At 36.6% G+C, this 122,148-nt stretch overlaps 21 protein-coding genes and 2 pseudogenes across 31 annotated transcripts; 14 read left to right on the top strand and 9 right to left on the bottom strand.

Moving 5' to 3' along the window:
- The first annotated feature begins 13 nt into the window (after positions 1 to 13).
- On the top strand, positions 14 to 1,359 carry LOC114734837 (protein JINGUBANG-like; annotated as a pseudogene).
- Positions 1,360 to 2,152: 793 nt separating this feature from the next.
- On the bottom strand, positions 2,153 to 5,362 carry LOC114734853 (ribosomal RNA small subunit methyltransferase G). Its single transcript, XM_028922504.1, has 7 exons — positions 5,091 to 5,362; positions 4,813 to 5,005; positions 4,606 to 4,715; positions 3,992 to 4,070; positions 3,829 to 3,896; positions 2,848 to 2,914; positions 2,153 to 2,639 (listed from the first exon to the last, which is right to left on the bottom strand). The coding sequence occupies exons 1-7, from the start codon at positions 5,298 to 5,300 to the stop codon at positions 2,593 to 2,595; spliced, it is 774 nt and encodes a 257-aa protein (XP_028778337.1). The 5' UTR covers positions 5,301 to 5,362; the 3' UTR covers positions 2,153 to 2,592.
- Positions 5,363 to 9,226: 3,864 nt separating this feature from the next.
- Positions 9,227 to 11,289, top strand: LOC114734852 (U-box domain-containing protein 38-like; annotated as a pseudogene).
- Positions 11,290 to 17,862: 6,573 nt separating this feature from the next.
- On the top strand, positions 17,863 to 21,990 carry LOC114734851 (calmodulin-binding protein 60 A). Of its 3 annotated transcripts, XM_028922501.1 has the most exons (8): positions 18,252 to 18,331; positions 18,904 to 18,990; positions 19,250 to 19,328; positions 19,619 to 19,671; positions 19,798 to 20,285; positions 20,443 to 20,603; positions 20,862 to 21,068; positions 21,165 to 21,990. In XM_028922501.1, the coding sequence occupies exons 3-8, from the start codon at positions 19,266 to 19,268 to the stop codon at positions 21,789 to 21,791; spliced, it is 1,599 nt and encodes a 532-aa protein (XP_028778334.1). In that variant the 5' UTR covers positions 18,252 to 18,331; positions 18,904 to 18,990; positions 19,250 to 19,265; the 3' UTR covers positions 21,792 to 21,990. The 3 variants fall into 3 exon arrangements, with proteins under 3 accessions (XP_028778333.1, XP_028778334.1, XP_028778336.1); XM_028922500.1 differs by lacking the exon at positions 18,904 to 18,990 and having other exon boundaries at positions 17,863 to 18,331; XM_028922503.1 differs by lacking the exons at positions 18,252 to 18,331; positions 18,904 to 18,990 and adding an exon at positions 18,354 to 18,492.
- Positions 21,991 to 24,168: 2,178 nt separating this feature from the next.
- LOC114734854 (succinate dehydrogenase subunit 7B, mitochondrial) lies at positions 24,169 to 26,839 on the top strand. The gene is made up of 4 exons (XM_028922505.1): positions 24,169 to 24,303; positions 24,435 to 24,503; positions 25,085 to 25,187; positions 26,428 to 26,839. Exons 1-4 carry the CDS (start codon positions 24,247 to 24,249, stop codon positions 26,502 to 26,504), a joined length of 306 nt encoding a protein of 101 aa, XP_028778338.1. The 5' UTR covers positions 24,169 to 24,246; the 3' UTR covers positions 26,505 to 26,839.
- Positions 26,840 to 28,676: 1,837 nt separating this feature from the next.
- LOC114734862 (LIM domain-containing protein WLIM1-like) lies at positions 28,677 to 31,807 on the top strand. Its single transcript, XM_028922513.1, has 5 exons — positions 28,677 to 28,935; positions 29,365 to 29,461; positions 29,867 to 29,906; positions 30,004 to 30,093; positions 31,210 to 31,807. Exons 1-4 carry the CDS (start codon positions 28,798 to 28,800, stop codon positions 30,086 to 30,088), a joined length of 360 nt encoding a protein of 119 aa, XP_028778346.1. The 5' UTR covers positions 28,677 to 28,797; the 3' UTR covers positions 30,089 to 30,093; positions 31,210 to 31,807.
- A 1,407-nt stretch (positions 31,808 to 33,214) lies between these two features.
- On the bottom strand, positions 33,215 to 34,700 carry LOC114734840 (uncharacterized). Its single transcript, XM_028922492.1, has 3 exons — positions 34,306 to 34,700; positions 34,061 to 34,206; positions 33,215 to 33,640 (listed from the first exon to the last, which is right to left on the bottom strand). The coding sequence occupies exons 1-3, from the start codon at positions 34,598 to 34,600 to the stop codon at positions 33,518 to 33,520; spliced, it is 564 nt and encodes a 187-aa protein (XP_028778325.1). The 5' UTR covers positions 34,601 to 34,700; the 3' UTR covers positions 33,215 to 33,517.
- A 5,970-nt stretch (positions 34,701 to 40,670) lies between these two features.
- LOC114734856 (nucleobase-ascorbate transporter 6) lies at positions 40,671 to 46,722 on the bottom strand. Of its 2 annotated transcripts, none has more exons than XM_028922507.1 (15): positions 46,470 to 46,722; positions 45,991 to 46,151; positions 45,119 to 45,216; positions 44,812 to 44,988; positions 44,365 to 44,465; positions 43,993 to 44,068; positions 43,847 to 43,906; positions 43,531 to 43,715; positions 43,261 to 43,357; positions 42,125 to 42,211; positions 41,804 to 41,862; positions 41,621 to 41,712; positions 41,410 to 41,487; positions 41,159 to 41,319; positions 40,671 to 41,062 (listed from the first exon to the last, which is right to left on the bottom strand). In XM_028922507.1, the coding sequence occupies exons 2-15, from the start codon at positions 46,103 to 46,105 to the stop codon at positions 40,844 to 40,846; spliced, it is 1,605 nt and encodes a 534-aa protein (XP_028778340.1). In that variant the 5' UTR covers positions 46,106 to 46,151; positions 46,470 to 46,722; the 3' UTR covers positions 40,671 to 40,843. The 2 variants fall into 2 exon arrangements, with proteins under 2 accessions (XP_028778340.1, XP_028778341.1); XM_028922508.1 differs by lacking the exon at positions 46,470 to 46,722 and adding an exon at positions 46,293 to 46,324.
- A 5,493-nt stretch (positions 46,723 to 52,215) lies between these two features.
- Positions 52,216 to 55,375, bottom strand: LOC114734868 (rac-like GTP-binding protein ARAC8). Of its 4 annotated transcripts, XM_028922519.1 has the most exons (10): positions 55,245 to 55,371; positions 55,047 to 55,156; positions 54,629 to 54,716; positions 54,370 to 54,479; positions 54,230 to 54,293; positions 53,409 to 53,473; positions 53,254 to 53,319; positions 53,063 to 53,122; positions 52,741 to 52,838; positions 52,216 to 52,537 (listed from the first exon to the last, which is right to left on the bottom strand). In XM_028922519.1, exons 2-10 carry the CDS (start codon positions 55,149 to 55,151, stop codon positions 52,501 to 52,503), a joined length of 693 nt encoding a protein of 230 aa, XP_028778352.1. In that variant the 5' UTR covers positions 55,152 to 55,156; positions 55,245 to 55,371; the 3' UTR covers positions 52,216 to 52,500. The 4 variants fall into 4 exon arrangements, with proteins under 4 accessions (XP_028778352.1, XP_028778353.1, XP_028778351.1 ...); XM_028922520.1 differs by having other exon boundaries at positions 54,230 to 54,275; positions 55,047 to 55,375; XM_028922518.1 differs by having other exon boundaries at positions 55,047 to 55,372.
- A 717-nt stretch (positions 55,376 to 56,092) lies between these two features.
- On the bottom strand, positions 56,093 to 58,212 carry LOC114734845 (WAT1-related protein At3g28050). Its single transcript, XM_028922494.1, has 7 exons — positions 57,915 to 58,212; positions 57,765 to 57,827; positions 57,505 to 57,621; positions 57,104 to 57,341; positions 56,862 to 57,020; positions 56,492 to 56,643; positions 56,093 to 56,399 (listed from the first exon to the last, which is right to left on the bottom strand). The coding sequence occupies exons 1-7, from the start codon at positions 58,103 to 58,105 to the stop codon at positions 56,231 to 56,233; spliced, it is 1,089 nt and encodes a 362-aa protein (XP_028778327.1). The 5' UTR covers positions 58,106 to 58,212; the 3' UTR covers positions 56,093 to 56,230.
- Positions 58,213 to 60,744: 2,532 nt separating this feature from the next.
- Positions 60,745 to 65,202, top strand: LOC114734838 (ubiquitin-conjugating enzyme E2 4). Of its 5 annotated transcripts, none has more exons than XM_028922490.1 (7): positions 60,745 to 60,903; positions 62,419 to 62,491; positions 63,279 to 63,358; positions 63,677 to 63,791; positions 63,972 to 64,024; positions 64,186 to 64,314; positions 64,667 to 64,819. In XM_028922490.1, exons 2-7 carry the CDS (start codon positions 62,448 to 62,450, stop codon positions 64,678 to 64,680), a joined length of 435 nt encoding a protein of 144 aa, XP_028778323.1. In that variant the 5' UTR covers positions 60,745 to 60,903; positions 62,419 to 62,447; the 3' UTR covers positions 64,681 to 64,819. The 5 variants fall into 5 exon arrangements, with proteins under 5 accessions (XP_028778323.1, XP_028778319.1, XP_028778322.1 ...); XM_028922486.1 differs by lacking the exon at positions 64,667 to 64,819 and adding an exon at positions 64,826 to 65,202 and having other exon boundaries at positions 60,750 to 60,903; XM_028922489.1 differs by lacking the exon at positions 64,667 to 64,819 and adding an exon at positions 64,826 to 65,202 and having other exon boundaries at positions 60,750 to 60,903; positions 62,416 to 62,491.
- A 1,330-nt stretch (positions 65,203 to 66,532) lies between these two features.
- Positions 66,533 to 68,544, top strand: LOC114734836 (probable inactive receptor kinase At2g26730). Its single transcript, XM_028922484.1, has 3 exons — positions 66,533 to 67,135; positions 67,300 to 67,783; positions 67,934 to 68,544. Exons 1-3 carry the CDS (start codon positions 66,533 to 66,535, stop codon positions 68,542 to 68,544), a joined length of 1,698 nt encoding a protein of 565 aa, XP_028778317.1.
- Positions 68,545 to 68,791: 247 nt separating this feature from the next.
- LOC114734866 (probable alpha,alpha-trehalose-phosphate synthase [UDP-forming] 9) lies at positions 68,792 to 71,731 on the bottom strand. The gene is made up of 3 exons (XM_028922517.1): positions 69,730 to 71,731; positions 69,357 to 69,639; positions 68,792 to 69,273 (listed from the first exon to the last, which is right to left on the bottom strand). Exons 1-3 carry the CDS (start codon positions 71,697 to 71,699, stop codon positions 68,932 to 68,934), a joined length of 2,595 nt encoding a protein of 864 aa, XP_028778350.1. The 5' UTR covers positions 71,700 to 71,731; the 3' UTR covers positions 68,792 to 68,931.
- A 2,373-nt stretch (positions 71,732 to 74,104) lies between these two features.
- On the top strand, positions 74,105 to 77,674 carry LOC114734835 (probable cyclic nucleotide-gated ion channel 16). Its single transcript, XM_028922483.1, is given in 8 exon segments — positions 74,105 to 74,140; positions 74,690 to 75,169; positions 75,247 to 75,459; positions 75,564 to 75,877; positions 76,009 to 76,120; positions 76,248 to 76,484; positions 76,720 to 77,361; positions 77,364 to 77,674. Coding segments are annotated over 8 exon segments (2,133 nt in total). The 3' UTR covers positions 77,463 to 77,674.
- Positions 77,675 to 81,045: 3,371 nt separating this feature from the next.
- LOC114734855 (aldehyde dehydrogenase family 2 member B4, mitochondrial) lies at positions 81,046 to 84,994 on the top strand. Its single transcript, XM_028922506.1, has 10 exons — positions 81,046 to 81,200; positions 81,748 to 81,882; positions 82,135 to 82,277; positions 82,362 to 82,515; positions 82,614 to 82,843; positions 82,956 to 83,045; positions 83,719 to 83,892; positions 83,986 to 84,261; positions 84,350 to 84,411; positions 84,497 to 84,994. Exons 1-10 carry the CDS (start codon positions 81,134 to 81,136, stop codon positions 84,768 to 84,770), a joined length of 1,605 nt encoding a protein of 534 aa, XP_028778339.1. The 5' UTR covers positions 81,046 to 81,133; the 3' UTR covers positions 84,771 to 84,994.
- Positions 84,995 to 85,440: 446 nt separating this feature from the next.
- LOC114734834 (U-box domain-containing protein 19-like) lies at positions 85,441 to 88,450 on the top strand. Its single transcript, XM_028922482.1, has 2 exons — positions 85,441 to 85,448; positions 86,089 to 88,450. The coding sequence occupies exons 1-2, from the start codon at positions 85,441 to 85,443 to the stop codon at positions 88,211 to 88,213; spliced, it is 2,133 nt and encodes a 710-aa protein (XP_028778315.1). The 3' UTR covers positions 88,214 to 88,450.
- Positions 88,451 to 90,435: 1,985 nt separating this feature from the next.
- Positions 90,436 to 91,881, top strand: LOC114734863 (protein DSS1 HOMOLOG ON CHROMOSOME V-like). Its single transcript, XM_028922514.1, has 3 exons — positions 90,436 to 90,514; positions 90,639 to 90,743; positions 91,477 to 91,881. The coding sequence occupies exons 2-3, from the start codon at positions 90,653 to 90,655 to the stop codon at positions 91,611 to 91,613; spliced, it is 228 nt and encodes a 75-aa protein (XP_028778347.1). The 5' UTR covers positions 90,436 to 90,514; positions 90,639 to 90,652; the 3' UTR covers positions 91,614 to 91,881.
- A 1,514-nt stretch (positions 91,882 to 93,395) lies between these two features.
- Positions 93,396 to 93,848, bottom strand: LOC114734832 (RING-H2 finger protein ATL56-like). Its single transcript, XM_028922481.1, has one exon. It carries the CDS (start codon positions 93,846 to 93,848, stop codon positions 93,396 to 93,398), a length of 453 nt encoding a protein of 150 aa, XP_028778314.1.
- Positions 93,849 to 97,106: 3,258 nt separating this feature from the next.
- On the top strand, positions 97,107 to 98,349 carry LOC114734831 (bidirectional sugar transporter SWEET5-like). Its single transcript, XM_028922480.1, has 6 exons — positions 97,107 to 97,149; positions 97,246 to 97,282; positions 97,379 to 97,595; positions 97,746 to 97,907; positions 97,998 to 98,117; positions 98,233 to 98,349. Exons 1-6 carry the CDS (start codon positions 97,107 to 97,109, stop codon positions 98,347 to 98,349), a joined length of 696 nt encoding a protein of 231 aa, XP_028778313.1.
- Positions 98,350 to 98,513: 164 nt separating this feature from the next.
- Positions 98,514 to 102,350, bottom strand: LOC114734839 (serine/threonine-protein kinase STY13-like). The gene is made up of 6 exons (XM_028922491.1): positions 101,795 to 102,350; positions 100,843 to 100,964; positions 99,947 to 100,143; positions 99,656 to 99,830; positions 99,168 to 99,302; positions 98,514 to 99,069 (listed from the first exon to the last, which is right to left on the bottom strand). The coding sequence occupies exons 1-6, from the start codon at positions 102,099 to 102,101 to the stop codon at positions 98,863 to 98,865; spliced, it is 1,143 nt and encodes a 380-aa protein (XP_028778324.1). The 5' UTR covers positions 102,102 to 102,350; the 3' UTR covers positions 98,514 to 98,862.
- Positions 102,351 to 104,801: 2,451 nt separating this feature from the next.
- LOC114734846 (polygalacturonase 1 beta-like protein 3) lies at positions 104,802 to 107,580 on the bottom strand. The gene is made up of 2 exons (XM_028922495.1): positions 107,373 to 107,580; positions 104,802 to 107,237 (listed from the first exon to the last, which is right to left on the bottom strand). Exons 1-2 carry the CDS (start codon positions 107,418 to 107,420, stop codon positions 105,399 to 105,401), a joined length of 1,887 nt encoding a protein of 628 aa, XP_028778328.1. The 5' UTR covers positions 107,421 to 107,580; the 3' UTR covers positions 104,802 to 105,398.
- Positions 107,581 to 110,427: 2,847 nt separating this feature from the next.
- On the top strand, positions 110,428 to 114,948 carry LOC114734864 (E3 ubiquitin-protein ligase SIS3). The gene is made up of 10 exons (XM_028922515.1): positions 110,428 to 110,701; positions 110,802 to 110,840; positions 111,007 to 111,073; positions 111,170 to 111,243; positions 112,097 to 112,235; positions 112,316 to 112,408; positions 112,620 to 112,685; positions 113,419 to 113,538; positions 113,761 to 113,874; positions 114,171 to 114,948. Exons 1-10 carry the CDS (start codon positions 110,673 to 110,675, stop codon positions 114,570 to 114,572), a joined length of 1,143 nt encoding a protein of 380 aa, XP_028778348.1. The 5' UTR covers positions 110,428 to 110,672; the 3' UTR covers positions 114,573 to 114,948.
- Positions 114,949 to 116,225: 1,277 nt separating this feature from the next.
- Positions 116,226 to 121,833, top strand: LOC114734847 (protein EXECUTER 2, chloroplastic). Its single transcript, XM_028922496.1, has 11 exons — positions 116,226 to 116,714; positions 117,048 to 117,164; positions 117,282 to 117,347; positions 118,190 to 118,296; positions 118,367 to 118,448; positions 118,893 to 119,579; positions 120,095 to 120,221; positions 120,318 to 120,487; positions 120,585 to 120,659; positions 120,972 to 121,064; positions 121,376 to 121,833. Exons 1-11 carry the CDS (start codon positions 116,373 to 116,375, stop codon positions 121,475 to 121,477), a joined length of 1,968 nt encoding a protein of 655 aa, XP_028778329.1. The 5' UTR covers positions 116,226 to 116,372; the 3' UTR covers positions 121,478 to 121,833.
- The last annotated feature ends 315 nt before the right edge of the window (positions 121,834 to 122,148 follow it).

The following is a 122,148-nucleotide window of genomic DNA, read 5'->3' as shown; positions in this document are numbered from 1 at the left end:
TAACATGTGAATCATGGAACATCACCGATCTGATGGTGCTTCTTCTTCTTCTTCCTCTTGCTCACACCATCTTCAACCAGGGCCACAGTCTGTGTCTTCACAACGTAGCATGGCTTCAGTGCCTTCCCTTAACTCACAATCTCGTCACCAGCAAGAAACCCATCCTTCCACCACTTCCACCAGTGCCTCACAACTCTCAAAGGCCACACTTCTTCTTACACATCCTGTCTTGCCCTCTCGGGAAGTTCCTCTACGCAGGTTCATCTGACAGAGAAATCAGATCGTGGAATCGCAGTGTTTTTGCTTTCTGAGTTAGACCCTGAAATTCCATCACCAACTAGCACTTTCCGGAAAGGGTGCAGTGAAATCCATCGTGGCTCAATCTGATAAGCTTTTCAGTGCTCACCAAGATCATAAAATCAGAGTATGGAAGATCAGCAACCAAGAAACTGACCAACAGGAATACACGCATGTAGCCACCCTTCCAACTTTAGGTGATCGTGCTTCCAAAATTTTGATCCCTAAGAACCATGTCCAGATCAGAAGGCACAAGAAATGTACGTGGGTTCATCATGTGGACACAGTCTCTGCTCTGGCCTTGTCCAAAGACGAAACCTTGCTGTACTCGGTTCATGGGACAGGACAGTCAAAATATGGAGAACCAGAGATTTCAGCTGTTTAGAATCAGTAACCAACGCACACGACGATGCCATAAATGCGGTCGCAGTTTCCGACGATGGGTACGTATACACGGGATCAGCAGACAGGAAAATTAAAGTGTGGAAGAAAGGAGAAGGAGAAAGAAGCACTCTTTGGTAGATACATTAGAGAGACACGATTCTGGGATCAATGCGTTGGCTCTGAGCAGTGACGGGAGCGTGTTGTATTCTGGTGCGAGTGACAGGTCGATATTGGTTTGGGAGAAAGATGAAGAAGATGGGAAAATGGAGTTGGTGGGGGCATTAAGAGGCCATACTAAGTCTATATTGTGCTTGGCTGTGGTTTGGGATTTGGTTTGTAGTGGTTCAGCGGATAGAACGATTCGGATATGGAGAGGGATTGAGAAACAGTACTCGTGTTTAGCAGTTTTGGAAGGGCATAGAGGAGCAATCAAGTGTATAACTGCGGCCATTGATCGTTGTGATTCCTCTGAAGCTTCTTTTCTAGTGTACAGTGGCAGTTTGGATTGCGACGTTAAGATGTGGCAGATTGTTGTCCCTGTTTCTTAGATTCCTAGGATTATTGCAGAGGGAGAGGCGTTAGGTTCATGATCCTTCAGAAAAATTACCGATTTGTCATGGGAATGATTTTTTTTTCTCTTCTTAATGCACCATAGTATTTTAAGAGTTGTCATCTTTGGCCATGCTGATCTAACACTGCTTAAACTTTTGCTTGATTAAGGACTTCTAATTAACACTATTTTTTGTGCTTAAGATCCTAACATTTAAATTGGTTTAGTTATCTTACCATACTAAGAAATAATTTAAACATTAAATACATTTTTTACCAATTGACTCCAATAACACCGACAAGTTATTGTTATATTCTGTAAAATCGAGTCTTTTCCTGATTATATGATTTATTTTACGAATTAATTAATTCATTCATTTCGCCTTTTCTTCCCAAAAAAAAAAAGAAATAATTAATTAAATGAATGGGGTTAGGCCGAGGCTCGATAAAAAGTAATTAAATTTCACCATATAATTATCCGTGGGACCTAAGAATGATCCTTATCCGTTTAATTACGCAAGAACGGGTGAAGTGTTCGGTAACAATCATATGTCAAAATGCCACGATTTCTAACCTAAGCAGTTTGATAATGACCCATTTAATTTAATATAGGATCATGCGACGATGCAATAAAATTTCAACATATAACATCACGAACTCGCCTCGTTTCCTAGGAGTCCCGGGAATATGCTGCGAACTTGTAAGTTGCAACTAACATTATTGCTACTTTGATTCCAATTATAAAATCTCATTTATAATCTACAAATAAGACCTTATATAATATAAACAAATTTATCCAGAATTACAAACAGGTCCTTTAATTTTTTTTTTGAACATTTTTTTCAGGAATTAAATCTTTGATTTGAGTATAACTTCTCAACAAGCTTAGAGAGTTCAAACGCATAAATCATTTGCCCCCATATTCTTTTAATTCCAACCATAATTCAAATCTAAAATCATTACATACAAAGCTAACACCACCATCCTTCAAAAAATGATTGAGGCGAGTTGCTGATGGCTCGTATCCTAGTCATTATCATTATCATTAATCCAATAGAAAACCATAATAGGTTTTTCTTCTTTTTCTTTTTGCCCCTGTTTTGACAAGGGAATAGACATGGGTAAATTTACATCATACAAATAAATACAAATTTGCTTCACCGGAGCAGAAAATCTCGCAATCAGGTTGAACTTGTTACAGACAAGAGGCCACTCTCAGGTTCACGATGTTTCAGGAAAAGTAAAATGAATGAAGGGAATAACAACATAATACCAACAGAATGTCAACTGAAGTTAGTTACAGTGGTTCTTTCGCTGGTGTACCAGGATCACGGGGATATTTCTTTGGGGTGGGACGATCTTTTAACAAACAACAGCAGTTCGCTGACCATGTGGGCTCTGCGATTCCACTGAACAGGACATGACACTTACGTTATTGATGATCAGAGCTGAGATTTTCCTATGCACTTTTAAAGGTTGCAGAAGGGAAAATTATGTCTATTAAACCTATACTTGTTGACGGAAGCCTTTGATATAAATGCCAGTTTCGTCTAAAAGCTTAACTAGGAAACCACAAAGTTTATATTAGGAGATAAGTTTAACGGATTAAAGAGGTACCTGAGTATACTTGCAATAGAGATGCACCCATCTTTTGGATTGCGCCTTCAGCTTTCCTAAGTTCCTCCTATTTAAATTTGCCATATATTAATAGATGGTTGACGATTTCAGATGTACCGGATATGTACGAAAAGCATTTTACGTATATATTTTGAATTTGCATGCCCTTTGTTTCCCTTAAATGCTAACATCTACATGCTAGAACAAATTTGCCAAGTGACTACAAACATCACCCTCATTCTCTCTCACTCTCTTATTGTAAGAAAGAATCACAAATAATCAAGATATTACCCCATGAAATTCCTCGTAGGCATTGCCTAATTTGGACTCATGCCTTCAAATTAACGTATAACAGAGAATGGATGGAATGGCCAAAGTGGGTGGGACCAATATTCGGAAAATCTTTTTAACAATGAAATGGAAAGAGATGGTCTCCAAATTCGGTGGTCAATGTAGCAATGACATAGGTAAATGGTATAATTACATATAATAGCTAAAAACTAAAATCGCATTCTAATTATAAAGTTGATTTGGACAAAATATTTGTCATTTCTGTCCTATTAACAACTCCCTTCCATCATTAAAATCCCATACGAGACCAAGACATGACTTTCCTTTCTATTCTATTCCCTCATGAATTCCCATCTCGTGTAAAAATCCTTATTCAATGCTTATAACGTTCCTAATGCCCCCTTCTAGCTAATTCACTTGTAGCACAGCCCATAGGTTGGAGTCAGAGTAAGCTAATGACCAAGGATATATATTCAAGTCCAATTCCCAAATTCTCAACACCAGCGAAAATCAAATAAAATTTGCAATTGCAATAATTTAGCCACATGCCCTAGCAAAGAACAAGTATGGAGAAATAAAGTCTCTGCTTGTTCTCATATCATTCCAGCAATCACTAAATCAAATTTTAAACATATAATCTGCAGAAGATAATGACCAACAACGCAAAGAAGTGTTATGGAAATCACAAACCTCGGGATGATAACCTTTGGCGGCTAGAAACAATCCACCAACACGGACCAAGGGAAGACAATACTCGGCTGAAAATCCAATAACAAGAATCAAGAATCATAGCAGTGAATATTACCAAGTCTTGAAGCATCCAAAATCCACATAATAAAGTCCTAAATATTACCCAATATTCTCATCTCCGCAACAGCCCTTGCTACTGCTATGTCAAATTGCTCTCTCAAGCAAAGATTCTGACCTAAATTCTGTTCTGTGCACAGTCCAAGGCATATATTCAAGCAGGAGAAAATACACAGTTATTGGCAAAATAACAAGAATAAGATGATTTTTCACAGCGCTCGGTTTAAGAAGAAATTGTTCTAGGTTATTGTCTTAAAATTTTTAAGCACGCACTGTGATGAAAGTGTAAGAGTTTAACGATTTTATCTGCGATGGGCAAGCGAGTATACGCAACGTGGATACTCTGGCATTGTTTACATAAGCAATGTTCGGATGAGAAAAAACTAAATCCAAATAGCAACCACAAGATGCTCCTCAGCATCATTCCTTTAAGAGAAAAGGAAAATCACCCAGCAAAACCAACAGCGATTTAAAATTAACAATTAACATATACATATATTTAAAAGAATACTTCCTTAAATAGGCGTAAGAACATAACATAGCGCGTTTGAATTTTTCCTTAGTAAAGAATGCGAATCCTCGGGTGAAATTTTTATATTCCGTGATTGAAATGTAGAAAGAGAAACAAAATTTGTACATGCACGTGCCATTGAATTTTACCTCTGCTCTTCCTCTTACAATTTGAACGTTTGACAAGCCAGTAACACCGACAGCATGCTCCAAGAAAACGCATCGCTTGTTCATAGACTCCAGAAGCGTTACGTCCCATTCTATGGAATGCATCATTTCAGTTAGAAGGGGAACAGAAATAACAAGGGGACCCGATTAACATAAACACACATTAATAAAGTTTAATGAACAATTCACCCGGGCAAGCTATGGCCAAAATTATTCCAGGAAGGCCAGCGCCAGTTCCAACGTCGACCAATTTGAGCTTATCATATGAATTACCGTAGCGAGATCGATAGCAATCCCTCAAAGGCGGTAAAATCGCAAGGGAATCCTCAACATGACGTTCCATTACTTCATGGACCTCCTTAACTGCAGTAAGATTCATCCGCTGCCATTAAATAAATAAAAAAATCGTCAGCTTGGAGGCGTCAAACTGCGTATTAGCGTGAAAAGGAGTTTAAGGGAGAGAAAACCTTGTTCCATTGAAGAAGAGCGTCAACGTACTGATGAATTTGGTCTTTCTGACGGGAGGTTAGGGCAGTAAATTGAGGAAGAGAATTGAAAACTATGCTACATACGGATTTGGCGCCGCTTCTATGGTTCGGATTGCAAGTGCTGAGGTGTTTGGAAAAAGTCCGGCCACAGACCTCCAAGTTAACTAAGGTGCTGCGACTTAGCAGCATCTCTGCTGCGCGCGCTTTTCCTTTCTTACCTTTGTCACTTGCACTGGCCTGTCCTGGGTACACCGTCCGGCGCCAAATATTTTCAGTTTGCGTTTGATAGGAGGGATCGTAGTTAGTGCCCTTGGCCCAAAACCTAGCTGTTAGGCCCAATCGATATAAAGTCGGGAATCCCTAACCATTGACCCAAAAACAGTGGTTTAAGAAAATTTAAAAAAAAAAAATTGTATATAAATATGAGGAAGAATCCCATTTAAATTCAGTTAACATACTAAAATTTAAAATCAGGCCTTCACTTTGTACTACTTCCTAATCAGGGATTTATGAATATTCTTAAAAATCCAAAATGCCTCTCTATAATTAAAATATGAGATGTTACTTTTATATTTTTCTCCCTTACAAATTATTTTTCTAAAATATGAAAATAATAAATTATAACACCATCCTCAATTTACATTAATTATTACTCCGTCGTCCTAAAAAATCTGTAAAAGTTTTGTTGTCTTAATAAGAGTAATTATTAATATAAATTGAAAACTATGTTGTAATTTTCTATAATTTACAAAAGATTTACTATTTTCACATTTCAGGAAAATGTGGCAAAAAAAATAAACAAAAAAATTAGTATAGGCTTAGTTTTGAATTTTAGTATTTCAATTAGATTTAAATAGGATTCTCCTTAAATATAAAGAAATAAAATTGAAATTATTTTTTATTCTATATTAATTAAAAATATTTGAATAATTAAAAAATAAAAATACAATATATGTATTTAAACTGATTAATTTTCTCTAGCATATTAATTCTATTTTTGTTTTGTATTAAATGATTTTAACCTTTAATTTTTTTCTCTTGAAAAATGAGTATATGTACACTCTCATGAATTTGTTTTGAAAGCAATAATTGAAGATTTGGATTTACTATAAAGAGTTGAATTTTAAATCTCAAATTGAAAAATCATACCTATATGTGTGCAAATTTGTTTAAGTTTTGGTTTTTTTTCCCCTTTGTTAGCTATTTTTATTGGGCCAATTTAGAGGTATAATTTACAAAAATGAGCTTTTTTTTTTCAACTTTCTTGTTCCATTAACTTTAATAAATTTAAAAAAAAATGCAAGTGTTTAGTTATTACTTGCGTTATATAATAAATTACTTTAATTTTAGACATTAGGCCCAAAAATCCAAATATTTATATAATAATTATTTGCGAGGATAGTTGTGACTATATGATTCAATATTTTTTATTGTAAATAGAAATGCATATGGCCAGACATTATCGAATCTCACTACTGTTTTAATATTCCAACTTCATATTAGAGTCCTAAAAGACCTGTAAAACCCTAATCACCTAACAACCACCAAAAGCCCTAATACCTCCATTGTGACTTGGTATCAGAGTGTATTGTGATTTTGATTTTTTTTTTTGGGTATTTGAAGCGATTGGTGCAAAAATTTGTGATATAGCATTTACAAATATGAGCAATCTTCTTTTTTAGTTGCAAGGCTTTAGCTCTAACTTATATTAACTTATCTTCATTTATTTTCTTGAGATAGCTAGGTTTAGAATTAATATGTTGGTATCTCATTAGCTAGTCATTCTTGGATAGCCGAATTTAGAGTTAATATATTGGTCTTTCGTTATTTTGTCATTCTTAGATTGTGGAAGTCTTATAAACTCTGATGTGACTGGGTTGCAAACACCAAATGTCTTTCGGTTGTAAAAAAAGTGAATTTTTAATAGCAATATCATGCAAGTAAAATAAATTGTTACAAGAATTCGCTACATTAAACTTGTCATCTTTCGGCTTACAGGCAATATTAGTCCCTTTCTACCTTTCATTTTGATCTCAAGTATTGTGTCAGTCTCTATTTTAGAATCGTGAGGAGGAAGCTTGAACTTAATTTCAAGCTTAATGTGATTGTCACAATTAGGTCCAGAAGAATTCCTACATAAACAAATATAGGAGAATTCCTACATGAACAAATATAAGTACAATTGTTATCACTTGGCAAATTCTGTGCTTCATGACTCCTAAACTCATAAAAAACAAGCAGATGAAGAGTTCTTGAAACACGTCTAGACTTACCAGTATACTCCAAAATAGTGGTAGGTGCATTTGAAATAAGAGTGCCAAATCTTGCATATTAAAACCAACTTAATTGGAAATTTGAGTAAAATGTTGGTAGCAGTGTCATAAGGAAGGTTGACCAATGTGGTTCCGAGTGGACCAAATTTTGGTTCATCCACTTCTTTTTCAGGTTTTCTAATGTCTTTTCATGATTTAGAGCCTATCGAATCCCTTGACAAAAAAAGAAAAAAAAAGAAACAAGAACCTACTGAATCCCCTTCCTTTTTCACAACCATCTTGTAAGGTAAAGAGAAAAAATATAATTGATAGACTCAAGTCCAAGGAAAACCAAAAACCAAATTCACATCGTAGGTTTTTTGGCATGATATAAGAAAAATGACTTGATAGTAAAATGGGATGAGTTTGAAAAAGAAAAAAGAATTTATGTTGACATCATCATCCAATGTCTAAATTTAAGCGGAAAAAAAAAGTACATGATCACTCAAATTGTATGCACGAACCATCTATATATTTCGTATAAACTTGTCAATTGTATAAGGATAGAGAGTCTAAATACCATATCAGTAACAAATAATTATCAGCCATGATTGCATTGCAACATCTAATTGACATAAATTATAAAAGGAGAATTACAAAAAAATATCTTTAAATTTTAAAATTTCAAATTACTCTTATTTACTAAATTTTAATAACAATTGATAACATTTAAAAAAAGTAAACGACAACATATTTTTTAGCCATTTTTTATTTAAAATTTTAAAATTTCATAAGTACTTGAGATTCTTCCTATTATAAATCTACCCATCATCTTCTAATGCTGTCATTAATGTCGCTTGAGCAACCTTCGAAAGCACACATTCACATAAGAATGTTGTACGCAATGTTGAATAATACTTTTTTTCATGACATTTAACTTTATGTTTCAATGCCACATATAAACTAAAATAATCATCCTCGTCCTAAAATTTTTAAATATACTGTATATTGATACACATGAATATATTGATTTGTCAAAAGTGTAGACTTATGCACCGCACAAATAGATAGCTAGACGATTGTTTAATTTTCTTTTTAGGTTTATAGAGGATTGTTTAATTTGAAAATAAAAATTTATGAAGAAAAACAAAGTACATGCTAGAATTTTTTCTCATCAAATTAAGTTAAAAAAAGATCATGGTAATGATTACTACTTTGATCCTATTTATAACATATGGGAAAAAAATAGTTTTTTATTCTATGTATAAGGTACTGAGAAAAACCTTTTACATGAATGTATAATTTTACCTATAATTTATTATTGTATTAACTTTGTTTACATAAGATATGCTATACATTAAATAGGGATAAAGTTAAAAAGTTGTTGAATTTTAAATATGTTTTAATAAAATTTAAAGTTTTTTTAATCTATAAAATATGTTTTTTTTGGCCAATAATATAAAATATGTTTAAAATAACTTATGTAAACAAGGCTCACAGCACGCTGACATTAACGCCGCTCCAACAACCTCCGAAGCTCCCCAAGCACACATTCTCCATGGTGTCCTGCGCCTATAAAAGTGCTGCCTTTTCTTTTTCTTTTTTTTTTGGGGTTGTTGCCTGAACGTAAGTGCCGCCTTTACTAATTATTATTTTACTTTCATGAACTCCGTAAAAAAACCAAATAACTCGATCATATAATTTGCAATTACAGATTGTATAAAAAATAATAATTTGCAATTACAGATAAAATATGTTTATTAACAAGTATTTAATCCTATTGTTAAATGTTTATTTATTTATAACTAAGGTATATGTTTAAATCATAAAAATATTAAAAATCAATCAATTAATTCGTAAAAACATAACTTCTCTGATTCTTAATTATTCAATTAAAAAAAAACCACAAACGCAGAGACTACGGTAAAAAATTCTCAACAAAAGATAAGTCAAAGGCGAAAAGTAGACCAAAAGAAAAAGGCCGCGAAGTCATCTCGAACGCTTGGCGACATCTTGTGTGGGAGTTCAAAAACCCGGGCCAACTCTAATCACGTTTTCTGCATTTTATCTTTCTGAGCGTAGACTCCGTGTAGCAAATCTCAAAAACCTCTATAAAGACTTCTGTTCGATGTGCGCAATTTTTTTTCCCCATACAATTTAGTTCGAAAGTTACCGGAGATTTGTTAATTCATTCTAAGACAGAAGACGAGATAATCCGCAGCTCCTGCGAAGCAATTATTATCATATTGTTATGGGCGGCAATGGCAGGCCCAGGTGGAAAATCTCTTTCCATCGCAATTCCTCAAGCTCCAAGCGCGAACCCAAAGAGCCCCCCAGCGAGTTTCTGTGCCCAATTTCTGGGTCTCTGATAGCCGACCCGGTCGTAGTCGCTTCCGGTCAGACCTTCGAATCGGTTTCTGTTCAAGTGTGCAGAGACTTAGGTTTCTCTCCCAAGCTAGAAGACGGGTCCACGCCTGATTTCTCCACTGTGATTCCAAATTTGGCTCTCAAATCCACGATATCCAATTGGTGCGTTAAATCCGGGGTGGAGAACCCTCGCCCGCCAGAATATAGCTCCGTGGAGAGGCTCATCCGTACAGCAATGGCGTCCCCCGCCAAAGTCAAGAGTCAGATTTAAGGGTTTCGGATAAGGAACTGCTCGAGGCCATGCCAGTTAATCCACCGGTCATTTTCTCTCACGCCACCACGGAGTTGGGTCCCCGGGTCAACCCATTCAAAACGAGTTCATCAGAGTCGGCACTAGCCGCGGGATGTCCTGAGACTCCTCTGCCTCTCGCGACTCGTCCCACCTGTTACTCGTCTTCGTCTTCTGGTGTCGAAATTAACGAGAATGAACACCAAAACCAGAACCCTATTGGTCCAATTTCCGAGGAAGAGGAGAAATTAGTGCTGAAGATGAGGAGTGACGAAGCTTCTGAACAGGAAGAAGCGGTTGTTTCGCTAAGAAGCATCACCAAGACGAGAGAGGACACCAGAATTTCTCTTTGCACGCCTGCACTACTCTCATCGCTTCGATCACTGATCCCATCGGAGCATCCCGTCGTGCAAGTAAACGCCGTCGCTTCGCTTGTTAATTTCTCCCTCGATAAATCTAACAAAGTGAAAATCGTGAGGTCTGGATTTGTCCCTTGCCTTATTGAAGTCTTGAAAAGTGGATTCCCGGAGGCGCAGGAACACGCAGCTGGCGCACTATTCAGCTTGGCTTTAGACGACGAGAACAAAATGGCGATTGGAGTTCTGGGCGCGTTGGAGCCACTCATGAGCGCGTTGAGGTCGGAATCGGAACGGACTAGGCACGACTCGGCGCTCGCGTTGTACCACCTGACCTTGGTCCAGAGCAACAGGGTGAAGCTGGTGAAGATCGGGGTGGTGCCGACGCTGCTATCAATGGTGAAATCGGAGGACTTGGCGAGCCGTGTTTTGCTGATTCTGTGTAATATTGCGGCGGGCATGGAGGGGCGAACGGCGATGCTGGACGCGAATGCGGTGGAGTGCTTGGTGGGTGTGCTGAGGGAGAAGAAGGGGGCGGAGGCGGAAGCGACGAGGGAACACTGTGTGGCGGCGCTGTATGGAATGAGCCACGGGAGCTTGAGGTTCAAAGCGTTGGCTAAGGAAGCAAGGGCTGCGGAGGTGTTGATGGAGGTTGAAGAGAGAGGAACAGAGAGGGCGCGTGAGAAGGCCAAGAGGATGTTGCAGATGATGAGAAGTGGAGGAGAGGAGGACGAAAATGGCGGGGGTTCTGACGGAGCATTGGACTCGGGTGGGTTGGGTCGAACCCGGTTCCGAGTTGGTGGTGGGAGGAACGTGAACGCGGCCAACACCACCACGTTTTAGGATAAAGGATCCCCCCTCTCCCTCTCGTTATGGTCAGTTGACGGTTTAATTTTTGGTGGGATATATGGGATCACTGGGATTACGTTCTAGGATGTAAATAATTTACATAGCGAGGCATTTCGTGTTCATTGTTCAGTGTTCTTAGTCTTGTTTTTTTAAAAACAAATTATTTTCGTTGTAGTTGTAATAATATTCTTTTCAGAGTGATTGTGATACAGGTGCATAAAATAGTAAAATTGTTATTTTAGTACTCATCACTTGTTTGTGTCGGTAGAGGAGAAATATCAATGATCAGATGACAATGAACCGTGTTTTCACTGTCTAAAACTGGAATCATTATCAGTCATCACCTTCCAACGTGCTGCTACTCGAAGCCGCCAGTGAACGTTTACGTTGCTGATCAAGAGTTCCACGGAAATAGAATACAATTCTTTTTCACCCTCGCTCTCTCTCTATTTTCCTTTTTATCATATTTTATCATTTCCATTCCTGATCAGCATTCTACACTAATCTCATCTGATGATGACGAGGACGGGAATGCAGACAGACGCTGATTTGGAAAGCACGGGAGAGCTGCTTTTTCAAAGAAATGGATTCCTTTATAATAGGCTTTTGCTTGTAACGTGATTCACGACTCTGACATGATTTTTTTTTTTTCAAGACACTTGGATTTGGGGAGATTCCATACTATAATACCCGAGGAATTAAGTGATGTTAGCGAATCATAAAGTGTCTGTTTGGATTAGTGATTGAAAAAGTAGCTTATTGAAAAAGTAGCTTATGGATAAGTGAAGTTGGGTAAAAGCTAAATTGAATAAGCTGAATTGTGTTTGAATTGGAGTTTAAAAAAGCTAGTTTGCAAAAGTAAGATTGATAAAAAATTGTTTGGATTATGGTTGAGTAAAAGTAAATCTGGTTGTAAAATGACCAAAATGAGTATGAGTTTTAATAAATAACGAAACATGATAAAAAAAATTTGTATAATATAATGAATTAAATTAATTTAATACGAAGAAGTGAAATTTAACAGGTGATTTAAAATTTAAAATTTTGAAAATCAAAAAAAAATTTAAAAATAAAGCTCCTTGGGCGGCAAAGTAATGAGCATTTACATTAATATGAGAGGGGTCATGGGTGATGAAAGCTTGATAAAAAAAAAAAAAAGAAGTAAATAGGGAATAATGATAGAAGTGGGAGAACGACAAAGGAGGAGGAATAAAAAAAAAAAAAAAAGGACCCTCTCTGACAGCAACGAAATTGTGGGAGAGCTGAGGTGAAAAAACGAAGAAAGTTGAAATGAGACAATATGCGCAGAAGTGAGAGAAAAGAAGCTCTGGTAGAAAATAAGCTCTTCAATAAGCTATAAAATTCAGCTTGAGAGACAACGTACGTTTGCCGGCTTAAATTTCATAAGCTCTTTTTTTTTTTTAAGCCCAACCAAACAGTATGATTTTTCCAATCGGGCTTACACTACAAATAAGCTACTTTTAAGCCCCTCAAAAGCCCTACCAAACGGACCCAAAATCTGTGTGGGGCGTAGATTCTGATACGGTGGGCTACCTTGATTATCGGGCCTATAGCACAAGGAACTCCGAACTCTGGCCCGGCCCAAAAGCCCAACCCAATCACTCTTGTGCACATGGGCTTCACTTGATCACTGTTTTACGATTAATTAATAATCTAAAATTAGAGTTCTCATCTGCACATATTTGATGCTCAATAATACCTCAAATAATATTTTTTTTAAGGAGGATATCTGTGTTTACAAAAGAAAAAAGAGTAGAATTGTGTGGCTTCTTTAGCAGCGGGCACAGAGTGAGGTCGCTGTTGGATGAGCTTAGTGATTGTAAGATACTATTTGTAAGTTGCAGATTCTGGGTGCAGCCGATTCTGTCGCATTTTCTACGAACAGGTCAATACATATCTGCAGATTTACGAGACAAGTTGCGTGGAGTACTAGCTAATGGCATTAAATAATCTTAGGAATATATATCGAGCATCACAGCACCTTCCCAAGTTGCAGAGTTTCTGCTTTGCATCTGTATATAACTATTTTGATGCTTCCATCACACCCCACTCTTAGCTCTCTCCTCCTAATTTCAAAGGTGTCTTCCTCCTATCTTGCTGTTTCCGTCATTCATCTCACACTGTGTCCTGTGTGTTTGGATCTGCAAGGGACGAAAACACTGTGAACCTCACTTAAAATTGGACCACGCCCCACGCGCACAGAAACACACACACTTTGTATCTTCATTTGTCGTGACTAGTACGCGATGCATTTATTAATTCTCCCTTGCTTCAAACCCTTCCCAGACACAAAGGCGAACATTCAAGGGTTGTAAAGTGATTTTGTAAGCTGAAATTAAACAAAAGGACTAACGTAATGTCACCATCAGCACACTCAGTAACTGCTTCTTTCTTTGACTGGAGTAATTTAGCAGCTTTACTCGTGAAACATGCATTAGATCACGATAACTAACAAAAACACTACTATTTTAAGCACATCTTCAGACACACACACATGAAGAATTTCAAGTATTTGTTTGAACCGATTTATTTAAGCGTTTACATTTAAATTGAGATAAAAAAAATTTTTACATATTTTTTTATATTTCATAAATTATAATTAAAAACTAAATAATTTGAAGGGTTAATTAATCTGCAAGTCCTTATAGTTTCAATCAATTTTGAATCAGGTCCCTGTAATTTTTTTTCTTTTTATCAAGTCCTTATACTTTTACCAGTTTTTAATTAGGTCCTTGTATTTATTTTTCTTTTTATCAAGTCCTTATAATTTTACTGAATTTTTAATCAAGTCTATATAGTTTTAATTTTCATTTATTAATTAAATAGATTAATACTGAAATATAAAATATTGATAATGAAATTAAATTAACAAGTATATAATAAAAAATAAGTAATATAATTAATTAATTTAGGAAATTTTTTTAGAACAATTAATATTTTCTTGCTGGCAAAACTTAAAATTATTATAATAATTTATTATTTTTAGAATATTATAGTTTATAAACTAATATTAAATAATATATATTATTTTATGTTAATAGAATAGTATTATTATAATTTATAAAATAAAGAATAAAAAGTTCAAGGATTTAATTAAAAATAAGGTGAATTTATAAGGACTTCATAAAAAGAAAAATAAATATAAAGACCTAATTAAAAATATGTAAAAGTATAATGATCTGATAAAAAAAAAACTATAAAGACCTAATTCAAAATTAGTTAAAACTATAAGGATTTACAGATTAATTATCCCTAATTTGAACTGTGTTTGAAAGATGATTAGCTATAAAAAGAGGAGAATCTTATGCGTGGAGTTCACTTCTCTGAAATGGCAATAAATGCAATTAAAATGAGATGGAGGGCATGTTATTGTTAAGCAGACAAAAAATTGAAATCACACCAACCTTCACTGAAAAGTAAGCTGACATGTGACTTCTTTAACTCCAAAATCCACACCTTCCTTGCCCCGTGGCCTCTCTCTCTTTCCGCGAACTTCCATTTTTTATCTTTTTGACATAAAAAGCCAACAGGCATCAATTTTTAACATTCAAATTATAGTACTCTCTTTATTTTTATTTATAAATTTTCAATTTTAAAAAATATGATTTATTTTATTTTTTTAATATTGTCTTTTATTATTTTTCTCTTATCATATTTTCTCACACATTTTTTATTTATTATGAGGGCATATTTAGAAACAAAAATATATTTCTAACATATTTATTATTTTTAACTAATTTTAACTAATTGTTTGTTATTCATAAATTAATTATTTGAAACTTATAATAAGGATCAAACGGAGTATTACTATATTCTTGATATAAGAGCTAGTTTAATATTATTTTGATTCTAAATATAATATCCCGATTTATTTTGTCTCTCATGTTTATTTATTTTTTAAGGTAGTCTTTGTAGTAGTTGTATATGTTAAAATTTTTATCAAATAGTAGTTATAAGTAATACATATGATCAGTAAGGATATTTTAAAATTACAAATAATTAATTTAACTAATCTTTTAAGGGCTAACACAACTTTAGTTTTTTAAGTTTTTTCTTTTTTTGGTTTTAACCCTTCAAGTTTCATACTGTACGTTTGGTCTCTTGAAAGAAAAATAGTCCAAGTTTTTATTAAATTAAATGGACTAATATTTCAAATGAAAAAACCTCGAGCAACTAAAATTTATAATTTAAAATTTAAAAAACTAAAATTAAAATAAGAGTAAATTTGAAGAAGGATCGTATGCCCGGAGATAATACATTCACGCAAACTACGTGAACATAAATTTCTGATCAATTATCAGCCGTATCAATCCCTCCTCATGTTCATCTTGAACTTTTAATACGATTATTTTATTTAAGATAAGTGATGGACCCATGGTTCCTAATTAACCCACAGCCAAGGATTACTATCAGTCACCAGTCAAGGGGTCACTAATTAACTGATAAGAACGGGAAAAGCTGAGACAGTTCAATGCCTATATTGCCCCTAAGAACTGTCCGAATGCACGCTATAATTGAGGACATTTTGGGGTTTCTGTGAGGAGGGGGGTCCACTTTCATGATTTCATTTGACGTACCCCATATATATGAAATTTTTGAATTGTGGATAGAGTTCGCCATCGGTGAAAGAGAGGTGAGAGAGGAAGATTCCTGGAAATAGGCGAAAAGCGAAGTCGTTTCTTCAGCTCTGCAGCTAAACGACAATTTGTACTACTATTTGTACCATTTCCTCTATTTCTTTCTCCCTAACGAAAACGACACTCGTCTTGTTACTTGTAAACCAAAATATGACCATGGATCACGTAATTATAATCGCATCGTGACGCTGGTTTTTACCTATCATTGCGAGCTCTATTCCATGATTAGCACCATCGTTCTTCTGGAAGCCATAAATCACGAGCAATAATCTATAATTATAATTAATCTCCACAGTCCACAGATCAGCTCCCTTTCATCCTTTGAATTTCCACTGTTTCTTTCTCCCCATTGCCACAAAACGACATTTGCGATCTTATCGGTTGTTGATCAAATCTGATTTGTGAACATTTTTTTTTTTAAAAAGGGGGGGTCATCGCGTTATTACAATCGCATCGTGACGTTGATTTAGATATAATATTGCGATTATTATTCCATGTTTGAGTTTAATATAGAAATTACGTGGACCATATCATTTGATTGATTTATTTCCACGTCGCCACTTTCTCTCGGACGTGGCTGCTCGGTGATCACTGATCACTGATCAGTTTTACATGTGTCCCTTCCATGTTTGGTATTTTGTTATAAATACTTTTCTGATACTAAATATGCAAATAAAATAGGTTTTATATTCGGAATTGAAAATTTATATATTTAGTGTTTTGATAAGAACAAGCTGGCTACCTTAAGAGCATGGTTGTTTTTTGAATGAGGTCTTATTCGGATATTAATATGTTTAAATATGCAATTATATTGAATTGATTGCAATAGCCAGTGTCCAATACCTCGGGCCAAGGTGTACAAAACAAAATGCCATAAACGTGCGGATCTGAGGTAAATAGTGTCATGTTCAAACTTGTCAATTATCATAAACTACTTCTATTACCAACGGGATTGGGTTTAATAGAAATAGCTAGTTCCTCATAATGTGACGAACTAAAATTTGAATCTTTATTAAGAGAAGATGTATTTATATTTAATATTTGATAGTGTTTCGAATGAAAAAAATAAAAAAAAACTGCTTCTGTTTCCTTTTGGATACTGTAAACCTAACATTTTAATGGCTTGTCGTGAAAATAATCTGACTTGAAGCGGAAGCAACCTAATTACACCCCCCCCATTTCGTTTGTATACGACAAACTTAGCTCTTGGCTGGGCAATTTTCCCAAGTCCACCTGTGCAAAAAGTGATTAACAGTTTTTAAAAAAATATTAGCTCGGATTCCAATTACAAGACATTGTTTGTAGACCCTCATTTGTAATTTACAAATAAAGTCTTATAATTAGGACTGAAAGTAGCATATTATTAAATTGAGTTGATATATGGTAACAATAATATTAATAATGAGACTAAAGTATATATTTGGTTTTTTAACTTTGTATAAAGTTTTAACCTGGTCATTTAACTTTAAAAAGCACACATTTCGTCTTTTAATCCTAAAATTATTAGACTTCAATGATAATTTTTTGTAACAATAATAGATATTTTTAAAATTAAACTTAACATGTTAGTATTTGAGAATATTTTATTAACATTTAAGATCTTAATGTTATCATTTTTTTAAAAAAATTTATAATTAAAGCACTAAAAAGCATATTTTTTAAAGTTAAGGGATTAAATTAAAATGTTATATAAAATTATAGTATTAAATATATATTTTAGTCCAATAATGATAACTGAGTCCCCGAGAGCTAAAATTTGGAGGCTGAGGGGAAAACAAAACCGATGACAACGTATTGAAACGTGAAACGGCTGAGGGAGGTCCCACGTTGACGGCGTGGTTTCCTGAGGCTGAGGAAATGCCCGTCCAATAGCCGCTCGGGTTTCGGGCTTAACTCGGACCCAACACCCGGCCATCTCCCGCATTAGCTCCGCTCTGTACTGGACCCGCCTCCCACACATTCTGTTGGGACTTCATTCTGCAACAACAGGGACATGGGAGGGCTCCAAATATTTGAGCTTTGCTTCAGGCCAAAACACCAAAAGGAGGAGTGAACTTTTGGTGAGGCCTGCAGAAGCATCCCAGAAGCAAACAAGCTCTGGATTATGGTTCCAGAGGTGACACAAAAGCACTAGTGCACAAGAAGACTTTTTGGAGTTTACTCATTTATTGTCATTTATTGGCTCCCCTGTTGATGTTATCAATCACTCACAAGGAGACTATATATATATTGGTATTGCTGTCTGGTTTCATTTAACATTGTTCCTCAGCCGCATGTTGCTTCTTTCCCCTGCGACCTTACACCACCCTTCTTCTTCTTCTTCCTCCTCCTCCTCCCTGCGCTGCTCTAATTCCTTCATGTCGAACAAGAGGCGTCCCGATGATGGCAAGCCAAAATCCGAGAGTGGCAGTCCCGAGGATAAGCGAAGAAAGGTTCCTGCTTTTACCAAGTATGCTGCTGCTTCTTCTTGTTCTTCGTTTCTCTCCTATCTTTGCTCCTGTGGTTGCGTTTCTGGAAAATTGCTAGCTTATGCGAGAAATTTTGCTGGAAAGCATTACTTTCCCACTGGAATTTGGCAGACTGCCGTCTGTTCGGTGGATTGTTCCCTAAGTATACACCCGAACTGACATATTATAATTGGATAAATATTTAATTGAATATGTGTTACATATACCTCTTATTTTATTTTTAAAGTGCTCATTTGCAACTCAAGTTTTTTTATGTGTTAATCTACTGTTTGCATACACAAACCCATGCATTTATATTTTAGCGTTCCAAAATGTATTGTATTTTGTACCGGGTCATGAGAATACTTGATAGGCTTGCTCAACATCAATTCTAAACTTTTTCTCCTCACAAGTGTTTCATTTACTGCCCATTTAATAGTTGGTCGCGATTACTTGATTTCTGCTGAATATTGTGCAAAATGGACCTGGGTATCATTTGTCTGTGCAGATATTAGGATCACAATATATTTCTACCACAGAAGATCAATCTAACTGTTGTTAATGCTTATGACAGACACTAAAAATGTGGATTTTCCGCATATGGAGAAATTTGTCCACATTTGATTCTAAAGAGGGAGCCCAAGACACTCTCAAGCTAAAAGTATACTTAAGAAATTTGACATAATTTTTTGATTCAGAGACTCAAAGCATTGAATGTGGAAATTCTTCTCACTTACACGCTCCTCTCAAGATTCCATCTTTTCTAATATAAATTCTCTTACTTACACTTTCAAATGAGATTTAAATTGATCCTTTGTTTTGAGCAGGAATCACTTAACATTTAGAAACAATTGACGCCATCATGTCATATATTTCACTAACAAAGCTTGTGAATTTTTTTGTTGATGCTTTATTTTCAGTGTGGTTCGTGAGGTGATGAAGTTACATTCAGTTCGGCATCTGCTGGAACCAATTTTAGAGCCCTTGATTCGCCGAGTGGTATAAAAATTATTTGTATTAATCATAATGGGTTAATTGCATGCTTTTTTTTTATTATTGTTTTGGTATGAAATACTTTTGCTCTGTACATGTTGCTTAATAGACATGCAGTAATGTTTAACCAACAGTAGATACTACTTCTATGATGCATTTTACTCACGTCCCAGAATACCTGTAAAAACAATGGAACTACATCAAATTCTTCCGCAGTGCATTCGCATGTTTCAAGCTAGATATTGAAAACATTTTTGTTCACATGAGATACCAATGACAGGTGTGACATATTACAGGTTAAGGAGGAAGTTGAAATGGCCTTGAGGAGACATTTAGCCAACCTGAAACGGTAAGAACTAATAAATCTGCAGATAGTCAGGGGAAAAAAAAAAGAAAGGGAAGAATAGCCAAATGATTCAGAAGGACTCCGTTGACTGCAGCCCTTCTACTCATATTTCCTCTACTTTTCCTTCAGGACATGTGGGAAGGAAATGCATGCTTTCGAATCAAGAAACTTGCAGCTGCAATTTGAAAACAACATATGCCTTCCTGTCTTTACTGGAGCTCGAATTGAAGGAGAGGATGGATCCAACTTAAAGGTGTGTTTGGTTGATTCTGAGAAGGGCGAAGTTGTTAGTTCAGGACCTGAATCCTCAGCTAAGGTGGAAATTGTAGTCCTTGAAGGTGATTTTGAAGATGAAAGTGACTTGTGGTTGTCAGAAGATTTCAAAAGCAACATTGTAAGAGAAAGAGAAGGAAAAAAGGCCCTTCTTATGGGAGATGTAGTTTTGCATCTTAAAGACGGGATTGGCATAGTGGGGGAAATTTCGTTCACAGATAATTCAAGTTGGACTAGGAGCCGTAGGTTTAGGCTTGGGGTAAGAGCCGTTGACAACTTTGATGGAGTCAGAATAAGAGAAGCAAAGACTGAGTCATTTATTGTCAGAGATCATCGAGGAGAATGTGAGTACTCTTTATGTATAATTTTTCTTCTCATGACTACATGTGATATTTATTGCAACTAAATATCATATAACAAGCCCTATTTAAGTTCTTTGATTTATTTTTCAAAGAGAGATAAAGTTGGTCCTCATTTTTCTTTCTAATTTTTGGGACGCAGTGTACAAGAAACACCACCCTCCAAATTTGTTTGATGAAGTTTGGAGATTGGAAAAGATTGGAAAGGACGGAGCTTTTCACAGGCGTTTGTGCAGAGAAAAGATCAATACAGTGAAGGATTTTCTCACACTCCTCAATCTAGATCCGACAAAGCTACGCAGTGTAATAATCATTTTACCAATTCCTAAATCTACACATCTTTGCGATCGGTATCCATTAAGCCTCTGGGTACAAAGTTTTCCACTGTCTTTTACATGAAAACTTTTGATTTCTTGATGTATTTTATCAATTAAAGGTGTCTAGACATATCCAATCCTCGTTCATATCATACAAATTTATATCCCTCACACATCTAACAATTCTCAAGCAAGCACTCCTGTCTTGGCAAATAATTAGTAGTCTTGGCTTGGGCGTGTGCAGATACTAGGCACTGGTATGTCTGCAAAAATGTGGGAAGTAACAGTGGAGCATGCTAAAAAATGTGTTCTTGATAGCAGGAGATACTTGTACTTCCCTTCTGATTCTCAGAATAAAACTGGTATTGTCTTCAATGCTGTGGGACAACTGACAGGGATTCTCTCTGAAGGGCAGTATGTCACTATAGATAAGCTGTCTGAAGCAGAAAAGGTACTTTTCTCTCATAATCTCCCGCTTCATTTCATGTTTTAACTCTCATTTCCCAGTCGCTGATAATTCTCATTAGTCCCAATTGTCCGCTGTTAGGTTGAATTTCAGTTGTCTGTAATTTCTGCGTATAAGCAAGGGGATAGCGTAGCTGCTTTTGAGGATGAAGCTTCTCTTATAGATAACTCTTCGCACTTGACAAATGCAATTTACTCCCCAAGCTCACTTAAGACCGAGGGATCCAGCGCCAATAAGGCTTTGGCTCCTCAAAAAAGTGGTGGATTTGATTACACACAAGCAAGTACCTCGTCTCCAGATATCATGTCATCTTTATATTCTGTTGGTGGGACCAGTAGTTTTGATGACTATGGCTTAGCCAGTTTTGAAAGCCTGGGGCTTAGATATGATCAAGCTCATGGTTTTCCAGTCCAAGTCACTACCTCTTTAATGACTGAAACAGACCCTATGGCACACCCTTTCGGAGATGATATGCAATTCTTTGATCCTACTGATCTTCAGTCTCATTGTAATATTCTGGATTCACAGGCAGATTTGCAGAGTGCTGTTGATGGCTTTATGCTTGCTCGTTCCACAGCCTTGGCCATGGGTAAAGCTCAAAGGCGATGGAGAAAACTGTTCAACGTCCTGAAATGGTTCATGGTGAGTAGCATCAATTCAAAAAGAAATCGAGTTGGACATAATGAAAGACACATTAAAGAGTTGTGAGAATCCAAACATGTTGTGGCTTATATAACATCTTTAGATGTATATAAAAGCAAGTTTGATGAGATGGGATATGTTGCTAGCCAGATGTCAGAGGAGCGATCTTTTCCTTGTGGTTGTATCAAGTTAACTTGTAAATAACTTTAGTAGTACTCTTCAATAAGGAATGGGGTTTTCTTGGATGCTGGCACTTAACGACAAACTTGAACAGATCTGTTCTTTGGAATCGTACTTTGTTTCCTTGGTTTCAATGAGACAAGAAACCAAGCTCGTAGGAAAGGAGGTTTCTTGGACGTTGGTACCCAATGGTGGATTGCTAAAACATATAGGATCATCTTTGGCTGTGCATGAAAAAAGAAGAGAGAGATTACACGGAGAGTTATATAATACTTCTTGGTTTTTAATATAAGACCCATTTAACTACTTTGATTAGATTAAAACAGTTAGGTAAGTTAGTTAATTATAAGAAAAGTGATACATTTTTTCTAAAACATTATAATCATCTTTCTTAATATCCCATCTCCCTCTTTTACTAGATTATGGTTGAGGGAGTATCCATAGGGGTAATTTAGAGAAAATTGATAAATATGAGAAATATGTCTTATATTTAGGACTAAAACCAACTCAAGAATTGAGTCGTATATTAAGAACCGGAAGAGTATCTCAACATAACCGAATAAACAAATTAAATTTTATTTGACAAATAATCAAGATAGTGTCGAGAAATTTATGACTAGAACAAAATTGGATTGAAAATTCTTCAAACACGTGTGTAAAGTATATTATGAGTTTATTTGAAATAATTTATAAGTATTTTTTTAATAACGATTTACGAAATATATTCGATAAGGCTGCACATGGGCCAGGCCGGGTAGGACTGGCCCCTCGCCTGATGCCTAGCCTGAGAAATGAATAGGTTGGAAAATACAGCTCGTTATCCGGTTTTGCCCATGAAAAACCCTAGTAAGTTTGGGTCCAACAAATGCGGGCTGGACAGAGCAAGTTTTTGTGCCCTATAAGTTAATATACTATATTAATTAACTAATTATTTATGTCCTTCTAAATAATCTGATGTAACTTTATATTAAAATGACAACTTGGCCTTAATTTAGTTATTACTAATTAATATACTACGAAGCTACATTTTATAATAGCTAAGAGGAGTGGACTATGACAAAAAAATGTTGTTAGTATATTTTATTAAACTTAATTGCTTTTTCTAGTTTCTAAAATTTCTTAACCAAATATTAATATCTTTTTGTCCTATAACTCCCAAATACTCATAAGAGGATGGAATAAGTTATATTTAAAAAATCTTTGTTTTGGTTTAATAAATTTTTAAAGCATCTTGATCAGTTTTTAATTTTAACCAAACAAAGAGACGAAAATTTTAGAAAAACAAGAAGCAAAACAAATTTAAAAAATAACTCGATCATCCTTCCATAGGTTATCAAAGTTACACTCAAAATAAACGACATATAATTACTTATCTACCAATATACAAATAGTTAATGGTCATAATATTTGCATTAAAAAAGAGAATGGTCATATAGATCATAGTAAATGATAAGACGTCTAACTCTCAAAATCATTCAAAAATAAATAAGTATAATGTATATTGAATATTAATACAACAATAGGCTTGATTCAGAAGAGAAATATGAGATGAATAAAATATATATAAATAAAATTATGTATACTTTTATGGGTATGGCAGTATATTGTGCTCGATGCCCAACCTTGCCCGACAATCTACTAGGCCTGAACATGCCTAATATTTCTTTCGAGCCATTTTTTTTAAGGGAGGGTTGGCATTTTTTTGATGGCTTGGGCTTGCGTAACGGTAACTGGATTCTATGAACACCTCTAATATTACATGTCAACATGTTGATTAGTTTTTCAATCCACAATAAATAAATAAAATATCTGAAAGGATGACTTAATGTGGAATAAGTACTTTATGTTCATCAATTAAACACATTTTTTTTCAATTATGTATAGTCTAAAAAGTGTGTATAACTTGTGCTGGTAAAAAAAAAAGTGTGTATAACATGTAAATGATACTATCTCTGGTCCTTAATATAAGATCTTGTTTGAATTTTGTGTTAGTCCTAAATATAAGACCCCAATATATTTTGTCTCTCATATTTACTTAATTTTTTCTAAGATAATCCTTCTAATAATTATAGTTTTAGACAACATACTTGATTAGTAAGGATATTTTAGGAAAGACAACACTTATTTATTACAAATAACTAACTTAATTTTTTTTTAATTTTTTTAAACTAGTCAATTGGGTCTTATAATTAGAATTAGAGATAGTATATTATTTGGGCTTTAGCTCAGCTTGGTTTTTATTCATTTGGTCTTCTCAGGCAGGCCCTTTTTCTTAAGCTCAGCTCCTCCTTCTCGGACTCCCGAAGTCTGAAACTGAATCAAATCAACGCAAATTGCAACTATGGCGTTCTTCTTGAACAAAACAGGGATTGCTTCCCATTTCCGATCTCATTCCCAGGTCTTATTATGCATTTCTGTGTCAATAGATAGCGATCTTATTGTGGAATTAGTTTTTAAAATAAAATTTGAGCTTGTCCCATTGCTATCTCATTTGATTTTTCTTCTATGCCGAATCTCTTGAGTGAGCAGAAGACGGAAGATTCGCTTTCCCTCTCGCGCCGTGGATTCCACGTTGAACCCGGGCTTCGTGAAAAAGCCGTAAGGCGTAGAACTTTCGCTCTTTTTCTATTTTGCACGTATATAAATAACCTAGAATCATTCATGTTCTTTTGCGGTATTGTATTATTGGGTATTTGATTCTCCCGAGTCATTTTCGTTTTGAGATGATCCCTGCAAGAAATAAAAAAAGAAAAATTATCTTTAGAAATTTCAATTAATGCATTTTTTTTAATTGAATAATGTGAGGCTGTAGTAGGCAAATTGCTGCAATGAGCTTTTCATTCTGGGTCGAAACATTTGCAGAGTTCCTTAAAACGCTGTCTGCCGAGTTCCTTTCTGTATTGCAATCCAGTAGTTTTACTATGAACTTCTTCATTCGCTAGAATGTGATATATGAATTATCTTGCATTTCCTTTTTTTGGAACTTCTGTTAGGTCAAGTACCCCCTCGAGCCTTTAACAAAGACGCATTATTGCCTAAGGAAATTAGTTGACCTTGAATAATACTGAACGTATTTCCATAAATGTTAGTTTTCTTCTACCACTTGGAAGGGTAATTTTTGTGAACCTTTTTTTGGCTTTATCTGGACATCCATTTATTCAAAATTCATCTTCTTGCAGCTTTTGGCTGAGGATCCATCTCTGAAGCCATTCAAATCCTATAAAAAGAGCGTTTCACGGATTAAAAGAATTGGTGATGTTCTAACGGTGGTTGTTGTTGCTGGTATGCTTTCTTTTATAATGGGTTCTGTGGAAAGGGTGACAGTTCGTGAGATTGATATGAAATGGCACGTTTTATGAGTTCCTCTTGTCCACTTGCGCTTCTACTATTATTGGTTAGAGTCATTTTTCATTATTATGTTTTATCATCTTTCATGTGAAGCATAACTTGAGACACTAATTCACTAAAATGGGACTTTCTTTGTCTCTCTTTAAACTATACCAGCTGAATTAGAATGGTCTGAACCAGAACAAAGTGTTTCATTAAATCCCTAGTGATCAGGGAATCTACCATGACACTTATTCAATTGCTGGAACAAAACTGCTTCATTTATAAGTAGGGTTTTAGGTTTGTTGAGTATAATAAATACTGAAACTGATAAGTGTTTGATGATATTTTTTTAATAATTTATAAACCAAATGATGTTTGAAGTGAAGTCCTTTTAGTCTAGAAGCATCTTTGAATAGTGCTGAGGAAGTGTTTCATAGTCTCTCTTCCTTGATGTATGTTCTTTCTTTCTTTTCTTTGTTTTTGGCCCCGGTGATGTTCTTACTGTGTGTTCTGGAAGTGGATGTATGTGTCTTACCACGCTGGTCATTTTGTCAAATTTAAAATTGTAGCATCTTTTACTATGAGGTCGAAGGCTAGTCTAGCAGGGAAGATTTTCCCTCATGTTTATGAAAGGATCTGGAAAATTTCAGCCTGTTCCAGTTTTTAATGGAGATGGGAATTCTCAATCATTGTCCATTCATGACAAATTTAAGTCCTTGAAAGTGACATCCGTATAGTCAGAAACTGATTCGATGGCATCAAGAACTCATGAATGTGCATACCCTGGTGCATCCATGTCACTTTTCCAGTGGCAACCTTTCCACTCCCTAATTGAAGAGGGTGCGGATTTAGATTGGATAAACATGGGCATGACTCCCATAATGTTTCAAAGATTTCATTATTGCTTTTGATAGATTGTAATAACATTCAGGAGTTAAATTATCCACAAGAAGGGAACTTTGAAGCCATACGGCAGTAATGTTTCAAAGATTTCATTATTGCTCTTGATAGATTGTAATAGCATTCAGGAGTTAAATTGTCCACAAGAAGGGAACTTTGAAGCCATAGGGCAGTTAATGAAATGTGATGAATTCTTCTTGTATAGTCTCTCTCTCTACCCCTGTGTGTGTGTGTTCTCCTTTTATGACGTCTTAGATATTTAAATATTTTTTTTCCTTTTTAAATGTCTCAGGATGCTGTTATGAAATATATGTCAGAGCTGTTATGAGAGAAGAAGCTCGGAAGCAGGCAAATGCTGAAAATGCATGAAACGAAAATTGTGGTTTTAGTTTTTTTTTACTATTCTGTGAACAATATGACCTGTTATGAGTAGCCAAATATTCGAATAAGCAGAACAGTATTCGAACCCAAAATGCTGCACCTCAATAGCTTATCCGCCGTCTGAGATGCATGCTTTTCAATGATGAACGTTGAGACTTGGGAGATATATTCTGGTTTCATGTATTTGTGGTGTTTCCTACCATCAAATTTGAAAGGAAGGAATTGGTCATTTGTGAGGCGTGCAGAGCAACATTACAGTTATTCTAATTGCTTCCGGTGCTATATTATGTTCTCAGATGAAATTAATCATTTTGGAATTTTAATTTGGCTCCTGTACCTAATTTGTCTTTTCTGCCGTTAAAACCAGTGATTACCGTATCCTAGTTGGCTGACGGATCACATCTATCATTCACACCACAAGATGACGACGTGTACCATTTTTATCACACGTTACAACTGGATCGGCCTTCTTTCCCCGCTTTAACTTGAAGTCTTTTTCCTTCCTTATTTCACTTCCTCACCCCCCTTTTTTCCTTGTTAATAAGAAATTAATAGAAAGCGACCCCCCCCCCCCCCCCACCTTTTCTTAATTCGACATTTCTACTGGGCACGACGAAAATGAAATATTTGAATTGCAAGAAATTTTACCTATATCACAGCTATTCATCTAGATTTTAGACGTGAACGAATCTCTGAAAAAGAATCCTGGTAAAGCGAGAATACGAATGGTTTGGGGGGACTCGAAACCTCGCCCGTTCATAGAGGAAGAGCTCATGTTCACGTCTTTTTCCTCTGAAGTTGTTTTATTCTCGTCTTTTTCCAAGCTTGGGAGAAGTGGGCAATTCAACCCGCTCCGTCCAAGACCAATTTGTGTACTGTCTTTCTTAATTGGCGTGTGTTCTTTTCTTTTCTTTTTCTACCTTGAAGCCGTGCATCTTGCCAAAAAGAATTTATGATTTTAACGGGGACCGTACTCAAAGCTTTTATTTTAAAAAGAATGTGAAATGCCGTTGAGATCACCCATCGTCTCCGGTTTATTATTTCACCGTTATTTAACAGGGACCATACACGAAGCTCTTATTTAAGAATAAATAGATAGTGTATTCAAGTTGTGTGTGGGTCTCACAGACCTTAACGTAGTTTAATGGTATTATTTGAAGACATGTCTGACCCAAACTGGATGCTTTGACGAAATTTCCTCAACCTCAACTTAAAAGCAAAAGGGTATGTATTTGTTCGTCGTATGAATTGTCAATATCACGTAGAGTACACAAATCATACTTTCCATTTTTCAGTATAACTTGGTGGCAATCTATATTTATACACATTATACCATGAATTTTTGAACACTTTCATCGTATTTTAAATTACTGGTTTGGACTATCATCTGCATTATTTTGTGTTGTTATAACTTTTTTCCCCAGATAATTTTATCGTGAGCAAATACTTCGCTTTGACTGAGTTGTCGCGTGGTGGTTGGTGGTTGGGCCACGGCTGATGTTGGCTGTGAAAGATTGAAATGGAATTGGTGAATCATGCTTGCAATGATGCATCCTCTCTTTCTCACTGTTTGAATCTTTCTTTTTTTCTTTTTAAATTTCTGGGGCCATCGTCTCAGATTTTATAATAATGACAATTTTATAATGGAATTGTACCTCATTCCCAGATTGCCATCATTCCCCCAATACCATGTGTTGCCTTTCCCGCTAATAAAAAATAACTCTTCTATTTTTAATTTTTCCATTACATATTTAAAATTATCATTTTTTCCCTAAAAAATACCTCTGAAAAGCCTTTTCTTTTCGGTCTTCATCCACTATGTATTAACAAAAGGGAAAAACTTTACTGGTAGAACCCACTTTGTATTTATAGTTTTGATCCTTAGAATAAAAGGGAAATTTTAACATGTTTATTTTATTTCTCTGTATGAATATTTCTCTTGGGTTACACTAACAGCAATCAGCTGTGCGCAAGACTATGCAGCCAGAAAAACTCAGCACCCGGAGGAGCACGGAATGAGAGACACGTGGCTTCATTGAGGATACTATGGTCATTTGAGTAGGGCTGTCCCAAAGAATTCAACGATCTCATTTTTTTCTTTCGTTTGCAATCCTAGAACGTAGACCCATGATCACCCATTTGTTGGCTGACTTTCTCAGACTTGTAAATTTAGCAGCACAGGGTTCTGAAACAAACAGTGTATCTTTCTCTTTCACTGAAATATTGCTCTGCCCACTTGATTTGAAACCTCCAAGTCATAATTTTGAGTCTTGTTTTTGAGATGGCAACGTTTGCAGGTACTACCCAGAAGTGTAAGGCCTGTGAGAAAACAGTTTATTTGGTTGATCAGCTCACTGCTGACGACAAAGTTTACCACAGATTTTGCTTCAGATGCCATCACTGCAAGGGTACCCTCAAGGTATATTGCTTCTGAAATTTAGATTTCAATGTTCATTGTTTTTCATGGACATCCTCAATCTTGTGTTAATCAGAAAGCAAACATCTTTATCTCTCCAATTTGGTGTTGTGTTATGAGTGGCAACCACCTTTTGCTTCTGTTAAATCGCCATCTGATGATTTGTATGGTGAAAACTTGTGGAGTTCACCTTAGGATGCCGTCTTTTTTCTTATGGGCACAAGAGGTTAGAATATGTATATGATTCATTCATGTCATAAATTCGTTTATCTTGTGCAATCGTTATGATTTTACCTTCCATAAGGAGTAGGAATTTCTGGGGCAACTTTCTGATTGTCATGTCAAACTATTTAGATGATTCTCCAGCTCCACTCTTTGCTTTTATTGCTTGATGGTCTTGCTATATTCTCATTGCCTTTTGGGTCCCTGCAGCTGAGTAATTATTGTTCCTTTGAGGGCGTTTTATACTGCAAGCCTCATTATGATCAACTCTTAAAGAAGACTGGAAGCTTAGAAAAAAGTTTCGAAGGTCAGTGAGTTCTTGCTATTTGATCAAGTCCATTACATTTCCACTTCGTTTTGGTACTAACATATACCGTGTTAAGTTCATTCCAAGTTACTCCTTTGATCGTTAATATAAGACTTATTTAACTAATTTAATTAGATTAAGAAAGTTCGATAAGTTAGTTAATTATAAGAAATATGACATGTTTTCCCTAAAATATCATAATTATTTTCCTTAATACCCTTACTCTTTTTCTATTTGATTATGATTGAGAGAGTATACACAAGGGTAATTTAGAAAAAATTGATAAATATGAGAAATATGTTTTATATTTAAAACTAAAATCAACTTAACAATTAGGTCCTATATTAAGGATTGGAGGAGTAATTTTCATTCATTCCTCTCACTTGTTTGTATACATATATGTAGGTATTCAAGAACTGCTAGAGTTGTCAGGTCTGCTGATCAGGTATTTACACATTCTTGAGAGATACCATATTGATATTAGGACTGTTTCTGTAAATGAAGGCCCTCTGTATCCTAAATATATTAAATTTTCTTGACAGGCACAAACCAACGGCAAGGTTTCTAGATTATTTGTTGGAACTCAGGACAAGTGTGTTGCTTGCAAGAAGACAGTCTACCCAATAGAAAAGGCATGTGGCGCTATATATACTTCAATATTTCTCATAATATTCTAATGACCTTTAATTTGTTTTTGGAGTCTTGTACTTTAGAAACTACTACAATATACTACTACCTCCACTTCTAATTCTAAATATATGAGCTAGTTAGGGTTGGATTTGATCCCAAATATAAGACTTCAATCCACTTTATCTTTCAAATTTATAATGTTTTCTTCAAAATATTCATATTGATTGTAAGGGGTTTCACCAAGAAGTAGTGCTAATATACATAATTAAATAGGGTAATTTAATAAAATCAATATATACTTGTTATAAATAACTAACTTAACTAACTTTTTTAATCTCCCCAACTTAATTATTTAGCTTTTAGAATCGGAGGTGGTATTTATTAGAAAGAACTTTGCACATTTATAGATAAGATAACTGATTTAATTAAGGATTATCATTAGACATTCTAGGCATCAGTACTCTTTTCCCCCGTAAGAAACCCTCAATCAGTAATGAAAATAGTACAAACTCAACCTGTGAGAGCAGTTTTTTTTTTTTTTAAAAGATGTAAACTAATTAAGACTGATCAACTAAGCTCTTATAGCATATTCTAAAACCATCAGTAAAAGACATGGTACTCATTCTGAGACGTGTTCATCCTAAGGACAATCATAAATGAATAGCTAACCTGGTTTCAAAACTGTCTCTATGAGGCACCATTTTCAATTTGGGAGAAAACGGCTTGAGTTAAAATATCCGACAGAATAAGTCATTTTAGGTTCTGGGACTTTCGATTAGCATTGTCCGGTGTTGTTGCCATAGTTTTCAGTTGGTGAAGCTTTGTTAGCTCAAAGTCCACTATATGTATTTGTCACACGGATGACAGGTGAAAGATGATCAATTGGTGTGGCGTGATGGAGAAAGGAGGAAGAGACAAACCGACAGACATATTCATCCACCCACACCCACACGCGCACACACACACACACACACTGGTGTTCAAAGTAGCAGGTCGTGTCAATTGTTGGAACAGTATCATGTTTTACAACATATAATAATGCGCTTTATTCACGTTGTCTTGGGGTCCAACTGTTTCCAATTTAACTGATGACACTGTCCATTATGGCTGTCCTTCAGGTGACCGTTGACGGGAAATCTTACCACAAGATTTGTTTCAGATGCTCCCACGGAGGATGTTTGATCAGCCCTTCAAACTATGTGGCCCATGAACACCGTCTCTACTGTAGACACCACCATACTCAGCTCTTCAAGCAGAAGGGTAACTTCAGTCAGCTTGACCGCCATGAAAACGAAATTAAACATGAAAACCAAAATAAACATGAAAATGGAAACACAAACGAAAACGAAAATGGAAATGTCCAGGAGGTTACTGAGAGCACAACAACTGAGTAGTTAATACTATGCTGTTTTCACCTTCCAGTGGCAGATTGTGACTCTATTTAGAGGCATCAGAGCATTTTGCTTTGTTTATTACACGTATAATAATATGTGTGAGGCGAAATTGTAATGAGTTTTGTGTGGCAAATTTTTGATGGTGAGATTTGAGAAACAACTAGTATATGGTTGGAGTGATTTTATGCTTTGACTAGGTGCTAGTTTTGACGACTTTGCTAAATTGGAGTTTTGCTCTCTTGTATTATTGACTGTATCTTTCGGTGCTTACATGTATACACTTCTTCCTGTCTAAGAAATAAGAATTTGCCAGATGAGAAAATTCAATTCTGATCATTTGATGCCCTGCAAAAAGACTAAAAGGACACTGTCTTTTATCATTTATTTCACTTTCTCTAATTCCTAAGAAAAACACAGGATACAATAAAGTGGGTGACACAGAGGATGCATGCATTTCCTTTCTTTGTAGGGAGAATTACAATGAGGTCCCAAGTAATTAAAAAACAAGTCCCAGAAGATGTCATTCTCACTATAGGACTTGTTATTACAGACTGCTCAGATTGTTACTTGGGACTTTGTAGTGATTATTTCTCTTATGTGGGATTTGAATGTAATTCTCCCTTCTTTGTATTCTTCATGGGGAACTGTGCTGTTAGAGAGATAAGCTCATGAGCCAAACATGCAATCTGGAAAAGAGAGGGAAAAAGCAAATATTGCTCTAATTTGCATGCGTGTCTTCCATGATTGTTGATGATAGAGAAGGAAAAAGGAAAGGGGGGAAAATAGACAAACAAGAAAGCAAGAATTGCCCCATGTTGTGGATTTTTTAAACAATGACAAATCACTTTGTGGAGAAAAAGTTACAGAAGCCAAACTTGGTGGGCCTTCCCTGAAGGAACTCTATGCAATTTTTTTTATCAATAGAATCAGCAGACCCCTCGTGCAGTGCAGCTAACTTTTATGCTCAAGAAGTGCACGAGTGGTGAGCTGGTTGCAATTGTCCTCTTCTATAAGATTAATTGACTTGAAGCAATAACTTTAAGTCATTAAAAATTAAAAGGGGAATATAAAAGGCAAAGCAAGCAAGAAAAGGGGATCTTTTGCTTTACTAACCATAGACATATAGTGAGAGTGAGGGACTAATAATTCAATGGGCCATGAGAATTATTCTTCTGCTTCTAACGCAACAAAAAGATCCCTGGGTGTCATGCATGTTTTAAAGTGATAAAAACTGCTCCAGCACATTGATTGCTCGTATTTTTAAAGTGATTTAACCCTTTTTTTCACCTCTCGATTACACTCCTAATTATTTTTACCATGCAGCTTTTTCGTCATTAAAAGTTAATGGCAGCATCCACCATAGTGCTCCAGATTATTGAGTTAGTTATATTATTTGTATGATCTGTGAGCTTTACTTCTGTGTTTTTTAATATCTAAAAGAAAAGGGGGTTTCTGAAGGTTTAAAGAATTTTCAGAGTTTCATTTTGCACCCTCATAATTTAGGAGCCAACTTGCTCTTGTCTGGCAAATAATGGATCTGACCCCATCTCATCAGGGAACCAGTAGCCGTTGTTTGGTTCCTAGAATTTAAGGCTCTGTAAATATCTCTGTATTGACCGCTTTGACCAATTCATAGCCATATCTTTTGATCTTTGTAATTAATGTGTCAGATGAATGTGCCGATGGATCTGAGCCATAAACATGAAGAACAGAATAATTGGCACTGAGAGCGATTGTGAGGGTTGTGATGGCGAAACCCAAGTTATTCATTAGAGAGTGAAGGGAAAAAAAAAGACGAAAATTGGATTACATACATAAAACTGATGTTGAGATTGGATATGTCAAACTTTGCTATTCACAATTAAGCATATGACATGATGAGATTCTTCAGTAGTTGAACTGAAACTTTTAATGTCTCATGGATGTACTTCCTATATTTTAATTCCCAAATGATGGAGAGGGGAATAAATGCTCTGCTCAGATGCTCTTCTGTCCCTCACGTTCATGTGGGCTAGGGCTTGAAAAACACAGATCAGCTGGCTGACTCTGAAATACTCAGTAAAGAAGGTTGCCACGTTCTTGACTTGTTAGCTGTGATACTCCCACTATTAGTTGATGCTGCTGTCCTTGGCCTCTGTCTCTCAGCTTTTATTACCTGAACATCAAATTTTGTATTTAGTTATTTACTATTCTCTTCTTCTCTCTCTTCTCCTCTTCATGAAGAAAATCCAGAAACTAACAAAAGATTCATGTATTCTTTTTTCCCCAACTTGCTATAATTTTATGTGTATCTAAGCCTACTGGGGCGGCGGGGCAAAGCAGGGAAGAATCAAGCGTACAGAAAGACTAATTATGCTATAATTAGTATGAATGATTTGAATCAGAATCAGTAACAAATCAAGCCTCTGAATCAATCTAATACTTGACTTTACTGTTTATGCAAATGATGTTCCGTGAAGAACAGTTGAATGACACAAGCAGAGGAATTACATCAAACATCCTGCAAAGTATTCTAATTCTAGAATATTTTGAGAAAGCCATGGCTAAAATCAAAGATCTTGTGGCCGAGATTTACCTGCTTGTCCTCAGTCTCAGACCTTCTTGCTGCTTTATCTGTCTCCAAACCTTCTTTTCCCTTCACCCAATCTAACTTCTGCGAAGAATCTGTCATGCTTTTCTGCATCTTTGCATGTTTCTTTGCCAACAGACCCTTCATAACCTCTGAAAAACAAAACCCAATTAGCACAAAAGAACCAAACTGGGAACAGAAAAAAGGAAGGAAGTAGAAAAGAAGAGCAAAGACTGAAACTTGAAACTGACCTTGAGTAGATATGAGTCTGTAAACTTGACCAAGAAGGAGTGTATCGGTGGGCTTGAGAAGCTTGATGCGAGTAATACGAACAGGGTTGTTGATGGGGTTATCGTTATTCTTATCATGACATTTTTCTCTGTCCTGAGAAGGACACAATGTGGAGGAGATGAGAAGAGCAACATAGTGACCAGGGTTGGTCTTCATAACCTCACCGGCACTCACAGGCCAATACAACCTTTCTGCTTTCCCATTCGGTTGCTGAATTACAAGAGAAGCTGAATCAATGGCCTGGCAGTTTCCCATCGTCTTCTTCTTCTTCTTCTTCTTTTCTCTCTCACAGCAACAAGGTACGGAAGGTGGTAGGTGGGGGGTACTGGTCACGTTCTGCGAGGAGCAAGCTGATACCCCTTGGAAACCATAAATACTGGTTGATAGGTTGCTTTTACATTACAAAGGTCCAAACTTTATAGCACTAGCCACTTCAATTATTATTATTATTATTCTTTTAAATTAAAAGGAAAAGGCGGATTTTTTTGGGGGAAGAGATAGAATGGAACCCAAATTGGGGAGTGTAAGGTAGAAGCTGAGAGAGAGCAGGACACGAAACGAAAAAGGAATGAAGGTTTTCTCCAACACGAGCTGACGTGGAGGGCAGCAATTGGGTGGCGATGGAAACACGCTAAAATAAAGAGCCGACCTCGGCTGCTCGGCCTGATGTAATGTGCACCACTTACAACGTACATTCTCTTCCTCTCATTTTTCCGTTTATAACGTCTCGCCAACAAAATTTACCTCGCCTTTTAACCTTTCTATTTTCCATTTGTTCACTAAAAATACAATAAATAATTATCAGTGTAATATAATATTATAAAACTTGAAACACGCATAACCCTATAGCACCATTGCCAAGTCTAATCCGAATAACGAGACTTGTATCAAATTCTGTGTAAATACACGACACTCAATTTAAACTATATTAGCTTTTAACCTTCCTTTATACTACTTTCTCTTAATTATAAAAACTAGTTGATTAATTTAAAAATATTAAAAAAATAAGTTAAATTAGTTATTTGTAATAAACAGGTGTTGTCTTTCTTAAAATATTCTTACTAATTAAGTGTGTTGGTTAAAATTATCTTTATTAGAAGGATTATCTTTAAAAAAAATATAAATACTCCTCCTGTCCTTAATATAGGACCCAATTATTGAGTTGGTTTTAGTTCTAAATATAAAATCCACTTCTCATATTTATTAATTTTCTCTAAATTACTCATATGGATACTCTCTTAACCACAATCAAATAGAAGAAGGAAATGAGGTATTAAGAAAGATGATTATGGTGTTTTAGGAAAAACGTATTACATTTCTTATAATTAATTAACTTACCTAATTTCTTTAATCTAATCAAATTGGTTAAATGGGTCTTATATTAAGAACCGAAAGAGTATTAGAGATAAAGTAGATTGAAATCTCATATTTAGAATTAAAATAAAAACCAAATAAGGTTTTATAATAAAAGTCGAAGGTAGTACTCTCTTTATAAAAATTTTGAAATATGGCAATCAGAACCCCCTACTTTTTTTTCGAAGAAAATGTAGTGTGTGGAAACGGCGAGATTATGCTAGAAAAATACAAGCTTTTTATTTTGGGAGGTGGGTCAAAAGGTAGGGATGATTCGGTTGAATTAAAAATGTGGGATGATGAATGATTGAAATTTGGGGGTGTTTTTGGTAACTTGGGTGGGGAAGAGATATGATTGGTGTGTTTAGGGGTCAAACAAGGCATAACAACTAGCTAGCTAGTTGCATCCATATGGTTGACACCTAATCGGCTTCAAAATCTCCCAGCTTTGCGCCCAAATTTCACCCCCTTTCATCATTCCGCCTTTAATCGGATCACAAGGACGGATCCCTAACAGTACCTTCCAAATCTCTTTTGACGGTGCAATATTTTCCCTCCTTTTCAATTATATCACGACTATAACATTGCTTTTTTGTAGTAAATCCCTTTGTTTCTTTTCCCAAGACATACCTCTCTTATCTTATTTATAAATTATTTGCAACATGTTTTACATAGATAAATTTTTTTTAAATTTTATTAATCTTATTTAAAATTTATCAACTTTTTAACTTTATTCTTATTTAATATGCATTATACTTTATGTAAATAAAGTCAATAATAAATAAGGGGTAAAATTATACTTTTATATAAAAAATTTCTTTCAATGCCCTGTAAATAGGATAAAAAAAACGTCTTCTCTTTTTACCTTATATATAGGATCAGAAAAGTATTATATATATTTATTTAGTGAAATATCTGATTTTATTAAGAGGATGTGAATTATTTAAATTAATTTGAAAATGTAAATAATTTAACATTATTTTTTTAATAAAATTTTTTGTCCAAATTAGTCCTTTTTTTTTTTTGGGAAAAACGAATGGAAGATTTGTAGTATAAAAGAGTCAGAAAACATTTATATCAAACCCCTCCAACTCCAACCAATCCCTTCCCCCGCTGTGAAGCAAGATTCTCCTTTAGATTGTAAAAATTGGATATTAAGGACCGGAGGAGCATTTGAATTATGTAATTTGGAGCTTAATTAGGTTACTTAGACACTTAATTCCAGTAGGAGTAAGGCGGAACGTTTTGCCGGCTGCAGCAACGGGCGATGGGGGGAAAAAACGGAAACCGTTTGGCGTTTGGGGTGGACCCCAGAAATGGATGAGGAGCCTATAGGGCCGTCACTGGACGCTTCATGGGCTGTTTTCGCGTGGTCCCCCGGAACCCGCCTGGCCCATACTTCTGCCTCTTCCCACTTCCACATTACCCCTTATTATGCTACGTGTCGTGTCCCATGCACGTAATGTTGTTTCTCTCTCATTATTGTCTTTTTCAAATCCGGATCCATTTTCTACATAAAATCACATTAATTGAATTGAATCTGGTCATATTATGTGTTTCACACTGTGATAACCGTGTTATGACGAACATATCATGTTTGGCAGTAATTTTGATTGAATTCCTAAAGAATTATCTCATAATTCGTACTCGCATATGATTCTTTTAAACTCAAAACTCACATAAATTTTTTTCTAAAAAAATAATTATCTCTGATATTTAATATAAGAATTAGATAACTAATTTATAAATATTTAAAAAAATTAATTAAGTTAGTTATTTATAATAAATAGATATGTTAATGTCTAAAATATTTTTATTAATTATGCATATGAAAATAAATCGTTAATAAAATTTTTTTTAACAATTTGTAATGATTATAAGATTTAAAAGGGACAAAATAAAAAATAATAATAATATATTGAAGACAAAGTAAATCTTAGTCTTATATTTTAACTAATTTACTTTTATATTAAGTACTAAAGTGAAGTTAATATCATGTTTTCAAATACATTATAAATCCCTTTTAATGATAAGTTGTCTTTACACACGACATCAGAATCGAAACCTCTATCAACTTAGCCTTTTCATTTAGTTGTGTCTTTTTAAAAATTTGGGCGTGAGGTTTAATGGTTCCCAACATGAAATCGAATGTGCTCCTAACCTACTTTTTAAAAAGATGTCAAAAGCAAACAGACAAAGAAAGAAATTAAAAAAAAAATGCCATCCATGTAATTTTCTTCCAAAACCCGTGCTCTAAATGGGATTTTTTTTTTGAACAAAAGCTCTAGATGGGATTTTATTATTGAATCAGTGTTTAATATGAACTTCATTATTCTCACATTACCGTCGTTAATAAAATCCCCCCGCAGAGTAAGAATTAAATATATTCATAATTTTTTAAAAAAAAATATTACGAATAAATTTTTAGGACCTGATCTTCATTTTCATTAAAAAAATGAAAATAATAAGGGCTGAAATTGGGTTAATAATAATAATAGCAGTAGTAATAATAATAAATCAAATACAACGAATGTATATATAAAATCGAGAAAGAGGGAGGGGCAAGGCCCCCAAAAAGGGAAAGAGGGAGGCGATATCATTCGGGTGAGGGGGGGACCATGATAAGGAGCAGTGATTGGTTGTCACGTTGAGGAACAGAAGATATTCCGTGTCTCATCTACACCATAGTCCTTCTGATTTCCTGTCTTCCAAACCTCCTCTCTCCCCACCCCACGAATTCACCCCCAACCTTTCTCATTTTTTTTTTTCAGAATTAATTTTAATTTTTAAGTAGGTTGAATGCATTACGCAAATAGGAGAATTACAAATTAAATCCAAAAACAGAACATATTGTTATAAAATCTTAATAACAACTGAAGAGCTTATAATGACAGATTTTATAATAAGAAATGATAGCTTCTTACTTGTTATTAAAATATTTTAATAATTATTTTCTTTTTCTGAGATTTTATTGCAATTCTTTTTGGACACATTTCTCATATCTGGTCCTTTTTTTAAAAAAACAATAATATTTTAACAACGCAACTTGAGAAATCTGTCCCCATCAAGAGATCTCAACAGCGTTTACTTAGGTGTATTTTTTTTCAAAATTACAAATCTCTGATCTCCATGTACATATTAAATATCAGCTCAGTTGGAAGAAGATGCTGAAAAATAGTTTTTTCAAGGAACATAAATATAGATAATAGATCAGTATAAATACCTCTGCTTAAGATAAAAATTAAGAAAGTTCAAGTTGTAATAAATACGATTTGTAAAGTGGGTAGGAATCTAGAATCTAATTAAATGAAAAGTTTGGATATAAATTTGAAGATGCAATGAAAGGTATCCAGTCACGTGAAGTTACAACATTCATAGCATCGAATCCCTTTTTTAAGAGATTCACATCTATCTTGTTCCGCCCAAATCAGTGGTTGGCAGCATAATATCACAACACATCTTTTTTTTTTTTTAAAAAAAAAGAAATGTAACATATTTATTGAAACAATAAATTTGCTTAAGAAAATGTGTAAAATATGAAAAATAAATTATATACACACACATACTGTGAATTAATACAAATAAAGTGAGATATAGTGTGTTTGGATGAAACAAAACCGTGGTTTGAAAAAGTAATTCTGGAGAATAGATTTTGGGGAGAATAGATTCTGTGAAGAATAGATTTTGTAAAAAAGTGATTCTAAGAAGTGAGAGTGTTTGGATAGTTGTTATCAGAAGCACTTTTTATATATACAAATTACTAAAAAAAAGACATAAGTTAATATGATAATTACAGAAAAAATAGATTTTATGATATATTTTAATTTGAAGGAATAAAATTATTAATAATATATTTTTTACCAACATAATTAATAATACATAAGATAATATAATTAATAAATAATTAATGTGTATATATATTTATAAAATATAAGATTAAATACGTTTATCAAAAAAATGTTTATAAAAAAAATAACAAGATACATATCATATAGGCTCTCACACTCTCTCTTTTTTCTCCAAAAGCAAAAAAATTTTGCTTTTTCCAAAACCATGGTTTTGATTTTTGGAGGGGGTGTTTGGGTGATTGACACCCCAAACCATGGTTTGGGGTGTCACCCAAACACACCCATAGGTTGATTTTGGGATTTTGGGGTTCATGCAAAGAGTGCACAAAACGAATAAATGTTGATGGCCATGAAAGTGTGATGTCACTTCATATTTGGAGCTGCTCGCCCAACCCTATCACCAATTAGAGCATCTTTCCAGAATGTTGTCAAAGGGCCCGTTTAGTTTTTCTACCTTTCACGCCCTCTTTATTCTAAGTTATCATACAAGTATCATCATGCCATTTATGAATGTAAGCAAAGTGACAATTGTCCGTTTCAAGGTTTCTTAGGATTTCGTAGTAAAGCAACCCACTTTTTCCCTTTAACTTTAGTGCCTTTTGAGGTTATTTTAGGTACAAAGATTAAGGTTTGGGTTTTTGATCTAATCCTCCTCCTGCAAAACCAGTGTGCCCTTCCCGCCTTTATCTCCTTGTTTTGATTTTGAGCAATTTAAAAAACTTCTAAGCAACTTTATATGACTAATTTATAAATATTTTAAAAATTATGCATTGCTTTTTTTTAAAAAAGTATCCCTTTAATTATTTATATCAAAACTATTCTCAATAATCCAAGCTCCTTCTAATATTAGATTTGCACTAAATGACTATCATGATCAAGCTCTGCGAGTCATCTCCGATAGATAGATACAAATAAACCAGATGAAAAAAAGCACACTAAAAATTTTAAAGCATTCTAGATGACACTGTTCTTAAGAGGTGTTTGGATGAAAACAAAACTATAATTTTAAAAATAATTTTACGACTTAGAAAGTAAATATGTAGAAAAATTTATCTTGATTTACAAAAAAAATGCTTTTACAAAACACTTATAGGCATATCCAAACACCCTCTTAATGTCGTTGAGGAAGGTGTCTGTGAAGGAATTAAAGATTATAATTAGACTAAATAATAACAAAAATAGTACAGTTGTACCGTGGAACAAGGTCGAATGTGATGTCAGAACAAAGATCACACAAGACTTGGCGGAGCAAACATATGATGAACCAATCTTAAGTGTCTCGGCTCTTATACACAAGTTACACAGATGGGAAGTATTTGTTGAGATTAAAAGGCAGAGAATAGAACTCCTCACTTCTGGTATCACCTTTGAAGGATTTATACTTGTCCCACCAATGCTTTCCTCTGTCTTTCCTAATGGCCCCATCTTTCTTATGTATGGTGTTGTCCAGAAAATATGCCACACAACCAGCGACAAACGCTTCTGATTGGAATGGAACATTCACTATGTCATTGAACTGCCCAGAAGCGTCAAAAAACATGTGAGTGTCAGAAAGAGACATGGAACATTCATTACAAAGAAATCTGAGATTTGTGGTGTTATATCATCCTACCCATCTGGCACTTGTGTGGACGGGACCAAAACCATTGATTGCCGTGTACTCGTTGAAGTACTGTGGCACCGACAACCCCAAGAAGATAGATAAGCCTAATATGAACTTTGTTCTAAAACTGTTGAGGTTGCAGAACTGAAGAAAACTGAGACCTCCAGCTCCTACACATGGTGAGTAAATGAAGAGAGCACGTGAATTGCTTTTTTTTTGGGTCGATGTCAGAGGAAATCTTGATTCTGAATCAGACATACCGACATATGCGAAGAACAAACAGTACAGAGCAGCAACAATGGGTGGTGGTATGGAGGCGAAAACTGCTCCAAATTTTCCTGCACATTAACCAAAAAAGAAAAGCCAACGTTACAGGCAAGAAAATGCACCAAGACAGGGAAAATTAGATATTCAAAGTTTCAAACTACACATTTCATAACATGCAATGAAGTTCATGCTGCGTCAACTCACCAAGAATTGAAAAGAAAATCATAAATCCAGCTGATATTTGCACAACTCTTCGACTGCCAACACGGGTCAAAGCTAGAAGACCAGCATTTTCTCTATATGGAAACAAAATAAACTCTTTTCATCAACAAAAGATATGTGCTTCCTCATTTCACGTAAAGAGTACGAATAGTATTTTAATCTTACACTGATACAGAGGATCCTGTGGAAGTTCCAAACAATCCTGACAGAAGAATGGCAATTCCCTAAGCAGAAATAAGAGACACAGTCAGGAATTCCACAGCAGATGAAGTTCTTTAAACATATCAAGTTAGACCTCAGTAACATTATTACTTGTATGGTACTTCTTCCAACAGAAACTAAAAAATGAAAATAGCATTATACTTCTAGCTCTGCTCGACTACATATCAATATTATTAAGACTTCTGCTACTGGTATTATTAGTTTTAAACATAAAAAAAGGTTTGCAGATATTTAAATTTGAATGTATAAGAATTCTTCACGTACCTGCCACCCGATACCCCGACTGAGAATAGATGGCGGCATTGGAGTTGCACTAGCATACCTATATACAGCAATAAAAGCTCCGCTGGACTGTTTGATATGAGTAAAACATGTGAGTAGGTGTAGTATGGTGAAGGGTTATTATGCATAGAAAATGCAAATCAGCAAGCATATAGCAATAGTGTATGACTTAACGCAAAGCATGACATCACATATGAAGTAAAGCCGTTAAGTGCAGATTGAATATTAGTTTAGTTACATGTGTTACACGGCAATGACAACATCAAGAACACAAGGAAAACAATTTCATAATGAGTTGGTTGAACTTAGTTGATGAGCAGGTATCTAAAACAATCCTCTTGCGTGAAGTTTTCATTGGGTTCTTGAATCCACATTGAAAGGTGAAGATGGAGGTAAACCAGCCTTGAGGAAAATCTGGATGCGGGTGCACAAGGATAGAGAGGTTTAAGGCTTCTTAAAAGGGAGAACTACAGTCAGGTCCAAGCCTTACCCTATAGTCCATTGACAACTGAAAATGACAGGTTTTAGGGTAGGGAATGACAACAGGTTTAGGTTGGTCACTTGTCATTAAAATTTTTTTACAATTATATTTCTTCATTGGGATTTGGGACCTCATGTTAATTCTCCCTTCTTAAAATCTAGCTCAAGTTTCTACTGTTGCGATAAGCAGCTCGTGGAGAAGTGCATTTTCAAGCAAACAAATCCCAGTGATACAATATACAGTGACCTGTGACCTGGTTGATCTGGCAAGAGGTTTTCTCAGCATTAGCATCATTGTCTCGTCTAGTGGATATCTCTTCCTCTCTACTTACAACAGCGGGTCTTTTCTGTATACTCTTCCTCTCCACTTACTACAGCAGGTCTTTCCTGTATACTTATGGATTACATTTTTAACAACTAAATTTCACATATTCATGGAAGACCGACTCCCACTAGGAGGGCAAGAGTGATATGCTTTCTTAAATGTTTAGGTATGATCTGCTGGTCAATGACAGCACCAGAATAAAAACCACCAGAAAAAAATCATTGAATAGGTTAAGGACTACCAATGAAGAAACAGGGGACACAAAGTTCAACTTCAACAAGAAATAGAACTGAATTCTGAAGAAAGAAATTACCTCTACAAGAGCAACAAAGGAAGCCATCATCATGGCAAAGGCTTCACCCGCATCAAATGACGGTGCTCCCCATTGAAAGGGATACGGAACGCTGATCCTGCAAATCCAAGTTTCACAATGAATTCCTCCAGATCTTTCCTCATAAAGCTAAGTCCAGATATTTCTATCTTTTTCTTTTTCTACTTGAACAGTCTAAAACTCAATATGTCAAGGATGCAACTCAATTTTGAACACCATCAATTAACCAGTCCACAAAAACATACAACTAACCATGGAGCACCATCTATCAGTCCAGCACGATCAGTGCGGCAGGTTGCTTGTGTTTTAGGTGCCGCATTGTTATAGGCCCCTCCAACAGTGAGTACATGGGCATATATCCACACAATTGCAATTGTAAATAAAACTGCAAAGCGGTCAAAGACATGTTTCCCTGCGTGTAGCACATGGGGCATGTACTGCATGACAATGATTAACAGTTAATAAACACAGCACCATAGAAATTATCTAATTTAAATGGAATAGAGTCAATAGGATAAAAAGAAAAATGTCAGAAGACAATAGCTGTATGATGCTGTAAGAACAGTACCTGCGAAACAAATACGAGCAATATAAGCTCTGGCAGTCCGATCTCCACACATTTAGCAACCTAAACAATAGGTGGACGTCAATATTAGTTACCCTTCTCAATTCAATTAGAACATGAGCATGCAAAAAATGTCTCACAAGGCTTACCCCAGGAAAACCTAATTCATATAGCCCGAAACCAACAAGAGACACCAAAGGAACTGCTGAAAGTGGACTTAAAAACCTGAAGAAAGAAATTAAATTTCGATCACTATGAAATTTTATGCCCAATCAAGATAACATTAGCTTCTGTGAATCATTCCAGTTACAAGGGGGTTTGATATTTAGTGCAAACACCATTGCACAAATCAGTTGAGAATATTAGTACAGTACGTACTTCAAACATCAATCAAACATCAAATGCAAATGAGCACCCAAGATATTCACATATCTGGCTAACACTTCAGTTTAGAATTTTCAAACCATACGTAAGGCATGAAAAGCCATAACTGAGCCACCTGCCAAGAACTTTAGACTGACCTTGCAACATTACGCCAAAGGCCACTAAAGCCTAATACTATTTGAAGAGTTGAAGCAACAATAAGGGCCCCCTGGGTTGCGCGCATTATCCTCTTGAATCTCTGAATATGCAAAAGAAGAAAGTTAAAAGAAAGAAGATCAACTATTTCTATTCAATTGAGCAAAAAAGCATATGTCTTAGTATGTGGCTTCAATGAGTTGAGACACTGCTCATTTATTAGTTTTTCATAAAAACATGCCAAATATTGATTATAACATTCACGGCAGAGTTGTGGTCTCCCTCAATTCATGGGATTTTCTAAGTGTGCCAGCCCTTAAAATGCATTGAAAATCATATGGTAGTCTGCGTTTTAGTTATATCTCATTCTACTATACTACGTCAAGTAATATAACAAGCACATCAACCATGCACCATTTAATAAGCAAGATGCATTCTGATCACAAGACCTCGATGGGATCTGCAACATCGCTAAATCGACCAGCAAGTATAATTGATATTGTGGTTGGAACAAAGGTATAAGACCCTCCAATTACAGCGGGCAGTCGAGTTCCAAACAGTGTTTGCAACAACGTGTTTATACCAGCAACAAAAAGCAGCGTTTGGATGACTTTTGCCTTCTCCTCCTGCAACAAAAAAATATTTTTTCCTTTAACTTCTTGGCTGGGAAGAAATCTTGACTTCAATCACATGGCTCGATATTCCTTTCAATAATATTTTAGTTGCTTAAAGTGTATTTTATCGCCTACTACTTACGTTGCCACCTCCCATCTGGGGAACAAGGGCTGTGGGAATGAGAACAGTTGTGCCAAGCATCACAATATAATGTTGAAAACCAAGAAGTATAGCCTCGGCTGCATCAGAATGTCCCCAAAACTCTCATCAAATCGAGGAAGAAAAACAGAAAGCAGAACTCCTGGTCACATATTTGACAGACTAAAACAGGGGAGCCACAAACTCAAATAATCAACTTCGTAGATTGATGACAGAATGTGGCTAATAAATTGAATAGCTAATTGCTTGTGAGTCCAACAGCCTAAACTTTGCTGAAAATTTCTTAGGCTACATTATTCAATTAGCAAGTTAGCAAGTGCCACTGTCACAGTTAAGCCCGCAAAACCTAAAAACTGAAATTACGAATATTTGAAAAGAAGTTACGAGGCAAAGCTCAGCAATTAACAGTTGGCAATATTAACAATATTCTATAAAAAAATAAAAGAGGAAAGTTTTTTTCCGCCCCCTGGTGGGTTTTCCACTTTTTCCCCCACTTGCTCTTATCTTAGTCACCGGCCTTGCTAACATAAAATTCTAACGCACTTTGGAATGAGATTCTTTTTCTCTTAAAAGAATAGTTTTGCTTTAGGCAAAGAGAGTATCAACAATTAGGCAATGCAAAAGAATGTACAGAAAGCCACTTTAGACGATGAGGCATAAAAGATAACTATTCCGAGCATACAGTTTTATCCCAAAAAAAAAAAACCAAAACAAAACAAAAAAACTGCCTTAAGCATGCTAATGGATCAAGAAGAATCATACTTGCAAGTAAGAACTCTGCGCAAAAGGTTTATTAAAAAAAAAAAAAAGAGGAGAGAGGCGAGATTATCGAATCAAATAGTACAGAAACTTACGCCATGGAGGAGGACTCGTAATGCAGTAAGAAATATTTGGTAGCTGATCCTTTGGTGGGTGTGGCTGTGGTTCATCTGCTTTCGGTGCGGGAGCTCCTCCGCCTCCGCCTGCCATAACTTATGCTTCTCTCTCTCTCTCTTGCGTTCTACCTTGTCACTCTCTGAAGGAAAAATCACAAGAATCAACTAACACTTACCCAGTGTATAGAATAAACCCGATCCAAAATCTTGCATAGAGTTAGAAATGAAGGGTAAAAATGCTTATACATGTCATGAACCAGAAGACCCGAAGAGAAAGCTACCTCAGATGAAACAATCAAGTAGCGACTAAACAAAGAAGAAGATAAGGGAAGTGGAGCAGCGCGAATAAGGAACTAACGAGAGAAAACGATAGGAAACTAGAGGGTTCGGAGGGTGAGGTGAAAGCAGTAGTAGCAATAATTGCGAGGTCTAACAGGAAATAGTAGGAAAGAAAGTACCTTTTTACAACGCTTAAGCAAGCAAAACAAAAGGAAGTGATGGACTATAAAATCAAAAAAAGAGCTCAGCTCAGGTGGGAGGCACCAAGAAATGATGAAGAGAGAAAGGAAAGCCAGAAATACGTTCTTGTAGTGCAGGTGGAGTAAAGCGGGCTGGGATGCTATGAGAAACGATAAAGGCGTTTACAGAATGGGCAGAAAGCTTTGTCATTGTGCTCCTTTCTCTTTCTACTACAAACTACAAAGGACCTTTCTCTCGGACTAGTACATTTTCTCTGTCTAGATCTTTTTTTTTTTTTTTGAAAAAAAGGTTGTGGGCTAATTTTTTTTAAATTATTGTGAAATCTCATGATAGTCCTGCGGTCTAACAAGCATTTTCCCCCAATGACGAGCAGCCATGACCAGCGTTTCTTTATGTTTATTCTTATTAAATTATAAAAAATAATAATTGTTAATGAAATATGAGTATTTTTATAAAGTAAGGAGATCGTGCTTGCGAAATTAAAAGCATAGTCAAGAGGTAAGGAAACAGTATTTTTGCAATAACTGAAATGACAGAACTATACAGGGCGTGAGAGAGAGGGAGTGTCTAGAATTAAAATACAAGATGAGGGTATTATAGATATTTCAGTATGAAGCGATTGAGGAGGGAGGCTGGAGAGGCCAGGGAATGTCTATGGCGTTGGGAGCGCCCAAAGTTGACGGTAAGCTTTAATGTAGAGACAGCCGACCGTAATCCCCAAAATCGCAATTTCCGCTCTTTTCCTTTCCCTTTCCCCCACTGCCTTACAACTGTCATATTATTTCTAAATTATTTTTATGCTCCAATAATTTTTTTTCTTTCACCACAAAAATTCTTATTGTCATCTTCCTTCGCTTGATCTTATGTTTGACTATTGTGCTTAATTAATTGTCACCTTTAAATAAATTAGTGGTATAAAAACTCCTTTTATTTTATAATTGAGAGGTAGCAAAGTTTGATTCCACCTATAATTTTAAACCATTTTAATTGGGCTCTAGTTCCAAAAACAAGTGTCTTCCAAGAAAAATGTGGCTCATGAATTGTTGTTTGGTAATTAAATCAATGTGCGGACCGAAAAAATGTTGCAACCATTCGTAATTTAAAATCAATTTTAGTGCTTCATTTGATTCTTAATACGAGCCTAATTAAAAAATAAATAAATTAGTTAATTATAATAAATATGACTTGATGTTTTTAAAATAACTAAATGTAACATTAGATTATATACTACTTTGTAAATCAAATAAGTTAAATATCTTATATTTAAGTTCAACCAAGCATTTATAACTAACTTTTATAGTGAAAATTGGAGATACTATCTGGCATGAGATCAATGATAAAGAGAGAGACTAGCAAGCAGCCATGACTTCTTAAGATTTTACCCTTTTTTCTTGAACTTGTAGTAGTGTTTTGCATGTTTAGCCCTCCAAAATTTATATGAATTTCATACTATATGCATGTTTCTTTTAACCTCGATCTTACTTATTCTTAAACTGTACTATGTCCTCTTAATTATTCTTAGATTTCGGTCTGGCTTCGCCCCAGTTTGGTTGCACTCACTCATAATGCTGACCTTATAACAACAGTACACAGAGGCTCCACCACTGCTTTCAACACTCCACACATTTTTCTATATATAATCACATCATAGCCCTATCTGAATCGTCTTAGGTACATGTGATGGCTCCTGATATGTTGTTAATTTTCATTCCTCTTAATGATGAGCGTATGATCATCATAAAACGCGGCAGCAACTTTTTCAAAAAGAAAAAATAGGTCAAGATGGGGTCATCATCCTTTGCTGCAGGTTAATTATTACTCCTCCGGTCTTTAATATAAGACTTAGTTGTTGAGTTGATTTTGATCATAAATATAAGATTAATTTCTTATATTTATCATTTTTTTTCCTTAATTACCCCTATGAATACTTCCTCAACTATAATCAAGTAGAAGAGAGAGAGGGGATATTAAAAAAGATGATTATCGTGTTTTAGGAAAGACATGTTATATTTCTTATAATTAACTAACTTACCTAACTTTTTAAATTTAATCAAATTAGTTAAATATGTCTTATATTAGAGATCGGAGAAATATTGATCCATGTTGGAAAATTGTTGAGTTGGAATCTCCTTTTCCTCATAGATATGTCTCCTCCAATGATTAAGGAGATATGAACATCATTCACTTATATTTCCGCCCCACTTGTTCACCCCATCTCTTTGAATTATTATAATCAATCTTACTCATTACGATTAAACAAACTGCAAAAGTTTAATGATATCTTGAGAAAAATTATTAATACCATTACAGTGCACGTACAATGATTGTGATTTATTTTTTCAGGAAGAGAGAATCAAATTGGGATATTCATTCAAGACTCGGATTATTATTCTCTCAGTTTTTGCTGTGATTGGAAGCACAATTTTCTTAAAGCTGATATAATTAGCTTCTCCAGATACTGCTAAAGTTCATCCAACTCTCTCCCCAATGGAGTGTTAGTGTTTTACTGACCTGAGTTCTCACACGAGCTGAACAGTCTTCCTTTTTTTAAACCTGTTTTCGTGTAACTAAAGAGATTCCAATGCCTGACACTGCAAACAAAAAAAAAAATGCAAAAGCTTGGCTCTTTAGCTTGAAGATATATCTAGGAACCTTCATCCATCATCATGATGGTACGCTGTACCATATATTGGTTAAGTTCCATTAAATTCATATCCGTAGTAATTAAAACAGTATCTACGAACTCTTTCTTTGAAGTTGGCCCCAATGATAGGAAAGACTTCTTTTTGGCTGTCCATTCTTTTGATTTCTCTCATATTGTATCTTTGCCTTTTTCTTCTCGTTACTTTGTCTGCTATTGATGGTGAGAAAGCAATAAAGGCAATTGGGCAAAAAGGCCTATGGGTTATTACAGATGCTTTTTTAATTTCCACTGTATAATATTATTACATTTTGGCCAAAAGCGCGTTCAGCTGAAGGGAGCAGATTTTGTTGCCGATTCACCTCCTTTGTTTATGATATCACTTCCAAGGTTGGAAAAGGGAATCCACTGCATGCTACCAAAGACTTTTCAGAGTGGGGGGAAAAAAAAAAACTCCATGCACATTGCATATATTGCTTCTTGTGGTTGAGGGAAAGTTCAATAACCCTATATATATTTGATCAGTGGTTGCTTGTCAATGGAAGCAAGATTTGATGACCCCTTTCACACTCAAAATTCTATAGCCGATAATTTTAATGCAGTAAAAGCGATGCTGCAACACAAAAAGCTGATTTAGTTGGTAAATATACAACTCATATTTCAAAAAGACATGAGTTTGAATCTTATTTTTTACTGTGACGATCTTGTTAGTAGGTGATTTGCGAATATTTTTGAGGTATATTATCTTTAACTATGACAAAACCTTAATAATCAACTCGTCTAAACTTTTTGTTAAAAAAAGAGAGAGATCTAAGGTATATTATTGTTCTTTTAATGACTTTCTTGGAGGTTTATAATTTTCCTTCAAAGTCAAATAATTTTACGGGAATGGGCTGATCATGTCTAAAATTTACGTGATCATGATCATTGTTTAATCGAATCAAGTAAAGGTATGGACCAATATAGCAGGCAAAACCTAAAATTGACAGCAAAATACATATGTGACACCAGAGGTTGAAAAAGTAGCCGTTGTGAGTCTTACCATAAGAAATAATTTAATTAATGGGTTAGGTTAATAGATTGTTCCGATAGCAATATCCAACGTATAGAAATTGGTTGCGAAGCCATCACACGTATAATAATAGAACGTAGTAATATATATCACACGCCACTGATCTTGGACCAGTCCACGTGGAATTAGACCATAGGAAGGAGAGCTTAATTAAAGTTTGGGACGTTGGTGATTTGAATTAGAATGCTTGACTAGTTAGATTAAGACAAAAAAAAAGCATTATTATAAAGTTGATATGATAGAGATTTGTAAGGAGCAATCAGTATGCAAAATATTAATTCCTCAGCCAACATGATTGATCCAATTACGTCATTTTGAAGTGAAGGGTAAGTCAGACGCGTTGATTTGTCCTCTTCGCAACTTGCCACCACCAGAGAAGAAGAAGAGATATATAGACATACACACGTAGCTTGAAATTGAGACACAGTAATAAATATTTAATTTTGAAAGCAACCTGATGTGGTCGATCTGTCTCTGTGAATAATTGCCAGGGAGACACGTCGAGAGAGATCACAGTGGCGGATTTTATGTGTGTTGGATGGGCTAGCCACAAATGAGTGAACATAATTAGGATGATAAGGATGAGATTAATTAATAAACCTGAGCTTAATCAAAGGGAGTGATTATTATTAGAGTGGGGTAACGGCATTATTACGATGGAGAGGTGAGTGATGACGAGAAAAGAACGTGCCTGTTGCTTTCAGTTTGAAACTCATATAATACCTGCTTTCTCATGCATAATAGCTCGCAAGATAAAGGCCTTTCAAACTTGGGAATAGCTGATGTGGTGGTTACCTTTTTCCCCCTCACCATGTGCACCTCCTTTTGAAGTCTATAATGCAAATGATATTTTCGGTTCTAAATATAAGATTTAGTTTATGATATAAATTAGATTTTATAGATGGAAGCAGTACAAGAGATGTAGATTTGCAAGGGACCAAATGAGCAAATGAAATCCACTCGGATCCGCTTCCTGTTTTGCACCGAACAAGCAGTGTGGTCGCAGGGTCCCAAAACCAGCTATATTTGACTTTGTCGTCATTTGATGATTCCAACGTATGAACTGTGTCGTGTGCCTCACAAAATCAGATGAACATGCATGTTCATATCATTGCCCATGCATTCCTACTTCAATTATATCCTCATTATTCCGTCTCTCACTTTCGGTTCTTAGTTTTTGTTACTATTTTTTTGAGACGCTCTTCCTTCCAAATTTTGTCAACTTAAAAATAAAAAACAAAGAGAGAGTAATGATCATTTCAATTTTAATCTAAAAATAGCCTTCCTCAGATTGCTTCCCTCAATTTTCCAAAAATATAAGCTCCATTCATGTGAAAAACTTGCATCTATGATCTATATGTAAAACATATTATCATGTTTTTAGCAATAATTATTAATATGAAAAACATAATTAAAAACTTCCTTTTAAAATTGTAGTGGATGTACATCTTCATGATGTTCTGTATAAATGAGGCAACCTGAGCCTGCAACTTCTTTTTTATTTTTTATTTTTGTAATGGGCTTCCATGGAAATGGCCCACATATCAGTCCAAGTACTTGGTAACCCCGAGCCACAACCCACGACCATGTTTGTCTCTGACCTTTTCTTAGGCCGAACGATACTCTTCAATCCCGTTTGGTACGAAGCATTAAAAATGAAAGATATGGACTACGATTGTAATTTAAAAAAATCAATAAAAAATTCTTTAATATGAGTAATTACTTTTTATATGAGATTAGACAAACTCATGAAAGTAAGACCAAGGAATGCCACCTCCCCACATGGTATTTCTTAATCCCATGTACATGGATTTATCTAATTCCATGTAAGAAGCAACTTATCATACTAAGCACTATTTTCTCAATTTCAATCCCAATTCATATCTTTCATTTTCAATACTTTATACCAAACAGAGCTTTAGATTCTTACTTTTAGTAACAACATCAGCCAACTTCAGCCAACCCAAACGATTATTTATTATTATTAACTAGGGAAAAAAAAAAAAACAAGAGTGAGCAACTATTTTCCTCTATTGTTATCGCCTGTGTTCGGTTGTACACCATCACTCGTATAAAACATGGTCGAGCTTTACAAACAGAAGTGAAAGACTTACAAACCAAAACAAAGTATTAAAAAAAAAAAGGAAATCGAATGTCGTTTTCTTTTTGTAAGTTACAAATTTGGTATTGCCCCTCGTGGCGTCTTAACCTATCTAGGAATTTAAACAAAGCCAAATGTGAGAAGCTATACAGCAACTAAAAATCCTCTCCTTGAACTCTTGACGACAGCCTCCATTCATGACGAAACATGATTGCTTCCACACCAAAGGTTTCTGCAATTTCAGAGAAACCATTCCACCCATCATACGCAATGAGCATGGAGATTAACACTATTTAAAACCTAAATCTAGTTATAATCTCATATATATATATTGCTACTACATTGGAATGGCAACAAAACCACAACATGGCATACAGAAAGAGACAACTTCAGAAAACAGAAATGTAAAATAATGAACGGAAAAAAGGCACTTACAGCAGACATCCTCCACGTGGTTTCTTCTTCTTCTCGTTCTGTTTTTGAGGAGGCTTGATCACCATCTTGATCGCAGCATCAAACACCGCCTTGACGTTCTGTAATTGATTCAGGAATTAAGTCATTAACGTACATTTGCAGCAAAAATTTTTAAATAGTGATATTCATCTGCCGAGAATGATGACCACTGAGACACAGGTATTCAAAACATCATTTAGCATCAATTCTTGTTAATTTATAACATCTTGTCGCCGAATGAGCTCATTCACAACCAGGACCGATAGCCTCGTCTTCCTAAGCAAACACTAAGGTGAACTAGCACCTTCTGTATGTTGTCTCTAACTAAGCTTTCCTGAGGCCTGAGAAACATACAGGGGCCCACCTATGGTCCAGACAACAATATAGCCCCAGTGAATAACTGACAAAGTATTTTCCACGCACATATTTATCTATGCTGTACTTGAGAATTGAGATATTTGAGCATTGTTAGAATAAAATGCTAACATAACATACCTGCTGAGTCTTTGAGCTGCACTCTATGTAATAGGTAGCTCCAATTTGTTTACGGAGTTCCTCACCCTGTTATGAATTAAAGACTTGTAGCATCAAGGACAGGTAGTTTTGACAATTGAATGATGTTGAACAACTAAAAGGGGGAGATATTACACCTGCTCAGTAGTCACAGGCACTAGACCAGGATGATCAGCCAGATAGTACTTATCTTCTCGGAGATCTGCATGCTCATTAGAAAGCATGCATTAATTCTTGCAGAACTCAACACACACAATACTTAAAATCATTGATCAATGTGCAAAAACAAAAATAATACACAAATTGATAGGTTCGTTGTTTGATCATTTCTTTCAGGTATGCTTATTTGCTATTGCTATTGTTATTGCTTGCATCAAACAAGTTAAAACAAAAGCTTTAAGTTACAATATTAGATAAGGTTCCTTTCAGAACAGATTCTTCTACAAGAAGTGACGTTTCTTCAGAAAGTGACAAATGAAGCTCTCCAACTTAATAGCCGAATCAGCCCCAAATTAAGGAGCTAACCAGATTGATGATTGGCAAATTTTATTGTTCTATTTCTTAATCCTAAAACAGCATCTCTCAAAAGAACTTACATGCTGTGCTATTGTTTGACGTCTCTGTTGACACCTGACAGTCAACATTTTGCATAATAAAGCCTAACTGAAATTTATTCATTAAATTTGCTCTTAAAATTTGTATGAGGCTTATCCAGTTCTCCCTAACATCAAGACTTTTTTTTTTCGGATAGCATAACATCAAGACTTTCTATGAGCTAATAGAATTTTCATACCGGACCCAATATGACAATAGTCAATAGAGAATTTACTTGTACCGACCTAGTTCTTTGCTGTAATATTAATAACGGGACAGTTGTTTATACAAAGGAAATCTTATAATCAAAAGACCAAGCAGCATCGGACTAGAACAAGCATTTAGAAAGTGCTCCACGACTTACCCAGTTTGGTACCTACTAATACCACTGGAACGCCAGGGGCAAAATGCTGTAGTTCCGGGATCCACTGAAAAGTGCATTCAAGTAAGAGAATGAAAGAGAAATCCCCGATTGACGTCAAAGAATCATGATAGAAAACCCACCTTCTTCAGTATGTTCTCGTAGCTTGCACGACTAACTAAAGAGAAAGCCAAGACAAAAACATCTGCTCCTCTATAGCTCAAAGGCCTCAATCTGTTGTAATCCTCTTGCCCTGCCCAAAAAAAAAAAAAAAGGGACATTAAATTTTTTTCCCATTTTGAGAAATAAAAATCTGGAATATTAATAGTGAGAATTATATTCTCGACTAAGGTTCTTCAGTTGGTATGATCGAAACTACAAGGAATCTCAGTAGATATATACCAGCAGTGTCCCAGAGGCCTAAATTGACGGTTGTGCCCTCAACGACCACATTTGCACTGAAATTATCGAACACCGTCGGGATATAGTCCTGAGGATCAACCCCAAGCAAGCTTGAAAACCAAAATTAGAGTCCAATACACAAGCAGAGAATGATTTAACACAAGCAGTAATCAAATCTACCGGACAATTGGGTTTCTAGCCTTCATTTTCTCATCAGAATTAAAAGCAAACCCTCTTCTCCCAATTCGCTAAGTATTACGTACATAAAAAGAAATTTCCTTTATCAAATTATAATGATCTACCAGACAGCTGAAAATTCAGGACTCTTATACATATTAAGAACCAAAAAGTAGTAATGAACAACAAAAAGTCGAAGACTGGAATTGATCTCGACAAAAACAAGAGAAAGGAGACATACAGTTGGGAATCTATTGCTGGTATAGCACATAAGCATGCAGGTCTTCCCCACAGCTCCGTCTCCAACAGTGACGCATTTGATGAACTTTGAATTACTCGCAGCCATTTTAACTTGAAAGCAACAAAAGAGGAAGCTCTCAGAATAATTTTACAGAGAAAACAAACAGAAAGCCAAAAGGGAGTTTTTGCTGGATTTTACAGGTTGGAGCTTCTGATAGACTCGGATGAAAAAGCGGGGAGAGGCAAGAGTTCACATGGTTCTCACACTCATTTACTCCCCACTGCCCCAACTTTTTCCCCTCATCTTGGGGAAACTGAAAACACGCCGAATTACATGGAAGCGCACCTAACCAACGTAAATTAATTTTGTCTATTTTGCTTTTCAACATTGTTTCTTAGTCTATTAAATTATTCATATATTTATTAGGACAAATTTTTTTATTAGTATGCTAGTGACTGACGGCAAGGTCCTATTTGATGGCTTGTACATTAATGATTTTTTTTTTGTTAATTACAAATTTTGTGATAATAGTTAAAAAATGTATAGTCTGAGATTTTAATACCGTGTTGGCTGTGATTGATGATGTTTTAACAATTCGTGTAAATGAAATAGGCGTGCGGTGCCTTTAAACCTTGTAAGGCCAGTATATAGAAAAATGAGACTCAGGCATGAAACATGCCTCAATCACCTACATGAAGCAACAGCTTTTCATCAATTCATGAGAAATAATTTTCTTCATAGTAAATATGATGGGATCAGGGATAATGGATGCTTGGGTTTGTTTTATAACCTATATCCCATCAAAATATTTTTTGTTACATAATTTAATTTAACATTTGCTGATTTGCACGTAACTTTACCTTGTAAATTTCATGATTATCAGCATAATGATTATCACGGCCGCTGCTCTCAACGGCAGCCTCTTAGTTATAAGATTTTAAAGATATATGGCTTCTCTGGTTTATGTATGGATGGTGCGATGCGATTGAGTATTTTCCTTTAGATTTTGAGGAAACAGAGCATTGTAAAGAAAGTTCATCGAGTTCTAGCGTGCGTGTCTTTTTCTGTCGGCCATTACTTGCAAAAATAGTGTTTTAAGAAGAAGGCACTTTCATATCAGGAAGCGGTTATACTGAAATATTGTCTTATTCTGTCCGTATCGTGGAATAAGCAGAAGACAATGATTATGCTAAAATATTTGCTTCATCAAGATGACTTTCTAGCAGAGGTCTCCTTTGTGATGACGATGGGGATAGTTGCTTGTGAACTTTATTTGACTTCTGATTTTCCTCTTTGGATTGTGCCCACAATACTGTGTAGAATCCGATCACAATTATTACGGCTCCAATAATGCTGCAAAATGAGTAGTGGAGAAACATAAACAGATCGCCAAATGAAGGCAGACACAATGATTATGAGTTTACGAGGAAGAAAGAACAAGGTACCTGCCAACGTAGAGTGTGTCCCCAAGGAAGGCCACACCCATCAATGCAGCAATTGCAATCCCCACAGGCTTGAACAGGGCCACAAATACAGGTCCTTTCTTGTGGATGCACCATGTCAGCACAGAAAATGTCACCACACTCCCAAAAATCGCCTGCAAAAAGGTTATCTGGTATTGGTGTTCCGCACAGAAATAAGTCAAACGGCAAAGGGGAAACTCAAGTCACATTTTAACCATTTGTTATCAGAATATCAGATAACCTGATATCAACGTGACAAGAAAAATTTTGAACTGTTCGCCAATTCAAAGCTTCATGTGTTTTCTGTGATATCAACGTTATTATTTTTTGGGTGCCGCTGGTAGAAGCTTACTGAATAGATAATGGAGATAAGTTCAATGTCAGGTCCAAGTGTCCATGCATTGGGATCTCTGACTACTATTAGAGAGAGTATGCTGCATTGGATTGTTCCAAAGAGGCAATAAAAGGCCACAATGGTCAGCTCAGATGGATATCCTCTCAGAATTGCCGCCTGCAAATATGTTCATTCAACTAAATCAGAATCTAAAACCTCAACACTCATCATCATCGTCACCGATAAGTAATATGTATCACCTGAGAAATGCTCCAGACTGCAAGAGATAAACCAGCTGTTGCGAGGAAGAGACCCCCAATCACCCAGTTGTTTGTTTGCTCCAACAAGGATTGAGAAGGATTTTCAGGGGAATCATTTGGAGATTTGCCGATGGAAGCTCCCTTGTAAAGGGTCACGATTAATGCTCCTGAGATGGACACCAGCGTGCCCAAGATTTTCATCTGGCTCTTTGTGCTTCTAATATCTAACTTCTCCATCCTTGAATGATTTTAACACAGGTCAAATACCCCGTATATCTTGCAGTTCAAGAATCTAGATTATGAAATTTCATTTTAGCTTTGATGCTGCTTGTGACAACATAGATTTCATCAAATCCAATGCCTGCAAACTCTATAGATAATAAGATAAAAATCAGAGTTACCTGAAGATGACAGCGAGCACAAAAGTGAACGCTGGAACCAAGTTGCTCATAGCAGATCCAAGAGTGGGCGAGCTGTAGCTTATACCAGTGAAAACACAATTCTGCATCACAGTTATCCTATATATATATATATATATATATATATATATATATATATAAAAAGAGCCCAGAAGTCAAAATTCAATTCTATATACCGTTTTCCAAGATAAGAACTACGAAAAAAAAGAAATCCAACAAAATAGCTGCAATTAGTTACATACCCAACAAGACTGAGGAGGAAGAATTTGCAAAGAAGCGAGAGAGAAAGTGGAGGCCTATTTTTTCTGCAATTAAGTGAAGAAGAGATGGCAGTGATGGGGAGTTGTGATTAGGAATTCAGAGAAAGAACGAAAGGGGAAAGAAGGATGAACCTGCTGAAGATGAAAGAAGAAGGGAGGAGTATGGCAGAGGCAAGAGCGTTTGAGTAGACGACGAAGACGAAGTGGCTCATTCCTCTGGACATGGCTGCTTTACTTAATGTGGTCATTCCCACATCCAAGCACTCCACCATCACCATGGCTACAAATGGAATCGATTCCAACAACAAGTGCTTGAACCCCATTTGAGCTCTGGCAAAGTGAATCTCCTGCCGCTGAGGAACACTGTCACCAATCTTCCGCCGAGGAGCTCAGTTTCTTACCGTCTCCTATCGGACCTGTGAATCTCATGGCTTGGACGAGTGAGACTTTTTGATATAATTTGCGAATTATACGTTTTTTTTTTTAATATACATGTAAGTCTCATGTGATATGGGGAATTATTGCATCATGTTTTGTTTTAAACGCTTTAGAAAAACTTCGATTTTTAGTTTTTTATTTTTGTGTACAATTAATTTATACTAATAAAAAGTGAAGGTTGAAATAAAAAAAAACAAAGCTAGTTATTAAGTGTGTATGTTGCATCAGCTCAAAAAAAAAAAAATGGTGTGTATGTTGCAACTTGCACCTAACTACCCATGTGATATATCCAGCTCCACCTACTGGCATCGGCCACTTGATAAATCTCTCTAAGGGTGTGTTTGGGTGACACCCTAAACCATGGTTTGGGGTGTCAATCACCCAAATACCCCCTCTAAAAATCAAAACCATGGTTTTGGCTCCAAAACCATGGTTTTGGAAAAAGCAAAATTTTTTTGCTTTTGGAGAAAAAAGGGAGAGTGTGAGAGTCTATATGATATGTATTTTGTTATTTTTTTTATAAACATATTTTTTGATAAACATATTTAATCTTATATTTTATAAATATATATACACATTAATTATTTATTAATTATATTATCTTATGTATTATTAATTATGTTGGTAAAAAATATATTATTAACAATTTTATTCCTTCAAATTAAAATATATCATAAAATCTATTTTTTCTGTAATTATCATATTAACTTATGTCTTCTTTTTAGTAATTTGTATATAAAAAGTGTTTCTGATAACAACTATCCAAACACTCTCACTTCTCAGAATCACTTTTTTACAAAATATATTCTTCACAGAATCTATTCTCCCCAAAATCTATTCTCCAGAATCACTTTTTCAAACCACGGTTTGGTTTCATCCAAACACACCCTAAGAAGATCCCTGTTTGGATGCCACTCATTTCTTTCCTCATCTTCTTCTTTTAATTTTTTCCTTCATCAATGATTTTTTTTTGTAAATTACACCAAATACTTTTTTATTTTATTTCAATTATAGAAATTTCTGTTCTATTTTAAAAATGTATATAAACCTAATTTAAAATTAAAATATAAGTTACACAAATATTTTTTTCTTGTATTTAAAATTCTATTTTTATCTAGTCAAATCGTTAGTTAACCGCTAAATTTGAGTTTAAATTATTTTTTATGTCCTTTTTAATTTAATAATTATTTAGACATTTATATTTTCTAAAAATATTTTTTATAACATTTAAAAAATAATCATGATACATATATTTTTAAAATTTTTAATATGTTATAAAATTTATTGATTTTGATTTAAGTCATCAAATTTTATAATTTTAATTTTGTTGCATTCATTGAAAATTATTTACTTTGATTTTTTTAAATTATAAAAACATATTTCAAATACATAAGTTTTATTTATTGTAAAGTTTAAATGATATAAGTTTAAAATTTTTTATAAATTATTTTAAGTTTATAATTCAAACTTTTAAACACACCTTTCTTATAAAAATTTATAAACATATTCAATCAAATGCATATATATATTAAAAAAATTAATTAGATTTTTAATTAAGTTTTTATATTTGTCTTAACTACATAAAATTCATGTAATTGAAAAAATATAATTTAGAAATTTATTATAATAAAAGGTAAAATAATAAATAAAATTTATTATAATATAAATTTAAGCTAAAAATAATATTTTTAGAATCTTTTTAAAATATTTCTATTGGTGTTAATTAGTTGGATTAAATTGTATGTTTTTAAATTACACAACGTGACAAACTAATGTTCGAATCTCTGTTGGGAGAGACACCTATATCTAATATCTGATAGTACCTCTAATAGGATTGCCTCCAATACTTTAGCCAAAAAAGAAGAAGAGAAAATCTGTATAATTGATGTAAACTAGAAAAGTAGTTTGAATATTTTACTCTAAACTGTAATAACGTGATAAAAAGTTTTAGAAAATCAGGTGAAAATAGTTACAGATTAATTTCTTGATTACTCTTTAGATGTACTCCTTCTGTCCTTTTTTATAAATAATAACTATCATTCTTCTCTTTTTTTCTAAATATAAGCTAAAAAAATTTTGTAGTAAATTTTTTATTTTATCCTCATAATTACTTATATTAATTCAATATATTTATTATTCAATTTTCTAAGCCATCATATCTATTCATTACACATTTTCTTTCTTTTTATTATACTAATTTTTTTATTCTCTTTCTATTAGAGATAAGGATATTTTGGATAATTTTTTTTAATTTTTATTTACGTGAGTTAAAGAGGAGGGACTAGTAAAACGCGGAGTTTAATTCTTGGAATTGGTGTCATCGGAAAGAGCATTAATTATTAATTAAATGGAAAACTGATCAAAAAGAAAATTAATTACATGGAAAAGCACGAGACTTGCATGCCACGTTTCCGTAACACTTTAAGAACACGTGCACTGGGCCACGTCGATATTCTGTCCCCTGCAGCGAAGTGCTATATCAATATCACCCCGAGTCCCCTATATATGTGTTCCTCCTCAACTTTTAATCCCTTCCTGCTGCTTCTTTTTTTAAAGCCACTCCCTCTATCTATCTCACTTTTGTAATTTCTTCCAATCACACTTTCATTTCATCACAAACTCAATCGTCAAACGCCACCGGAAATTCCTCATTTTTCCTTCCCCAGAAATTTTGGCCTCTGCTGTAAGATTCAATCGATTTTTCCTCTTTTTATTTTCTGTTCTTTTTCTCTTTGCATTTAAAGCATAGTTGTCCGATTGCTTCCCCTTTCTAGTTAACTGGGTTGACCGCAGATCTTTACATCGGATTCTATGTTCGTTCATTTTCTCAACACGGGGTAATGCATTCTGTATTGGGAATGCTAGTAATTGATCAACACGCCGATGCCTTTTTCCTTCATCCGATTCCCCCCCCCTTTTATCCCTCTCGCTTGCTGGGAAATTGATCAAAGTAAAACATGAATATCCGGGTTTTCTTCTGTGCTGGGAATCGTGGAGGTCGTCTGGAGATAATTTCGACATTTTAATATTTATACTTTGAGCTTGAATCTGTATTGACTTGCCGCATTGAGGATCACGCACTATGTATAGCTATTTCCTGGTCATTTTTGGTGGCTCATGAAGCTCTTGCATTGTTCAATGTTGTTTTGAAGAGCAAAGGCAGTATAAATCATTCTCCCTGGGGCCTATTATCATTGTCTTTCACTGCTATGAAGAATCAACAAGTGTTTGTTATCTCAAATTTTAATAATAATATCATGTTTGTATTACCATAATACAATGTTCAGTAGTCGAGTTTCTAATGAATTCCCTGCTTCCTATTATATGATGTGATATCTGTCATTTTATAGGAATTGTGAAGTGGACATAAAGACCTAAATGGTTTCTATTGTGGTCACTGGCTTTAGGACGACACAGGAGTCATTTTTATTTCTTGAATATAGTTTGAGAAGCTTCTAGGCATTATATGTTTTGTTCGTTCTATAATGTAGCGCCCATCTTTCTTTTTTTTTCACTTTAAAGGTTTTGAATGTGATGATAGTTATTTGTTGCGCTGAGCTTGGTGCGGATGGTTTGCCAAATGCATTCTCTATTTGTTGAATTATGGCTGTGTGGAAATATTTGGTATGTTTGTTTGAGACTTTGAGTTGTCTTCTGAAAGAATGGAAATCATTGGTTTGATTTATTCAAGGTCCTGTTCTGTAAATTATCTCAGGTTCAACTTCTGTAAATTAAGTCTTCTCTGTTTCTTAATGATATGACGGTGCCAGCTTGTTTATACGGTTATACATAAATCAATCAATCTATAGGCCCAACTAAACCATCATATTTGACTGTGACAATGTTTATTTGCTATTCATATTTTACTTCATTTTTGCTAGTGTGGATTCTTTTCATGGTCCAATACGGACAGCTCTGTTGATTTTCCTTATTGGCATCACAAATTCTTTGGTTTATTGATCTTAGGATTTTCTGCTTGTTGATCTCATACACCAGCACCTTGTGAATATTTTGGGCCACTGAGTGCATTATTCTGATATATATTGAATCATATCAACAAGTTCACCTATCCCTTTTTAATTTTATGGATGTATATTGGGCTTATCGACTGCACATTGGATGTTCTTGCAACGGGAAAGTTTTGGGGCTATTTCATATATGTTCATTTTTGCTAGTAACTTCAATGTCCTTGTAGCAGGTTGAAAAGGGCTATTTGATCAAATCAGAATGTCATCTCCAAGTAAGAGAAGGGAAATGGATGTAATGAAACTGTAAGCAGGCTGTTTGATTATCAATTGATTGTTATATACTTCTAATTTAATTAAATCTTGATTCTTTTCTTCATAGTTGATCGTAATTTTTATATTACCAAATCTAATTAATAATTGAGTGAATGCACCTTGGCATGATATTCAGGCATTGCTAGAATAATAATTGAGTGAACTTGATTTGTTCTCCATCCTGCAATGGTCTACATTCTGCGATATATTTCTCGACTTGTGCCAAACTGCATTCTGCATTTCAAGCTGCTAGCCATTACCACAATAGACAAGTTGGGACTGTGAGACGTAAGTTCGAATGAATGTTGAAATAAGAGATAAGGAGAAAATTTTGGATAGGGAAGGAGATCATGGGTATTTTGAAGTTTCTTTCTTGCCTCCCCCCCCCCTCTAATTGCAGCATCTAGCAGAAAGATGAATGAGATAGTTTTACTTATAATGCAGTTTAAAAAGGATGAGGCTTATCTATTTAGGCCAAAAATTGAGGGACAAAGGTCGGATCTTTTGAGGGACTCTGCTAAGAGAATCCGCATTAGAATGCCATTACTGTTATTGGGCAGAAAAGCATATGCAATTACTCAGACACGTGGTTTAAATTTTGTGCTGTTCTATCTATCAGGGGAATTGAGGTTCATGTGCTTCGTATAAACTATAAAGATTCCATGTTACCCACTTTGTTTGTATTTGTACACACTTGAATATGCAAATATTTGCATTTGATTGAGACCTTGAAAATCTTCCTGGTCATGCTTTTTAAATATTTATTCCTTTTTTCCAGGATGATGAGTGACTATACTGTGGAGACAATAAATGATGGGCTTAATGAATTCAACGTGGAGTTCCATGGTCCAAAAGAAAGTACTATTTCTGAAACTACTTTGTCTTACATTTGATGATGCTACGCATAAACCTGAAATTTGCCTGATGATCAAATGCTTGTCAGATGCGGATATACCTCTTGTTTTTAGAGGACAGAACCCCCCGGGGGGGGGGGGACCTAACCCATCTATTGGCACTTGTGCTTACATAATATTTGAATGATTTGTCTTACCTTTAAATATGTCGATTAACTGATCACTAAAGGGTTTTGCTGTTTTGCATGTTCATAGACCATTAGAGAAGTCTTTCTGCTTTTTCTGTGATGTATAATATGCGTGACAAATCTGATTGTTGTAGGTCTTTATGAGGGGGGAGTCTGGAAAATTCGTGTTGAACTTCCTGATGCTTATCCATACAAATCACCTTCCATTGGATTTGTGAACAAGATATTCCACCCAAATGTTGATGAGCTGTGAGCATTCTGTTAAGCAATCTCTAGCTGTATTTTTCACTGTATTTTCAATGTAACCTTTGTGGAGGATGGGAATGAAATTCTATTGAAGTAATAGCAGCAAATTGCTGATTTAAATGTTTAAGCTTTTGTTCACATGGGCTAATGCTTACTCTCCTTTGAAAATTTTGGTAACTGCAGATCTGGCTCTGTATGCCTGGATGTTATTAACCAATCATGGAGTCCAATGTTTGGTAATTATCAATCCTAGGCTGTTGTTGCTTAAAGTTATGAGAATCAGACATAGTTACTATCTATTGATATCGATACACTTGACTGGTGACTTATTGCAAAGTTAATCTGATTCACTTTTACTATTTATTTCTAGTAGATGACCCTGGTTTTTTCCCCCCAGATCTTTTGAATGTCTTTGAAGTGTTTCTTCCGCAACTGCTGCTCTATCCGAATCCTTCAGATCCTCTCAATGGTGATGCAGCATCATTAATGATGAAGGATCGAAAGTTGTATGATCAAAAAGTTAAGGGTAAGCATATGGTTTTTAAGGGACACTTCTCTTATACAAAGAAGAAATAGAAAAAGAAAACTAGGAGCCTCGAGCTATCTTCAAGTATAGAAACTCCAAAAAGAGTCTATTGAATTCCTCAATTAATACCTGACTGGCTGTTTCTTAGGCAGCACCCGTCTGGATTTGGGTCCTTTACCGACTTGACTTGCAATTTGTCTTGTAGCGAGAAACTGACGCCTAAGACTGTCTTATGAATTTGTATATTTCTCTCTTCAAGCACTTTGGAAGTTGCATAAAGCAACACTCCTGTCCAACATGACTGGAGAAGAGGCTAATTTTCTTTTCTTTTGTTTTTTTTTTTTTGGTGCAGAAGAAGAGGGCTAATTTTCTTATTTTTATAGAATGAATCCTTGAGACTGCTTCATATATATGTTAATAATATTGGGTGAAAGATATTGTAATTGTGATTTGAGTGGATGAAGCGATTTTGCTAATGATAAAAGATAATAAAGTGTATTTTTGGGGGCAGAGTATTGTGAGCGGTATGCGAAGAAGGAAAACATTACAAACTCTGCAGCTGATGAGGAGAGTGGAGATGAGGATGAGATCAGTGAAGAGGAAAGTGAATCAAGTGAAGATGATATTCCGAGCCATGCTGATCCCTGAGAAGACTGTAGTAATGGTCATAGTTATAAACCTCTTAAAAACATCCATGTAGTGCCAATGATAGCCTTATTGCCTGCTTAATTATAAAATGTAGGATTATATATAATTTGCCGCCTGTAAAACCACACTTCCTGATTCCTGTACTCAATTAAGTAGGGTATATTTCAGCTAAAGGAAGACAAGCAATCTGTAATTTACATGTAACTCAGTCTTGTTTCTTCTCTTGTTCTGCTGTTTGGTGTCTGCTAAAACTTGTTCAGCCCTTCCTTTCTTGCATTTTATACATGACGGGATTGTTGTAATGCTGCCTCCAAGTGAAGACAGCGAAGAACACGTGCAAAAGAACGGGTGCGAGTTCACCACGAAGACAATGAAAATAATTATCTGAGACTGTACAAAATATATAATTCACGTCAATCCCTGTTGCTGAAACGAGAAACTGAACATTTCACACGTTTTGTTCTACATGAACCATATTTAAAGGGTATTTAGATAGAATCACAATCATAATTTAGAAGTATTTTTACGGTATATTACGTAAATACATGGAGGAGTTTATTTTAATTTGTAAAAAGTGCTTCTAAAAAGCATTTTTTATGGTATCCAAACACCGTCTTAGTTACAGAATATTAGCTGTAATTTTATTTATTTATTTTTTTTAGAAAGCCAGACTTGGCAAAAATTCCATTGCCTCCTGCTTGCGACTAAAATGCAATATCTAGTGTTCAAGAAATACTACTATTTGGTTTCTTGATGCCGTACCAGAGTGGTGAGCCCGAAGTAAATGCAATTTCTTGATATAGAATGTTTTTGGAAACAACGTATTACTCATAATTGAGGCAAACTTTATCATTATCATTATTCGTTTAGTATTAAATTTGTTGCAAGTTGCACCTGTTGGCTTTTTAAGGGTCTCAGAGTTGATCGTATTTCGCAAATCGGTGAACCTCCTCTCCGCCCAGTAATGGCGTTACAAGTGACATATACTCATTTTACTATACTGGAAAAAAATCTCCATATTTCCTCCGTTGTCTATTGAGTTTACTGTCGTGTTGTTCTGCATTGGTTGGAGTTTAGGTTGGCTTGTATATTGTACAATATGTTAGTATTTTATAATTTTTCAATTAAAAGAAGAAAAACATGACGTGAGTCATGGCTATTATGAACGACTAGGGGCCAAACAATCACTTTACGAATGAGAATTTTTAAAAGTAGAACTATATGAAGTGACCCTCTGACTATTTCAAAATAAGGCCGGCACCAAAAGTTTTCATGCAAATTCTTGCCTTTTGGCGCACTGCTAGAGAATCCTTCGTTGTCATTTAAAAAAAAAAGAAAAGAAAAAGGAGACACAAGATTACAAGACGTTTGTTGTTATACCAGCCGTTTGGCAATGCAGTGCATTATCTTAAGCTTCAAAACCGATACTGATCTTACAGCCCTTGTCTTGTTTCACAACTTAAATCATCCGAAGTAAAGAAAGAAACTTTTCTCAGTGTAGAGCCAAATGGGTCGAAATCCAAATCCTATGTGGGTACTCTTCATGGTGGTGTTTTCGTTTGTTCTACCAATGGCTTATACAGAGGATGAAGAAGTGAAGCAGGCAATGCTGAGATTCATGGAGAAACTTGAACCAAAGAATACACCAAGAGATGTGAACTGGGGTTGGAACTTATCGTCAGATCCTTGCATTGACGAATGGTATGGGGTTCAATGTTATTCCGGAGCGAAGTTTGTGAGGAATATAGTTCTTGAGGATTCTGGTTTCACGGGGACTTTAGACGCTGCTTCTCTCTGCACATTACAGCTTCTTCAAGGCCTTAGCTTGAAGAACAACAACTTACACGGCGTCATACCAGAAGAAATAGGAATGTGCAAAACATTGAGTCTTTTGTATTTAAGTGGCAACAACTTCTCCGGCGACCTTCCTCTTTCTATTTCACTCTTAGGTAATCTGAAAAGGATCGATGTTTCAGATAACAACTTCTCCGGAGAGCTTCCTGATATGAGTCATATTACCGGCTTACTATCTTTTCAAGCCCAGAATAACGAATTCACAGGGGAAATTCCCAACTTCGTTTTCTCCAACCTGCAGGAGTTCAATGTCTCCAACAACAATTTACAGGGTCCAATTTCCGACGTGATAAGCTTGTTTGGGCAGACAGTTTATCTGGTAATCCCAACTTATGTGGACCTCCACTTGCAAACGCATGTCCTCCTCTTCCTCCTCCTGCAACAAATAAGAAGAAAAACAGAAAATCTTTCAATCGCAGCGTGGCCATTTATTCTGGGTACGTGATTCTTGGTGTGGTTGTCCTGCTTTACTTGGCATTCAAGATTGTTAAGTGTTACAGAGCCAAAAAGGAGCCATTGAATGCTGAGGAGAAGGAAGTAACAGAGGAAGCTAGCAAGGAAAAGACACGAGAGACTCCCAGTGAAGTGAATGGGATTGTAACGAGATCAGAATATTCATTGTCATCTATTGAAACAGGGGTGGTCTCATCAAATCTGGTTGTTCTTTTGAGTCCAGTGGTGAGGACACTGAAATTTGAGGACTTGCTAAGAGCTCCTGCAGAATTGGTAGGCAGAGGCAAGCATGGAAGCCTGTACAAAGTGATGCTGGACAGTGGGGTGGTTTTAGCAGCGAAGAGAATCAACGATTTAGGAATTTCAAAACAGGATTTTGAAAGGAGGATGCACAAGCTAAACCAAGTGAAGCATCCCTGTGTACTGCCTCTTCTTGCATTTTATTGCTCCCTGCAAGAAAAACTTTTGGTGTACGAGTTTCTGCATAATGGCAGCCTCTTCAAGATGCTACGTGGTAAGTTATTTCTTAAACTATATGTCCCCGAATTGACTTCGTTCACATCATGATCATTAATTTTCATTAGGCTTGCATCTAAGCCTCTTGCATGTTTTAGGATCTTAGTTAATTGAAGATGCTTAGACACATTGCATTAATGAATGTCAGGATCTCAAAGTGGCAAAACTTTTGACTGGGGAAGCAGACTGAACGTTGCAGCCAACATAGCCGAAGCCTTAGCCTACATGCACGAGGAGCTTCGTGAAAGTGGGATAGCTCACGGCAACTTGAAATCCAGCAACATATTGTTCGACAAGAACATGGATCCATGCTTAAGCGAATATGGATTAATGGTGGTTGAAAATCAAGATAAATCTGTCTTTTATGGGGACAAAAGCAGCATGAAGAACAAAAACAGCAGAAATCCCAGTGGTGGTGCTGGAGCTGAAGCTTATAGCACCTTTAAGGTGGACACATATGCGTTTGGAGTTGTTCTTCTTGAACTTTTGACAGGAAAAGTGGTTCAGAATAATAATAATAATGGGTTTGATCTGGTTCGATGGGTTAACTCAGTGGTGAGAGAGGAATGGACAGTGGAAGTATTTGACAAGTGTTTGGTGACAGAAGAAGCTAATGAAGAGAGGATGGTGAATTTGTTGCAGATAGCATTGAAATGCGTGAGTGCTTATCCGAATGAGAGACCAAGTATGAGTGAAGTTGCAGTAATGACGATTTCTTTGAAAGAGGAACAAGACAGATCCATAACCTTTAATCCCTAACCCTTTGAGCATTATTAAATATGTAATGTAGGGCATTTCGTTCATTCATAAGCTTTTGTTTTACAGCATGTCTGATCATAAATGACTTCTTCCACGGATTCCATATATATTGTAATTCAAACTTGTCAACATGTAAAACATACTAAATTCTAAATAACTTATAGGGTTTTGATCAATTCAATTTATAATTGAAGAGAATTTGAACTCATGAGAAAGAAAGATGATGGATTGAGATTCTAAAGTCCAACAGATAATCCATAGCCGATTACTCTCTAACCTTTTCCAAAGCCGCGACAAAGCAACCAAAGCGAAGCAAAATAACTAGCAAACATTCAAGACCATTACCATTTTCGACCCTATTATGGTGCTTCAAAACAACCCTGCATTTCAAGCATCTCCTTCCAATCGAACTTCGCTTCTTCTAGAAGGGATATTTTCTCTCATCAGCTTCTTTGATTCAGACCCAGAAGCAGCAAGGGCTTGTAGCAGCCTCATCACTTCAGTAGGATCATTTAAGAAGTACATGGCTTTGCTTGATTTTACTTCAACTGTGCATGTAAAGATGTCTGCTTCTGGAGATAGCACTCCATGATGAGCTTGGCTTGATAAGCTTGCAAACATATCCTCATCTGATCCATCGTCTCCAATGCACAGCACGAAATCCACTGACATCCCATTCATCTTTAGATTAGAAAGAACTTTTTCTATGACTAAGCCTTTAGTAATTCCCTGTGATGATAATTAGCCAACGTTAGAACCTCACATGAGAATCATAGGTTAAGAGATAAAGATCGAACTTTATGGAGTTACACCTGTGGCTTGACTTCAACAATATCACGTCCCTTTTGAACAACTGCTGGCTCATTTGCAAGAACACCTTCAAGGTGATCCAACAGCTCCTTGGCTTCAAAATTTCCATAATCAGAGCCAAAAGAATCATCTTCATGATAATGCCATACCAAGCCGCTCTCCTTGCTCTCCATATAGGAGCTGCCGGTTAATTCAGAATATGATCTCATTTCAGGTTCAACAACGCTTTTCCAAGAAAAATCAGCGACTAAATCACTGGTTTCCCAGCTTGAATTTTTATCCCATCTGAGTTAAAAGATCATACACAACCTGAAAAGTTTAGAGAACTAGCAAGAAAGAAAAGAAACTCCAAAACTAAATTATATAAACACTCACCTTATAAAATAACCATGCTCAGCTGCTATACCAAGATTCTCACATGAATCGAACCAATCACTTAGTTGGGTCTTACCCCTGCCACTTACTATAAACACGGTGTTCAGCGGGTCATTGCAGAGGTCATTGATAACAGATATGAGTTCAGGACTAGGGCTTTGCACAATGGAAGTTTGGGGAACAATTGTACCATCATAGTCCAAAAATATTGCCCTACCCTTAGTCTCTTCATATGCAGAGACAACATGCTCGATGGATAGCTTCCTGAAATTCAGAGGAAAGGACGTGACTCTGAAACCAAAACTTAATCCAAGGCCCAAGCAATGGTTAGCATGGTGATGCATGCATGAACGCTCAAGATCTTGCATAAAATTTCTAGCCCAGTAAGCCACATCATGAGAGCTAACATGCCTGAAGTGTATCTCATGCCTCAAGTGTTTTTGTGTAATGGGCATGTCGATGGCTGAACTTAGTGCTTCAGACACAGCATCTATGTCCCAAGGGTTCACCCTAAAAGCCCCACTAAGAGATGGTGAGCAGCCTATGAACTCAGAAATGACAAGTGCACTTGTATGAAGCGACTCAGAATCGATTTCTAATACTTCATCCATCTCTGGGGTCCCCTGCCTATAGGCAATATACATGTAAGGAACCAAATTCATACCATCCCTTACTGCATTCACAAAGCAACATTCTGCCAAAGCATAATAAGCGGCCTTCTCATAAAAAGGAGTAGGATGGTCAATGATAATGACAGGTTTGTAACCTGCAAAACCAAACCTTTCATTTATCCTTTCAGCAACAAGGTATGTCTCTTTCTTTGCTTCCTCAATATCTCTGCCAGTTCTCCTTGGGGGGTTCACAATTTGGACAACAACTAATTCACCTTGCAAAGATGGCCTCTTCTGTAGGAGTTGTTCTATGGCCAAGAGCTTTAGACCAATGCCTTTGAATATGTCCATATCATCAACACCAAGAATGAGTGTTTTCCCCTTAAATTGCTCACGGATTTCTCTGACTTTGGTGGACGAAGATGGGTGATTCAAGGAAGAATGAAGTCGGCCCATATGAATCCCTGCAGGCAAAACTTTAATGTTCACCTTTCGGCCAGAGTATTCAATCTCAATGTAACCCCTTTTGTATTCATATTCCAAGCCGAGCATCTGACTGCAGCAAGACAAAAAGTGGCGAGCATATTCGTATGTTTGAAAGCCTATTAAATCTGAATTAAGCAGAGCTTTCAAAATATGCACTCCAATAGGCTGAGTCATATAAATTTCCAAAGGAGGAAAAGGACTGTGGAGGAAAAATCCTAGTTTGAAACGATAGTACCGCCTGCGCAGAAGCATTGGCAGGGCCATAAGATGATAATCATGAATCCAGACATAATCTTTTCCTGGATTATTAATAACTTCTATGACCTTATCTGTGAATTTTACATTAACAGCAACATAAGCCCTCCAAAGTAACGCATCAAAGTGACTGCCGTAAGCCGGATTCATAGGCATCATGTAATGGAATAGAGGCCATAAATACTGCTTGCAGAATCCATTATAATACATTTTGCGGATATCTGAAGGAATAAATATAGGCAAGCACTTGAATTCCTCCAGCAACTCAAGAGAAACCTGCTCTTGTTTGCTTTCTTCAACATCAATAGTTAGAGATCCAACATAAAAAACATCAGTATCATGAGAGATACTATCCTTTAGTTGCAATAAAATAGAATCTTCATCGAAACCAAAGCACCACCGGCCAGAATTATCCTGCTGGGCATTTAGGGGAAGAAAATTTGCTACTATGATTATCCTTTGCTTGTCTTCTGATGAGGAATCATATGGATCATGATCATCATTAGACATAATCCCTGGATCATTCATAGCTCCCGGTAGAGCTCTAGAAGATTGAGGGGAACTTGAATTGACTCCTCTGATGAAGTCAAATAGATTAATGTATGCTTTGAGCACCATCTATACTGAATTTCCCAGTAATTGAGATTTAAGGGCGCAGTATTTGTAGACCAACAAATGAGGATCTTTGAAAAATTGACTCAAAGGACAGAGAGAACCTGTAAAAGAGGCAAGAGATAGCATTATAACTATGGCATTCAGGATAAGATAAAGCAGGATAACAACACAAGCACATAAATCAAGCAAATTGCGCGAGTTTAACTAATATATATTAAAAGTTCAGACTTAGTCAGAGATTCATTTATAGGCTATGGCTTTTAGAAAATCATGTCTAACCAAATTGACTGCTTGCTGAGACAGGAAAAAAAGGAAATGCCTTTCTTATGGTAAGAAAATCATTTGAGTATTATTTTTTACTATGTTTAGCCCCAGTGTTGATTGTGCAAATAAAATACAAACAAACATCAATATCACTCAACATGGCAAAGAATATCTCATGAATGAGAGCAGAATAATGGCACATATGTATATTCTACTGCCTTGCTAAGCAACAACACAGCAAGCCGGGGTTTTTTTTTTGGGGGGGGGGGAGCACTTCTAAATTGCATAGAAGAAAGATGTAACATCAACTTAGTTCCTCTAATAAATAGAAGAATCAAACAGACGCAGATAACACTTTGTACAAACTTATACCACTAATGAGCTAAAAAGGGGGAAATCATCGGTAAACTCTCGATGAAAATATGATCATAGGTAATTTGATTTCAAACCCCGCTTAACTTTCTCAGATCTCTAAATAATCAAAATAAAACAAATCAAATTTACTTCCTCAGCAGAAAGGAGCAAATTTTCAGAGATCCAACAAAGGTATGGCCAGTCGACTTATGCCTGATATTGTGTTCATCCAAGTCAGTACAGGCAGAAACACAATTGCAAAGTAGAAACAAGCTAGTGAGATCAAGAGGCAAGTAAGAAAACAAGCTTGAGCACCTAGATTTAACCCAAATCATACAGCTAATCTCAATATAACTTATTCCCATTGCTAGCGTTTCACGCGATATCTAGCTGGCTCGTCATATGAAGCTTGTGAACTGGCAAGCGTTACACTCGAGAACAGCTAAGTAAAACTGCAGAACATCAGGCCTGTACTAACCCAAAAATTGCAGCTTCACATTCCTCATATGCCATTAGAATTATTAATTTCTTTTTGATCAGTTTAGAAACTAAATAAATGAGATTCACCTGTTTACCAGTTCCTTCTTGTATTTTACTAAACACTAAACATAAATTATGAAATAAACCATCGCAATATATCAGAACATGAAAGGATGTCCACATAAGGTCATGAATAACATGACAAACCAGCAACAATTTCAACACTTAGGATAACTTGTGGACAAAAAAGGTTGTTCAAATTTGTCTCTCTACAGACCATAGGAGGAAACTAGTGGGAGTGCTAACGTGATACTTGTCTGTGGCAGCTCATCAAAAGTGCTTAGGAAGTTTGTTTGGTTCTGCAGATAAACGTTTCACTTACGCATTACATTTCTTACATAGTTTCAGTTTCCTTATTTTAAATTTTTAAAAGAGGCCATTCATAATTTTGCCCGTTCATGCCTTCCAGCTTAGCATAACACAGACAACGGCTAGCTTCATCTCTAAGTAGCATTATTTTATTCAGGTACAATCCAGGTTTCCTTTTTCCATGAGTAGGATAAATGTTTTGGCTCCCCAAACAAATAGCTCGAAATGCGAATATTTGCAAAACCCGCTAGACCCGAAGAGCTACACAAACAGAGAAGAGCGCCCATTTACCTTAAAAGAATGAAACTTCTGTAACTACAAAGAATTCCAGTGACTGAACGGGAATTTCACACTGAAGAAACAGTAAAGGAATAGAACAGATTCAGATATGAAAAACCCATTTCCCTCTGATCACTACGAATGGAAAGAACACTACAGTATCTGGGAGAAGCTAATTCAAAGCAAATTAACCGTCAATGAAATCTCAAAAGTGGTAGTTTTTACCTTGTTCACTTTCTCAGCAACCAAACAGACCCATGAAGGAGAACAAGCAAAAAAAAAAATGAGGGAAAAAATGGAGGTGTACAAGTGAAATCAAGAGCTGGTATAAACAGGAACGGGCAAAAAACAAAAAATCAGCAAAAGAAGGCATAGATAGATATCTCGGGTATGTGTGTATGTTCGGTTGGTACCGGTGATTTGTGAGAATTTAACAGTTTAGGTGTTCACTAGATAGATATCTCGGGTATGTGTGCATGTTCGGTTGGCACCGGTGATTTGTGAGAATTTAACAGTTTAGGTGTTCATATACTTTTTTGTTTAAAATTCGTGTTCATTGAATCAGCAGCTTATGCCGCGACCCTGAGAGACAAGAATAGACGGAGAAGGTGAAAGAGACAGAGAGAGAATGAGAGATGTGGATATTTTGTAATAATCGCGAAATGGATATAGTCATCAAGGAAAAACCAACAAAGACAGTTGGATTGCAACTCTAGTTTAGTCTTACGTCGGATTTGGATTTTTTTTTTTTATTTCATATTTTTTTATTTTTAAATTATTTTGAATTTGAGATTAATTTTATCAGACCAAAAACATTAAAGTTAACAGCTTTTTAACAAGTTCAAACTTGTATTTTACTCCATTCTCAAACACTTCTTTTTGCTACAAAAAATATATGTATACTTTATAGGTCAATTTTTAATTTGTTATCTAAATTTTTTCTCAATTAAATTGTTTAATTTTACTTTATTAGCACAGCTAGCTCTTAAAATATTGACAGAGCAAAATTTACAGATTTAATTAAAAAAGAAATATTTATAGGTGTCAAATTAAAAATTAATAAAAAGTATAACTGTAAAACGGCTTTGAACAGTTTCTTTTTTAATTATTATTAAAAGTAATATAAAAAGAGAAGTTTATTTTGGCGCGCTTTTGTTTGGTTCAACGAGCTGGCGTCTTCTTCCTCGCTTCCCGCACCTATCTCCCTGTGAGCGAATGATTTTCCGTCAAACCCATTAATTTCTCAGGCTCACTGGCCGTCACCGCGCAACAAGAAGAAGAAGGTGAAGATGAACAGATACGCAGCTTCTTCTTCGTCTCGATTATTACGAAGCCATTTCTCCAAGTCTTTCTCCCTCAGAAAGAAGGTTCCCTGGTGGTACCAAATCCTCGATCCCAAATCCGAATTCGTCGACCGATGGAATCGCACCTTCCTCTACGCCAGCTTCCTTGCCCTCTTCCTCGACCCCCTCTATTTCTATTTCCCCATCATCGGCAAAGAGAGTTGCATGAAAATCGACTTGGTCCTCGGCGTCTTCATCACTTTCTTCCGCACCCTCAACGATATCTTCTTCGTCTTCCACATTGTTCTCAAATTCCGTACGGCCTACTTTTCTTCCCACTCTTTTGGCCGCGGTGATCTCATCACTGACCCCTACCTCATCGCCATTCGCTATCTCAAGACCGATTTCTGCTTTGATTTTCTCGCATGCCTTCCTCTCCCTCAGGTAACCCGTTCATCATTCCATTTTACAATCTCCTTAAATATATAAATGAAAGGATTAGTGGTTGCTATGTAATGCAGATCGTGATTTGGTTCTTGATTCCCGCATTCAAAGATACGACAGCAGCTCATGCGAATCATACCCTTTCTCTCATGGTTCTTCTCCAGTATATTCCTCGATTCTTCCAGATCTTCCCTCTTCAACGCCGGATCATAAAAACCAGCGGCCTTATAGCCAAGACGGCTTTGGCAGGGTCTTTATACAATCTTGGTTTTTACGTGTTGGCGAGCCATGTGAGTATGTGCATTTTTCTCCCTTGGGTATGATAGTTAGTGAAATCAGCAAGAGAAAGTTGTTAGAATTAGAAACAAGGCAATGTGAACGTACATGAGTGCAGGTTTTAGGGGCTGCATATTATTTGTTAGCGATTCAGCGCCAGTCTCAATGCTGGAGAGAAATTTGTGCGAAGGAAGCCAACGCAACGCACTCTCCATCTTGCTCGCCTCAATTTCTTGATTGCGACTCACTGAACGATCCCGCACGTGATGCTTGGTACCAACAAACTTACCTTACTGTCGTCTGTGATGCTAAGAATGAAGGCAGCCATTTTGAGTTTGGAATTTACGCCGACGCTTTTACTGATGAAGTTGCTACATCTAGGTTCATCGAAAGATACTTTTATTGCCTCTGGTGGGGCTTGAAGAGTCTATGGTATGCCGTCCCTCATTCGTCGCATCAACCTATTCCGCCTACATTTATATACATACACACGCATATATGATTTTAAGTCTTATCGGATTCTGCGTTATCCAATATCTATTGAAACCTTTGATTATGTGCAGTGCATATGGACAAAATCTTAATACAAGCGTCTTCGTTTCTGAATCTTTATTTGCGAGTTTCATCTGCATTGCAGGTCTAATTCTCTTTGCACTTCTCATTGGTAACATGCAGGTATCCCCATAGGGCCAGTAGTATCTGCTTATATTAATGAATATTATTAAATTCTCCTTGTAATGCTTTAACCGTGTTCATTCATCAATTCTTTCTCTCTTTTTCTTTTTTTGCCCCCCTCGTAAAGAACTATTGGCAATCTACTACTGCAAGACTTGAAGAATGGAGAATTAAACAAAGAGATACGGAAGAGTGGATGAGGCATCGTCAACTTCCGCCAGAACTGCAAGAACGTGTACGTCGGTTTGTCCAATACAAATGGCTGGCCACTAGAGGTGTAGATGAAGAAACTATTTTGCGTTCTTTACCTTTGGATCTTCGTCGTCAGATTCAGAGACATATTTGTCTTGCTCTTGTTCGTCGGGTATGAACATTAACTTAGATGCTTCCACGAAAAATTCTGACATCATGCCTGTCCATTCAAGGATAATTGATTAATACCGAGGTTCACTTCTCAGGTCGAAAATTTGACCTCTAGATGTCCATGTACCTTTTGTGCGCAATAACTTTTTACGCCTTAATTTCCTTGGACTTATTTTAAGACGTGTCAAATAATTCAATGTTCGCAAATTGACTAGTGTCTCTTTTGTTCTGTTCAGGTTCCATTTTTTGGTCAAATGGATGATCAGCTGCTGGATGCCATATGTGAACGCCTTGTGTCCTCCCTGAACACAAAAGACACGTACTTAGTCAGGGAAGGAGACCCAGTGAAAGAGATGATCTTTATCATTAGAGGACAAGTGGAGAGCTCCACCACTGATGGTGGGAGATCTGGATTCTTCAACTCTATAACCCTAAGACCAGGTGACTTTTGTGGCGAAGAACTGCTGACGTGGGCTTTGGCGCCCGCTTCTAGCAGCCTTCCATCCTCCACTCGAACCGTAAAGACCCTCACTGAATTGGAAGCATTTGCACTCAGAGCTGAAGACATCAGATTCTTTGGCATCCAATTTAAGAGGCTTCATAGCAAGAGGATTCAGCATGCTTTCAGGTATTACTCTCACCAATGGAGGGCTTGGGGGGCTTGTTTTATACAAGCTGCATGGAGACGCTATGTGAAGAAGAAGTTGGCGATGGAGCTTTTGGAGAAAGAGAATCTGTTAGAATTAATAGAGTTGGACGATGGTGAAGAATTTGCTCCTGGGGTAGGGAGCTCAGCAGGGAAGGCTGCTGCTGCTACTGGTGGAAGCCTTGCGACTACACTTTGGGCTTCCAAGTTTGCTAAAACACCAGAAAAGGGGCGCATCATCAGAAAGTGACAATCCCTGATGAAAGCAGCCTGAAGATGCCGAAGCTGTTTAAGCCTTCAGACCCTGACTTCTCAGCAGACCACGAAGATTAGTTTGGTATAAGGTCTGATCACTCTCATTAACACTTTTGTATCCAAGTTAAATATACCTGTAGAAGCGAAGCCCTTTTCTCTTTGTAGTTTATCCAAGTCGCAGTACATATGTGAAGAATGGGGTAAATTCCTTTGAAGATTGTATTTACTATTTAGCCAATTGGCATATCAAACTGAGAACCTGTGAATTTCAGATCGAACCCCATAAAACAGATCCTCGTCTTCCGTGCTAGCTTCTTATTCTCTATTTCAGCAACAAAAATTGTGGTTTCCTTGCTATATGCAGATTTATTTCTTTGCTTTTTAGAGGAACTTCAATTGATTTTGTTGAAAAAAATAAGTCCTGAAGAAATTAAGATGATTCTGGAATGGTTATGAATGTGATTGATGGGAAAGACAAGGTCGAGCCTGGAGAGTTAACTTGTTTCTATTTAGCGTGATTGGTGGACCCATGGTCTCAGCGTATGGCTAATAACTTTGCATGTGCGCCCAGAGAGAGACGCATCACACGCCATGATCAGAACTGTCCTCTCCTCTCCCCATATTTGGTCAGGAGGTGGAACTCTTCTACACTAGCAGGAACAACATTATGTGTGCCGATTATTTGGCCAAGACAGGGCATGAAGCGGGCAGACTGGTGAAACTCCTCCATGACGAACCAGAGGAAAATATCTTGCAAGTGCACCAGGTGGTGAAGAGCACTAATCACCCCGACAGTTTTTGGATGACCGTCTAGTCCAGTTGCTGTTATTATTCTCTTAACCTCTTGTTTTGTTCCCATCAAGCTTAGCTTGTCCTTATCTGTTCAAAAAAAAAGAACTGTCCTCCCATCCAAAAATTTGATTGAACGAGGGCATTGTAAGTGAATTGAGTTAATGATACGATGTAATAAATAAATAAATATTTAAATACATTAAATATTATATGTTGATTTAATTATTAATTTATTTTATCTTCGAAAATTAATTTCACGACATCACTGTCTTGACATCTCAACTAAATTGGTTGCCACGCATGTTAAGTGAGAAGCAAATGAGTTGGTGGTCATGATCCCCTCAACCTTCTAATATCTTTTCCCAATCAGTGGCGTATCCTAGTGTTCTTTCCACTCTGTCCTGAAAAGGACCGCATTTTTCAGACCTTTCCCCAACCAACACAAAATCAAGGAAAGATCACCCTCCATGGAGGGACTTACTCCTATTCAAGTCCTCAAGCACTCTGAAATTATTTGGCTGGACTGAACTGAAAATAAAATTATATGCAAAATGACAAAAATACGCTGCTTTTTTTTTTTAAGGGATAAAAAAAAGCCTATCCTTGAGCTACTTCCGCCACTAGTGCCAAAGTCTGGCAGTGGTCCGACACCCCACCATCGGCAGCAAGGTCGTTGATGCACTTGATCGGACCCATTTATTGATGTGATATTGGTAAAATGTTGCCTATATACACATACCCAAGTCACTTTCACTCAGCTCCATCTGTTAATAAGCTACTGATAAAATGTGGATTCCAGTATGATTAACAATGTTAATTACGGACGAGTTGGACACGTAAGTTACCACGTCGCTGTCTCCCGTTGTTGGATTCTTTTGGGGTCATCCTATATTGAAATTTAAACAAGATATATAATTAACAATCTATAATTTAACACACTCCTCTGATGACACATTAAAGATAATATGATGGGGGAAGTTTTCACAGTACGCAAGAAAGTTATAAGTCATTTTAGTTTTATGAGTTTTCCAAAACATTTCAGGGTTAATTTAATTATAATTAATTAAGGTTTAAGATGTAAGTTTTTATATTCAGACCATTTCAATGTTTACTTGTAATTTTACAGAAAGTCAGGGTTTAATTTTCTCAGGGTTTATTTTATTTTATTTACTTTTTTTTTCTTAATATAATGGTTAAATAATTAAGTTAGACATATTAAAGAGATTAATTAAGCTGATTATTTGTAATAAATGTATGTTGGATTCTCTAAACTAATCATATTTAATCACATACATTACAATTACCTTTTATTGCTTACTATTAACAGGAATATGTAATATTTAAAAAAGAGAAAATTCAAAACAAAAATTTTAAAATCTCAAATCTGGAATTACTACAAAAATATATTATCATTTACTTTTTAAGTGTATTCAATTACTATTAAAGTGTAATAAACAAGACTGATTTAAAATTTTAAAATTCAAAAAATATTTTATTAGAATTTTTTTCATTTATAAATTCAAATTGCAGACGCGAGACAAATAAAAGCGGTTCTTATTCGTACTTGCCTTTTGTGATCAATGGTCATCACTGGCTTTATGACCCGGATGCAATCTTCACAGGGATTCAAAAACTAAGTAAAAGAACGGTGGAAGTAATGGAAATTTGAAAAAAAAAAAATTTGACAAATGGTAAGAGTAATTTTAGAAATTTCATTTGTTTTTATTTATGTGTATATAAGATTTTGGGGTGCCCTTTATTTATTAAGTTCTAATGCATACTTGTATTTTTTTCCATAGTTAATGAACATTTTTCACATGCTTGATATATACACACACACAAATTTATAAATAGAGGATAAAAATTGAATACGATACTTCACAACATGCACCCTTTCCGACCAAGCGTCCAGTGAACATAAAATAAATTCCAGGAAAAAAAGAGCATACATTTAATATACGATATTTGTGGCAACAAAAGAAAGAATATACAAATATCTATTACCAGTACATTGGTTTTTTCCACTTATGTACAGGGGAAGTGGTGACCTGCCGCCTTTTGACGAATAACCATTGTTTATAATTTCCCTCACACTAATTGTTTATTCCAAAATAAACTTAGAAGAAAGTTAATATTAAATGTTTTCAGATAAAAATATACTTTGATTTTGAACAATTTTAATTTATTTTTCAAAGAAAAAATATTTGTTAAAATACTTTCTAGAAGGTTTTTTTTTGGGGCAAATTTTGATGCCTTTTATCATGGGTAAAGAGGCATCCAGTACCTCAAAATATTTAGTGATACATCTAGTATTTTAAAATATTTTTTTAAGTACATCTAAAATCCCGAATTGTTTTTTTGCCTCAATGCTGTATGTATCAAAAAATATTTTTGAGTGCTGGACACACTAAGTATTGGATGCACTAAAATATAACTACTTCATAATACTGAATACACTACAAAATATTTTAGAATATTGGGTGTACTCAGAAAATAGCACCTTAATTTTTTCTTTTTTAATCGATCACATGATTCTATTTTTTTTATGACACAGTCCGGTAGCAAGCAGAAAAGTTTTATTCGTTCCTTCTATTTTCACGAGTAAGGCAAGGAGGATAATAACAAATAAGCGTCTTCGCTTAATATACAAAGATTTCGTTCTGGGATTGAGTCGATAGGCATGTGTGGATATGTATTACTTGGTCCTTACTTTCCTGGTTCATCCTTGAACGTCTCAGGCTCAGTACGGCGATTTTTTTTTGCTTTACTTCAACAGTCACCGTCCTTGTGATGAGTGGCAACCAAATAAACGACGACCTCTTAAATTGTTTTGTTCTTTTCCTTGTTTGAGCTTGAAGTAACGGTTATAAGCAAATACTGCGACCATTTCCACTCGGAGTGCTTCTCATCGCTATAAGGAGAAGACAGAGCGTTCTTCTGAGATTCCCATTTCGGCCATGGCTGCTCGAAGGCTTTCCTCTTTGCTTTCTCGCTCTCTAGCTACTTGTCTGCTTCAGTCACCAGGTGAATGGCCAAACACTGTCTTCGTTTCCTTTCTACAGCCTTGCCTCCTCGTTTTTTTGCCTTTTATATTATTTCCTTTTGGTCAGTGGTAATCTTTTGATGGGTTTTCTGCACCTTGGAGATGCTATATGCTTCCCAAACAGCAACTCTCTGCTTTTGTCAGTTTGCACTATTGAAGTCCTCCCCTTGCTCTTCCTCTAAGAGCGATAAACTTCCCAGATTTCTCTGAGTCTAATTCACAAGATATCGTCAGTATCAGATTTATTCCGATGGAATTGGAACAGTTGACTCTCGTAGACTAATCATGGAGTCCTCTCTTTAACTGCTTTAAAGTGACTTTATATCTTTCCTTTTTGCTCCCTCAATTTCTCTCTCTCTCTCTCTATTATATGTATGTGTACGTGTGTGTGTGTATGTACGCGCGTGTGTATATCTTTTGGTAAGAATCCGAATTTGTGTATTTAATGCTGTAAGTGATAACTACTCTGTCCGAATCCAATTGTTCAATTCATTGCTGAGAACTTCCACATAAATTCTTTGCTCCCAGGAAGAACCTGTGGTAGGTGGAGTAAGTTCAACAGATTTAGCACTGCAGCAGCAGCTGAGGAATTAATCACTCCCCAGGTTCCGATAAATTACACACAGCATCTAATAAATGGCCAATTTGTCGATGCTGCTTCAGGTAGGTCTATGCTTATAGTATCTAGTTTGAATAAAGATCGAGACTTTTGCCGCCGTCGGTCTTTATTTTTTATATTTTTGATTTTTTACAATTGACCGATTCCAGTTGGGTCAAGGGCCAATTTTAGTCAAAGCTCCCTCAACATATATATATATATATATATATATATTTATATATATTCCTTCAGGGTTTACTGAAGCGGCGTTACAGTGTTGGTGAACTTTTTTTTTTTTTTTTAAATTCCTTTTGCAGGGAAAACTTTTCCAGCATATGATCCTCGCACAGGAGAAGTGATTGCTCATGTTGCTGAAGGCGATGCTGAAGACATCAACCGTGCAGTGTCAGCAGCTCGCAAGGCCTTCGATGAAGGACCTTGGCCAAAAATGACCGCTTATGTAGGCACTTCTTGTAGTCATTTTCCTTTCTTGCACAATCTGGAATCTGTTCACCACTTGATTGTTATTTTAAAACACTTCCAGGAGAGATGTCGGATATTGCTGCGATTTGCTGATTTGGTTGAGAAGCACAGCAATGAGCTTGCCGCTCTAGAGACATGGAACAATGGGAAGACTTTTGAACAATCATTCAAGTCTGAACTACCAATGTTCGTGCGTCTGTTTCATTACTATGCTGGTAGGAAGGATCAGTGAGGACTTTTAGATACTTTGCTTAATCATTCATTTACATGTTTGTATAGTTTTCTTAGGATATTCTTCTTCCAAATTTTTCAGGTTGGGCAGATAAAATCCATGGTCTGACAGTTCCATCAGATGGAAACTATCACATGCAGGTGTTGCATGAGCCAATTGGTGTTGCTGGACAAATTATACCTTGGAACTTTCCTCTTATTATGTTTGCTTGGAAAGTTGGCCCAGCTTTAGCTTGTGGTAATACCATCGTTCTCAAAACTGCAGAGCAAACTCCCCTAACTGCTCTCTATGTGGCAAAACTACTGCACGAGGTGGGCTTGTAGATTGTGTCACGTGCTGATTTAGATTTTTTAAGAGCATCTCAGTAATATTTGAAGCTTCATCAAAGGGTTTTAACTTACCAATGTGCTTGAATTTTGGCAGGCTGGTCTTCCCCGTGGTGTTTTGAATGTGGTTTCTGGGTTCGGTCCAACTGCTGGTGCAGCTCTTGCAAGTCATATGGATGTGGACAAGGTATTCTTTAGAAAAGGATGTCTTACACATTGTTTGTATGGTATAGGACTACATGGTTTTGCAAGTCAATAATGAGCTAGGTTTAGGCCACTGAACTGTTCAATATACTGTCAGATGCATTCTTTTTCCATGGTAGTGGTGATCTGAAACCCCATATCAGGCTCTGGCAGATTTTAATATGTGATAGTCCCTATCACAGAGCAATAGGTCATGATAATTCATCAAGGGTAGAGAAAGCCAGAATCTTTCTGATATCTTCCTTTTTGTTTCCACGTTATCGCCATGTTTGGTTCATAAACACGTCGCAGAAGTTGGAGGTGGCTTTGCTTGGCTTGTATTTTAGAGAACATTAAATAACAGGACGAAAAAGGTCTTTTGACATGTATGTTTGGGGCCACTGTACCTTTCTCTACAATGTTTGTTTCTTCTTCTTTTCCTTTTTTTTTTGGGTCATAACAAATAACTGCACCACTCAGCGAAATTTGATTTACGTGCATGTTATTGTAACAAAGTACGTTTGCTCATTGTCTGAATCATTCAGTCAGATATCTTAGTTCAGGTCAAATACCTAACCATATGTATTGTAATTTTTTGCTCAGTCAATGACAAGTTGAATTTTTGCCAGTCGAATCACTTTCACCTAATATGGATGTCTTTACTTCTATCTTGGCAGCTAGCATTCACTGGATCATCCGACACTGGAAAAGTTGTGCTAGGATTGGCTGCAAAGAGCAACCTTAAGCCAGTGACGTTGGAGCTCGGAGGGAAATCACCTTTCATAGTATTTGATGATGCCGATGTTGACAAGGCTGTAGAACTTGCCCACTTCGCTCTGTTTTTCAATCAGGTTTTTGTTTTTTCAACATTCCTCTCCCATAACTACTTACGTAGGCAGTGGCCTAGAAAACCTCAATGCTTATGGATGATGTACTATTTGTAGGGACAATGTTGCTGTGCTGGGTCTCGCACCTTCGTACACGAGCGAATCTATGATGAGTTCTTAGAGAAATCAAAGGCACGTGCCATGAGACGCATTGTTGGCGATCCCTTCAAGAAAGGTGTTGAACAAGGCCCCCAGATCGACGGCGAACAATTTCAGAAAATCCTTAACTACATAAGATCTGGAATTGAAAGCAACGCCACCCTTGAATGTGGAGGAGGCAGAATCGGTTCAAAGGGCTTCTTCATCGAGCCAACTGTCTTCTCCAATGTTCAGGTGTCCATCATTTGCCAAAACTGGTTTTCATGTTATATGAAACATCTTGACAGAGGGAAGGATCAATCTGACACATTTTAATGATCAGGATGATATGTTGATAGCAAAGGAGGAAATCTTCGGACCAGTTCAAGCGATCTTGAAATTCAAGTGAGCGACGGACACTTTCTGTTGTGTGAGTCCATGCAATGTGATTCTGAGCTGTGTTCTAATTCTGTGGTTTTCTTAATAACAGGGACATTGAGGAGGTAATAAGGAGGTCAAATGATACGAGGTATGGTCTAGCCGCCGGAGTGTTCACTAAGAGCGGGGACACAGCCAACCAAATGATGAGGGCACTGAGAGTGGGAACTGTGTGGATTAATTGCTTCGATGTGTTCGATGCTGCAATCCCTTTTGGTGGCTACAAGATGAGTGGGACGGGTAGAGAGAAAGGAATTTACAGTCTTAACAATTACTTGCAGGTTAAAGCTGTGGTCTCGCCATTGAAGAATCCTGCTTGGCTCTAAACTCTGAAAATCCCCCTTTATGTTCAAAACCCCCCCCCCTGGTTTTACTTTCTTTCTTCAATGATTTGAATAATCTGAGTGTGGCCAAGACACGACTTGTAATTATGGACTGGATATCCACAACTTCGTACAAAATCGGGGACAAATATGAACTTGTTATGTTGTTGGACCCCCAACTTGCAAAGCTTCAATTTTAGTCAGTAATTAATTAATGCACGTCTCAATAAAAAAAAAAGGGTCAATTTCTCTTGCCTGTTCTTATTTATTTATATATCTCCAACTTTCTTGAAGTGGGTCCAGAAATAAGACACGCTTCCCCCCTCAAGGAGGTTAGATAGTGTCATAGTGACTAGATAATGCAAGATTTTTTTTCTTTTAATACAAGGCCGATAATTCTGGTTCAGGATGATTGCGCCTTATACCAGGCATTACGTGGTTGGTTTCCCGTCCACGTCATTATCTATGATCACAATCAGCCATTTCACGAATCTGCCACCATAAACCAGGAGGATCAATGACCAATATATGCTTCTTACTCTATTTATTGGTAATATGAGAGGGACCCATCTGGCCATTTTCACTCCAAACCGACCAAATTTGGACGCCTTCCATTTAAAGGCTTTAACAGTTTAGCGTGTGAAAGTTTTAAGGTTTTTGCAACTTATGAATAATGTCAACGTAAATACTCCTCCGGTCCTAATTATAAGACCCAATTGACTTATTTGAGGAGATTAAGGAAGTAAGTTAAGTTGGTTATTTATAATAAATAAGTGTTATCATTCCTAAAATATCCTTGCTAATTAAGTATATTGGCTAAAACTATCATTATTAGAAGGATTATCGTGGAAAAAAATACATAAATATAAGAGAGAAAATGGATTGGGTCTTATAATTAGGACCAAATAAAAAGTCAAATTGGGTCTTATAATAAGGACCGGAGGAGTATTAAAAGAGAATCCAACGGCATGCAATGAACCCGCAGCCTCGTCCTGATAATACAATGCCGACAGAGGGAGTAGAATAGAAGTCCCTAATCTGGTCAACGTCAACCTACTTCGCCTCTAACACGGTTCCGTTATTCTTGTTCCCTTCCGCACACGTCGCCCTCTCATTCGACCACGTGTCACGGTCGGTTATTGGGGCCTACTTCCCGTCGCTTCAGCCTCACCCAATGCAACGTCCCCGGGAACGCACCTCTGCCACGTCCTCAACTTATAATTCCATACAGATCCCCGATTCTTTCCCACGTGTCCTCCTGAGGGTGTTTTTTCCTTCCATAAACCGCCCTTAAAAATTGGATTTTTTATGATCTCGTCAGTTCAATCCCGCATGATATCCGAAAGAGTTTCCTTTTCTCTCTTCACGCATTCTCATTCCTTTCAATGATTAATGCATCCAATCAATCAGGCCGCCGTATTCTGTCATTCCCGGCGGTTCATCCCTGCGAGGGCGTGTCTCCGGCCGCCCTTCTCGCTTCTCTGATCTCTCTTTCTCAGGCTATATGCAGTTTTCAATCCAAGTTCTTCCCAACCCAACGTCGAAACTCCAGAGAAATAATTCGCCAACTTGGTATCATCCTCCTCTTCTTCGAGGAAATTCGAGACCGTGGTGTTCCGATAAGCGACTCTGTTGCTCTCTGCTTCTCCGAACTTCACCTCTGTCTCCAAAAAATTCACTTTCTACTCTCAGATTGTACTCGTGAAGGTGCTCGGCTATGGATGCTGATGAAATCGGAACACGTCGCCACTCAATTCAGGGTTCTGACTCGCGCTTTGGCCACTGCTCTTGACGTTTTGCCTCTGAGCAGCATAGAGATTTGTGATGAAGTAAAAGAGGTAGTGGAATTAGTAGCCAAGCAAGCTCAGAAAGTGAAGCTTGAACTAGACCCGCACGATGAACATGCCACCACGCAGGTCCTTTCAGTTTTGAATCAGTTCGAGAGAGGAATGGAACCCAACTTGAGCATCATGAAGCGAACCTTGAACTACTTGGGGATAAAGAATTGGAATGATTGCAACAAAGAGATTAAATTCTTGGAAGATGAAGTCAACTTCAACTCCTCCGAAGGTGACGAGGGGGAGGTCCCTTTTCTGAGTAACTTAGTTGGGTATTTATGCTATTGCAGGGTAGCGATATTCGAAACTCTGGATTTTCAACAAACCGCCACCGACCCATCGGAGACAAGATGTAGCACGGAGATGATTAACTTCTTAAACCCACAGGACTTTCGATGTCCGATCTCTTTACAACTAATGGCCGATCCTGTGACTTTATCAACGGGTCAGACGTATGATCGGGCATCCATTCAGAAATGGCTCAAAGCTGGAAACAGGACATGCCCGAAAACAGGGGAGAAGCTCACAAACACAGAGCTCGTCCCAAACACGACGCTCAGAAAGCTAATCCACCAGTTCTGTGCTGATAACGGAGTTTCCACCAGCAAGTCCGGTCACCGGAGTCGCGACATAACGAGAACCAGTGTCCCCGGCAGTACAGCTTCAGCACACGCCATGCAATTTCTTTCATGGTTCATTGCCAGGAGGCTTGTGTTCGGAACAGATGAGCAGAAAAACAAGGCAGCCTACGAAATTCGTGTTCTTGCAAGGTCCAACATTTTCAACAGAGCGTGCTTGATTGAGGTGGGAACAGTGCCTTCGTTGCTCAATCTCTTGGACACTAACGATAAATCAACGCAAGAAAACGCAATCTCTGCTCTTCTGAAGCTGGCAAAGCATACCAATGGACAGAAAACTATAATGGAAAGCGATGGATTAACGCCAATCCTTACTGTTCTCAAGAATGGAATTAGTTTGGAAGCTCGTCAAACCGCAGCTGCTATAATATTCTACCTTTCTTCCACTAAAGAAAACAGGAAAATAATCGGAGAAAACCCAGAAGCAATCCCAGCTTTGGTAGAACTAATCAAGGAAGAAACAACAGCCTTGGGGAAAAAGAACGCCACAGTCGCCATTTTTGGGCTTCTCCTGCTTCCTCAGAATCATCAAAAAGTGCTTGAAGCCAATGCTGTTCCTGCACTAGTTAACATCTTATCTTCATCAGAAAAATCTGACCTGACAACAGATTGTTTAGCAGTTCTTGCGGCGTTGGCGGAGAACGTGGAGGGAGCAAAAGCTGTGTCAAAAGCTTGTGCTTTGCCTTTGATCGTTGGGATGTTGCAGAAAATAACATGGAGGACAGGGAAAGAACACTGCGTAGCAATTTTGATGTCGCTGTGCGTTCATGTGGGAGAAGAAGTAGTGAGTATTCTGGCGAAGGATCCTTCATTGATGCCATGGCTTTACTCGCTGCTCACCGATGGAACTTCTCATGCGGCCAAGAAGGCGCGTTCTCTCATCAAACTTCTTCACGAATATAACGACACTAGAACTTCTCAGTGGCTTAGTTCCTCCGTTCTGCCAGAACGATCCCTTCACATTTGGTGAATACAGAACACAGATTACAGATTACAGATTACAGACACTCCCGTGTAAATAGTATACCAATTGATGTAATACGAATTTGGAAACTATGGAATTGGCTCCATGCTTTTTTTTCTCCCTCCTCAAGGAGCGAAGCTCATTGAGTAGTCACTGTGGATGAAGTTTAGTGAAAATAAATCCCAGAATCATATACTTGGATTCATTTCAGTTAATAACATGTTGGGTTTGCTTTTAGCTCAATTTAGTTTTCACGATACATAAGTTACATATGTTTAGAGATCTTCCATTTGATTTTACATTGAAAACTGTGAAATTAAAATTATGAATTTCAATGCTGTGATTTTGGTGTTTTTTTAACATGAAACCAAGCATATATTTAGAAATTTGAAATTGCGATGGGATGTGCTCTCGTTTTCCTTCATGCAAAATGGTAGAATCTATGTTACCTATCGGTAGGGGTGGGAACAGGCCAGGCCAGGCCAGGCTCCACGCTTAACAGGCTCGGCCTGTATTGAGGTCTATTAGCCTGAGCCTGGCCTGTGGCCTGTGATAGGCTTATTGTTCAGCCTAAGCCTGGCCTGTAACCAAGCCTGACCTGGCCTGAAGCCTGTTAAGAAACCTGTATTTTTAACAAATTTTAAACATACATAAATAAATCCAAAATTACAATAATTATCTAAAATTCGAACATAAAAATGAAATATTCAAATCAACACAATTTTTTCTTGTTACAATTACAACAAATCTTCAAACCGTAAAGCATCAAATCTTCAATACAATCTCTTCTTCTTGTTCGAACACCTTCAGCAAAAGAAATCAAATTTATATTACAATTTCTTTCTTAAAATTAATCCAAAACCGTAATAGTTGCATAACAATAATAAGAATCAAACTGTACAAATTGAGTGAAATTAATCACAAAATCAAATTGAATAGGTCGGTTTCTTTGTTTTATTCCTGAAACAAACGCTAATAATAAACACTAATAATAAAATAACTAATCTCCTTTGTCTCTGGCCGAAGTACTTTGAATTTTACTCCTCATGAATATATAGGGCCTTCAATCTCGATCATCCTCTACAAACACAGCTCTTCTTTATCTTCTTTCCAGGTTATTAAATATACATTCATCAATCTTTTTCTAAAGCATAATAATGTTAGCAGTTTACAAATGATTAACTACGATTATCCTTTGATTAAATGTATGTTCATTGATATTTCTCTAAAGTAATGATTAAAAAAGGGGAAAGGTGGTCATATATACAGGCTCACGACTCTCTCTCTCTCTCTCTCTATATATATATAAGAACATACTCTTCAAAATACCTGGACAGAAGTTGGAGACGGAGCAGCGAGTTGAAAGGCGAAGTGCGACCTAACGGTGAAGGGCGAAGGCTGTGATTGAATGAAGGCCGAAGGCTTTGCTTCTGCGTGAAGTGTTGACTGACTCGAGAAGAAGACGAAGCGAATGCGGAGATGGGATGGGAAGTGCGACGCCTAGGTTAAAATTGAGTGGCTCACATAGGTTATATCAGATTTACCATTATAACCTTAAAAAAATACTAACAGGCTCAGGCCGCCTGACAGGCCTAATAGGCTTCTTAGAGAGCCTGAGCCTGGCTTGATAAGATAAACAGGCTTTTAAAAAAGCCTAAGCCTGTTCTTATATGGAAATAGGCCAGGCCAGGCCAGGCCAACTGCAGGCCAGGCCACAGGCCCCTGACAGGCGGCCTGGCCTATTTCCACCCCTACCTATCAGTCATCATTGTGTACCCATAAGGAGATCAACCATTCATTAAGAAAGGAGGAGGAAATGGGTGATCCTCTTTCTCCAACTAATCTTTTTTAAAGAATTTTTCTCAATAAACATAAAACAGCTCTCTAGATGCCTTTGAACCATTGCATGTTCATGGATGTATGCTTTTGAGCTAACGTAGGTTCATGCATATCTAATTATTTCTTTTTTTTTTAAAAAAAACACTTACTGAGTTAACAAGTAAAATATTTACCAAACAAAATCAATCTCTCCTACTTCAAATATCGCCTGCCAAAAGAAATCGTATATGCATTTTTTTTTTCAATATGGCATACAAGTTGAATGTAATTTTCATTGATTAATTTCTAACTGCATAATCAAATGAAATTGGCCAAAAACTAACAGGAAACGAAGCCTCTAAAGCGGGTTAACGTCTTAACGACGTCGTCTGCTGCCTGTTTGCGCCCTCTATAATTGCAGCGAAATTGGCACTTTCGGGGTTCGTCTAGAACCGTCACGCGAATCACTGATTTCTTCCGTCTTGTGAGGTAATTGAATTTTGCAGTCTCGCTTCTCGAATCCTTGGTCTTGGATTGGTGATTTGCTTTGATCTCTATTGTTTTTCAACTCTAGGGTTTTCCATTTTTCTTATTTAACTGCCCCTCACTGTAGACTCTGGTTTAGCTATGGCGACCGAAACAAAGCAGCCTGCTGAAGACGTCAAGGTTGATCTCTTCGAGGACGATGATGAGTTTGAAGAGTTTGAAATCAATGAAGGTAATCTTAGATAATCTCTTCTCTGTTCAATCTGATTTTCCGTGTTTTGCCTCCTTCTCTTGCTTTTTTTGCCCCCAATCAGACTAAATTTTTTCTAATAAATATCCCTATTTATTGATCCTTGATCTAATTCTGTCCTGCTTAGTTGCCGCCGATTTCATCTTTATTTGATCCTAAAATTCAGTTTTTCATTCTGCCCGAGGCTTCGCCAAATTGTTACGTGTAACATCCTGTGATTAGCTTCTATTGTGGATGATGCTCATATAAAATTCAGGAGATTTATCATCGGTTGCTGTGGATTTTGCATGTTCTGTGGCTACTTGTGCAATATTGCGTGTCCTATAGCCAGCAGGAGCGGTTTTCTGTGACAGCCCGTGTTTGCTTTCAAACTGTTTAGATCAGACGAGTAGATTCCTTCCATACATTGGTGGACATTCCTAACGTAGTACATGCTAATTTAAGTCAATTCTTTCGTGAGTCATGACTTGGAATAGATTTAGTTCCTCACGGTGTTGATCTTGTCTCTCATTAAACTATCAGCATCTCAGGGTAAAAATGACGGAAATGATAGTAATATTTGAAAACTGGTTGGGTATTGATTAATGAAAGCATATATAACTTCATATGTTTCGGGTCTTTAGCATTGGATTATAAGTACTTCTGCCCTTGTACTCAAATTTTATGTTTCTTCCTGTATCTTTTGTGTTGTGTTGTTAATATGATCTGCACACAGAATGGGAAGAGGAAGAGGAAGGAAAAGAAGTGACCCAGCAGTGGGAAGATGATTGGGATGACGATGATGTTAGTGATGATTTCTCTATTCAGCTGAGAAAGGAACTGGAAAGCAATGCTGAAAATGAGAAGAAGTAAAAAAGCTGCTACTTGCGGTTGCTTGATGTTTCAAATGCATTGTGACTGAGTTATCTGATCTTTCCTTGGAATTGTTCTTGCCTGCGAAATCAGCGGCACGAACGCTATGCTTAGGCAGTAAGGAGTGTTAGATCAGGACATAAAAAACATTATTCTTGTTCTGTTCTTATATGAGCATGTAAGCTGTTGGATGTTTGAACTTGAACTGTTGAACAGAATTCTTCATCACTTGCTCTGAAAATTTGGCCTTACCCGCTACTGCATCAAATTATTCTGCCTCATTTTTGGCCATTTCTTCAGGCATATTTTCATTTGGGCATGTGTTTATCTGTTTCCAATCTTTGCGGAAACACTCACAGGTGCACTTGCATTGTTTTGGGGGCCTCTGTCTTCCCCATTCATGGCTTCAGAGGCTTAAATTAATATTTCGCATTTCATAGTTGGATGAGCTCATAACGAGAACAAAATCAGCACGCGGTTTAGAGTCGTTTTACATCGCGGTCGAGAGGAATTTTAATTTTAATTTTTTTTTGTCTTAAATGCAAATAATTTGAATTTTTCAGATATCTAGCTTCGCTTATTGTTCACTCCTAGATTTGGAGTGCCAGAGGGACTAGTATGTGCCAACAAGATCTGAAAAATAATTGCGAACTCTCTCGTGGTGTTGGAAAGCTTGATGTTAATTTCATTTCTCTTTTGGTAAGATGTTGTTTGCCCTTAAAAGTGAAGATTTACCTTAACAGTGATTTAAAACTGGATCATGTGAATTTTACCCAAATGTCATCCTCACAAGCGTGATATGATGATTGAAAATGAACTTATTCTCAGAGTAGTCACATTTCATATGCCATGGGGGCATTAATCGCTGCGATTATCCAATGTCGAAGGTTATGCTTTCATGGAGACTACCTATTATTATATAATGTAAAACAGTTCTTGTATCTGTTAAAGGAATGTTTCAAAAAGGTATGGATATTACTCATCCGATTGGTATTAAATTAATTAACTAATTTAAATAGATTAATTATATTAATTAAATTAGTTAATATGATATGTTTTTTTAAAACATTTTAATCATTTTCTTTAATTCCTCATTCTTGCATTATTATTGAAGGAATGTCAATAAGTTTAATTTTTTAAAAAAATTGATAAATATGTAAAATAAGTTTTATATATAAATCTAATCTCAACTCTTAAGTTCTACGTTAGGGGCAGGAGGGTTATTAACAAACAAACATAAGGACGAAGCCGGTAGCAACTAGCAAGAGGGTATTACCCGAATACTCCTGGCCTAGTGGTGACTAGCTAAGTCACAAGGGAGGCGAGTCTCTGCTCTTTGAGTCTCTGCTCTTTGAGGGCGGGGGTTCGAATACTCACTTATTAAAAAAGGTACCAGGGAGGGCTCTTCTTGTCACACGGCCCGAATCCGAACTAGTCCATCGCTCGGGTACCTAGTCCAAAAGAGGCTAGGACTCAGAAAAAACACGGTTGGATACGGGTGGTTCTTACCGGGGGAAAAAAACTAGCAAGAGGGTATTCGTTACAGTGGGTGGGACAGTGATAATGATCATTAGTTTCTCCTTCCATCTCATGTATGACGTCCTTAAGAAATGTCGAAGAATCTTAGGATACCGCACATCATGAAACAGGGTTCCTCCAAACAATCAAAATACTAAAGCCAAAAAAGTTTGCTTTTTCAAAAAGAAAAGGCCCAAATATGAATGAAATGGACGTTGATTATACACGGAATCAGTCGTATATGAGTACGAATCCAGTTTTGATCTATACAATCTCAATTACCCCATTCTGTGAAACATCAAGCTTGGGAACGAGGGGCGAATGAAGCCAGGTTCTGCAAATGGGACAAATGGGTGTTTTGAGAATCCAGGAATCTATGCAGGAGACATGGAAGCTGTGGGAGCAATTAGGCAAGAACCTGCAAATATCACCGTCCTTGAAGCTCTCTAAGCAAACTGCACAATCCACACTCACAGTGCTGCTACTAACTCCCTTTCCTTTCTCTGCTTCCTTGTACTCAAAACAGGGCAGATCCTTCATCTCCTCACTTGACATTCTCTTCGTCCCAATTCCATCAAAATCGCCATCGCTCTGTTCTTCATTCCCACCCTGATGACTTCCTCTTCGCAGAGCCCTTCCCACGACGCACACATGGATCAACACCAAAGCAGCGATACCCACAAACAGTAGAATCAGGGAAATGAAAATCTCCTTCATCGTAATTAACCTTAGAACCCAGAACAAACTAAGTTGTTTCTTCTTTCTTCACAATGTGGGGTTTTGTTAGTGTTGAACCAAAGAGTGACTCAGCGAAAACGGCAAAATAGATGGGAAAGAGAAAGAGAACCCAACACGAAAAGCTGAGAGCTTGTGCGTTTACGATATGCATCCATGTTATTGACGGCGTGGAGGCACAGTTCGTGAGAAAGCAACCAAAATAAAATAAAAGTTGAGAATTTTAAAAAGGAAACGATAATGATTGCTATAATGCGAAAGAAACAAGCGGCGAATTCATATGCTGCTCAAGGTGGTGCGTCCAACAGCAAGTTTTGGTGGCTGTGGGCGCCACTCCGGCCAATCCTGTTTATCAAAATCCCAATTCCGCCCAACTAATTGTTTTTCTTCTTCTGCAAATTACGGTGTATTTAAGAATTACTTTACACATAACTCCAAAAAACTCTAATTGGAATGTTCTCTCCTAGTCTAAAAACTAGTTAATTAATTTGAATGGATTAAAAAAAATTAGTTAAGTTAGTTGTTTGTAATAAATAAGTATTATTTTTTTTTAAATATTCTTACTAATTATATGTATTAGTTAGAGTTACCCAAAAAAAAAGTATTACCTCCTGTCCTATGAACAAGGTCTTATAATTAGGACCAAAGATAGTATTAGTTAGAGCTACTATTTAATGAAATATGTAACATGTGCAATTACTCGACACTATAAAATAGGTGTTATATTTAGAATCGGAGAAGTACTACAAGAACTATTTTGAAAAAATAGATAAATATAAAAAACAAAACATATTAGGATTTTACTTTTATAACCAATTAAATGTCAAATTAGCTCTTATATTAAACAGCAAAGGCACATAGAATCTAATAAATATGAGAGGTATAAATATACACATTCTCTTTTTCTTTTCCTTCCAATTTTACATAATATAAAATTTTATTTCAGCCTTTTATTACATATAGCTTTTTCTATATTTCAAATTTTTTTTATACAAAAAAATTTAGATGAGTTAGGTCTCAGAGGCTCATTAGAGTCAGAGTATGCCTTCAAACTCAAAGAGTACTTACAGAGGTACTTATATATTACTCACTAATAAAGTCTTCACATTAGCATTGAAATTCGAACTCACGATTTTATAAGTTATAAGATAATTCTTTACCAACTATATCAATTCTTGTTAGTATATTTTACCTTCGATATGAGTTTACGAAACAAACCTTCATTTGAAAGATACATTGTCGTTTTTCTGGTAACAGTAATCAAATATATAGAATCTAATGAGATGCATGTACTTTAATTAGATCCACGTACGACTACTACTTTGTTTAATGCCGTCAATGTTGCGTTACCGGCAATATTTAAATAGCCATTATTTTTATGATGGGTTTTTTTAAACAGTTGTATGATGGATTTTGATCATGCAAAATTATTGTATTTTTCTATGAAAAATATGCTAATCTCTAATCCATGGAAACCACGTTTTAATGCAAATCAAGTTTCAACTTTCAGTGCAATATTGTATTATTTGCAATTACAAAAATATTTGTACATAATACATATAAATAATATAGATATAAAAAATTTGCACATGATCACTACATTGGAAAATTTTAATGTACTCCATGAAATATATTTAAGAACTTGTGAAATTACTTTATGTGTGCTATACTTGGGTTGCACTATATTCTGAAGCAGGATTGAACTTGCAATGGTTTACTTATAAAAAGAAAAAGAAAAAATCCCAAAAAATGGATATTGAATTTCAAAATTCCAAATAAGGAATTACTACAAAAATGTGTTGTCATTTACTTTTTGAATATAATCATTTTCTTTACGAGTGTAGTAATTAATACTGATTTGGAATTTTAAAATTCAACAATCACTTTTTTAGGATTTTCCCAAAAAACTATTCATGCCATTATATTATTGACCAGGGTGTATTATAAGCATAGTGTGTATAATGTCCTTTTCCATGTGGTGGCTAGCAATGGATGCTTGTTACAAACTAGATGTAATTTACAAGCTTAATTAATTATACTTAACCGCTTTAACTCTACATCAAGTACTCACCCAGCTCCTAAACTTAACTTCAATGTCTATAATTGGCTTTTAAATATGTCTCAAATATTATAAAATTTGTTAAATCGTGAACCATTTATCCCCCAAAAAAAAAAGGAAAAGGAAATTTGAAAGTTGAGAAAGCATGATCAATTCAAACTTAAATTGAGAATATGAATTAATGATCATGCGATGATTAATATTGCAATGACTACTTCATGAAGACGAATGGGGTTAATTAGTTACTTAAATAAATGAAACTACAAGGTAAACCTTTCAAAAGAACTGGCAAAGACTACATTTTATTTTTCCATATTTGTGGTGCAAATTAAACTTGTGAAATTTCATTTTAAGTCCACATAAAATGATTTAGGACCCATCTGAAATACTCCCTCCGTTCCTTATTATAAGAGACATTTGATGCTTATGGCATGTTCCTATATATAAGAGACACTTAAAAGTTGTCTCTACTTTTTTGTGTTGATTTCCTATTTTACTCATATCTATTGTCTCCAACTCACACTCTCTCTCTTTCCCACTTCTCTTTCTTTTAATAATTTACCATTGTTCTCTCTCCTTATTAATGAGGGTATTTTTGAAAAAAAAATTATACTTTTTACACATTGATTGTTCTTAACTAATTTTAACTGTTTTTTTGATCAACGTAATTCGGTTATTTGTCTCTTATAATAAGGAACGGAGGGAGTAATTTATAAGCAGTTTTTTAATCGTAATTTGACAAATACGAGATAAATATATGAAAAGAGTTTTATTTCGGTTTATGTAAAACATGCTTATAAGCATTTTTCATTGCTATCCCAAACAAGCCCTTGGTTATCGATAAAATTGGATCATAAAAATAATCATAATTTTTTTAAAACGCATGTTTAAAAAAAAAAAAAAGTAACGATTCTATTTTTGTGGCTTCTTGTGGGGAAACACTTTGTTGAATTTGAAGAACAGCCAGTGAAGTCCGCAGAAAAAGTTACATCGCAAACTGATTGCCAAGTTGGTGACCAAGTATGCACAAACTCACTCCTAAAATGCAGTTAATCTTTTTTCCATTTTAAGTTATGTTGCCTATATATCCAATAACTGATCTTTTTCAGTCGATTTTACAATCACCATTGTCATTTTTCTTGTCCTTGTCTCTTTGAGTTTCTTCTTCCAACTCTGTCACTATGGCTAACACTAACCTCGCCAGAACCATCATTGGAGTAATTGGTCAGTCCACCAAAAGCCTCTTCACTCAAAAAACAGAGCTCTCCCCTGTTTCTTTAATCTGATAAATAATTAATCACAGATTTATTTAATTTGCAGGAAATATCATCTCCTTTGGCTTATTCTTGTCTCCTCTGTAATGTCCCTATCCTAAATGACTCTCTTTCTCTAATCATAAAACTTGTTCATAATTTATTATAGTTTGACATGATTGTTATTAATGCAAACGCAGCCCAACGTTTATGAGAATATATAAGGCAAAATCGGTGCAAGAGTTCAAGCCTGATATTTATCTGGCCACAATAGTGAATTGTTTAATGTGGGTTTTCTATGGATCTCCACTTGTGACCCAAAACAACATCCTTGTCCTCACCACTAATGCCATAGGCTTCGCCATTGAGGTCTTTTATATTCTCATCTTCTTCGTTTATGCCCCCTGGAGCAAACGTGTAAGTCCCAGATCATTCACTAAAACCATAACACTTAATCTAATCACGCTCTGTTTTCCTGGTTGCTGACTAAATTAAGTAATCCTTCTCACCTAATCTCATTACGCTCTGTTTTTCTGGTTGCTAACTAAATTATGTAACCTGTTTCAGAGAAGGATCCTATTCATCCTTTTGATCGAAGCAGTATACTGTGTGGTGTTGGTATTCTGCATCCTGCACTTCGTTCCCACCCTCAACCAAAGAAAATTGATTATAGGGGTTATTTGTATTGTCTTCAATATCCTTATGTACTTTTCGCCCTTAACAATCATGGTACGCCTTTTAATTGTGTTGTGTTATTAACTCTGTTTTCTCGTATTCTTCGTATCTATGTTTGTTTGATATGTTTCTTGTAATGAGCAGCGTTTAGTGATTAAAACAAAGAGCGTGAGGTATATGCCTTTCTTGATTTCGCTTGCTAATTTCGCCAATGGACTCATCTGGGTGATTTATGCTCTGTTCAAATTCGACATCAACCTTGTGGTAATGTGCCTGTTTCAACCTTAACATTTCAGTGTTTCATGGATTAATGTCTCTTTTGAGAAATTTTGAAAGGGATTTTTAAGTTTCATATTTGTGATTTCTTCAATTTCATCAGCTTCCGAATGGTTTGGGAGCACTTTCTGGACTGGCGCAGCTAATCCTCTACGGCATTTACTACAGAACAACCGATTGGGGAGACGAAAACTCACAAATCGCCATGAGCAATGTCTAATTAAGATTTTGGTGCCCAGAAAAACTGAGCATAGAAGCAAATCCTCAAAGATTGTTTCACACAATTAAGATTTTGGTCTTCCTTAGGGCTATGCTTCATGTATTGACAACGAGATCCTATCACATACATGCGTAACAGTTCTGTAAAACTGTGTAGCTCAAATCAAATTACAACAGATTTTTCTATTTATATAGCACAATGGCTCCCTCTATTACAAAGTTTTCAAGTGTACAAGTGATCATACTGCTAAATGCAAATCACCTCAATGATGAGTATCACATTACAATACGATAACGATCATACATAGCTACAAGGACAAGCTCAAACCAAGGGAGAAAAAGGGTAAGAATCTAAGGAAAAAAGGGATGGATCTCGCGCTTCCTATACCTGTTTACTATATATTTCTGCCTCAAACTTGGAAACCGTTTTCTATTTTCTCGCCATAGATACAGATTGATTCTAAGGACATGAAAATCACTATACCCAACCAATCGTTCGTTGAAAAACTATAGGTCATGGTCCTCTGTACTTTCGGAAACAAAGACAACCTCGTTGTTGGTCGCGGGGGATCATGCCTCCACCTTTTGATGTGTCAATGGCTTCTAGCAAGGAAACCAACTCATCCATCTCAGGTCGCTTTTCAGGATTGGCATCCCAGCATCTCTTCATTACATTTGCTAGAGAACTTGGGCAACATCTTGGGATCTCTGGTCTCAGATTCTATGGTTCCCAACCAAAAAAATAACATTATCAGACTAGATCAACAATCACAAATTGCTCAAGAGAGATAACCGATTTGAACAGAAAAGATAGTTTACCTGACGAACAACAGCTGTGGTAACCTCTGAAAAACTTAGGTCAGGGTATGGCATGTCACAACAATATATCTCCCATAGACAGATGCCAAAACTGTACACATCACACTTCCTGTTATAGGGCTTGCCATTTAACACCTGGTTGACACCGCCACAATTGAAAAATATGTGAATAGTCAACTACACAAGCTCTCTCTTTAATTAAATTTAAAGGGAAAAAATCCTCTTAATTTTCTTTTTCCTTCTGACATATTCCTTTCTACCACATTAAGGCCGCCATTTAAGACATAACTTACGTACAACTATTGAAGTGGCTGTTAACAGTTCTTCAATAAAGACCTTTCTTGAAGAAGTAATGATGTTGTGCTAAATCAGATATGCATCCACGTATTATAGTTACATTAAAAAATCTGATAGTGATAACAGCTATGTAAATAACTGTGCATAAATTTTTCATATGCAAGTTTTAAAAGTTTCTATAAGCTACACACCTCCGGAGCCATGTAACCAAGAGTACCAGTCTCTCCTGTCATGTCATTAGGATTTGAAGCCTCAACACGTGCAACCCCAAAGTCAGCAATTTTAACTGTACGTGACTTATCCAATAACATGTTCTCTGTCTTCACATCTCTATGGACAATCTTTTGAGAGTGGAGATAACTCAGCCTGCAAAATCAAGTGAACTATTTCCATGGTCATGTAAGAACGTTATAAGGATAGTCCTTGTTATCAAATTGCTGAACCATTGCTCTAAAGAAAAAGAATATTGCCAAGTAAAATACCCTCTCGCAAGATCTAGTGCAAACTGGATGACCACCTTGAAAGTTAACTTCCTTCTCCTATTCTTTATTAGGTATGATTTCAGTGAACCCCCAGGAAGATACTCCACAACAACACAACAGATATTGCTTGGCATGCTGATTAGCCCATTCTCAGTTTGTACCTGTAGTTCTGATGACCCCATTGTTGCTCCTATAAACTAAAATGAAAAGAGCAAATTCAGTAAGAAACCAATGATAAAATAGACAACAGCATAATGACCCTTCAGAAAACTACAAGCTATCCTAGATGGAATACAAGTGAAAATTCGAGTGGGGGAAGGGGCATTATTCTGGCCTCCTCAATATCTGGTTATCTGCAGGCATTCTTTTGTCCAAGAAAAGTGTTGAACAAAGACCAAGAAATCCACTGACCAATGTACTTTCATGTAATGAAGATATAAGACATCTTTTCTCACAGTCAGAAAGGCGGAAGTTCATTAAGGAGGAGAAATGTTCATAGACTGTCAGATTATAAATGAAGACAGCAATAACCAAATTTTATATCATTCCTCTCCGAATGACGAGATTTTTCAATAAGATGCATAGCACCATACGGAATACCACAACAGCAGGCACTCTGCAAACCTCATGCTCTTAAGCTATTGATTGAAAATTTGAAATAAGGTAATGATGGCACTCAATGGCAGATTGAATTTCGTTCCATAATTGCAAGCAAAAAACGTTCCAAAAGCTAATGTTGATTTCGAGTTAAATGTTGCATTTGCGAGGAAGGAAGATGAAGCAACATAGAGGACGAATGAATAGCCTTCTTTGCTACATCAATGCCCACAGGCTTGACCAACAACAACAACAAAACAAAGTAAAAAAAATTGAATTTTCATAAAAGTATAACTGACCTTAGTGACATTGGGATGATCAAGTTTATGCCAAACAGCAACTTCCTGTATAAATGCCGCCCTAAGTGAAGCAATTTCAGCTTCTGTCCTTTGGCCTTCTTCACCCCAGTCCAGCAATTTAACTGAGCATAACGTAAGCGATCAAAATGGTTGCTATCAGTTACATGCAGCAAGTTAAACCGCCAAGTTAATTAGAATAGTAACCAGGCAAATAATATCTTATTCTAATATCCAAATTAATGGGCTCTGTCCTGGATTAAAAAAGAAAGTCAATATGGACACCAAGATATAGTTTTTGAACAGGTTTTTTATTATATCAAGAAGGCCCACAGACCAAGACCACCAACTATCGATTTCTGGCTACGTCCAGGGAACCAAGTCACCACAGAGATTCAACAGTTGACCCAGTTCTGAGAGACTTTACGGCATTAATTGAATAAGTCCTCATTACTTGTATACTCTTTCTGAAATTTCAATATTATCCAGACAGTTCGATTATATACAAAGTGAAACTCGCCACTAAAACTTTCATACCAATACCTATTACCCACAAGTTCACATCACATGATGTTTCAGATGCAAAACATCATCCAGTTGTTGTCTCCACAATCTCAACCCGAGTCCGTGTAGGACTCGCGGATTACATAAGACTGAATCCAAAACATCATATCACCAAAGCATCGCAAAAGTCAACTCTTCCCCAATGAAAAAATTATTTCTCCGCCATTATGAGGGAGAAGAAGCGAAGCCAAAAATGACGAATCCCCAACGCCCATCAGAAAAAATCGAAATGGTAATTTTGCTGAATCGATTCAGAATAAACTGAAATTGCAACAGTCCAAAAAAAAAAAGAGACATTGAGAAGAACAGGGGGAAGTCACGAGAAACATCGACTCAAAAATCATCGCCAAAAAGGGTGAGGAAGGAAGCGTGAAGTGGAAGTGGGACTGACCGGCGACGTCTTGGCCGTCGTAGACACCGCGGTGGACGGTCCCGAAAGTGCCACGAGCAATAACTGACTTGATGATGAGCTTGGAAGGGTCAATCTCCCAGTCATGCCTTTGCTTGCTGAAGATGGGCCCAGCCTTAGGTTTGATGGCCCTAGGGCTGATAACAATATTAGTAGCAAGATCATCTTCCTCTTTCCTCTTGTTCTTCTCCATGGTCAATGCCTTGTTCATGTGTCTCTCTAGCTGTTCATCTATGCTCTTGAGATCAATCTGATCCGCCCTCACAAACCCCTCGCCCCCCTCCTTCATCTTCTTCCTTCTTCTTGTTCTTCCTTCTTCTGCTTCAACCTTCTTCTCTGGGTAATATGGTTTGCAACAGAAAGACGAACGAACTTGAGTTTTGATATTGAGATGCTTCTTCAGCTTCTTCGTCTTCCAATCATCAATCCTTGTGGGCACATGGAATGGAATTGCCTACGCATAAACTAGAGCTTTCACCCACTTGCCATTCCCCTCTCGTCCTCTTCGTCCCTATTCATCACTATATATACACAGACAAATAACCATTGACTTCCTTGTGGCTTTGGGCTTTTTAATGTCTCCCCTAACCAACGTCTTGCTAAAAACCAATCTAGTCTTGCCCTGCTCCTGCCTTGCCACGTGTCCTCTTGCTGGAAGAAAATAAACCCCGAGATACACTTCTTCTTCTTCTTCTTTTTTCATTCAGGCTTATTTGTTTTACCATATTGATTAATTTCTCTTGATGGCGTTATGAATTTTGAATCGAAATGTTTTATTTGATTATAAATAAACAAGATAAATTGAAGTTGGATGCCATAGTCACTTGCGCAGTTTCTGGATCATGAAAACAAATGATATAGACAAGTCGTTGTCATCAGCTATCGCAATAAAATCCCAACAGTTTCTGCGCAAACAGTGTGCTGTTACTGTTTCTGTCCTTAATATAAGATCTTATTTAATTTTTATTTATATATAAGACTCTAATATTTTATATTTCATATTTATTTTTTTTAAAATAACCCTTCTAATAATAGTAGTTATAGCCTTTGATTAGTACAGATATTTTAAGAAATATAACACATATTTATGATAAATAACTAATTTAACTTATTTTTTTAATCTATTTAAATTTATCAATTAGTTTTTATATGTAGAACTGAAACCCTAGTAATTGTCAAATTATCAATTCAATCCTCCACGTGTGAACGTACTTTCTAAGTTGGACCAAACAACCTAACTTACATTAATTGTCAGGCTTTGTTTTTTTTTTATTTATATAAATAGAACAATTTTGCGGAACGACGTTTTATGGGGATGACGAGGTTTTCTTTTTTTAGCCCACGGAAAAATGTCATATTTTTATAATTTTATAAATATGATCGAAGGATTGGTGCGTCCGTTTGGATAAATAAACCACAAGATTGCCTGATTACTATAGAGTGGTAATTTCATTTTGAAGCAAAGTTGGTGACATATGCAAAAAATAAGTAATTAATTCTGAAGGCCTTTTTTTTTCCCTGGACAGCCTTAATTTTGAAGTTTAGCATCTTACTTTTCTAACTTTCGGTATTATTGTATGATGATTATTATTATTATTATTTTTTTACCAGCATTGTATGATTATTATTATATTACTATTATTATTTTCGTCACACAGAGGCATCTAGTAGCGTGTATTGGTCGCATGCAAACATATATGCACGCTAACTTTTTCCCGATTTGCGAAGATTATGCAGTGTCCTGTGCCTCCATGAATCAGCTTCTTTCCGTCTGATGAATATTTCTATAAGTATAATGGGGCCACGAAAGCTCCCTCTAAGTTGACTACTATTTCTAAAAACAAACGAATAAATAAATATATAAATAGAATGCATAATTGAGGAAGGTTGGGGGGAGGATGACGGTTGACGGGTCAATCACGGCTCAAGGGTCAGGGCAACCCGACCCATGCGCCAAAGTCCCCCACGCCAATCCCATCCGTTTGAACTCGGGTGACGTGGCAGTTGATCAGTGATCATCCCCGATAAGTCTGAGTCACGACGCAATAGTTTTACAAATTCTCAACAAGCAAACAAACAACGCGTGCACATTCTGTTGTAACAAGACATTCTATTCTATGGTCCTTTTTTCCTCCTGTCCCCACACAACATCGCTGAGCATCTCATCCACTCCGCGCAAACGGCGCTGTTTATACCGTCTTTTGTAACGTTATTATCATGTTTTTTTTAAAATCTTTTTCTTGCTTTATTCCTTGAGCCGATCGAATTTGAAAATACATGGAAACTTCAAATATTTTTTAGACAAAAATAATTCTGTTTAAGATACTGTTAGATACTAAACATGAGCACGTCTCGTAACAAGAATTCAAATCTTAGTTGGAAACTTAAAATCAGTCAAATACCAATCTAAATTTACTACGCATTTCAGAATAATGAATAGAAATTGGAAGAATTGGGCTGGCCATCACTGACTTGGGCCTGCAGATGGATCCACTTGGACCAAGTCAAAGGGATTCTTCTGTACGTTGCTTTACCCCTCTCTCTACAGTACCCTCTCTGTCTCTGTCATCCATTAAACACCTATTAATCATGGATCCTGATCATTTCTGACATCCAAGCCACCGTGCAGCGACAGCGAATTAATTATTCCATCCCACTGTATAGCCCATCACTCTGTTTTCCATTTTCCATCCGGCCAGAGACCATTATTCGGGTCCCTCAAATCCCAAAAGAACCAGTGGCTCCGCCTGGACGGCAACCCGTAATATTATTAGTGTCGCCGCATAAGCTTCTCTTTTGTTTGTTTCTTATTGGTTGCTTTCACATTTTGAAAATGTTATGGTGCGCGTGAATATACAAGGTAACCAAAATAACATGCGCGTGTAAGCGGGGAGACTCATGATATGAAGCTTCAAAGTAGAGCAACATTTTTCATTCCGTAAGCTCCCCGCCTTGCGGCCATTATTATTATTGAGCATAGCAATACGTGCAAAAGTCGCTTTACCACATCAATTAAAAACAAGGACCAAACATCATCGGAATTAGACCCAGATAGATAGATAGATAGATAGATAGGTGGTTGTATCAACCACAAGGATGGGCCATGAAAGTGAATATAAATAAAGGGAGGGAGTGACTAATGGAGGAAACGGGGAAGAGGAGAGGATCACAGTGTCCGTGGGCCATTGTTGCTTCTGTCAGAATGACCATTGAGTTCAATATATTCCACAGTTCACTCCTCTGCTGCAACCCGCATCATATGCCATCAACGGTAGCTTTCATGCTCCATTTCTTGGGTTGCACCTAAAGGCTAAAGCTGCCCCTTCTGTTTCCGCTCTTTATACTTCTCACTTTAAATCGCACAATCACTTCAGTTTCATCACTCACCATAAAACCAAAATGCCTTTTATGTCCATCCCCTTTTGTTCTTTGCCATCGCTAACATTGGCCACAAACATTCACGACCATTAAGGATTGAACAATTTAACAACAAACCCAGAAGCCATCCAGCTTACAAAATTTACTTCCAAAAACAAAAAAATATAACAACAATAACAGGGAACGGAAAGGAAAGGAAACACGCCTTTCAGACTCGATCGGCGGTGGTCCACGTCACGTCGTTCTCGAATATCCAATGGCACACTTCGGTTTTCCCAGGAGCGGACCCCAGGGCCAGGAAGGCCCCATGCGTTGGGCCCCATGCTGACGTGTCCAGATGACATATGGCGACCCCATGATTAATCCTGGCCTTTGTATCCGCGTCAAGAATATCAGCTTCATACACTCTTACTTTGGGGACTGAGTGGCAATAATACAATAGGTACGGGTACAAACTTTGATGGCAAGAAACTGATTCCGTCACTCTCCCGCCGTTGATCGCTCTGACTTTTCCGATCATCACGCTCCTGCTTGACCCGTTCACATTCTCGGTGCTCCTCACCACCACCTTGGGTCCCAGCACGGACACGGCGAACTGTATCATGGCTTCTCCTGACCCTACGCACCGTTTCGTCTCGCCTCGGCTCGGCGCCCTCTCGCACTCTGCTAAAGCCTGCACAATCACGCGCTCCATCGCCGACCCATCTCTCGCGTGAAACACTTGCTTGATCTCGCCCAGCGACGGCGACGAGAATGGTAATTTTGATGAAAGAGCCTCGGGCAAAAACGACCTTGCAGGCATCTTGTCTCTTATGTCGGGCATCACCATGACATTTCCTTCCTTGATCATCGACTCCCTGAAAAATTTGCCTGGCTCAACCGATTTATTTGCTAGCCTGCCACTGGAGCCGCTGAAGTTGCGATACCCCGAAAACGACACTCCCTGCTTGGCATAATCTTTGAACGTCCGACCCAACCCGTATGTCTTGAACCCGATCGTGGACCGACCTACGGCTCCCTGGCCGTATTCCTTGAAGGTATCGTTACCAACGTTGAACGATTGCCCGTAGTTCTCGAAACTCGCTGAGCCCGAGCTAGATTTTGCAGCGTAAGTCTGGAAGGAATCCTCGCCCACATTTGCACCGTTCCGATAACTCGTGAATGCTTGGGATCCGGATACAGACCCGGTGCCGTAGAATTTGAAACCGGCTTTCGGGTTGTTGCCCGAGGAAGCGTAGGACTTAAAGGTGTCGTTTGCTCTTCTACCCGATTCGCCATAACCCGTGAAGTCGGATTGCAGTATATTGGCGCTAACCGCGTAGTTAGTGAAATCCCTGGGTCCCGCTTGGCCTTTCTTGCCGTAACTCGCGAACGATTGGGTACCAGAGTTGGTCTCGTTGCCATAGCTGGAGAATGACAGCTGGCGGTTGTCGGCCCCAGAGTCGTAGGAAGTGAACCGGAGATCGGGAACGTTGACGCGCTTGTCGTAGTTCTTGAAGCTACCGGAGCCGGAGTTGGCTCCGGGCCCGTAACTGGTGAAGCTGGTATCTGCTACATTGCCGTTTTCTGCGTAGTTCGTGAACTGCTCGTTCTGGCGGGTCGAGCCTGGGTTGTATTTTTTGAACGAATCATTGATGTTGTTCAAGCCGCCTGAATAGTTCTTGAACGATTTGACTCCGCCGACTTGAGACGATCCGTAGTTTGCAAATTGTTTGTTGGAGTAGATGGCGAAGTTGGCGTCGGTATTGCTCGTGCGATTGGTCGCATCGGAAAGTTGTGGTGATGAGTCGAACGAGCAATACAAATTGGCTAAGGAGCAAAGTGAATCGTAGCGTGAAGAGAGGGTTTTTTGGGAGCCGAGCTTTGTGAAGAGGGCGTAGTCATGAGGGGAAAGAGGGGAGGCTCTTGCAAGCAGGAACTGCGGGACTGGGAGGTTGCTGGAGACGTGGGTTTTCCAGTAACGAACCAGTGAGGATCTAGGAGTGAAAGGATTTGTTTGTACGGAAAGTGTTTGCGAAAATGCCTCGTTGTTGATCGCTTGACAAACCTGCATTTATAAAGAAAAACCTTACACTTTCAGACAAAGGAAATTCACAAAAATAAAAGGAAAAGGGTAATGCAGTATATGGCGTTGGCTAGACACATTCAGAAAGATTAAATGCGGATATAGGCTGGTTCTTACATGGAAAGATGAGAGTGACAAGAACAGGAGGATGAATTCAGAACTCATGTTGAGCTGTGTGAAAATGCCAGGTAGAAGTGGCGAGGCCTATGGAGAATAAATAGACGCTCGGTATGGAGACATACAACAATATGCTGTTATTAATTTGGGTAAGTTTTGCATCAATAAGTAAGAAGGTTCTTTTTCGTTTTCTCCTGCAGCTAAAGATATGGGACATAAGCTTTTTAAAAAGAGCGTGAGAGCTTTTTCCCTCATTGAAGTTGTTTGTCATTATGGTCCCTTTCTTCCCAAGTGAGTGAAACATTGGCAGATGCTGGTGCAGACTTGTTCCTACTGTGGAGGATGAACGTGAGTTAGTGGAGCTTGAGTGGGTTTCTTTTCTTTTCCTGGAGAAAAAATATCCGAGAGTTTAAGTTGTTTTTCAAATCAACAGATTAGAATTGACAAATGGGGAATCTGGCCATTGTTAAACTCCGAACTGAGAGATAAACACATGCTTCCTTTTTGACTTTAGCCGGCCATTAATACTACACAGCGTGCAGTGCATTTATGGCCGACGACTAGCTGACCTAGAACGGCGCCCCGCACATGTCGTTTATCTACCAATATTAATTTGAAACCATAGGTCAAGTGGTGTCCGGTTACAGGTACTCTCAGTCAATCATCCTTTTTATTTTAATGCACACTCAGAATGAGAATACGTCGGGAGCATTTTAGAGGTAGTTAATATTGCACAAGTTGTGCAAGACAGAGATTAACGGATATTATCAATTTAATATACAAAATACTCATGAAGTGTGAGAAACACGAGCAACATTAGCTTCTTATGTTCTTGTCGTTTCTTCGTGTTTGTGTGGGGTTTTGGGCTTTCCGGGACTTTTTGGGCAGAGGCCTGAGAAAAATATACTAAACAAAAATTGTAGTGGACATAGCTTCCTGGCTTTTGTGGCGTCGAAGGATAATGAGTATTGGGATATGGGCTTGAAGATGGTGTTCACGGGAAGCGATGCACTCTCCCTATAGAATACGCAAAACACTAGGCAATTCACACACTTTTTGTTTTTGTTTTTTGGGGGGGGGGGGGGGGAAGAAGGGGGGAAAACTCATGATTTTTTTTTTGTACAAGAAAAAACCGATGATGATTATTAATTGGGCATGTTATTGTGTGCCTGTCGAGAGAACATAAGTCCATTGGTGGTTGTGGTATGGAAATGAGTTATAGTGCTTTGATAAATTATAATCCCACTTCCTCCTATCTTTACTAGTATAAGTTGTCGCTAACCACTTTATTAGAACTAAAAGAAAATGATTGACTTATTGATTCTCCCTAAGAGAGTAAAAGTAATTTTTTAGGTTTACCTATATTTAGGAGTTTAGAGTAATAAAAATACTATTTGAAAAAAAGAAGTTATAATCCATTAAGTGACTTGTGTGTTTGTGTGTATGGAGCCATTAATTCCTTGCCTCCATTACAATGTAAGGGTGTTTTTTTTTCTTTTTCTTTTTTCCTTTTGCTTTTTCTGCTATGATAGGTAGTAAATGAATTAATTCTTTTTGACCAGCGATTTGCACTGGTATCGACTCGTGAAGGAAGGAGGAAAAGACGAAGAAATGGGAACTTGTGTCAAAAGTTGCTGGATCTGGAGAGTCTATTGGCTGAGCTGATAACAAAAATTATTGAATGCTTGACAAATACGAAAATATCATGTTCGCTTCTCATTTCTGTTTGAAAATGCCATGGAAGGATTTAGTATTGCCACATTCGGTCCCATCAAATAAAAAGGCGCTTTTTTTTGTCCAAAGTAATAATTAAGATAGTGGAGCTGGAGTGAAAGTGATGACAATGACCCACTTTGTAGTTCCTCAACAAGAAGAAGAAGAAGACACCCCGCGCAGTGCTGTCTCTTTAATTTGGAAACTCCACTACCGTGCTTACTGGTTGTAGCATTTACTTTGAGAAAAAAGACTGATACCGAATTGGGCAGGAACTTGTACTGCATGGGCTAATTGGATTCATTATGATTTATGACAACAAACGTCAAACAGGACTTCTATGCAAATTTATGAGTCCTTCCGCTAAAAAATATGATGTATGTGAGAGAGAGGATTTGTTTTTGTCCTCTTGATCCAAACATTTTAATGCATCTCTATCTGATCCCGCGGCTTCAACTCAAGCAAGGCAGGCTCTGTGTTGCCCTTACACACCTGAGTCTATAACAGAGTTGATAATCAGAACATCATTTATTTATTCCGTATCCATCGCTTCAGGCTTGTCTCACATTCAACTCCATATGGCCCGTCGCATCTGATTTTGGGGTATTTGGATGAAATCAAAACTATAATTTTAAAAGTGTTTTTACGATGTATGAAATAAATATGTGGAAGAATTTGTCTCGTTTTGCGAAAAAAATATTTTTGGGTACTTCCACATCTCAAATTAGATTTGAAGTCAGGATGAAATAAATTGAATGAGTACTTATTATTCATAATAATACACCAATATATTTCATAAAATGAGTGAGTACTTATTACTCGTTAATTTAACATACACATCAATTCTATCCTTTTATATTTTTAATAAAATAATTTAAAATATTTTTTGAAATGTCAGTTTTTTTAAGAAGTTTTAACTGTGGGTATTTTGAAAAATATATGCCATATTTATTATTATTATCTAATTTAATTAATTTTTTTTTAATGTAACTAAAATAGTTAAATAAATCCTATATTAAAAACAGGAGAAGTAATAATTATATTTTAAGCAATTCTCTTAAACCCGAACTTGTGTGAATGGCGAGATTTATCTGAAGAAAAAATGGTCACCCAAACAAGGCTTGCGCTCCGCTTCGAATCGAATTCAGCAGAAGCAAATCCGAAAAAGATAAAATAACAAACATAAAAAAGCGAACAAAAGAAGTTTCAAGTCAGTGACTGGACTAGCGTCGCAAGTAGCAAAATTCTTAACGGCGTGAGGTAACAGATCAGTGAACAAGTAGCTCAACACTTTTTTTTAGGCCAACCAAAAAGTAACTCCGCCTTGAAGTCAATCTTGTTGCCACTATTAACTTCACATCTTGATCAACTGTATTACTGTATCGCTTCGCTCTCCTCTCCATTCTCCCTGCACTGTTTGTTCATCTGGTTCTCGACCTGAGCCGATATCTTGGCCTTCGTTATACGATCCCATTCATGAAGGATTTGCCTCCGATTTCCCTTTATCTGGTTCATGCATTCGTCGCTGGTAGATTATCATCGTTGAAGGCTTCATTTTAGGGTTTTCCGGAATTGTTTGTCCTCCCCATGGCTATCAGAGGCGTTGATTTTAAGTGGTTTGTCTTAATTCTCTATCACATGCGTCCCCTTGTACTTCCAGTGCGATTGTACGCGCAACTTGTGTTTAAATTCTGATGCAAGCTTTGGTTTTTGCAGGTACGATGGTTTTTTCTTGTCCATGCTCGCTACCAGCGTGTATCCTTTTAATTTCGCCTCAAGAATTGAGGTTCTGGGTTCATTAATTATACCACTATTCCGCATTTCGAATTCGCACACGGTTTCTTTGTTTTTCCGCGCCCTCCCTCCCTCCCACACAGAAGATAAAAATTCCATTTGTTTTCTTAATTCATTTGATTTATAGAGTTATTGTCGCGATTAATTGGAAGCGGTATCATACCTGTACACACCCTTTGCACATATGGATTGTGGTGAGCTTCTCCTTTATGCTGTGCTGTTCGGTTTTCTATTCGAAGTTTATGGAATTTTTGTCATAATAATGTGGTGCTGTCTATTTCACTGTTCAGGTTGACTACTCTACCGTGTTTATCTTTCGGTTGATGATGTTTGTTGATAATGGACTTTCTGCTGGAATGGGTTTGTAAGGCCTCCCATCTTAAAATTTTGCGCTGATATATGATAAACACTTATGTTGAATTTTTCTTAACATTTATTCGAAGTTGAAATGTTGAATGAGCAGAATTTGCTTTGGGCTTATGCATCAATGAAGGAAACCCTGATAAAAACAGTATGAAAGATAAGGCGTGGAAATTCAGAATTCTCATTTCTTCGTCATGATCTAATTAACTGAAAACTAGCCCCAATATGAATGTACAAAAAATCTGTATTTTTTGATTGATAATGTTATGCACAAGATCATGGCATCATCAACTAAAAGCATGCTGATATTGATGTTGAAGTCAATCTACTGACTCTGCCACAACTGTATTTGATGTGATATGGATTACAATAGCACCACTTGGTTATGAACTGTAGAGAAGTTGATGCAATAGCCTAGTCATCTGCTTGAATATTCAATGCAGGAATGCCTGGAATGTGTGATGTGGAGTGAGATAAACCTCTGCTAGGTAAGAAAAGATGGGGTTTAATTGAGATTTGTGGAACATTAGATTTGGCCACGGGATTGTTATGCCTGGCAGTTCTATGGAGAAGATACTTCCAAAATGTGGAATTCTGGAAGTAATGCTTGCAGGGTTCAATTTTACTTGGCTTATTGCTGCATTTAAATCATTTAAATGCAAAGTCATTCATGGTTGCTTTCTGTCATGGTTGACTTCTAGGATTTTACCATACAATAAAATCCACTAAAGTATTTCTGGATCATTAATATTTAGTCGGCCAAAATGAAGTTCAATGATGTTATGACCAGTCAAATCCAGGCGCCGATTAAAGTGTTGCTTTCATTTTTCCAATTTTTCTGCCTTTTTTTGTAGAGACTTTGGGTGGCAGCAGAGATATGCTCGCTTCTGTGGAAGAGTAGTGGTCCTTTCAATCCTTGCTTTGCTTCTATATCCATTTCTATGGGCTTGGACTATCATTGGTACCCTCTGGTTCACTAGTGCCAGGAACTGTGTACGTCTTATTTTAATTCAAACCTCAGTGCTGTTTATGTAGAAAAGCTCAAGGCACATGATGCAAATATTTATCTGCAGTTGCCTGAAGAGGGTCAGAAATGGGGCTTCCTCATCTGGTTACTTTTCAGCTACTGTGGACTCCTTTGCGTTGCTTGCATGTCATTAGGCAAGGTTAGTGGTGCCCTATTATTACAAATTGGATGTTTAAGGATCGGGTTCCATGAGCAATGTTTATTCTGGCTCTGCATGTTATGCGTTGCTTACTTCCAGGGGATTATCTTCTGCCCCTTCCTGGGCATTGTTATTCATCTTTGTTGTCTGCAGGCTGCTGTTAAGGTATATGTTATTCTCTTCTTGATCTCGTTTAGCTTTTTTGTTGCAGTGGTTGGCCCGAAGACAAGCACATTTGTTACGTGCCCAGCAGGGTATTCCTGTGTCTGAATATGGAGTAAGCCTCACCTATGTTATACATGGCAGTATTAGTCGCATATTTCTTGGAAAATCCATACTGCTTACAGCATGAAGTTCCTCATTTTGGAGCATTTCTAACGTAATCTTGAACAACATGGATAGGAATTTCTCCTTTTCTTATTTTTATTTAAAGGAGAGGGACTGAAAAATTATTGTACTGTGTGCTATAGTGAATTTTTAGTCTATATCACTGCCCTGTATTGATTGTTGAGATTTGAAATTCTATCAATCCAGCATAGTATTGATGCTTGCTCATTGACAAATTTGTATTATGATCCTTTACTATTTCCTTTCTAGTTTTTATCATGATGTTTTACTCGCTAACTTTATTGTTTTGATTTGGTTTTTGGTAACCTCATCATTGTCTGCATTTTATGAATTCAATTATTCTGGTGACTGTGCTGGTTTTGATGCACCTTGTGATTTTTGTGGTACTGAGAGAAGTACTTCATTGTCATCATCATGAATCTTATGGACAATGTGTTGTTACCATTGTCTCCCTTCTGGCTTCTTTCCGGAGGCAATAAGATTAGTATTATTCTGTTCCTTCATTTCTTCATGGATGTTTCATATAGAGGATGTATTGGAGTATGGCTATAATTACGTTGTTACGCTTAGTAATCTAATTGTATAGTCATTTCTGATCTGTTTTTTCCTACTCTGACTATCAGACCGTTACAATCACTTTCTTCCTCTCTCTCTCTCTATAGATTCTGGTGGACATGATCCGAGTGCCTGATTGGGCATTTGAAGCTGCTGGTCAGGAAACAAGAGGTATGGGCCAAGATGCTGGTGCATATCATCCTGGACTTTACCTAACCCCAGCTCAGGTAATTTTAGTCGATATTTTGAAATCAACTTATTTTATATTCAAAACTTGTGCAAAGCAGCGGCATGTTACTTTACTCTGAACACTTTGAACTTCATCGCAAATGATCATGAATAAATTCTGCTGCTTAAGTGTTCTTCATGAAATAGTCATACTTTGCTAGTTTGCATATTTATTGACTTTCACAGCTGATAGTTTGAGTTCTTTTACGGGTTTGGCACAGAGAGAAGCAGTTGAAGCCTTAATTCAGGAGCTCCCAAAGTTCAGGTTGAAGGCTGTTCCAACTGACTGTAGTGAATGCCCCATCTGCTTAGAAGAATTCCACGAAGGGAATGAGGTATGCTTTTCAGTATTTTAAGGGTCTAAGCATAAATGATGCCTTAAGTTGTTTATCATATTGTTACTCAGAAACATGTTCTTTAATCAATTACTTGAATGGCTTGTGGGCCCTTTTGTACCAACTGAATATGTATACAGGGCAATGTTAAACAATTTAAATTTCAAATTGCTTTATATTTTCCTGTGTATTTTGATCTTTAATTTTCTGTGTGCTTCTAATTCTTGGAGCCATATACTTGTAAGAAACTTAAATGCAATAGCTGTGGAGTAAATAACGTTTTCAACTTGATGCAGGTCCGTGGCCTGCCTTGCGCTCATAATTTTCATGTTGAATGCATTGATGAGTGGCTTCGCCTTAATGTAAAATGTCCTCGGTGCCGCTGTTCAGTATTTCCAAATCTTGACCTTAGTGCTCTGTCCAATCTCCGTCCTGAATCAGAACGATCTTCTGCCAGTGTTGTGACAACAACGAGATATGTGAGGGGTCAACCTTCTAGTCAGAGTTATTTGTTGAGATTACAGGGTCTTCTTCGCCCAGTGCGTTCAGAAATTGCTGGGCCGGGTGGCGAGGTGGGTAATACTTTGGAAAATGCGGAGAATGGTAGTGTGCCTCAAGTGACACGAAATGCATCAATTAGAGGCCAAGGCCCTTCAGTCGAATGCATGCCCGTCAGTCTCTCCTCTGCACAAAACTAGATCGACTTTTTCATTACTTCTGTCATACTTTGAATCCATTCTAAGAAATTGAAGTCGAGTGTCCATATCTGGCCATTTTATGAAGCTATATAAAATGGTACATACATTCTAACCAGAAATTTTCGCATTTCATCATGATGAAATGAATTAATTTCCTTTTGGGGTGTTGTGAGGTAACAGAACCTGATAATATTAACCCACCGTACCCAAAGGGGGGTGGGGGGAGAATTCAGGCCTTTGGGTATTTGTGTTCTTGGATTTTCTCTCTTGGCTGACATAGATCAGAGATGCAGACGTGTAATTGTCTTTTTGTTCAGTGAAATGTAAAGAGTTAAAAATTCTCGTAGTTGTAAGCTGAATTTGGCCTCTTTTTTTCCCCCCTTCTTGCCTAACAGCCCCCCTTTTTATGTTCCCTTACGTGGAATAATTTCTTTTTACTTCAGGGCGGCAAGTTATTCTTGATAGATCGGCAAGTTGAAATTTTGCCTGAAAAGCTGGGTATGAAGGGAATTGGGCAACAAATCAGATCTTTTGAATTAATAAATTCATATTCATTTATGTGTTACCAGTGGTATTAGAGCCCGTCATTGTGTATTTCCGGAGGAGGATTTATTTATATTTCTTAGGACCCCAATTTTTTGTTTGTTTGACTTACAACTTCCTTTGGAATGGAGATAAGGTAGCTTTCATTATCCGGAAGTGATGCCATCGAAAATAATTCAAGGGTTATTAAACTGTCCGAATGGAATTTGGATTTTGGCCCATTCAAGTAAATGTGGTGTAAAAACCAGCTGGTGCCTGCTTCAGACACGTTCAGACTATGACTGCTAGGGTTCACAATCCATGGGCTTCCCTCCCACTGGATTCATTTTACACTAACAAATCAGATTTGGCCACTTGGGGTTGGCTCCCCGACAACCTCAGATTTGAGGAACGGAACACATGGCACCTATCGCTTTATTTCATATTTGCATGATTTTCTTACAGAATATTTTGACTTGTGGATGATGTTGGGCTGGGATTAATATAAATTGAACAATAGTAACATTTTCTGTCAACACAAAACAATAATCCTTTATTTTAGACGAAATTATGTTTATTGGCAGCAGTCCCTTTCAAGTCCATCTTTTGACCAATATTAAAATAAAATGCATACTCTTTTATTATAAAATATATTAATTCCGCTATATCAAATTTATTTACCCAAAAAAAAAATCATAATCTATAGAAATAGAAATATTTCGTGAATAATATACATTTTATACAAATGCATGATAAATACACTTTTTTATACGCACAATTTAATCTTGGTAAGATTTTTTTTATAGCAAGAAAAATTCTATAATGCGGAAATTAAATAAAATAGTAATAAATAACTATGACATATATAACTTTATCTTAAAAAATACCCCTCTTATTTTATTCTAATTTCATATTTTAACTTATTATTTTTAGCAAGTATCCCATAATCAATTTCTCCGGAAAGAAAACAAATATCCCCTGCCATGTAAAAAGAATTAAATCGATCAATCAATGAAAAAACAATTAATTCTTAAAACGGATTCGGCCATTATTTTTGCCACCAGGCATGCAGTTTTTATCGTCCGGCTCTTATGCCTCCGATTTTTTCCATCTTTTGGTCCACAATGATGACATATCAAGACAAAGTTTATCTCTATCCTCGCTGAGTCGCTGGTTGCTGTCACAGCGGAGTTAATCTCAGAAGACTGCTTTCCCGAAGAAAATCGAACCCTTGTAAGGAAACTGAGGCCTTACCTTAAAATAAACGGCGATAGAGTGATGGTGGTACCGGTGGCGAACACATGGGGAGTGGGACAAGCTCTCTCTAGCTCGCGACCAAGACCCTTCTCTGGTTCCGATGTCTATCCCAACCCAAAGAAATCAGTCGGCCTCAGTTTCGTTCTTGGTTGGGGCTGTGCTGTTCAAAGCAGGCTATCGATCTTCTCCCGTCGGAACCGCAAAAATTCAGACTTCTGTTGCCGTTGTGCAGCCGCAACACACAACAAGAACAACAGCAGCGACAATGGTAATGGTCCTTCTTCTTTGGATTGGGATTGGAATCGATGGAGCCGCCATTTCTCTGAAATTGAACAGGCCGAGAACTTTGCCTCTGTTCTTAAGGTACGCCTTTTGAATACTCATCTTGATTCATTTTGGTGCGCTTTAATTTCTTCAGCTTCCCTTTTCTTTTTTTCTCTTTCTTCCTTCGTTTTTGCCGTGTTCGGTGTTTGTGTTCTTTAGTTCTAGTTGTCTTTCCACCCTTGCTTTATGGAATTAGTATACATGTTATTTTGTCCGTCCTTCAACTTATCTGACTGGTCCTTTATTTTGTTGTGTTATTTGAGCGAAGTAATAATAAAGAACGACTAGTTTGCTGTTTGTGGGAAATAGACTACAAAAGCAAATTCCAAACGTAATTTGCTTAAGTATATGCAATCGTTCTATGCTTTTCAGTTTCAACTTGAAGAGGCGATTGAAAAGGAAGACTTTCAAGAAGCAGCAAAATTGAAAAGGGCTCTATCGGAAGCAACATCAATGGATAGTGTTGCTGATATCATGTCTCAGTTGAAGGCGAGATCACATTATAATTTATTAGAGACTCCAGACCTTCAACCTCTCTAATTATAGTATTGTCAATAATCTTTCTTTTTTTTTTGGTGTGAAAACATCTTTTTCTCTTTATTGCAGAGTGCCATAGATGAAGAGCGATACCATGAGGCTTCAAAATTATCTAGACATACTGGAAGTGGACTGGTATCTTTCTCAGTTGCTACTTCTGCCACCCGTCATTCTGCAGCATTTTTCTTGTAGTTTTTTATGATCTATTCTCAAGAACATTGGTTGATTCTTCCTGAAAGATGTAGTTTTGTTTTCCCCTTCCGTAATTATCTCTGCCTGCGGACAGCTGTAGATTTTGCCCTAGGTAAAAGCAGGAGTAATATTTAAGCCTTGATACTATCTCTGGTTCTTAATATAAGAGATTGTTTGCTTTTATTTTGGTCTTAAATATAAGACTTCAATCCACTTTACCTCTTATATTTATCAATTTTTTCTCAAAATAGTCCTTGTAATAAAGATAGTTCTAACCAATATACTTGATTAGCAAGGATATGTTAAGAAAGGCAAAACCTATTTATTACAAATAACTAAATTAATTTATTTAATATACTTAAATTAGTCAACTAGTTCTTATATTAAGGACCAAAGGTAGTATTAGAGATGTTTATCTTCCTTTTATTTTAAAAAAAAAAAAAATTTAGCATTATAGTGAAAATGAGTCAAGATTGAACTTAGAATCATTAAACGCTTAATTGGGAAGTGTTACATGGTAGGAGGAAGTCAACTTTACTGCTCTCAAGATTAAGAAGCTTTAAAAATGGGGAAATGGTGCCCTAAACTTAGCTATTGAAGGAACAAGGCGATGGTATTAAAGCTATGCTGCGGTATGAGGAGAATCAATGCCCACCTGGAAAGATGGCTTGTAGATAGTAGTATAAATGCATTGGTGCTTGTGAGCAATAATTATGGTCCTAACAGATATGTGATTGAGAATGACTATCTTAATGTCCGTTAATCATTCTTGTCATTATGTGCAGGTGGGTTGGTGGGTAGGCTATTCCAAAGATTCAGATGACCCCTTTGGCAGAATGATACGTATCAGTCCCAGTATGGGTAGATTTGTTGGCAAGAGTTACAGTCCAAGGTACAATCCTTCTCGTTTCCTCTTTGCCCTTCATTAATGTTTCAGTACTGCTTACTTTTGTTTGTTACAGACAGCTGGTCACAGGTTCTCCTGGGACTCCAGTTTTTGAGATTTATGTGGTGAAAAACGCTGATGACTCATATCATATGCAGGTAATATTCAAATTGTTTAGCTTGTTTGTTTTATCTTTTGGCCAATAAATGATGCTTGCTTTATATATTCTGTAAAATGCCACGAACATGAGTTACTAAGGCAGTCATAAGGGGTGCTCCCCGCCAAAAAAAAAAAACACAGAAGAGAGAAGTTTACAAGTGGAATAGTTGTTGATCTAATGGCTAGAAATGTCTCCAGGAATAGAGCGGAAAGATGAGCTTATAGGTTAAAACCTACTATATGTTTGCTTGTTTACCTCTGCCTACTTATGCTGACTGCACAGTGGGAAACCAATCATCTTAATGAAAATTTGTACCTGATGGGGATTTTCGCAAGCACAATCATGTTTTTCCATTGGCCTGCATTTATTGGGATTTTACTTTATTCATATCTTCCAGCTTCTGAATACTTCCGTAAGCAGTACATGTCATGTGTTTTGACAGGTGGTGTACTTGCGGCGAGCTAAAGGAAATTCAATGAGTAACTCTCCATCTGTGCCTGAGAAAAGCCCATCCAAACCTGAAGTTGAGAATGTTCCTCCAGTTGAAGTACAGGAGCATGAAGAGAAGGTTGAGAGAAGTGACGAGAAAAGCAGTACTATTGAGGGAGCAACTGAGGAGGGCATTAAAAATGTGATTAATTTTCTCAAAGAAAAAATTCCGGGATTGAAAGTCAAAGTCATGAACATTAGTGTTGAAGAGGAAGGGACTGAGGATAGTGATCCTGTGAAGCAATTGATGGAGGAAGAGAGTAATAAAACTAGCATCGATGAGAATCCTGAAGAGGATGTTAATAATCTGGATGAACCTGATGAGGTCACTTTACAGGGGGATAGTGATGCCTCTGGAGATGAAAAGGATTTGGATATGAAGCTTTTTATTGGTGGGGTTGTACACACTAATGAAGAAGCTCCTGCCAAAGATGAATTTACGCGTCTTCCAGCTGAAATAAAAGATTCACAAAGAGATTCTTTTGTCTTGCATATCCCTAGAAGAAATCTAGATTATGATATTAGAGAAAATAAATTATCCAATATCAAAGTGGCAGCTGTGGCAACACAAGGAGTCTCGGAGCTTATGCCTACTGATGTTGCTAAAGCATTTTGGAGTTCTGACAAAGTCTCTTCCAAGGTGAGATATTGTTAAATAATCTCGTTATTTATTTTCTGGTAAGTTATATACTAAGTAAGAAATATCTATTATGATTATCATAATTATGATATTATTTTTTGGTAAGAATATGAAGATTTTCATCATGATGAAAATGACACTCCCTGAATTTTCCTACAAAAGTATTCACATCCTATTTATAGACATGTCTAGTACTGAATGAGTGATGCGTTATCTTGATAAAGGCAGAACCTGTGGATAACTATATTATGAGTTCATTGTTATGTTTCTAAATAGTTTGACATAACTTGATTATCTTTGCCATTGCATATGTTCTAAGTAATCTTTTTCCAAATAAAACAATGACAGTGAGTTGTAAAATCATGGAATCTAGCCATGTATGCATCTAAAATTACCTAGAGATTATGAATTAAATTGTGGTTTCTGTCTGTCCCTCTTGTGAAATACTCTTGAGTTTTAGTTACAATGCCATGCTCTCCTTGATAATAAACGGAAAAATCTCGTACTTGATTTAGGTGTCCAAAAGTGTACGTGAAATTGTCAAACTTGCAATTAGTCAAGCACAGAAAAGAAGTAGATTATCCGAATACACGTCTTTCAGTCGGATTGTAACTTCACAAGGGGATTTAGACCCTTTTGATGGTGAGACTACTTGTACTTTGTTTTGATTATTTTCTTTGCAAGATGAGCCGAGAATGACTAAGAGAACGAGATGGAAATTTGCTGGTTGGCATGTAGGACTCTATGTTGGTGCATTTGGCCCTTACGGCACTGAAGTGGTGCAATTGAGGCGCAAGTTTGGACACTGGAGTGATCCGGGCAAGGAAAGCAATTCCTCAGATGTGGAGTTCTTTGAATATGTAGAGGCAGTGAAGTTGACTGGGGATCTTAATGTTCCTGCTGGCCAGGTTTTTGCATTTGAATCTCTCGATTCTTCTCATATTATATTCTCATATAATGTTTAAACATATTGATAAAATTAAAATTCGTATATTTGGTATTCAGGTGACATTTCGTGCAAAAATTGGGAGAGGCAATCGCAACACCAACCATGGGATGTATCCAGATGAATTAGGAGTGGTAATTACAGTTCACAGTTGGATATTGTGTTTTTGTACATATGGATGCATGCCCTTTTTTTTTTGGGGGGGGGGGGGGCGTATGGATGCATATTTATTTATAAATTTCTTTTCAAACCATCATGCTTGAGTTATGATCAATATTTGAAGATAATTTAATTTCATGCTTGCTGCTCTCTTTGTTTAAATTATATCTTTTTTTCAGTCTTGGGGTTACTCCAACTCTATTTTACTCGTAAGACTTGTCAATATTAGCACTTGGCATAGAAGGATTGAATTTTCCTTCAATATTGAATCATTTATGAATGAACAGGTGGCAAGTTATAAAGGTCAAGGGAGAATAGCTGACTTTGGCTTTCGAAACCCAAAATGGGTTGATGGAGAATTACTCCAACTTAATGGCAAGGTAAATTGGGAGTAAGATGTGTGGTAGGATTTCTTATGTGCTAAAGGCTCGGAAGTTTAAAATCATAGCAACATTGCTCCATACCGTTGAACATTGACTATTAAAATAGTAACATTGATCATTAACATTTTTAATGATAGGGGGCATATATTGCTATAATTTTAAACTTCTGGGACAAATTTGCACTAAAGAAAATTTCTAAGGCAAATTTACACCTTAATCCTAAAAAAATTTATGCTTTTCTCTATGAACCAACATGTATTACTGTGATTTCTTTTGACAGTTTTCCTTTTCTTTCCTACTATATTCAGGGCATTGGACCATACGTGAAAGGTGCAGATCTTGGTTTCCTTTATGTTGTTCCGGAGCAAAGCTTTCTTGTTATATTTAACCGATTGAAATTACCAGAGTGAGCTATAATAACCTAATCCTGTCATGATTTTTCTTCAACAATATGAGGCGGGAGTGGGGCACTTTGACGCTTGCCATGAGAGTATCATCTGAAACCTTTATGCAGGCGACTGTACTTTTTTTCTAGCCTTGTAGCCTTTCATGGTACAAAATATTCTTTCGTTCTTTTTTTCGGTTCTATACTGCATCTTGTGTATATCAGTTTTGCTTACAGACCAATTAGTGTGATAGGAACTCGGCAAGAAATTATAAGAGATATTTTTCTTTATACATTCTAGGTTATTAATGTACTTTTATCTCTCAAGACCTTTCTTGTGTATGGTGCATCTGAAGCAATCAACATGAGATTTTGGTTACATTGTTTCTTCTACTAAGATGGAAGACAAAAGCTCTATGTTCTATAAAAGAGATGGATATGCTAGTCTTATGGATTCTTCTGGAAGAATTCGCATGGTTAAGGAATTGTGATTGCAAAGTGACCCTATGTAAAGGACAAAGATGCTTTTCTTGTTGATAGCATAGGTGGATTCCTGCATGCATAGGAGAGGGCTGTGCTGAAGCATGAAAAGGTGTTTTTATGAGAAGTAGACCAGAGATTTGCTTTATGTGGCAAGTTGCTTCGCATGGTGGCAGTCATATATGAAATAGGATTATTTGTAAATGAAAAGGGTTG

This window comes from Neltuma alba, unplaced genomic scaffold, assembly GCF_004799145.2.
Source record: "Neltuma alba isolate B1F8T4 unplaced genomic scaffold, ASM479914v2 tig00013149_pilon, whole genome shotgun sequence".
Taxonomy (NCBI): domain Eukaryota; kingdom Viridiplantae; phylum Streptophyta; class Magnoliopsida; order Fabales; family Fabaceae; genus Neltuma; species Neltuma alba.
This window is presented reverse-complemented; position numbering and strand designations above follow the sequence as displayed.

Bases quoted from the DNA above. Each gene is read 5' to 3' on its own strand.
- LOC114734866 (XM_028922517.1), bottom strand. From the start codon at position 71,699: ATGGTGCTCAAAGCATACATTAATCTATTTGACTTCATCAGAGGAGTC. The intron at 69,640-69,729 runs GTGAGTGTTTAT...CTTTTAACTCAG, and splicing joins GAGCATGGTTATTTTATAAG to ATGGGATAAAAATTCAAGCT. The intron at 69,274-69,356 runs GTGTAACTCCAT...TTATCATCACAG, and splicing joins TTGTTGAAGTCAAGCCACAG to GGAATTACTAAAGGCTTAGT.
- LOC114734832 (XM_028922481.1), bottom strand. From the start codon at position 93,848: ATGAAGGAGATTTTCATTTCCCTGATTCTACTGTTTGTGGGTATCGCT.
- LOC114734853 (XM_028922504.1), bottom strand. From the start codon at position 5,300: ATGCTGCTAAGTCGCAGCACCTTAGTTAACTTGGAGGTCTGTGGCCGG. The intron at 5,006-5,090 runs GTTTTCTCTCCC...ATTTAATGGCAG, and splicing joins CTCTTCTTCAATGGAACAAG to CGGATGAATCTTACTGCAGT. The intron at 2,915-3,828 runs GTTTGTGATTTC...AAATTTAAATAG, and splicing joins CCAAAGGTTATCATCCCGAG to GAGGAACTTAGGAAAGCTGA.
- LOC114734831 (XM_028922480.1), top strand. From the start codon at position 97,107: ATGGCTAACACTAACCTCGCCAGAACCATCATTGGAGTAATTG. The intron at 97,150-97,245 runs GTCAGTCCACCA...TTTAATTTGCAG, and splicing joins AACCATCATTGGAGTAATTG to GAAATATCATCTCCTTTGGC. The intron at 97,596-97,745 runs GTAAGTCCCAGA...AACCTGTTTCAG, and splicing joins ATGCCCCCTGGAGCAAACGT to AGAAGGATCCTATTCATCCT.
- LOC114734845 (XM_028922494.1), bottom strand. From the start codon at position 58,105: ATGGGGTTCAAGCACTTGTTGTTGGAATCGATTCCATTTGTAGCCATG. The intron at 57,622-57,764 runs GTATGTAACTAA...ATATATATATAG, and splicing joins TTCCTCCTCAGTCTTGTTGG to GATAACTGTGATGCAGAATT. The intron at 56,644-56,861 runs GTAAGCTTCTAC...ACCTTTTTGCAG, and splicing joins TTATCTCCATTATCTATTCA to GCGATTTTTGGGAGTGTGGT.
- LOC114734838 (XM_028922486.1), top strand. From the start codon at position 62,448: ATGTCATCTCCAAGTAAGAGAAGGGAAATGGATGTAATGAAACT. The intron at 63,792-63,971 runs GTGAGCATTCTG...TGGTAACTGCAG, and splicing joins CACCCAAATGTTGATGAGCT to ATCTGGCTCTGTATGCCTGG. The intron at 64,315-64,825 runs GTAAGCATATGG...TTTTGGGGGCAG, and splicing joins GTATGATCAAAAAGTTAAGG to AGTATTGTGAGCGGTATGCG.
- LOC114734856 (XM_028922507.1), bottom strand. From the start codon at position 46,105: ATGGCAGGCGGAGGCGGAGGAGCTCCCGCACCGAAAGCAGATGAACCA. The intron at 44,989-45,118 runs GTAAGTAGTAGG...TTTTTGTTGCAG, and splicing joins CCCAGATGGGAGGTGGCAAC to GAGGAGAAGGCAAAAGTCAT. The intron at 41,063-41,158 runs GTAGGATGATAT...GCTTCTGGGCAG, and splicing joins TCCACACAAGTGCCAGATGG to TTCAATGACATAGTGAATGT.
- LOC114734855 (XM_028922506.1), top strand. From the start codon at position 81,134: ATGGCTGCTCGAAGGCTTTCCTCTTTGCTTTCTCGCTCTCTAGCTACT. The intron at 83,893-83,985 runs GTTTTTGTTTTT...TACTATTTGTAG, and splicing joins TCGCTCTGTTTTTCAATCAG to GGACAATGTTGCTGTGCTGG. The intron at 84,412-84,496 runs GTGAGCGACGGA...TCTTAATAACAG, and splicing joins CAAGCGATCTTGAAATTCAA to GGACATTGAGGAGGTAATAA.
- LOC114734864 (XM_028922515.1), top strand. From the start codon at position 110,673: ATGGCTATCAGAGGCGTTGATTTTAAGTG. The intron at 111,244-112,096 runs GTAAGGCCTCCC...CTTTTTTTGTAG, and splicing joins CTTTCTGCTGGAATGGGTTT to AGACTTTGGGTGGCAGCAGA. The intron at 113,875-114,170 runs GTATGCTTTTCA...AACTTGATGCAG, and splicing joins AATTCCACGAAGGGAATGAG to GTCCGTGGCCTGCCTTGCGC.
- LOC114734836 (XM_028922484.1), top strand. From the start codon at position 66,533: ATGGCTTATACAGAGGATGAAGAAGTGAAGCAGGCAATGCTGAGATTC. The intron at 67,136-67,299 runs GTAATCCCAACT...TTGGCATTCAAG, and splicing joins TTGGGCAGACAGTTTATCTG to ATTGTTAAGTGTTACAGAGC. The intron at 67,784-67,933 runs GTAAGTTATTTC...AATGAATGTCAG, and splicing joins CCTCTTCAAGATGCTACGTG to GATCTCAAAGTGGCAAAACT.
- LOC114734840 (XM_028922492.1), bottom strand. From the start codon at position 34,600: ATGGGAAACTGCCAGGCCATTGATTCAGCTTCTCTTGTAATTCAGCAA. The intron at 34,207-34,305 runs GTCAGTTTCAAG...TTTGTTTTTCAG, and splicing joins CAGACTCATATCTACTCAAG to AGGTTATGAAGGGTCTGTTG. The intron at 33,641-34,060 runs GTAAATCTCGGC...TTTGATGTTCAG, and splicing joins CTGAGACTGAGGACAAGCAG to GTAATAAAAGCTGAGAGACA.
- LOC114734868 (XM_028922518.1), bottom strand. From the start codon at position 55,151: ATGGCTGCGAGTAATTCAAAGTTCATCAAATGCGTCACTGTTGGAGAC. The intron at 54,717-55,046 runs GTATGTCTCCTT...GTTGATCCTCAG, and splicing joins CCAGCAATAGATTCCCAACT to GACTATATCCCGACGGTGTT. The intron at 52,538-52,740 runs GTAAGTGCCTTT...CTGAAATTGCAG, and splicing joins CCACGTGGAGGATGTCTGCT to AAACCTTTGGTGTGGAAGCA.
- LOC114734847 (XM_028922496.1), top strand. From the start codon at position 116,373: ATGGTGGTACCGGTGGCGAACACATGGGGAGTGGGACAAGCTCTCTCT. The intron at 116,715-117,047 runs GTACGCCTTTTG...TATGCTTTTCAG, and splicing joins ACTTTGCCTCTGTTCTTAAG to TTTCAACTTGAAGAGGCGAT. The intron at 120,660-120,971 runs GTAATTACAGTT...ATGAATGAACAG, and splicing joins ATCCAGATGAATTAGGAGTG to GTGGCAAGTTATAAAGGTCA.
- LOC114734839 (XM_028922491.1), bottom strand. From the start codon at position 102,101: ATGAAGGAGGGGGGCGAGGGGTTTGTGAGGGCGGATCAGATTGATCTC. The intron at 99,303-99,655 runs GTGTGTAGCTTA...GGTGTCAACCAG, and splicing joins TTGGTTACATGGCTCCGGAG to GTGTTAAATGGCAAGCCCTA. The intron at 99,070-99,167 runs GTAAACTATCTT...TGGGAACCATAG, and splicing joins CCACAGCTGTTGTTCGTCAG to AATCTGAGACCAGAGATCCC.
- LOC114734854 (XM_028922505.1), top strand. From the start codon at position 24,247: ATGGCGTTCTTCTTGAACAAAACAGGGATTGCTTCCCATTTCCGATCT. The intron at 24,304-24,434 runs GTCTTATTATGC...TTGAGTGAGCAG, and splicing joins ATTTCCGATCTCATTCCCAG to AAGACGGAAGATTCGCTTTC. The intron at 24,504-25,084 runs GTAAGGCGTAGA...ATCTTCTTGCAG, and splicing joins CCGGGCTTCGTGAAAAAGCC to CTTTTGGCTGAGGATCCATC.
- LOC114734846 (XM_028922495.1), bottom strand. From the start codon at position 107,420: ATGAGTTCTGAATTCATCCTCCTGTTCTTGTCACTCTCATCTTTCCAT. The intron at 107,238-107,372 runs GTAAGAACCAGC...TTATAAATGCAG, and splicing joins TGTCACTCTCATCTTTCCAT to GTTTGTCAAGCGATCAACAA.
- LOC114734851 (XM_028922500.1), top strand. From the start codon at position 18,156: ATGTTGCTTCTTTCCCCTGCGACCTTACACCACCCTTCTTCTTCTTCT. The intron at 18,332-19,249 runs GTATGCTGCTGC...CTTTATTTTCAG, and splicing joins AAGGTTCCTGCTTTTACCAA to TGTGGTTCGTGAGGTGATGA. The intron at 20,604-20,861 runs GTAATAATCATT...GGGCGTGTGCAG, and splicing joins ATCCGACAAAGCTACGCAGT to ATACTAGGCACTGGTATGTC.
- LOC114734862 (XM_028922513.1), top strand. From the start codon at position 28,798: ATGGCAACGTTTGCAGGTACTACCCAGAAGTGTAAGGCCTGTGAGAAA. The intron at 28,936-29,364 runs GTATATTGCTTC...GGGTCCCTGCAG, and splicing joins ACTGCAAGGGTACCCTCAAG to CTGAGTAATTATTGTTCCTT. The intron at 29,462-29,866 runs GTCAGTGAGTTC...ACATATATGTAG, and splicing joins CTTAGAAAAAAGTTTCGAAG to GTATTCAAGAACTGCTAGAG.
- LOC114734863 (XM_028922514.1), top strand. From the start codon at position 90,653: ATGGCGACCGAAACAAAGCAGCCTGCTGAAGACGTCAAGGTTGATCTC. The intron at 90,744-91,476 runs GTAATCTTAGAT...ATCTGCACACAG, and splicing joins AGAGTTTGAAATCAATGAAG to AATGGGAAGAGGAAGAGGAA.